The sequence below is a fragment of the Falco punctatus genome, assembly GCF_963210335.1.
Source record: "Falco punctatus genome assembly, chromosome: 6".
Lineage (NCBI taxonomy): Eukaryota > Metazoa > Chordata > Aves > Falconiformes > Falconidae > Falco > Falco punctatus.
In genome coordinates, this window is record NC_137585.1 from 58198902 (window position 1) to 58343080 (window position 144179).

The following is a 144179-nucleotide window of genomic DNA, read 5'->3' on the forward strand; positions in this document are numbered from 1 at the left end:
TGAAAGTTAGTCCTGTAAGTGATACAGTATTGATATGAGTGAAATTGGCAAGACACTGTTCAAAACTGGAATCTCCTCATAAAAAGTTCCAGGTCTTTTGATCCAAATGTCATTTTTGGCAGAGGTGGAGGGGGAAAAACTGAACAGCTCAACTTCAACTAGACTTGATAAGCAGATGAATGAGGGATTACCTACACCACAGCGTATGTGTTCTCTCCAGAGCAAATCCTTCCCTGCTTTGTTGAAGTTGACAAATGGAGTTCTGGTCTGGAAATTAATACTAGCTGTTTACCCAATAGAATGTTACGTTTGACTACTTTGAAGTGGAAGCAGTGTGTAGAATGTATCTTTCTGCCAGCAACTAAAGAGTTTTTCTTTGGTGTATGCTGTGGTAGGGGCATTCTATGAGATGTTTGTCAATTACAAAACTAACAAAGCCATGCTGATACTAACTTTTAAGTCTCTTACAAAACTAAAACTATTACTACTGAAAACTTAAGTGAGGGTATGGAAACTTACAATTTTGTATGATTAAAAAGGTTCTGGTTGCTATAAGCAAGCAAAATATTTTTATTTCTATAAATTCTTAGAAGTTGCTTTTTTAACTTAAGCTACAGCATGGAAAATGCTGTCTGGAAACCTTTCTGTCTAAGCTGCAGTTTCGTTGGATTTTATTTATGGAACTTTAAACTGGTGCTTAGCAGTGTATCACTGTATTGCCTTTCAAAAGAAGTTACAGCTTCATGAAGTCACGGAAGTTGGTTTTCAAGACACAAGTAAAAACATTATTGGATTGTTTAGGCTGATTAACACACAACTTCAGCTATCCAATGTCAGCAGAGGAAATACAACAGTTCCAGGAAAAAACATCTTTATTGAAGATACCTAGAGTGTTCTTTGCATTAAACATATAGGAAAGCATAGATAGCTTTATTTTCTGTATTTAAGCAGGATCTTACTTAAGTAACCTGGTGTTGCTACTGTGTAGCTTGATTTTCAGGAGTCTCGTATCTGCTGGAATTTAGATAGATGGCCTGGTTTGTGTGTTTTAAAGAAAACCCTTTTCCTGTTGCTGAAAATAAGTAAGCTATTCATTCTTCTCAGAAGAGGGCAAGAAAACATCTACATCTGTCTTTAGAAAGTACCTCTATTCTGGGATGGATAGAACCAGCCAGACACCTGCTACAGCATGTAAGTCAAGGTTGAACATGCTTCCTTAGAGTAAATCTTGGAAAAAATTACCCATATACTGTAACAAAGAAGGCCTAACTTACTACAAATACCTTCCTAAAACAACTTCTAAGTACGTCCTTGGTCTTGTTGCTATGAATACTTGAGCTACCTATGAAACTTTATCACTTCCTGAAATAAAATCTAACAAACCACAGTCCAAGCACTTCAATGCAGCAGTATCTCTGTTAAGAATTATTTATGGACAGTGTCTTATGCCACTTAGGCTATAGTTCAGAATTTATGAAAGACCAGGCAGACTGGTTCAGACAAGGACACTAATAAATTCAGATGTGTAGTACTTAGAGGGGTGTAACAAGCTGTAAATAGTGGGGGTGATGACTTCATCTGGTTTGCAGTCATCTCACATGTGGCTCTGAGACGATGACATCCAGTGTCCAGATGAACTGTGTTGGCTGGTCTCTTGAAGCAGTCGGGTAGCAGGAGTGTTGCCTTGGCTGCATGCTGTTCTTCAATGTTCACACATCGTGGACAGGCATTTTTGTGTGCTACCACATCAAACGGTATCCCTGCCACTTTTATTGTTCTAGGGTTCAACTTTTATCTCTGACTACTGCTCTTGAAGAACCTAGTAATTAAACCTCTAGATAAACCTCTAGATTCCAAGCCAGGTGAAAAAAGGTTTTTCAAAAGGTCATGGAAGCTGGTTGGAGCTCAAATGGAGTTCCCTGAAAATGCTGGATGCTCTCAGAAAAAAACCACAGTTTGAAGAAGGTAAGAGGAGTGGGAGTACTGCTTGAGGACAAATGGAGGTCAGGAATCTCCACAAGCTGAAAGCTATTAGGTGGTATGAATGATGGAGTATGGGAATAGGAGTTGGAGCCAGCCACCTCTTAGTTTTCTGCTTTTTGTGGAAGGAAAAGGAGAAGTAGAAAGAAGGCGGCAAGTAGGAAAAGATGAAGGTGCTGGTTGTGAGGTGTGGAGTTAACAGTTTCTTGGTGGAGTGGCTAGCATGTCTTCTCAGCAGTGGTAGTTGCCTAATTCAAGACTTTTCTATGATTACTTCTTAGGCTGTTTTTCCTTCTGTGAAATACCATTTTCTGCCTCGCTTAAGAGTCTACAACTAACTTTGAACAGGCTTTCAGACACAATACTAACCTATTTAAGATTTGAATAGAATATCCGAATTGATGAATTATCTTACAGTTAACTGACTCTGTTAATCTTAGTTTGTATTAAAGCTTAGGAATTTTTTTCCTGACAAGTCTGGTAATATATCTTGCAGTGAGGATAACTCCTACAGCAGTTACCTGCAGAATCAAAAGAGATCAGCTTGAAATAAATTTTCATTTTGGAAGTAGAGTCAAGGAGTTGCAGGTGAAGACAGATCCCTGGCACTAGCTGCTGCACAGGTTCAACAGACAGCCCCAAAACTAGTTGCTGTTCTCCAACTGTGCTAGACGCTGTTGCTTATGCTACTCTTCAGGGGATTCTGCTCAACACCAGGCTTTTTCTTCCCTTCAGGACAAACCTGTGCCTCTCTGATGCAGCAGTCTATTGAATTTAGGCTTTTCTATCAAATAATAAAAGTGTTTACTTTTCTCTCTTGCATTTTTGGAGCTGTCATTGGCTAATGTATTGAGCAGTATGAGATGGAGAAGTTGTGGAAGATCTGGAATGTTTGTTGTCTTGAGATGGGTTGAAAAGTGAGAATCTATGAAACAGCCACCACTGTGACAAAGGTGATATTCTGTCCAAGATAACAGAAAATATTTTGGCTTGGAGAAAGTTGTACTGTAATCCATTCAAAATGATAAATTGCTCTACTGCCAAAATGAAAACATTTCAAGCTGATCTCTTTTGATCCTTGGGTTTTTTCCAAGACTTAAGGTTTTGGCTAAGTTTAGTAAAACTTCAATTGATTGACATGTTCTACAGCCCTAAAATAATGTTTATGACTGTAGGGAGGAGCTGTGTACTCATTCATATTCCACTGGACGGTATTGTATTCAATACCAGGATGTTTAAAGATAAAATTAATTAAAAAAAATTAATTAAAAAAAAGAAATAATTGTTTCCATCTATTTCCACTGCTTTGCTCACTTGGGCAAAGCAGCATGACCTGATGCAGCTGCAGAGTGAGTGTGAAAAAGAGCTTCTGTCCCCGTTGCCGCTTGTTGGCTGCACTGATCCTTGTTAATGGTGTTAATGAAAACTACAGGAAATTTTCCTTGCTGGAGATCCCCTTGTATGAGAAAGGAAAACATACATGTTCTTTGCTTGATTCTCTGCTCTTCTAGACAGTGATGGGGGTCCTACAGCAGTAATACCCAGTTTCTCTTAGTTTGAGAACGTTGTCTCTTCTCAAGAGGACCTACTCTTACTTCTGGAGAAGTCTTTTTTTCAGTGTATCTACTCTCGCTGATCTCTTGCAGATGTTTTAAATATTTCATTGTAGGTCAGAAGCAAAGCAATTTGAAAGTAAGACAACAAAAGATGAGTAGCAGTATTACAACAATTTTTCTCCAACAGTTGGTCATGTCCTGCCTGCAAACCAGTGAAGAGACAATGTGGAAGTTCAATGGTGAGTCCTTGCTACCTCTTGTACCTGACTCCCGATTCTTGGATGCTGGAAGTGACTTGGAAGAAATCCAAGTTGAGAGGACTGAGGGAGCAGGGACTACTTTCTCATCTGTTGCCACAAAGCTGATATCCTGTGACAGATCCAAACTCATATAATGGTTCTTTTTTGAGGTGGTGAAAGTGATAAATTGCAGACCCTTCTTAAAGCTAACCATCACTCCATTCTGAAAGATCAACAAATTTGGGTCTCACAGTAGAAGAGAACAAGTATTTGCTTTTTCAGAACGGGAAACTTAAGTTGCCTAACCCAGCTTTTGTTAGTGGAAAAAGAAGAGGAAAGCACTTGATACCTAAAGATTTAAGCGCTGTCAGTGCTATATAATCATACAGGCATTATAATGATTGTTTTAATGGATTTTTCTCGTCAAGATAAGCTTGTTGAGCTTATCGGGCTCAATCAAATATAATACTTTTCTTTGAACCCAGAGAAGATATTAGCAGGGCAAAAACCAACACGGAAAAGGACACAGCATTTTTGATATCAGTTAACTTGACATTGTCAAATATTATAGGGATATTCTATTTGGCATTTGCGTAATAAGAAATTTTGAAAAAAAAAAACCAAACCAAAAATACTGGCTAGCAGAGGCTTCACAAAGCTCAGCTTTCCCAGCGCTGCATTACTGCAACTGGAGTTCTTAAACACTTCTTAAGAGTATTTTATATACCAGTGCATTTACATGAAAATAGTTTTGTGGTAAATTAATTCCAAATAATCAATCAACTAGGGAAACAAGAACTACTTTAGTATGACTGCTATTCTATCAATACCTAGTATTAAAAGTGAAAATAGATGTAGGTGGAAACGGATCAACAGAAAGAAGAAAAATGTATACTGAAAATCGATACAAGAAAGCAAACCTGGAAATTCTTGTTACTGTCATATCTGAAAATTATCTTACATTTTAGTAAGTCACAATTTGAAACTTGATGAACAGTCTGTAATAAAGTGGCTCTGAAAATTACTGGAGGTTGGGGGCAGTGGCCTGGCTTATGAAGAGATTTGGTAAAAACTGAGACTGTAGTTTTTTTGTTACAAACACAGTAACAAATTTCTGAACCCATCTGAGTACGATATGATGAAAGATGTCTTTAAGTGCCAAACCAGGCTTGTCGAGGTTGCTCTATGTTATGCTAGCATATACTTCAGAGACTGTAGTGTGAACAGGGACCCATCAAAATGCAGCTTCGATTCTCAGAACTGGTCTTTGGCAGCCCAGAACAGTTCGTGAGGAAAAAGCAGTTGCTGTTGAACCAGATTTGCTATTTTAACGATAGCCCCAGGCACACTGCCTGTATGCTAATGGAGCAGCAAAGCAAGTCAAACATGGAATGAAGGCTCAGGACTGGGAATTTTCCACCAGTTACGTGTTTGTATCCTACTGATGTCCTACCTCCACAATGAGTGTTTCTGCATGCTTCTGTAGTGGAAAATTGTTGTCCAGCTGATGCTGTGGATATGAAGTGAATGGACATGGTGAGTGAAAACAGTGAGCAACAGGAAAAGCAGGTCAAGATAAGAGGAGTTTGCATAGTTTCTACTTGGCTGTTCTTAGCCCTTTTGCTTGTACTTTCAAGAAGTCAGTAGCTATTTTGTGTCAAAAATTATTTTCTGTTTTCAATGAGAATTTTTTGGTCAAGAACCTGAAATCTTGAGAGCTCTTTAGAGTAAATGTAGTTCCTTCACAGATTCAGTCTTTCCAAAGTGTGTCAGCATCTCGTTAAAGGGGCTATATTGAATGGTGAAGGGCAAGCATGTAGCTTATAGTTCTGCCCTGCAGTTGGAGTCCTATGGTTAATGTTTCAAATAGCAAGAGGCAGCAGAGTATCCAATGCACCTCTGATTGCCAGTGTACTCTTTCGTTGTTTTGTGATATAAAGTAGTTGTTCATCTTATGATTAAGGGCTGTTTTGCCTGTACTGGTTAGAGAAGTTGGTTTAAGGCTTAAAATGACACTAAATTGTACTATAGAGCCTTCAAGGAATCTTGTCCATCCTTTTAGTATGTGAATACTGCAGTGCTTGGCGCGATGGGGCACAGATTCTTTTTCAGGGGCTTAGGGATTTCAGTTTGTACGGGAAATGGAACGATCTCTGAAGTGGATTATGATGGCAAGTTAAGAGAAGAATTCTGTTAGTTGCAGAACCATCCTTAGTGTTGCTTTTTGAATGGCTAGGGTGACATAACAGCATTGACTACCCCCACCCTCAAACAATTGTTCTGTTAGTTTCCTGCTCTTTCCAGGAAATGTTGCCTGTTGATGGTGTTGTAATGCATATGTAGAAGTGACGGGGTTACTACCATTTGTTTCTGCTTTCTGCATTCCTGGTCCTGGCAATACGAGTCTGTGCCAATCTGCAAACAACAGATCAGCTTCTGTTTAGTCATCACTCTCGGACAGCTTCCAGCTAGTCTCTGTGGAGGCTGATGTAATCATGAATCTCCCCTTGCATGGCAAATGCAGAGTATTTCATGTTAGTGTCTGCTCTGCTGCTTTCATATTTTAAAAAAGTTTCTTGTCCCACTGAGAGAACAAGGCTATTGTAAACTTGTGATCTGTTGTACCAGCTGTGATGTTTTCTTTGTGACAAATCTCGTATATATTGGGTTGTTTCATGTTCTGGAATTCTATTAATACCTGATATGCACAGATAAAATATTGGGTTCACAAACAGGAACTCACAGCCATGGTTATGGATTTACAAAATGTGATACTGTGCAAATACTTGAAGAAAGCTCATCGTTCACTGTACTGCCTTCATGTCTTGTTACATCTCCATGCCTTCACACTCGTACAGTACAAATAAATGCTGCTGGGGAATGGTATTTCCTTCCTTTTAATTTCAGTCTGTGTGTACTTAATTTCTTTGTCCCTATTGTTGTCTAACTTCGCGGCAGGAGGCAGCCAAGTGTGGAACATTACTGTACCTGCTTGCTTTACTTGTGCAGGTTAGGGGTTTTGTGTTTTCTTAGAGGAATAGGTTAGAAAAGCTATCCTAGCTGAATTTCTGAGTTTCTACATTGAGGTAGAGAAAATTAGTGAGTAAAGGCGATACTAATTGGTCCCAGAGGCTATGTTTTTTTACTGGTAAATAAAGTAGGCTAGGGTGCGTAAGGAGGTCTGGCTTCTAGAGCAAAGGGTACAGTACAGCTTTCATCCAGGTGATTAAGTCTTCTTCTGCCCTTTAAATCCTATTTACATGCTGCCTGCTTGGAGTAGCTGTGCTGTTCCCCATGCTGTGTGCAGGTATTAGTCCGAGAAACTTTAAATGGTATAGGCCATAATTATATAAAAGAGCATGCTAATGATTAAGCAGCAAGGTTGGCTGTAGGTCAGTACCCCAGGCTTACTTGGTTGACTTGAATGGATGTAGCCAGAGCCTGACCTCCCTCCTCCTCTCCTAATTGTGGAGTAGGATAGGAGAATCCTTTTTTTACCTTTTCTTCTTGTATGTGGAAAACCAGAGCATGTGACAGCTAAATCCTGGCGTATCTCCTTTATAATATATTTCACACTGAGGAGTGGTGCCTCTCTTGAGTTCCTCATATTTTAAGAAACCTAGTCTGCAGCCTTCTCCTGGGTGTCCTGCTGCACCCAGAGTCCAGGACAGCACCCCATTTACTGTCTGCTGTAGTCTATGGCAAACTGGAATAGCCTGGAAAAATTGTGGGTTGCATCTGTCAAAGTAAGGCTTGGATTGGTATAGATCCGTTTCCTGTGAGCAGTAAAAAAAGGTCAAAGAGAAAGATATTCTTGGCACTGTCTATCTTTGTTTCTCTGCTGTGAGGTTTTTGTTTGTGCAGATTGATCCTGTGATGGAAGAACTTGACATCATCTGCACTTGTGTGGGCCTGGTTTTCATGGGGTTGAGTATGTGGGCAGCTGACACTTCAGAATACAGGAATGGGTCTTGGAACTCTGCTGAAATAGCTATGTGAACAGCAACAATAGCAGCTGCTGCAGCTCTTGGCATAGCAGTAATAGCTGTGCTTGCAGCTGTGACAGCAACAGAAACCACAGGAAAGCCAGGAACACTTTCTGTTTGCGCACTTGGTACTGGCTGGGGTGCTGTGACTACCTTGATGTGGCAAAAGATTCCTTATTAGAGCAGATGGCTACTTAAAATCCAACAAAGGGTGATCCACCAAGCTGAAGGCGCCCTTCTTCCTCAATTCTTGTCTGTGTAGTGTGCAAATGGTTGGACTTTAGCATAGAGCCTCAGATTGCCTCATTGTTTTCTTAATGGGCTTATGGAGAAGGGAGAGGAACCTGCCAGTGCTATGTAAGCCTATGGAACTTGGTGTTGTGTATCATTCAGTTTGTAAACTGAAATAATGCAATGCACCATTACAGGCTGGGGACTGGCTGGCTGGAAAGCAGCTTTGTACAGAAGGATCCGAGTGTTGTGGTGCAAGCTGGTGATGAGCCAGCAGAAAAGTCCAACTGGGCTGCATCAGGAAGAGCATTGGCAGCAAGCTAGGTGAGGGGATCCTTCCCCTCAGCCCTGGTGAGAGGCTCCTGGAGTTCTGCGTTCCCCAGTACAACAGAGACACTGACATCCTGGAGTGAGGCCTGTGAAGGGCTAACAAAGATGATTAGGAGACCAGACCGTATGTCATACAAAGAGAAGCTGATAGAGCTGGGAGTGTTCAGCCTCAAGAAGGCTTAGAGGATCTTGTCAATGTTTAAAAGTACATTACAAGAGGTAGTAAAGTAAGTGGAGCTGCTCACTTCGGTGATGTCCAGTGAAAGGACAAAATGGACACAAACTGGAATACAAGAAATTCCATCTCAGCATAAGAAAAATCTTTTTTACTCCAAAGGTGGCCAAACACTGGAACAGCTTGACTGAGGAGGTTGTGGTATCTGTATCTATGGAGATACTCAAACTGGACAAGGCCCTGAGTAGTCTGCTCTGGGCAGGAGGGTTGGACTAGATGATCTCTAAGGGTTCCAGCCAAACTCAACCTTTCTGTAGTCCTGTGATACTGCAACCTGAGAGCAAAGCTATTCTGCTTTCCATCTTGAATAACAATATACTCGTGGTTACGCAATGACAGTTTGCAAAAGAACAAGGGGGAAGGGCCCAAGAGGAATGCGTAGTAGATTGGGCAACTAGGTAGAAGATGGTCATGTATCTCATGGAGTAAATTAGTCCATGGGACTGAGAGTACTCTGAAACACTTCTGCCTTCTTGATAGTGAGGCAAGCAGTGACTGACTGGCACACTGAGAGCAGCATGGTAGGATGGGAGACCCAGGAAGAGTCCTGTGGGATCTGTTGAATGTTCACCAAAGAAACTTAGAGCAGAAACTCCTTTTCTATGTCTGGTGGAAGGAGAAAGGAGCTGTGCTGAGCACATCTCCCTCAGAGGAAAGTAAAACCTCAATGCTAAGTCTGAGAAATCTCAAGCTTGACTTGAAGGCACCTCTGAGAGAAGGCTTGTCTGGGCAACAAAAAGAACAAGTGTGGTTGTTGTGTGAGAACTATCACTTAGTGAAGATGAATTTCAAACTCAAGGGTGTAATTCAGTGGCACTGTACCTGTGTTCAGGTATAATGGATAATTCCCAAGGACTGGGGTTGTCCTAAGGCCAGGTAAGAAACAAGTGTATTGAATTTTAATGCTTTCAATAGATGACAAGTTGAAGACTGCATGTTCCAACAAATGTTATTAATGTTGGGCATGTAAGTATTAACTGATGTCCAGCAGTAATACAAATGGGATTTATCTTTTAATTCTTTACTTAGTTGACAGCTCTGTCAGGTAATGCTGTGCTGCTCTCTGTTCTGGTTACACAAGGGGAGTGCAAGCTTTTCATCTTGGGCTTGTTTCACAGCCTTTGGAGGCTATTGTTTCCTCTGTTATGGTGCTTCCTGGGAAATTCTTGGGAATCAAAGCTTTAAAATATCTTCAAATAAAGATAAATGTTACATTTCTAACCATTCTTCCATTGGCATACAATGTTCCTCTGTAAAGCTGTTTTTCAGAGTAACTTGTATGTTGCTTTTGCAGTGTACCTGTATATTTGCAAAATGATGGGTCCACCTGTGTATACATTTTAGTCTATGTTTGAAGACTGCAGGAGCTTCTCTTCCTTATTTTAATCTCTTCCTTTTAAACTGCATGTTGAGTAGGGCTGGGTACCACTCTAGAGCCAAAGATCAGGAATGTTTTAAACAGGGTTTTAGTCAAGTCATTGTTTCTCCATGGTTTTTGCTCAAGGCTTAATCAGAACTCCGTGATGCTTCTATAATTATTTGGGCTCCATTGAGCTTCAGGAATATTGAAGTATTTGCTGGTCAGTGATTTTTTTTTTTTTTTTTATTGTACCTTTCATCTACCTCTTGTTTTCTCCAAGTGTAATCTCCAAACCCCCAGCTGCTTTTTTTCTTAGGGAATAATGAAAGATAGTTGTGTCTTTTTGGTCAGATTTTGAACTGCAACTCCCTGATTACTTTACACTGATTACTTTAGCACAGGTCTGGCAGCAATACCTAGTCATAACAAATTAAATAATCTTCATTTAGATTAAAATGTTTGAGAAAATCAGTCTAGAAACAATTCACTGTTTCCTGGGTATTTTCATAGCTTCATCTCTTTCAAAAACTTATTCTGAGCTTCTCTGTGTTAGCCTGTCCCCTGCTAAGTGATCCTTTTCTCCCATCCTTCTTCTGAAGAGCACTTTTGCCATTATTTTGAGTTATAGTTCCATGTTCGGCAAAGGAACTCTGATTTTGTGGGTAGATACATAAACCCATTGTGTTAAACCCCTTCTCCCCTCACAGCAGCTCTTCCTCACTGCGCACATCTTATTTGATCTTATGTGGAGTCTGCATCTTAGTATTCTCCAATCCCCACTCAATGTTTCTAGACTCATTGAGTGACCATACAAATCAATATGGGAATGCTGGAAGCTAAAGGGAAAATGCATAGAAGAGCACAGGTTAGCATTCAGTGAGCCTACAGAGACACCGTAATTAACTGTTAATTAGCATGTTTTTAGCGATGAAAACACTGAAAGAAGAAACTTGTAGTAGTAGTACCATAGTATCTTAAAGAAATCTCATAAATGAACAAGGTCCTGCTGTGCTAGAATCTTTATCTTGGTCTCTAATGCAAGGAAATAGGTGAATTTGAATGGCAATCTCTTGAACTGGTTTTCCCTTAAATGACCAGATTTTTTGAAAAGCAGCCATTAATTCTCATCTGGGTCAGGACTAAACAAGATTTTTTTTAGCCACCCTCAGTGGGGAAAATAGAGAAAACACTTGTCTTTCTCAGAGCTGGATCTTCTGTAAGCATTCCACTTAGAGCATGTATCTAACCCTCACATCCTGTTTTTTGGTCCCTCTTTCAGTCCTTCAGTTGAGAAGCATGATTCTCAACTGATTGCAGGGTGCCTCTGCAGTTGCGTTTCGGAGTCTGCCAAGAGTTCATATGCTCTGTCACAAAGCAAAAGTGACCCTGAGCAATCTGACCCAGCTACTAAATATGTCCTGCTTTGAGTAGCAAGGTGGACCAGATGACTTAGTCCCTTCCAACCTAAATTATTTTATGATTGTATGAAAATCAAGGACTCTATCCAGTCCCACTGACAATCAAAGAATAGGCAAGAAACAACTCATGGATGCAAACAAAATAGACAAGGAAACAGTGAGACAATGTAGCGGTCAGCACCATCAGTGGTGGTTTTAGTTCCATAAACTTGATACCAGTTTTGGGGGTACCTTTTCTATGAAAAAGGAGCACAAGATTTAAATAAAGAAGAATGAGATAGCTTGGTGCACTTCTAAGGGAGTTTTTGCTTTCCATGAAAGTCAGGTTGAGGAAAAAGCCTTCCACACAATTTCTTGCATAAAAACTTTACAAATAGGCAGTCTAGCACTGAGCTGGCTTGATGTGGAAGCTGGATCTTTGGCAGTGAGTAAGCATGGGAGGTAATCCTCCTTAGAGGGAGAAAGGGCATTTTGTGTTAGGCCCTAGAGATGGATGCGAGTTGGTAGATGTACAGGAGGGGCTTGGTGAGAGGGTTAAAGGGATAGGGACTAGAGAAATGGCCTTTGCAAAAGCATCCTGCAGGAGTCTGAACAGGTCAAAATGGTGTCAGTCACTCTCGGCAAACAGAGTGTTACAAGAAAAAAATGTTTAGCTGTGTGGACAGACAGGAAAAGCTATGCTATTGTGCTGTTGTAAAGTCTGCAAGAGTGCTAGCTATAACATAAAAGAGAGAATCCAGAGACATACCTAAGACTGAAGCATCAGCCAAGCTGTAGGCCTTGGAGACAGGTGGATAGTGATATTGGGGGAAGAGAGAGCAGGAGGGATGCTAAGAGAGTCTGAAGGAAGATAAAACCATCTTGTCTGTTAGCTGCCTGCAGTTGATAAAAAAAGATTTTAATTTGGATCAGGATTAATGGCTGTAGTAGAAATAAAGTGGTGAGTCATGAGATAAATATATCTTTATTGACACAATTACTTACAAAGAGAGGGAGGCTTCGAGTATGCTAGTGATCAAGTCCAAGAGATAGGAGAACTCGAAGATGGCAGTCATGCTAGTGATGAGGGCAGACCTCAAGGAGTCCGTTGTAAATTGTGATATAGGCTAATGAAACTGAGATGGGAATCTTAATTCTGAGCTTCTCCTAGGAAAGGAACTTTGAAAGAAATCTTGACAAAGCAGTTTCAGTGGTGGGCCAGCATGAGAGTATGCCATGGAGCTAAGCAAAGGAAGTCTCCGGTGTTCCTGCAGAATTCAGGGAGCTGAGAGATGAAAAGGAAGTGGAGAGAGGAATGGGATTCCACATGGGTGTGTAATGTATAATTACGTGGCAAGGAGAAAGAAATAAAGAAAATTATAAGAAAGGGAGAGGATGAAAATGAAGACATGGAAGACCAAACAAGATGAAACTGCTGTGAGTGTGGAAGATGGCAATGACAATTTCACTTCTCAAAGCAATTCATTTATGGTGATGCGCTTTTAATGGGTAGCCTTCTTCCTTGTATTCACCGTAACACTCCGTTGTGCTCTTACTAAATTCAAAGCAAGGGACCATCAAAGCTATGATGCCCATTTTTGCTATGCCCATACAGCTTTCCAGACCTAGGTAATACTACAAGGACTTGTGTTCTGACTGTGGTTTTATTTTATTTTCTCATCCTTATGCATGTTTGTGTAGAGTAACAACAGGCTCCCACAACTTTGAAGCAAATCAGTATTTTTCTCGAGAACCGCAAATCTGGTTTTCCATGGTAAAAAGTAAAGCATGGGTGTTAACCTAGCCAAATGAGGTTTTAATTTGAGAAGTCCGGAGTAAATTGCAATGCCATTTTATGACAGACACTGGTGGCTTAACCCCCGCCGGCAGCCGTCCCACGCAGCCGCTCACATGCTCCCCCCCGCGGTGCGATGGGGGAATCGGAAGAGTCAAACGGAGAACTCGTGGGTTAAGATAAAGACAGTTTAACAGGTAGAGCAAAAGCCAAGCGCGCAAGCAACGCAAACTAAGGAATTCATTCACCGCTTCCCATGGGCAGGCAGGTGTTCGGCCATCCCCAGGAAAGCTGGGCTCCATCATGGGTGACGGTAACTTGGGAAGACAAATGCCATGGCTCTGCATGTCCTCCACTGCTTCTTCCCCTAACTTTATATGCCGAGCATGATGTCGTATGGTAGAGAATATTCCTTTTGTCAGAGTTGGGGTCAGCTGTCCCAGCTGTGTCCCTTCCCCCAACTGCTTGTGCCCCCCCAGCCTGCTCGCTGCTGGGGTGGGGTGAGAGGCAGAAAAGGCCTGGGCTCTGTGTAAGTGCTGCTCAGTGATAATAAAAACATCTCGGTATTATCAGCACTGTTTCCAGCACAAATCCAAAACACAGCCCCGTCCTATGAAGGAAATTAACTCTATCCCAGCCAAAACCAGCACAGGACAAAGAAAAAAATTACCTTTACTCCTTCAGATTAGCAAATCACTTCCCTGTGAGCAGCTCATTAATCTGTTTCAAATAAACAATCTTTGGGGATATACTATTTGCTCAAAAGATTTTATAAGGTGCTTGAATATAACAGACACCTTAAAAACCATCTTTATTTATGGCTTTCAGCAGGATCAAATGGTGTAGACGCTGACTGAAAGCTAATTTTTTTCAAGCTTTTCAAGGTAAAGACACCCAATCAAAACCTGTTGACATCTGCAGGATTGTTTCAGACTTTATAAATCTGTATACGTATGAATGCTGAATATTTTCTAACATTGATGGGATTTTACTTTATCCCGTGATAAAACCGAACGTGTTCCATGTCGAAAGCCATTATCCTGCAAGTGGTGTATTTTTCAGTAACAGCAGAAATCTGGTCCATGAGTATTAGGGCAGCTTAGCAGCGCCTGTGGGCCAGTTATTTCCTTGACGGTTACATCGTGCAACAGTGGGAAGAGAAAGAAAACTAGAGAGAGTACAATGTGTGTTTTGTATCAAATTTTCAACAGCCCTCAAATTGTCATTGCCATCTCAGGTGGCTCAGGAAAGGCTGTCAGGGTGAGGAGCCGCCGGGCTCCCTTCCCCTAACGGCCATACTTGTACGACCCAGCCGGGTCACTGCCGCTCGCAGCGCCGCGGAGGGGCAGCACGCCCCGGGCCGGCAGCGCCCCGCCGGGTAACGGCCCGGCTGCAGCCCGGGCTCCACCGCCCCTCAGCGCCGCGCCTCCCCCTGGAGCCTGCGCGGCGGGACAAGGGGCAGCGCGGCGGGCCGCGGGGGCTGCCGGCCCGGCCCACCCGCAATCCGCTTCCCCGCGGCGGGGCACCGGCCAGCCTGGCAGGGCGCCGCGTGTGAGGGATTCAAACGGAGCGGAAAGACCAAGGGAAAAGAGCGCAACCTTTGGGGGGGACGGGACGGCCGACAGCAAAAGAAATAAACCCGCCATCTCCCCCGCTTCCCTGCCGGCGCGCTGCGAGGAGCACAGGCTGCCGCCGCCCACGGAGGCCCCGGCGGGGGGCGGGGCTTGGCTCTCCCGCCTGCCCCCGTGGCCGGAGCCCCGCCCCCCGCCGGGCCCGGCGCGCTTCTCCCTGTCCCGGCGCTGGCGGCGGCGGCGGCGCTTGCTCCGCCCGAGTGCGCCTGCGCCGCCCGCCCGGCCGCGGAGGGGCTGACGGGGGTTGTTGTGGAGCGGCGGGGAAGCACGTGAAGAGCGCAACGTCATCATAAACACTCGTAGGCAACATGGCGGCGCCTCCGAGCGGCAAGGTAACGGGGGCGGGCTGGGCCCGGGTCCCGCGCGGGCGGCCGTGGCTGCCGTCCTCGCCCCTCGGGGGCCTCGCCGTGTCCGGGCTGGGGTCGTCCCAGCTGTCGGGAGCCGCGGGAAGGGGCGGCCGGGCCCCTGCGTGGGTGCCTATCCTCCCCTCGGGACCCGGGCCCACCCCTCGGGACCCGGGCCGTCCCGCCCTCGGTCGGGCCTGGGCCTGGCGGCGGCGGGGAACGCGGACCCATTGCGCCGCCCGGCGCGGCTGCGCGGGAGGGGGTCGCGGCCGGCGGGCCGGGCTTGGGCCCTGTCCGGCGCGGGTGCGGCGGCACGTCGCAGCGCCAGCCGCCCCGGCAGCGTCCCACGCCGCCCCGACTCGGCTCCGGGCTGCGCGGAGAGCCGGCCCCGGTGCGGGAAGAGGCCGTTCTCCGCCGGAGGTGGGCAGCTCCGGAGCCGGGGCTTGGCCTCCGCGGAGCAGGCTCTGAGGCTGAGGTGGAGGAAGGAGACATGTTCTATCTACCGGCCGCCTGTCCCAGGGGTGCTGCTGGACGTCGCTGGCCTCTCTCCTGGCCCGTGCGCCGGTAGCCGGTGGATACAGAGCCTCGTCAGTGGGTAACTTGGTAACGTCAAGATTTTTGCGTGCCCTATCGCTGCCGAGCGTTCCTGAATGAAACAGTGGGGCTTGACGTGGGTTCAAGTGTCTGGCCTAGTTTGAGGTCACAGGAGGAAAGGTATCGGCAGCTGCCTCCCTCCTCCCCACCAACAGATCCGAGTTGTGTCCATATGGTTTTATTGTAGAAGTATTTTCATTCCGTGACTGTTTTCTAAAAGTGTTTCTTTGCAATGCTGGGCTCCCAAGCACGTGGATCATTTTTCTGAGATTTAATATCGTAGTGTAGTGCCTGACTGTATGTAGCCACGTTTAGAATGTGATAATCTTCAAGTTCACTTTTCCAGCATATGGCAGCAAATGACTATTTCAGCTCACGCTGATCTCGGCATAAGAGAGCATATGTAATTAGCTGTGTCTGTGCATCTCTGAGGGTGCCGAGAAGTGCATTTAGCTAGCTGGAAAATTCAGTAGAGATTTTGCTTGTGCCAGTTTACCATACCTGTTTCAACCAGAACTGATGGAACAGGCAATTTGTTCAGTTGGAGTTGTTAAAACTTTGAGTTCTTTACTGCTCTTAGGTGCTGTAAATGTAAGGATAGTCATACTGTCCTCCAAGCTGTTTCTAGCTATGTACATCCATTTTTTAGGTATACAGAGAAAAGTTACTCTTCTGGTTTTGTCCATTTTAAGGTCAGTCTAGCAGTTTACTGGATGGTGGTAAATATTTTCTTTTTGCAGTTTTTTATTCCCCCCCACACACACACACACATAGTTTTTTATTGGGATCTTCTTCAGGAAGTTTCTCCTGAAAGCAGCTATATTATCATAGTTTATATGAGAGGCTAAAACTATTGTGAATTAGTAGTTTGTAAATTTGCTATATATTCATTGTTCCTTTTTTAAAAAAAAAAGTCTCTGAGACTAAATCTCTTAACATGTTACAAAACTCTGTTTCAGTTATTCCACATCCACAATACTACCGCACATTGTTAATGCAACTGCTAGTTCAGTAACGTTCTTTGCCATGTCTCTTTTGATACAGAGAAAAAATGACACTTGTGTTTTCTCAGACTTCGTGAAGTGGCTGGGGCTGATGTGAAGTTTCACTGCTCTCAGTAGGAGCAGTTCCATCCTCTAGACCTACCTGCCTGTGTGTTGCACTTCTGCTTGCTTGGATACTGTGCTCCTTTGATCTCTGGGTGATTTCATTTAGCAGGCTGAAAGAGTACATTGAACTGTGTGTGCTTATTTTTGGCTGGGTTAGTTTTCTATTGGTCTAAGGAGCACATTGGATCACAAATTGTTCCTTTGGGTGGCAGCAGGATTTTAGAATGGCTCACAAACTAGTGAAACTTCACTCCAGATGGAATAAACACAGTGTAAGGTGGTACAGACCCAGAATTCTCACTTAAGGCATTTTGCTTTCCAGTGTGTTTCCAAGCTATAGATGTCCTACATTAATTACATTTTTCCTTTTGGCTGTGCCGTGTTGTAATGAGGTGTTTCAGGTGGTGGGTTTCTGATAGAGTAGTAGGCATTAGTATGTGGGGTGCTTCATTCTCATTTGGCAGATTTTATCACATGAAAGTAATGTGTATGTGCTTTTCTGCAAAAATATCACACAAAGTAATTCCCATGGAATGCACATGGTAATATATTAAGCAGCTGGGATAGCCTGCATTGTCTCAGCTTTCATGAAATCTTGTTTCAGCAAACCATGGAAGGTTGTGGTTTCCATTATATTTTTACCCTGTTTGCCTTCCCCTTCTCTATCACATTTTTTCCCCCCAGACATCATTTAATATCAGTGGATTCACAGTGTGGCTATTTGATGTTGTCTTTGGCTTCTGCTCCATATGTTAATAGGATATGAATTATAAATTTGATTACCTCATCTAACTGTATGTACTAGTTTACTTGGGATTTTTGTCCTATTTGTTTCTTCTTGCTGCTTTGTATCTTGGGAGGTTCTTTTCATTTTCTCTATATGGTTAACTCTGTTCTGGAAGACTTAAGTTAATGCTGTTGAGTTCTGGAGTCGTGACTCATTCTTTATTAATGACCAACTGCACTAGAACAGTGTGAGCTTTAGTTTTTCTCCCTTTCTTAGAGTTGCTGTTTTTTTCTGCAAGTGACTTGGCAGTAAGGTCTTTCATTTTTGGTACTTTTGACTATATGCATGAAAGCAAGTATATTTTCTCTTTGTTGCTTAGCAAATGGCAGTTTGTTTTCCTTATTTCAGAGGACTAACCTTGGGTTCACCCTTATAACAGAAAACCAGGGTAGAAAATGAGGTAAAAAGTTGTGTATGGGGAGAAGTACAAACATCAACTTTAGTCTGTTAGTGTATAGGCTATTATGAAAGCTGATCTAAAGACAGTAATGATTTCTGTTTTATGCTCTTGGTGTTCAGAGTATTTTCAGCACATGGGCTGTTAGATCTTTCTCAAATTACCAATTGACACATGGTCTGTCAGGGATGGTTTTTTTTCACTTGCCTGTGTCCTTGCTCTTAGAGTTAAAGTTACAGAGCTTTAACTGGCCAAACATCTGAGCTTCAGGTCTAAGCTCAGATGTTTGGCCAGTTCAGCTACTAGAAGTGTTCAAGTAGCACTGCAGCTACTGCTAAACAGTAATGCTGTGGTAAATGCTGTAGTGTTGTCGGGGGGTAGTGTGTGGGTTTGCTGTTGAGGGCTTTTTTTTGTAGCCAGGACCAGCAAAGAGATTTAAAATACAGTCTGTTAAAATTAGCTTTTCATCCTTCAGGTAGTTTGTTGGCACAGATATAGCAGATTATTTTAGATGTATATATATTCTGTGGAGTAGGCGGTGTCTTGCTGCACCTTCTACTAGTTAAATTTTGGGGCACAGAGACTCCTATACTATGCATTGTTGCGCCATTTTATTAAGCACTTGATTTAAAGTCTTCATTGTGACTTTTTCAGCCTTTATAATTTATGATGTACAGAATCGTAATCCTTTCTGAATATATTGTACTTCATAGGTTTTCTTTGTGAATGGAAGCTTTTGCCTCTTTTGAATTTAGTTATGGTTTCATTATGCTTGAATGTAGAGCAGTTCACTGATAATTCTGAAATTTCTTGATATTCTTTCTGTTTTCTATTTATGAAAGGTTTCTTTTGCAGAAGTGTTCATGGTAGAAATAGTGTGTTACCACCTCAAGCTCTTACTCTCAGTACCCTGAATAGACTTGTATCTTCACCGGTATCTCATGTTGCACAAGTAGCAGAAGTACTTTGTGGTTCAAGAAATCTTGAGTGCACTAAAGGCAGAACTTGAAAAACCTAACTGTTGTCAAGCGGGAAATCTTTCTTACACTATGTGGTTCCTAGTGTTGTGAGCTTTCTCCTGTTTGTCACAACATGAACAGTATTTGTGGGATTTCCCACCCCTTAGAAACTTGGTGTTTGTAAGACTTTAACTCTTTTAAGTAAAGTAGCAGGGCATGAGATTTTGCTGCCATAGGCAGAAGGTTGAGCCATAGGCTCAGCAAACAGATGTGTAAGGTTACAGCTTTTCATTTTTCTTAAAATTGAAATGCCAGAAATTGTAACATCTTCTGTGGAGCAGAAGGTCATGTTGGTCAAGTAGTGTTACCTTGATGCTTTGCAGAGCACTCAAATGTTTTGGCATGTCTGCTTTCAGTGATCAGATTATTAATGTAGTAGGTACTTTGATGTGCCCGGTGACAGTTTAGCAGTGGATGTGTGAATAAGCTCTGGGGAAACCTCAGCTATTCCAAAGAGGGAGATGGAAATTAAAGCAGCATAATGCAGTTTTTTAAGTTGCATTATGTTTCTTGTAACTTAAAGCACAGCTCTAAACTAAGATACTTCCTTTTGTGGATGTAAGGTCTCTCAGGATAACCATTGTCTAAACTGGATTTATTTTATTGGCCTGTAGTTGTTTCCTTACTGTGTTGCATCTTTCTGTTTACCTTCAGTCAGAATCTGAAAATAAGATGCTGTACAGCTGCTATATCTGTTGTTAATGTTTGCAGGCAGACCCATTTTTCCTTGATTTGTAGTCTGTGGAGCATTCAGACTTTCTTACTCGGTCGCTTTCTTACAAGCACGCCTACTTGCTGCTTCAGCTGTTGAATCCACAACGAGGTCCTCTACCCAATGCTCTAATATGAGGCAAAAATGAAGTAAATGCTATTGAAAAGTTGTTAGAATCGGGATTTGTGCAGTGCTGTAGCTACTTAATGACTGGAGGGCAGTGGCTGCTTCACTGTGTAAGTGCTGCAAGCTGCATCTGGCATGAGAAGCTGGATGGCATCTTGGCAGAGCAGTGCGGGCCCCGAGCTGTATGCTCTGGCAGAAAAGGAGAGCGAGCTGGGTAAGAGCAGAGGGAGAGACAGTATGAAGTGTCTGAAAGATGGGACTCGCTGACTACCTGGGAGAGTTGCTGTGCTGCTCCATTCTTTCAAGTGTCCTGTGTTTGGCAGTTTGTTGGTGTGTGACAGAGGTAAGAGCAAAGGGTATAAGGTATGAACAGTCAGTGCATGTGGCGTCAGCTAGTACTTAGGTGCCCAGCACATGCAGGGTGGGAAATACATGGGTGAGGAGGGCAGGACCACCCTGTTCTGTGGTAGCCCCGCATCCTAGCTCCTTTTTTGTTGGCTTCTACACCTCGTCTTTGGATGCAGCGTTGTTGTCTTTCACTAGCCGATAGCACAGGGTTGTAAATTGCTGTCAAATGTCAGGCGTTTATTTCCAAAGCTTTGCTTGTGTTCTGGCATATACTGTAATTGCTGATGTGGTATGCTGAAGGCCACCTGCTCGCCTATGTCCTTGGCAAAAAAAGTTACATTGTCTGGTGACTGCTCATTGTAAGCAGTACAATGAGCTGGAGGTACAAATTGTCTGTGCTCTGTCCTTACAGTATTAAGAATGATACAGTTTATTTCTCAGCAGATGTTACTGGGACAACAGTGGGACTTCGGGAAGCTATTTTCTGCTGGACAGGGAATATAAATATTTGAACAGTTTTCCAGAACCTTAACTAGCATATGACATGACATGTAAACTGAGCCTACATCCTGCTGCTTCCCTCTGTTTTTTATAGTAGGTGGGTAGGGAGCTATTGCTCAGTGCAGCTTTCCTGAATTTTGTGCTGTGGTTCCCTGTTCCTACAGACCCTCTGTCATCTATGAAGTGGAATAGCTGTGGTCTCTGTGCAACGCAGCGCTTTTAATGGCTGATTAGAATGAATTGTGATTTTGCCTTTGACTTCTGTAGTGCCTCTGGAAAAAAACCCAAAAAACAGGTCAAAGTGGCTTAGCAGCATTTGGAAACTCTTACATCAATTACTAGTTTTTGGTAGGATTATGAATCAAATAGGTAGTAGGTCTAGTTTTCATTCTGTAGAACTGGAAAAATAAATGTGGTGTAAGTCATGCTTGCATGTTGCAAGTGTGGACTTGCTTGACAGGAAAGACCTATGAACATAAGCTGCTCGGGTACATATTATTGCAAACTTGAAATTTTAAGATTATTAAAAAGTAATACTTAAATCATGCAAACTTCTCTCTCTTCTCTCCCCCCCCCCCCCCCCCCCCCATCATTTCTTCATAGAAAAAAGTTGCCAACTGAGTGCTTTTACAGTGGTGGGTTTCCTTTAAGTAGTCATGCTTTAGGTAGATAAATCTCGAAACAGTTTTGCATAGAGCTAGCTTTAAGCTAGTAAGATGTCTGAAAATCTTTGAGTAATTCTGATAAATGTACATCTACCAGACAGAATTATAAATCTTTGAAATGAAGTAATTTTCAAAGTTATTTAGCTCCTGTCACATTACACCTTGTTGGTTGTGTTAGTGTGTGCTTTTGACAAACACTCTAATGTTCTTTTTTCATTGGTGTTTTTGTTGTGGGACCAGCAGGGCCTGGCTCGCATGTATGTAATAACATCTAAACCTGAGGAAGATGCATCTCCATGGACAGTTCAACAGATGTTTGCAAATAGGTGTAGAAGAAAACAAAAGAATCATTGCTTAAATCTGTAGTTAGGCCTTTCATGGTGAGACAACTTTTTTGGCCTCGAGCATCTGAGCAACATAAGCTGCTATTCTTCCCTGGGCTTCTGTTTCCATGACCAGTGGGTTGACTGTGCAGAGCACAGGTGTCTTACTGGGTGGATGGGCTGTAATATACATATGTATATAGTGTGAGGAATACTTTTAGGTTTTGATTAAAATCCTAGGGACATGATGACTTGCCTAATTACCTATGGTGTGCATTTCTTAACATGAACTTGTCTTTTTTCATGATGGGCTTGTTGATGTTGACCTAAAGGAGGAGTGATGGCTCTAATCATATGAAAAGAAAATGAAAGATTGAGCTTGACTCTACCTATTTCTCACCTTTGAAAAAGAGACCATGATGAAATACGTAAAACAATGAATAGTACAAAACCAAGGTGAGCCAGTAGTGTGTTTTCGTGTCTCAAAGAAGCGTAATTGACTAACTGAACAGGTGACATTCTTTAAAACTCTTGAGATGTTCACACACTGTGTAATAAGGCCTTTCCAGATCACAGTCCTCTGTCACTGAAGGCAAAAAGTTATCAAGATGTAGCAGAGATGAATTGGTTTTTCTATGCAGGTGGTGTTGACAGGTAATACTGTTGCAGGTTTTGGTCAGATTTTTGGGGTTATAGTGACTTTAACTGCTAATAAGGGGGCAAAGGTTTTACTGCCCTGCCCTGTTCATATCTAGGTCCTTCTGCTCCCTTCATGCATAACGGAATCTCACTACGTAGATTTTGTGTATACAATTTACACAGGTCCTTAGTGTTTAATGATGCTTCTGATCATCCTCCAAAATTTGCTGTCTGTTCTCCCACATCTTATTTCAAGGTACTTATCTTAAATGTTCTGCAGTAACCTGCTGTTCAGGCAAGCGGCAGTGTATGCTGCTGTTGCCTGATTTTGAAATGTCTGTTTTCCTGGCTGCTTGAAATGTTCATGTGTGCTGATTGAGGAGGCATTTGCCTGATTGTTGGGCAGCGGAGGCACTGAACGCATACATACCTTTGTGGGCCACTTCGTTTGTGGGGTTGAGCTGCAGTGTTACAGGAATTACCAACTAATGGATGTTTCTTTACCCATATGTAACTGTTGGTATACTGTCTTTCAATTTGATACTTTCCTTAGTACTTGTGTGTGTAATTTTATGTTACTTACCGTCTTTGAATTGGCTAATAGCTTGCCAGTGCTGTAATACCAGAAAACAAAAATCTATCACAAACTACTTTTTACTGTAAGGTGCTATAAGAATACTTAGTACCATTTTTGCATTTTCAGGTTGCAAAAAACATTGTGTGAAATATGACTGTCCAGTGTAGCTAATCTTCAGGTGCTACCACTATAAAAACATGTTCCTGAAATCAGCTTATTCAAATTGAGTTATGGAGTTACCTTACATAGTACTGCTGAACTTACCTTACATAGAACTGCAGCTCAGTATTTCAGATGATTCAAAGATGGTAACTTCCAAAATATTTTGCAGTGGGATAAGCTGTTAAAGCATTTCCTAGATGACCTTTTGTAAGACTAATGACATACCTTTCTTCAAATTAGTTAGATTATCGCATCTGCTAGACTCCCATCTCTGTGACTCAACATTTTTTTCAGTGATATAAAAAAATAGCACTTGTTAAACTCACTCATGTGAAATATTTGATAACATTTGGAAAAAATAAATACAAGATTGCACCCCTTACTTGATAATACTGAATCCCAGCAGCTTGGACTTCTGGCCTTTCAAAATTGGAGATTTTTTTTCTCTTGAGTAACAGTAGGAGGGAAATAAGCTGCACTGTGAGAAGCCCACTGTTTCACAGATACCCTCCAAACTTCTGAGCATGTCCTCACTTCCTCAGTTTTATTGCCTGTTTTGGTGAAGCAGGGGGCAGGGAGCTGGATCTGTTATGAAGAGCAATGTAGAATTTTTCAGTTACATGATAACTGTGGCATTGGGAACATGTTTGCCTTTCCTGTGGAAGGAAGTGTTTGTCCTGAGAGATTAATGGATGGAAAATAATAAAAAAATATTAGATTGCGTGCCTTCTAGACTGAGAAAGTATACTTTGATACTTAGGAACGTTATTGGCAGGAACATACTTCTACCACTGTAACTCTGGTACAAATAGGTGGGTTTTTTCCTTGGGACAGCTGTAGCAGTGATTCATCACTTTGGTTCAGACTTCTGACTGGTTATGGTGATAGATCAGGTCCAAAGAGATAGAAGGTACAATTTAACTAAATTCCAAAGTTGCCTTGTTTAAACAGGGACTGAATTTAAAAACTGGTTATTTGGTAGAAATAGTGGGAGAATCTTTTTTGTTAGAAAAGAGAGTAAAGCTCTTGAGAGAAGAGGAAAGAAGGCTTCCAATATTTTGAAAGTAACTTGATGTTAATAAACCTTCAAGAGGGAGATTTCTTCTGAGTGATATTTCTGTGATTAAACAGGACACTTCAGAAATTTCTTGCCTGTATAAAGTGAAGAGAATTAAGAGTTAACTGAATTTTATTCCTATTTTTAAGCTCTGTGTTCTTGTCTGCCTTGTTAAGCTTGCACACTTTTAGTTTACTGACCTGGCTGCAAATGTGATGATATTAAAAACTTGATAAATGAGTAAGTTGAGAAAGAGATACTGATACTTTAGTACCAAAGAAATAAAATACCTGGCTTTGATTAGACAAGAATTATTAGGGCTTGCCTTTAAAAGTATTTATTTGTTAAGGCAGTGTTCGCAGCTTTGTTTGAAATTAACATGAATGTAAAGAAATTACTGTTACTGTTTGATGTATTTCACTTCCACAAAATCAAAGTTTGGTATATTAGGGACTTTCCACTCTTAGAGAGCTTAAAACAGAACCTGTTTACGTTATTTGTAGAGCTTTTAAGAGTATGTCTAGCACGTAGTTTTGGAGAGCCTGCTGAATTATGACAGACAAGAATTCTCTGGTTTCCTTTTTTATTTATGAGCATGATCAGAATACTGTAAAAAGTTTTGTAAATGCTTAAATGCACAAGTTACGTGGGCAGTGTGTATTCCAACAAGCCTCTCTGTCAAATATTCTACCTTTGAAATGGAACCTTTGCCATTCACCCCAAATGTAGGATTGGACCATTATTTAATTTAAGGCTGCAATTTTTTATTTCTGTGGAGTTCATCTTTTGTACACTAGACTGTCAGTTTTTAATTTAAATTAAGATTATCATTGTGACATGCTTAAATGACAAGTGGGGAAAGGCAGACAATGTGAAAAAGCCTTTTAATGTTTTAAAAGCTGTGTAGCATTTCCATATGAACCTCTGCCTGCTGATTTTAAAAAATACTAGGTATTGAATGCATTTTTTGTGATTTACTGGCAAAGTAATAGTAGTATGTTGCTTACCAATTAAGTTCAACAAGTTCCATTTTCTATTGTTTTGTGTTTTAATTAAGTGAAAAACAGCTCTTGGGGGTGAGAAGGAAAGACAGGTAACAAAACCCATGACATGGTAGAGGTGTTCACTTAACTTATAAAGGTGAGTCAAAATGATAGAGCACCACAGGAGAGAGAAAATTTTAGAGTCTTTGGTTTTTTTATTTCATTACCCATTTTGTGTTATAGGTTGTCTATGAGCAAGAAGGAGTTTTCATTCATTCATCTTGCAGAAAAAATGATGACCAGGACAGCTTAATATCAGGAGTGCTGCGTGTCATAGAAAAGGTATTTGCATAATGCAGTTACGGAAACTTCATATATTTGTTGGCAGAGCACATAACTTGTTTGGCAAACCTTTTACATGTCTTCAGAATTTTGTAAATGACCAAACACCATATCATGTTTGACATAGTCTTCATCATTTATATATATGTCAGTTGTATTGTAATCATACAGTGAGTAAATAGGGAGATATGTACTTTGTTGTGTAGTATTTAATAATTTTATGATTATTTGTACTGTAGGAAAATGAAGTAATAGTAGACTGGAGACCACTGGATGATACTTTGGATACTTCTAATATCCTTTGTGCTGGAAAGGTATGTTTGTTAGTTATCAACGTTCGTCATGCTGTTCCTCCAGAGATTTTATTTTGTGTTCGTATATGTGGGTGTTCTCATAACTGGAAGCAAAGTCTATTTATGTGATGATCATTGATATTAATAGCTACATGTAGGAATCATATTTGTGGACTGCAGCCCAGTTCATGTTATTGGGGTACACGTGTAGGTGACTCTATTTAGTTTTTACTTGGTACATATATAAAATAGAAGGGGACTATTGTATAAATAGTAAAGACCACATGAATGTAAGTGTATCATGATCACCAGTCACCCTGCATCTACTATGTTGTAGTCTGGTGATTCACTCTCTGTAATTAGACTCAAAACAGAGAGGTATTGTTGTAATGCAGAATACAAATAAAAGTCTATGGGGGTACCAAGATGCAGTGATATGTGGTATTTAAGTAGTATTAAGAGGATGTGACTAAAGAAGATTGAAGTTTTACACTTAAATAAAAACTTTATGTTGGTAGAGTCTGCAAAAGAGGCTAGGATATTTAGGACCATTTTGAATTTGTTAAGACAGACCTCTTAGTCATAAGTCCAAGTTTGCTATGTTGAACCGTATCATGTTTCTTAGGGTTTTAGTACTACAGATTCTCTTAATCTGTGAAAAAGAAGATGCTTATTCTTGTTGAATCTGAGAAACTAGCTCAAATTTAATGCCTTGTGGTTTTTTGATAGTCACTGCTTTTTTGTGTGCTCAGGATTCCAGTTCTGTTGTGGAGTGGACTCAAACTCCTAAGGAAAAATGTTCCCAAGGAACAGACCGTCCAAGTAGTTATGAAGCAGAATGGGACATGGTCACCACAGTCTCTTTTAAAAAGAAGCCTCATTCAAATGGAGGTACTTAAAAACTAAGTGTGGGGGGTTTTGTTTTGTTTTTTCTTTATGGTAACTCGTAACTGAAGAATTGCCTTTTAGGTACAGTAAAATGGATTTTTTAGGAATTGGAGAGCTGGGAGTCCTTTGTGGTAAGAGGTGAATCTCTGGATGTGGAAAAAAATTAACAGTGGAATAGCTGCTGTGTGCCTCCAATCTATTTTTTTCTTTAAATTACTACAGATTTGTATTGAAAATAAAACTAACTTATTGCTGTGATGAACATTGGATGATGCAGCAGTTTTATCTGCGTTGGGCTCTTCCATTTTTTCAAACAAATGGAACTTAAACTAGCTGTTTTGTAGAAAGGAAAATGAAGAAACAAGTGGTTTACTACTCCAGTGCCTTTCCATATTGCAACAGCAGAGGGAGATGTAATGTACAGTTATGTGGTACATGGGTCTTTTTTTTATATCGTCTTTTTTACTTTGACAAAATAATTTTATACCTACATCGCTTTTGTTATAATGTCTCAGTAGAAATGTTGTAAAGAAAAAAAAAGTGGGAGAGAAAGGACAGTGATTCTTGAGAAATCTTTCTGCTATAGGAGAATCAGAGGATTTTTCTTTATAGTACTTGTTTTCCCTGTATTACTTCTCAGGCTATAACTGGAGACCATTGTGCTTGGTTCACGATATCTGTGATGGTTTTAAATGTCATCTATGTCATGTATGAGTACAGGGTTTGGATTTAAGATTATGAATGTTTTTGGGTGAAGCACAGTCCTTGCTTCTAGAATACTGTGTTTGAGAGGAGCTTTTAGCGCTAGCATGATATAAAGCTAAAACCAGCATCTCTGTCAGGCATAGGATGGTTTATTACATCACTACCTTGAATTGATTTTTCATCTTCAGGCATCAGAGTACATCTAAAGTGAGTGTCAATGAGCACTACTAGCTTGGATTATGCTCTTTGCAACTTCTCGCTTATTTTTAGTTGCTGTAATTTGACGGGGGCAGGCCAGGGACTGTGTCAGATTCCCCGCAGATATGTTAGCGATTCTGTGTCCTTTGATAAAGTAAAAATTGATCTCTTCTCTTTGAATTTGTATAGTCTTGCACAGAGCGTATACGTTTGCACAGTATGGGAGAGGACTGGGTGAGGAGATTCTCAATTCCTTCTCCCTTCAGTAACAGTCTTACAATACTTGGCTAATACTGTGTGCAATATATAGCATACAGTATTATAATGTGTATCACATTTAGTTTAAGTAGTACTACCTAATGGAGATGCTGGTGGGATTCAGCTCGCTGCTGCAATTTGATAGAGCTGTTGTCCATCTAACTGCTTGTTCACATTTATGAACTGCAGGCGCAGCTTTAGGGGAGCAGTCTCGTGGACTTGCTTATTATTTTAGAAGCGTATAGAAGATGAGGAGGCACAAAGAGAAATCCAGGAATAGCAGCTGCAGTAGGTACTTCATTATTATCAGAACCAGTGCTGGGGTTTGTGTTTTGGGTTTGGTTTTTGAGTACAGTGACAGATGCAAAGCATTTGTAATTGCTAACACTGGAAGTGAAACTAAAATCATGTGATAATTTTGTTTTTAAGATGCTACAGCTCATGCAAATGGAGAAAGCAAGTGGTCGTTCCTGTTCAGTTTGACAGATCTGAAATCAATAAAACAAAACAAAGGAGGCATGGCGTGGTCTTATTTGGTGTTCTGTCTGAAGGATGATGTGAAGCTTCCAGCTCTTCATTTTCATCATGGAGATAGCAAACTATTGATTAAATGCCTTGAAAAGCATGTTGTGCTGAGTGAGTAAGTATCAGACAACTATTGCTTCTGATTTAAAATACAAATTAATGGTTTACTTTAATCTGAAACACATTACAAAATTAATGCTTCCTAGTGTATTTTCTGTTTTTTTATTAATAGAATAAATTTGCAAGGTGACTGAAATTGTGATTTTTGCATATGCGTTTGGAATGTAGGCTGCAGTTTTAAAATAGTTGGATCAATTTATGAAATTTTTTAGACTCTGTTGAAGTGTTGCTAGCTCCATAATACCTCAGTAGCTCCCTTTAAGTGGATACAAAAGCTTCTCCTGAACACTCACTGTAGACTTAAAACCTTCTTCTTGAACTACTTTTATTAAATGGGATAATTAGTCTTAAAATTTGAGATCATCTACTTTGTGTGAAGTATCTGAGTATTGACATCAGTGTGTAAGATAACTTATAGTACTGTCAGCTAAATAAATATATTAATATATAATATATATATATTAATATATATATATAAAATATATATAATATAATAAATATATAAATGTTTTCCCCCAGAATTCTGTATGCCTATATTTTCTTGTTGTGGGGAATGTTTCACACTTGATCTTTACTCTTCAAATCAATTTTCTGAATGTGAACATAGCTAGACCCTATCACGGTGTTAAATACTTGGGCTTTGTTGTGTATTTATATTGTGTTACGTCCAAGTTTTTCACTTGGATAAAAGGCTTTTTGATTGGCACAGCATAAATGAAGAATAAAATAAAATGTTCTGCTCTCACCATGTAGGCATAGGTATAATTTAGGAAGTCGAGAGGGTAAATAAGAGTAGATAGTAGATGAAGAAACAATAAGCAGTGAGGTGCAACAGTTACCCTATAACAGGTTTAACATCAGTGTAACAGGTATTCTGTTTTCCAAAGTGTTTTTTTATCATCACTTGCAACATCATATTCTGATGAGAGATTTTGAAGGTGGATAGTGAAATGACTGTGGGAATCATCATAGAGGGCTCTTCTCACGTTGGTATCATCAACAAGGTCAGAGTTGCCTTTGACAGGTAGGGAAGGCTGTCACCCAGTAATGCTGTTAGGCTGGAGGGCAAGTTTCTAGAAAGGACATGAGGGTTCTATATTCACTGAACTGATTTGTGAAAGGCTTTGACAGTGCTAAGCTGTGGTGTTGGAGTCTGTGATAATCAGCTGTCAACTGCTTGGAAAAGGTAGCATAGTCAGTGTGAGCAGTCTGTGAAATGGTACTGGCTGTAGCATCTCATGTGAGCTTTTTAACAGGAAAATTCAGGAAGACCAAAGGAGAGGCTATTAGGGGGACAATATAAACATGTAAGTTAAGAATATTGTCTGTACAACTGTAGATGGTGAAATCCTGGATGACAACTTCAGCTTCGATCCTGAGGTGGTGTTTCTTTCTCTAGGTTCTCTTTGACTGCTTCCTTAAACCTTTCATTTAGTTTCCTAATTTCATTACTTCTGCAGGTGCAGGGGGAGTATTGTTGTCCTGCCATCCCCCTGTCTCCATCCCCCTGCCTCCCTCCCCCTGCCCAGGGAAATTGTTCCTTTTTGATCATACTGCTCTGTGTTTACTTGTTGGTGGATATCTTCTGACCAATTGCTGGTAGGCTAGGACAGGTTTTTGGGGCAACCTATGTAGCTAACACTGAAGAGCACCTCTGTTGTATGGTGAGTCGCTGAAAGGTTTATACCCTATCTGTGTGATCTGTTGCCTGTGTACTGCAGTAATATATTTCAAATCTTCCGCTTCAAATTCCTGTAATGTGTATTTAATGATCAGTCTTAAGTAGGCCTAGTGAGTACATTTGCCAGTGTAGCAAACTGGTTTGCATTAGCTTAATCAAAACTTTCTGTGATTAACTATCCACTAGAAACTTTAAAATTTTAGATGAAAAATTATCCTTACATCTTCATTCCAGTTAGTCCATTTGAGGCTTTAACAAAAGCAATTTAAAATTGATACTGTTCTTTTTAATTGCCAGTATTTAAAGAGCTTAATATTTGAATATATATATGTGTGTGCATACACACACACATATATATATATACACATAAAAAGCAATAAGCAACAGGGAAGTTGGTAAATGAAAGTGGTTTTGCAGCTACCGATGTGTAATTACACATGCATTAATTTTGGTGGAGTTCCATGTTTTTAATGTTGAGACACTTGGACTAAGTTTATTTTATATTTCGTATTTTTTGCTCAAAGTTATTAAAATACTTCCAACAAGATAGTGCTGTGCTATGTAACAAGTTATTTTATCTTTTCATATTTGGGAATTATTTTGTATCTTTTGACTTCGTGGTTGGAGTTTTTTTTTTTTAAAAAAAGCAGGAATCTAAACTAACATACCAGAATACCTAAAACCATTTTATGAAGTTGGACACCTAGGCTTGTGGAAGTCAGACATCTAGGTTCTGTCCAGCATTTGCTTGTTGGTTTGTTACTACACATAGTGTTAGACAGTTTGTGTTACTAAATGCATTATTTCCAGTTGTATTGAGTCACGTATTGCAAATAATTACACTTTACATTCCTATATAAGGTTAATGCTTATTGGTGAGTCACTGAATGAAAATGAAATAGGTGGTGATTTTGGTTCCTGTTTCAAACACTGTCTCTTTCATGTAGTCTTTGGTGAGTGAGCGGGCACTTTTTCTTCCTTTATTTGACCCAGAGGATTCTTAATTCTTGTCCTTTGTAGCCTCTTGCCAGGTGCTGTGGACATTTGTCTTGGGACAGTGTAAAACAGCAGCTGTCAGGTGGGGTCAGATGGGGAAGAAACTGTAGAGAGAGGCAGTTACGTCCTCGTGTGTCTCTCTTAGAAGAAGGCGGTGGCACAGGGTTTGTGCAATTTGGCCGAGCAGCTGTGCACTGTGGTGTCCAGGAACGCTTACCAGATGAGTTCTCTGCTAAGGTAAAACAGGGAACCTTGAGGTGATGTTCTAGCATTCAGGATGTGCTGAGCTGCTTAGTATTGCCACCTCAAACAGTTCTAAGTGTTGATGAATGCAATAGCAGATACTGTGGGAACTTTAAAGCAAAAATCTGAGGTAGCCATGGAAATTAAATTTGAATAAAGTTAAGCACTGAGCTCAGCAGGAACTTCCAGTTTGAATTTTCTTATAGATTCTTCTCTTCCAGTTCAGATCTGCTTCTGGTACCAAATTCTTTTCTGTGGTCTAATCATGAGTTATGATGATTTTATCTTTTAAGGAAAGAGAAAAGAACAAATATGCCATGTAAGTTGTGGAAATTACAGACTTTAGTCTCTGTAAGTTTCTGTTGCTTCCTAATGGTTATTTATACATGATCTATCTAAGTTATTTATACATTAATACATGATCTATCTAAGCTTACAACCTCTTTTTAGGAAAAGATGTTTACTCAGCTTTCTGGATGCCACAAGCAAATATTTGGTAACATAATCACTTGTTATCCCAGCCTCTGGATAATATATGGGATATTGATGTTAAGGTGGAAAGTTCAGGTTTTCTCTAAAATGCCTTTGTCATGGGTACTTTCTTCCAGTGTTCCTATTAACTCAAAAGTTTTTGCCCTTCTCTAACACTGTTCCTTATAAAATATCACACGATTGCTGAAAGTGTGTGTGAAGTGGCTGAACTAGAACAAAATATTTGTAATTCGTTGCTTTAAAGAGTATGTGCTTCCTATTTTGGAGGCACCAGTCTAATATTGAGAAAACACCACGTGTACAGATGACACTTTCTAACTCACAGGATTGAGTTAAATGTTCAGTAAAGTATCTAGCTCACAAATTTGTTTTGAACATTACCCAAGTAGCTGTTGATACCCAACTGGCTGTCCAGAGAGAATGTTTAATTAAAATGGAGATATAGTACAAAGTTTTCCTCCTTTTAGTTAAGGAAAACGTAAGGTGTGACTCAGCCTTTGCCCCTGTGCTGCTTTTTAGCAAAAGCCAGTGACTGTTGCTGCCTCAAAACTATGACTGTGGTGTCTGGCTGTCTCAAAACGAGATCTCTTGTTGCATTTCATATCCGTCAGTGTTAACAGTGTCCTGTTGTGTTGGAATGGGAAAGAGATAAGGCTTATTAAAGTTCTTATCTTTGACTTTAATAACATGGTAGATGATGCAGGTACTAACAAAAGTAAAAGTAATTTTGCTTTTGAAGACTAGAAATAGTGGACTTAAACTTTGGGATAGAGCAATAGAAAGGTATTTTATATATGGAAGTCTGCAATGGATTAGACACAGATGGCAAAGTGTTTGGCTTGCCTCTACCTAGCCACAAACTCTGAGGCTTGGCTTCTGAGTTGTTCTCTCTTCTGTCACATACTGAGCTGTAAACTGGTGAATCAGGAGTTGGTTAACGATTTGATAGGGTATCTCTGCTGAGGGAGGGTAGAAGATGGCATATTGGGGTGGGGGGGGTGGGGATGCCAAAAGAACAGATTAAATACTGGGAGCAGCACAGTTCCACTGTCTTTGTTGCTGTTTTCATCTGCCTATGCAAGCCTGTCAGAGAAGCAAATGTTACACTGAAGAACAAGTGTGTATAAATATAGTGAGTTAGGCCAAATTGGGTTTGTATTCATTTAGCTTTTGGAGTCTACACAGAAATACATTTGCAGGGCTGTACTGAGATGGTTCTGTTTTGCAGTACAATGGCTGTGGTGTTTTTTAAGCTCCCATCAGTGTGAATCTTAGAATTACTATGACAGTAACTGTTGTAATACTGTTGGTTAGAAATTTGTTGATGTGCTTTCGTACATTGAAAAGCAGTTTGTATTCCTTCAATATTTTACAGGATGTCTTAAGCTAAGATTTACTAGTTCATAGAAAGAATTCCTTAACTGTGTATGGTAACAATGGGCTCTTTTCACTAACTCTTAAGTTAAAAGCATTTCAGCACATGTTGTGTTGAGACTGACCTTGCCTCACTAAATTTCTTTTCCTGTGTCACTTCTGTTGTCTATTGTCACTTCTAGAAAACTAAAGAAAACTTTATTTATGTATGGTTGACAGAAGTTATCTTCCAGAGCAATTTCTCAAAAATTTCTCAAAAGCATCATGATTTTTCAAACAGTGCAAGTACAATTCAGAATCAGTATGATGGTGGCTAATCTTCTGAAAAATGAAAGTCCTGTTTCGTGGTGTGTTGTGAACTTGTGCCAAGAACGAAGAGTGATGCATCAAACCTGCTTTGTTTGCACAAAACCTGAAATGTGACTTCATAAAACAGTAAAGGTTCTAAAAATACTTTCAGGAAAAACTGGTGGTACTTACAGAAACCCTTTTTTAATGTTATTGCAGATCTCCACAGGATAAACGGATTCTTCTTGTGAACTCTCAGAACAAGTCTCTGTCTCAGTCTTTTGAAAATCTCTTTGATGAACCATCATATGGCTTATTGCAAGTATGCAGTCTTTGAATTTTTTATTCTGCAGACATGTATTAAAAAAACCCACCCTACCATGTCACACAAATACTCCCTGAATCATTGCCATTGTAGAAGCATTTATTGTGTCCTAAAACAAATGCTTACTATAGTAAAGTACAATTGTAAACTGTCTTCTGTGTTTGAATAACTTAACTCCCCTGTGGTACTTTTTCAGACCCATTCAAGTTAATGTTGTCTGTGATTCTGTACATTTGGGTACAGATAGCTTTAGAAAAAGGAAGAAGGAAAAGTTTTAGGAGTTACCAAAACATTAATTAGAATTTTCTAATTTTTCCTTGACTTAAGTATTCTTTGGTATTTTCTGACAGTTTTGAGGGGATGCTGGAAATACAGTGGCAAATAGCACAATATTGCCTAAAGGAGGGTTTTTTTCTTAATGCTAAAACTGCTTACCATTTGGTGGGGTTTGTGGACTCATGAAAGTCAGCAGCAAATTTTCAAATTGAAATTTTGACTTGAATGAGGCTGGCGTTTTGATGCACTGATCTGTTAAAGAAAATCTTCATGAGTGAATTAAGTTAGTTTCTGAACTTAGTTGTAAAATTAAGTTTTGTGTGGGCTTCCTAGCAGAGTACATGATGATTCAGAATGCGTTTTCTCTCTGAAGACAGGGAAGCTAGGCGTAAGAAAGATGTTTCGTGTCATTAATCACTGGAAAGGTAACAGTGGATCTGATCCACTTTTATACTTAGGTCAGGCTTACTGAGCACACTACTATCCAGTCTTTCAAATCAATTGGTAGTATTATCTTAATACTTAAGATATCTTGTTTTAATCATGTAATGAATGCACTGTGTGAAAATACTGATACCTGCAACTTCAGTAACTGAGACCTACAATACTCTTGCTGTTGTTTTGCTTTGAGTATAGAAATTGCAAATAATCTGAGGCTTTTGTGTTTTACTTGTTTTCCTTGTTATAACACAGAAATTGAAGAAAGATCCATACACAGTAACAATGGGAAGATTTTCCAAAGTCACAAACTATATTTTTGACAGTTTCCGTTTAAGTGACCCTTCAAGTCAAAGGCGACCACCATCAGAAATGGCAGACTTTCTCAATGATGCTATTCCGGAGCTGAAGATAAATCAGCAGGAAGAACCAGGATTTGAAGTCATTACACGAGTGAGTGTGTAAATGAATGTGATACAGATGCATTTCTTCTTTTTATGCGCACTTTTAAAGGAGTGGTAGCACTTGAAGATTGGTCAGTTATAGTGTTTATGCAATTGTGACAAATGCTGCCCTACCATTTATTCACAAGAATGAGATGATCATCAGCTGCTCCTAGGATATATAATTTTTGTGCCTGCAAATGAGTTTAGCTTCGAAAGAAAGCTTGACATTATTGAAATGGGGTTTATCGTTGTCTTCGAATCACTACCCTGAAAAGTGACCCATTTCATGTTTAGTGTTTCCTCTGTGGTCAGATAGAGAGATGTTAAGTAAAATTGGGCTATGCAGATTAGTAACCAACTTTCTTGGCTCATCACTTTGACGTTGCAGTTTGTTTTAAGATGGCTAAGAAGATTAAAACAAAGTATTTAATTGGGTGATTAATGTCTAGGATGTACAAATGTAAAGATTTGTGTATAACTTGAACCAAAGCTAGAATGAACTTGTAATTGGATCATGAGTCATTTTGGGCTCCTGTTGGTGTCTTTTACAGATAGGTGGAAAATGTTTACTTTTAGGTGCTTGTGATTACTATCTAAGCAAGTTACATGTTTTTAGACTGTTAAACTGTTTTGAATGCTGTTTTTTTAATTGAGTTTGAGGTAGTGTTAATAGCAGTAGCTGTGTGAACTGCGTAATTGTAAAAACTAGCTGCCTAGCACTTAATCAGTTAATTTATCAATGAGAAAAAGTGTAACAAATGCTACATACTGAAGATAACACTGACCTATATGTCTTAATCAGGCAAATGTCTTAAACTTCTGAAGAGTTCAAACACAAATTGACTTGGTGGTTACCATCATCAAAATGTTTTTAGAGAGTAAGGAATTACTGGCTGCTGAATTCTGCTGTGCTTAAATGTGCAGTTTGGAAACAGAGACTAACCACAAGCTCTGCAACTTTGGTGTGAAGGCACATAGAGCCTTGGGGCTTTTTTTTAAGGGGCAGTGTACTTAAACTGATCTTTCTGTCACACTGTGCAGTCTGTGTGGGTTAGCATCTCTGAACCCAAGTCGTTTTTCAGTTCTATCTTAAGATATGGTAGTGTGTATCAGGAATGTGCTTTTGAAGTGAAGCTCCCCATTGGCCTTGTTTGCTGTGTGGCACATACTTAATGTGTTTCCTGTTGCGTGGAGGCTTTTAGTCCATGGGAAGCTAGCTCAGAGGTGTTTGGGGGTAGAAGGTTATTTAAAATGCACATACATATACCCTCCTCCAAAATCTGAAATATTAACATATATACACCCAGGCCCTCAGCACAGGGTCTTGTTCTAAAGATTTGCTTGTGTTGCTCATCAGTACTTGCTAATGGGGACACAGCCTTAGATCCTTAAGAGTTGCTAACTGAGGTATGCAGATATGAAAATGTAGTTGCACCGAATATAAGAAACTGGCAAGCTTAGTACTATTTGTGCAGTTGTTTAAAATGACTGAAGCACTTCGGTGGGGTCCATATAATGTATTTGTGTGTGTTTCAGATCGATCTAGGAAAACAGCCTGATGTCAGTAGAAGAGAGCCTGTATTGGCTGAAGAATGGGCTAAGAATATGGATTCTGAAGGAAGAATTTTAAATGTTGACTACATAAAGCAATCAATATTCAAAGGGGTAATTTGCTTTTCTGAAGTCAACAAGACGTATGGCCTGATTCTGTCCCCTTTTTCTTTCCTTCCCAACCCACGTGTATGCTGCTTTCATTATACTTTTAATGCTTTGTGTAGGACTTTGAGTATGAGCCAGTCAGTATTCTTGCAGAGACTTCATAAAGCATGATTTCACGCTTATCAAATAGCTCAGCGGTCTTGGAACCATATGAAATGTTCTACAAGGAGAGAGATCTTGTGGTGACTGGCAAAAGTGAATGAGTTGAAAACACAAAGGCTTAAGTGATAAGAGAAATCAGAGTGCCTTTTAGGAAAACACCACTGTGTCAGTGTTAGGATATCGGGTTTATTCTTTTCTTTTTGAGGGTGTTTTCTTGTCCTTCTCCAACAAAAGCTTCTCTTCTTTGTCTAGCAGTTTGCCTGGATTTGGCCCTCATCAGAGCAGTCTTAAATGCTTTTGCTGGTATTTTTTTTATTGAACTGAGGGTTTTTGCAATATGAATGTGAACTTAGTCTCTGTGATGGATATTTTGTGAACTTTGTCCCATAGCTATTCTACGTAATGTTACTTTAGTATATATCTTTTTTGGTGGGAATTCTGCTGCCTTTAATGCATTCTTTGTGCACCTGTTGATGCATGTTTGCAAGCATGCAGTCTTGCATTTTTGGAGTTTGAGCAGAAGTGGAGAATGATAACATTGGTATTACATTTCTTTTAAAGACATACATACTAAGTAATGTACTGTGAAGATGGTAGTGTGAAATCGAGGTCGTATTCAGTTTCTGTGACTGTTCTTTAAGATACCTGTGCCTGAGGTGCCCAGTTAAGGACCCTTCTGCAATCATGAGAATTACTACATTTCCCTGTCATCTTTGTCCATTGCCGGATGAGTGAGTACTTGGTCTTATTTATGACTCAGGATTCCAGTGACTTCCAGTACATAAGTGCAGATCCTCAATAAAGAAAAAAAAGTTAAGATGCCTCTTTTAAACTGTTTTCCTGTTACTGAAAAAGTTCCAGTTGCTACTTGTTTTTGCAGTTGTTGATGCTGTTTGCTGCACCATCTTCCTTGCCTTAATCTAATGGTAAATGAAGAAATATAGTGAGTATTCAAGCTGGCCTTGGACTGGTAAACTGGGGAGTCTTGATAGCAAAAGTGCCTCATTCTCATGAGTATACTGCGGGAATTTTTCAACTCTTCATGAGAGTTGGGATATAATTCAGCTAGTACGTCTTTGCCATCTACAATGATGAACATTACTTGGAAAGATTTCTCATAAATAGTGTCCTTGAGTGGACACTAGGTTTTTTAGTTGCTTGGAAGATTCATCTGCGTGTTGGCCATGTCTTGTTATATGAAAATATTAGTTTAGAAAAATAAATAAATGGAAGTCTAGTCCTCAAGATCAGTTTGTGGTGAGACCAGAAGTTTGGCAGTTAAGCAGCATGATCTTTAAATATATAAATTCTAAAGGTACTTCTCTTTTGCTTCTTAAAGTCTATGATGCCAGTAAGGTTTTTATTTCCAGCAGTGAAGTGAAAATATGGGAAGAAAAGTCTTCTATGAAGTTTCATTTTTATGGTCTAGGGATGAATCCAGTTGCTTCTACAGTTTTCTACTTAATCACATTCTCTTCCTCCTGTTTCCTCCGAGTGTGATGCCTAGTTAGCAGATAAGATTTGGCTACAATGTAAAAAGAAAGAAGCTTAATTACAAAAATTCTCTTTTAGGTTGTTACTTCAAGAAGTGTTGTATCAATCACTATAGGAATGTTTCCTCACAAAATAGAAATCAGTATTTTTGTTAATGTTTCATATCCATTTTTCCCTAGGGTCTCTGCCATACTTTAAGAAAAGAGGCATGGAAATTTCTTTTGGGGTATTTTCCTTGGAATAGCACTAAAGAAGAGAGAGCAAGTCTGCAAAAAAGGAAAACGTGAGTACAGTGGGGATTTTGTAACAAAATAAATTAAAAAGCTGCTTTTTTTCTTAACTCATGTAGTGGTGTAGAAAGCTTTTTGGAAACTATAAGGACAGCTGCTAAAGATTGTTGAATGCAAAGAGGTGTGTAAGACTAAAAAAATGAATGTTATACTAAAAAATACTATATAAACGAGGTGTTATCCCACTTACGCCAAAGAACCAATAGGGTGAATGAATGCTTCAATAAAAAAGAAAGACATGTAATAATGGAGAATGTTCTGGTTTCAAAATTATCTTTTTTCAGGGATGAATATTTCAGGATGAAACTGCAGTGGAAATCTGTCAGTGAGGAGCAGGAAAAACGAAATTCAAGACTAAGAGATTACCGGAGTCTTATAGGTATATTATTCTTACCTTAGAAACATACCTAACTGTACAAAATGCACACACTTTTACAATTAAATATGAAGGTGAAAAAATGCAACCTTTTGAGTAACCTGTATGAGGAGGCATTGAAAACCAACATGTTGCTGTTGTCAGAAGTGTATAAACTTTATCATATACTTAATACTAAAACTTCCTTAGTACTTCGGGGCTGTACACCGGGTTACAGAATGGCTGGATTTTTTTTAACTTCCTTTATTTAATAACAAAAGGCTCTTCATTCCATGTTATTTCATGATGTAATTTTACTGGAAATGTCATTAAAATAATGACATACAATAAGAATGTGAAAATGTGTCTTTTTATATTCTAAAATTTCTTACAGAGATTTGTATGTGTACATTCTGACTTGTGGGAGTTTATACCTACTTTTAAAAATTTCATCAAGTTCTGCTGACTACTAGAATTTCGTATCCTCGGTTCTCTTTGGTAGTGCAATTTGGGCACCAATGTGTGGGATTACTGAATAGTTAGTTCAGGAGACAGATTTTTGTGCTACTCTGAGACATGGACTAAGCTTATTTCAGCCAGTTACTCAGCAGGCAAGCTGAAAGGGTTGAGAAAGTCTAATCTTAGTAGATTAGTAAACTACCTCTTTAGAGAGTGTCTATGTTTAACAGGAAAAAAAAAAAAACTTGAGTTCTAAAAGTGCTGAGGTTTTGTTGCTGTTAGAGCAGTTCTGTTCCTTTTTAAGTGTTTGAAGTGTAAATGACAATATTAGGCTTAGCTTGTAGAATAGGTCCAAAACTACTAAATATTCCTTTTGATAAAACACTCTCAAAATTTTGCTTATTTAAATACATCAGTCTTGAATTTCACATTATTAGAGAGTATGCTGTGTGCTTGTTACGTGTGAGGCATGAAAACTGCCTGATGAAACAGGCAGTTCAGGTCGCTATGAGTTACAAGTCCTTGTTAAATAGAACTTATAAACATGCTGTCATCAACTATCACAGTGTCTCTGAGCTGATCATCTGGTAACTTTCCTACTATGGCTTATGCTGCATTGCATAAGTATTCATAAATGGCATTGCGTAGCTAATTCACATAAAATTGTTCTTAATCCCTGTAAGTGTAAAACATTTTCACTGAATTATAATCAGGAAATTTTCCATAAAAAGTATTAACAAAAAAAGCAAAATGCTTTAAAATATATTTATAAGCAAATCTTTTTATTGCAGACAAGAAGGATTTTCTTTCTTTTAAAATATTCTTTTTTGTTGAAATGACATTCAGTTAGGCAGTTGTCTTAAACACTTCAAAGCTTTGCAACAGTGTTTGGGGAAAAAAGCAGTGGCTTAAAGATACTTTCAAACAAGTTCTACAAAGCCAGCATCAAATGAATTCAGAATGTTTTTTTTATCTGGACTGTTTTCTTAGAAAAAGATGTAAACAGGACAGATCGAACAAATAAATTCTACGAAGGTGAAGATAATCCAGGATTGATTTTACTTCATGATATTTTGATGACGTATTGCATGTACGACTTTGACTTAGGTAAGTTGTGTTCCTGTGAATGTAAAAAGCCTTTTTAGTTTCTGATACGCAGCTTCGCTTATAAGGCCTGTTAATACAATTGAACTTGTATTGATTACAGTGCTTTTTGTAAATACCAGTATGTATATTTTAATACTGCAGATAGCTTTGGTTAGTTTCTTATCCTGTTTATTCTATCTGATTCTTATCACAGGCATCTGAATCCATCAGCTGAAGTGGGATTGGGAATTTGGTGGCAGTTTGTCTTCACTGTAGCTCTCCTGCTGGGGTTTTTTTTGTTTCTGATTTTTTGTATTGTGGGGTATTTTTAGGAATTGAAGCAGTTTTGCTTTTCAGAGTTTTAAATGGATTTGTGTCTTTGGAGCTTGAGTGTTATATCAATTTTTAAGACTGCTGTATCAATAAAAATGATAAACCAGCTGCCACTGCTGTAATTAAAGCTCAGTGTGCTGAACCAGCTGTTTGTAAACATGGGTGCTCTTAGGAATACTTTAAAAGCTGGTTCTTGAGGAGTACACTTAACAGTCTGTCAAAAATTATGCTTTAGTGTATGCATCTACTGCAGAAGCAAGAACATATAATGTCTTGCTTTAATCACAGTGTATTGGATGTCTAAGTCTTGGATTCTATTAACTCTTTTGGAAGGGAGGGAGGGAAAAGATACTTCTAGCTGCTTCCCTCCTCTACCCCAGCATGACGTTTGCCTGTTGTGCACTAGGGGTATTTTCTTGGTATTCTGTCTCAGAATACCACTTTGTGTCAGAATTTGAAGGAAAAGTAGGAACAACTCTTTAACCACTAGTAAACTGGCTGCAGAGCCATAGTACTTGTCAGCTGTTGTGCTTTCTGTCAAGTCTGTAGTGAGACTTCATCTTTGGCTTGAAAAAGAAGGGGAAAACTAAAACTTATTGAGGCTGTTTAAACGTAGCTGTGTTTCATGTCTTTCCATGTTTCAACCTTCATTAATGCAGAGTAACATATAAGTGAACTTAAAGCACATTCACCACCCGCTACTAAAAACATTGTTTAGATGGCTTAAATGTATGCAGTGGGTAAGTCTTCTGTCTTACAAACAAGCAAGAATAGATGGAAATGTAGTGCATTTGACTCTCTCTTTCCAAGGCTTCTAAGCTACCCAAGCAATGGGTACGATGCTGCTCTTAATCCTTTGACAGCAGCTGTAGAGGTCTGAATAATACCACAAACTGCCAGACAGGGGAGGGAACAGAACAGCTGATAATACAACATTTTTCTGAATGAATTCCTTAAGTCTGCACTAATGAAACTGGTTTTATTCTTTAAGAGACTTGTGAACTGTCTTGAACAGAATTTTCTCTGCACCTGTTTTTAATTGGCTATAATATTAAATGTGTAGGGAATAAAACATTTTTTCTTTTGACCTTTTAATTATTTACCTGTTTTCTATTCCCTCTTCTGTTCTTCTCACACCTGCTCTGCATTTTCACAGTCACTGACTCTAATCCTCTTTTCAGTTATTCAGTTATAATCATGTTGTTAATAAATGTTATCAGCCAACTGAGAAATGTCAGGTTGAACCAACTACTGATGATAGACACGCACATAAATAGTGTTCTCCCTTACTTAGTGAGGTCAGCAGCAACAGGGCAGTAGATAAGCTGACTTGAGCATCAGTGGTAGGGTAGCTGGAAGAGTCAGGAAGAAGGGGAAAAATGAGTTCTAAAACTCGTTGTCCTCTGTTCTTCTTAATTGGGCTGTGAATTACGAGGAAGCTGGTATAAGCATTAAAAAGCTACAGAATTTTGAAAATGCTTTGTGTACAACTACAGTTTTCTAGGTATTTGTAAAAATTATATGCTGTAAAAATGGCCAGTTTGTTCTCCAGTTATATGTAAGCTTTTCTTATAAGGCCTGTAAGTGCTTTTTAGGGCATAGGAACTTGATTTACTGTTTCTGGGCACAGAAACCTAAAGGCACTTCCTTGATTCAGGTCTGGGTATGTGTTGTTTCATGCTTCTCACAAGCAATACTTTGCTTAATCCCTTTCCTCAGTTTTGATAGGTCATAGTCTTTTTTGTTGTTGGCTGCTTGGTTACATAGATGGTCTTAGGTTTTGGTGTTTAAAAATGCCATCCAAGCATAACAGTTCCTTCTTCCCTAATTACAGAAATCCTTAAAGCACATTCAGTGCCAGAAAAAATGAATGTTAATTGTGAAATTGTCTTCATAAAAACTATTGCACCATATTTTTGACCTGGGGATGAAACTCAACATCTCTTCTTCAAATCTATTTGAGAAGAAAATCTTTAGTTGGGGGGGATTGGGAAGACGTTAAAAGATTTTTAAACGTCTGGAAGAAAGCAAGGTGTTAGATGGAGATGAGAATAACAACTACAAGTCTGTGTTTGTGATGATGCAAGGTATATATTTAATCTTTCTAAAAATATCAGTATGTACTCCTGAGCTCTAAATGGGAACTCATTTTACTAAAAATTCTTGTCTTGCCTCAGTTTGTAAATATGTTAACAACTACAGAAACAATGCGTTTGTGTTATATCTCTTTAGATTGGCAGAAACCATTGCTAAATCTTGTTTGATCTGCTGGATGTTGGTTATTATTAATGTAAAAATGTCTTTGCTGGTGATTGAGTTGGGAAATTACAGTATCTGTACAAACTTGGAATGCTAACATTTATTTAACTCTGTCATTTACACACCTGAAAAATTGCTGTTTAACTGCTGAGTTTGACTGAATTCTTTTTGGCTTTTTTCTTTTTTTCTCCATCAAGGTTATGTCCAGGGGATGAGCGACTTGCTGTCACCTGTCTTGTATGTTATGGAGAATGAAGTAGATGCCTTTTGGTGCTTTGTATCATACATGGATCAAATGGTAAAATAAGGCTTTTTTAGCCCACATAAACAATGTAAGCTGTGGATAGCATTTGGGGTTAACTTATTTTATAAATTTCATTGGGTTTTTAAAATTCTCTTAAAGCAGTCATCTTATGTTTTAAGTCAATGTTTCTTCTGATTGACACGGGTTATTGTGGGTTTGTGATACTGTTACTGTGCCATGAAGACAAATTTGACTCCTTGGAATTCCAAACTCGGAGCCATCACAGACAAATTTGTATTAAACGGGAGTCCTCTAGCAGGGTGCTGTTCATGACGGGTTCACTGTCATACCTACCTTTTGGCATTTGTTAAAAGCAATTTAGACTTTCCACAAAATAGCTTTTATGAATGGTGCATGTGGCAAAACAATGTGACTGGTATAAGAATAAAAAAAAAGTTGTCTTTTTGGTTTTTAAGTGCAGTGGTGCTGCTTGGAGGTACAGACCATAGGCTGATTATAAAATGTTATTTATTATGTACAAAAGTGTTATTGAAGAAACACAGTTCATTGCTTTAATTAAGTTTCAGTAAAAGGCAGACATTTCATTAGGTAGAAGTACAGTTAAATATCCGTATGTGAAATAGCTAGAGGGTGAGAATCACTCTTGCAATAACAAAACTTTTTTTTTTAAAAAAATGAAAAATGGCTGTAAATATCAAAATGATCATTGAGTTAATAAAAATGACAGTGCTGATATTTTATTCTATCCAGCATCAGAATTTTGAAGAACAGATGCAGGGTATGAAGACGCAACTAATTCAACTGAGTACTTTGCTTCGTTTACTAGACAGTGGATTTTGCAGTTATTTAGGTAGGTGTGTTATTTATGCACAATAACTAAAACAACTTACTGCATTCTATATGCATTGATGTCCTTACCAGTCTTTAAACATAATTCTGATAGTTATATTACATGAGTACAGGACTTGTAAATTAATAACGCCTGAAAGATTTCAATAATTGCTCCATGCCCATTGAAGAACAGGGTCATCTTGTTACTGATTTTAAAAATATGCCATCCTCTGGCACGTATCTTTGATGCTGAAAAGGGGCTATCGTCCTAAAAATGAGTGGTATGATTGCGTACCTGTAAAGTGTGTTGGTTGTCCTTCTCCATGCTGCCCTTGCCCCCACCCCTTCCCTTTTCTTAGCCAAATTTGGTGTTTATGCAATGTAACACTCTTATTTCTAGAATCTCAAGACTCAGGCTACCTTTATTTTTGCTTCCGATGGCTTCTTATCAGATTTAAAAGGGAATTTAGCTTTCAAGATATTCTTCGACTCTGGGAGGTAAGAAGGTATTTTGTCACAGAAACTTCAGCAGTCTATAGAGTTTAGAACAAAAAGCGCTGTGAAGTGATGAATAGTCTAAAAGATTTACTTTTTTAAAACTGATTCGTTGCAATATGCTGGGGATATATTAAAATAAGTCATGTCTTTTTAGCCAAAACAACAACTTGGGAAGTTAATGAAAAAATACTTTTAAGAGCTGGGGGGAATAAAGTGACTTTCTGGAAACAGTTTGGACGGGATCCTTCAGATAAGGCTCTTAAGTGAAAGTAGTAAGTGGAGAGTATTAGTTAACTTTTAATGGAAAACAGCTTATGCTAGAAGAAATAGCATTTCTGTGTGTCTGATTAATTCATTGATATTGGTAGTACTTTAAGATTAGGTGGAATGAAGCACTGGTTGGGTAGGTTTTGTTAGCCCAAACCATCAAGAGAATGATGTCAGAAGATGCAGTTGATCTTGATAATAAGGCCTCATGATGCCAAATAACTTCTGTAAAACATAAAACGTCGAAGTTCTGATAATTCCAGGTTAATGAGATCTTCATTTAGGTAATCTTGGGATCAGGTAGAGTAATTCAGACAAACTAGCACTTTGTTGAACACTTTAATTCTTTGTTCCAAGAAAATCAAGGAGTGTGTCAACAGGACAGGTTTATTGTGTAAGATGCGTTTAACAAGAACACAGTATCCACTAAAAACTCCCAAACATCAGAATTGATGTTCAGATGAATGGAAGGCATATATTCTAGGATATAGCATCACATAGAGTTGCATTGGGGAATGGAAGGGTAATGAAAAGAACAGGACTGAGATGCATAAAGTTTGTACTATAATGAAAAATAATGTTGTTTGCACTATAATGAAAAATAATGTTGATGCTTTTATTCACTTTTTCCACTAATGAAAAAGGAGGCACATACAGAGGAGGACCAGTATTTAAAGCTGTCTAAAGTAAATCTTTTTTAGCTTTTTATTATCTGTTGGTGGAATTTACTATCATAGAGTATTGAAGTGGTATTTTAACTGAAGAAGACTAAAAATTTTATGAATAACATTCATAAATAAGGGCACCAAAGTGTACAAAACAAAAGGAATTCTCTTATTCTGAGGTATAAATGATAATGATTTTTTTTGGAAAAAAAATAAAAAATCACCCATCTCATTCCCCCCCTCAGTGTTATGTTGTCTTCTCAGTATTTTTTTTTAAGATTAATTTTTCTTTTTAAATTGATGACAACAGTATTTTTGTTTACAGTTTATAGTCTCAGGCTAGCATCACCTCGGCTTTAATGTAGGTATACATTTGCATACAGAAAAGAAACACACCATATTTCTAACTTTTTTTTTCTTTCTGTTTTAGGAAGGTGATGGAAACTATTGATGTATGATAGTCTTGTAGGTTTCTTCTGGCACATTATAATACATGTTTACTACAAGCATTCAATTTCTTTGCTAGGAGATACGGAACGGGAAGGGGTTTTAAAGATGAAAATCTTGTTTTCCATTTTAAAACAAACTGATTAAGGCATTATATTGATGTTTTTATGTGAAAGCTAGTATCACCTTTGTCACAGTTGAAGTCCAGCTTACAACAGTTGGGTTTTTTTTTTCCTGTTCATAGCTATGCAGCTTCATTGGTATTAACGGTGTGTATATGTGGGATTTACAAAGGCAAGCTTTAGACACAGGAGACCATTTTCCCCTTTGTAATCAGCAGAGAAAAATGAACTGCTTTTAGGGTATTTCAGTCTGAGCAAAATTGATGTGCTGTTTTGTAATAGCACATGAATGGAGGGAACTTACTTGAAGGTGATGTCACCCTGTGACATACTTGCTTGCAAAGGGTAGAATGGGAAGAAGGGGAGGGACCATCTGAAATTCCAGTCCCCAGCTCTAGGACTTCTAGGGCATTTTCTGTCTAATACATGAATTTCAGGGTGTTCTTTTGGACCTCCGTTTCTGTCCTCTGAGTTACCTAACTCTAAGGTAGTATCAGATACTTTTCCCCTGTTCCCACCGGCTTCACGACTTCCAGTGTTTTATCTCAAAAAAAGGAATGAAGATTCTTCACTAGACCAGTTATTAGACTTTTGCCTTGAAGATGGGAGATACTACTCCCCACCAGCTGGAGTGGAAGCTAAACCTAAGCTCTCCTAATTACCGAGCAAAGCAATAACAATCAGGTTGTGGTAGAAAATGTGGGTGGTTATATCATCATTACATGGTGCAGCAGGGTGTGCTAGGCAGCGCATGTGCTAGAGAGGTGTCATTCTACCTTGTGTGGGTAAGTTGAGACACATGGTATTTGCAGTGCTATATGCAACACCTTTTTACAGAAATATGAATCCAGGTTAAACTGCTCTGTGGGTAGGATTATTTATGGTATGTTTCAGCAGTCTCTCTCAAACTCAGCCAGGATAGACAGCATACTGAGCCACTGCTTAGATGTCCCAGAATTGAGAGCAGCTCAGTTCCTCTTTCACAGTGGAGGGATGGACAATATTACCTAGTAATTCCAGCCTGGTCTTATTCTTCTCTTGCACAGTGGGCTGCTTCATTCTCAAGATAGTGCAGGAAGACTGGGTAGAAAAAGAAGAATCCCAGAAGAAAAATTCTCGTAACAAAATTACGTAGCTAGCTCAGAATTAACTTCCAGTGTTATGCTAGTACAGCTCACATAGTATAAAACTGGAGTGATCTAGTGATAAATTACTTTACATATATGTTAGTACTGGTTACAAATATTCATGGATGCTGAGGTAGCACCAGAACAAAGGAGTCCTTACTTGCATAGTTTTATCAGAAAGATACAGGAGGAAAAGAGTTAATACACTTGAGTGGTATACTTTTATATTCCTAATTTAAATGCTGGTTTTCTTTGATCTGTTCAGCTCTTTGTGATCCTGTTGTTACGCATTTACGTACATAAGCTTAACTGCATACTCTGCTCCAGACTTTGAGAGGTGTATTGAAAACAGTAGCAAAAAGTATGGAATTTCTTGCAGCTGGTGACAGCTGCTAATTTTCCTCAGAGAGGAGAGAATGTCTGTAAGCATCCTTGCTAGTATTACTGTGTTTTTTCCCCTCTTTGAGGCCAGATCTAGCTTCCACTGCAGTTAAGCCTGAAGCCAGTACTTCTTTAAGTAGGTATTCCAGTAGGATAGCATTAAGTTGGAGACATGAAAGTTAAATATTCTGTTAATGTCCATGAAAAGGTAACTGTTAAACAGGACTATATTTTGGGTCAGTTTCCCCTATAGCCTGCACTGTCATGTTTCTATCATGAATATCATGGTTAGGTTAACGCAGCTTATTGTCTGATATACTTCATTATGATTGCTGTAGATGATTCATGGTCTGAATGCCATGAGAATTTGAGTGTACCAGAAATGTGTGGGTAGTAGTCTGCTCTCTTCATATGCAGACTTGGTGTTGAATCAAATCCATGTATAGCTGTCAGTATTTCCTTCTTAAGAAGTAGGAGTGGAAAAAAAAACAAAAACAACAAAACCACAACCAAACCAAAAAGAACCAGTAGTGTGTAGAAAGACCGTATTTGGTAGACTGTAGGCATTTTGTATGATTGTTACTGTTGTATCAGTCTGTTTGTATTCCAGCCTTTTTCCAGGAGTGAGAGAATACTTTTTCAGATACCCAATATTCTGTTAAAGATGTGAAATTTAATTCTGGACTGAGTGAATTGAACCTTAATTGAAACATTCATGATTAATTTTGCTTTATTTTAAGTGAACTTGGTTTGGATATCTCTCAGATTTATGCAATTCTGTTTACATGTACTAGTGATAAAAGTTCAAGTAAGCTCTTGCGGAGCTTTAAGGCTGTGTTCTATTAATAATGAAGAAAAGAAATTTTTGCTAATGAAGTAAGACTGAATCTTCATGAGTCTGCTTTCTTACCTGCCTCTTTTTGAGAGTAAATCCATTGACTTAAATCCCTTTATATGTCTGTCAGAGCAATTTATGCAGGTTTTTCTTCATTTTTTTTGTTGTCAGAAGTGTTCTCCAGCTTTCTGCCCACCATGCTTATTCTCTTTGACTGTTTTTTTCTTTTTTTTTAAATGTGACTCTTAAAAACATGCTGAAATAGGGTATTAATGCTGAAGTTGCACATTTCAGTCCCAGTGAACTCGCAGAATGATTATCAGTGGCCTCTGTGGGACCAGAAGCCAATGTGTCTGCAGTCAGAAAGTAACACCCCCTACCCCCAACACCTGCGTGTACATGTATTTGGGCTTTTGTAGTGGGGAAATTGGGAAAAATTTTAGCACCTTATTTATAACTGATAGAAACTTTTTGGGAGGTTGCTGAGCACAACGCACTTATACCAATTCATACTTAATGCAGACACACTAAGCCACACAAATAATTAGTTAGTTTTAATTACTTTTGTGTAGTTAGTAGTTTTGAATGGGAGAATTTAACAAGAGCCAAGGCAGAACGCACACACTCATAGGACTGCAAGCTCAGGCAGCTTAATAACTGTATATAGTGGGCAACCTGGTAGACACAGAAGTCTTAAAGAATGGGATAAGCATTTGGTGACTCAAGACTTGCAGTTGTCACTAATTGGCCAAAAGACAAACTTCACATAGTTGCATAAATACTTAGTTGCCTTCAAAAATAGCTTATTGTTAGTTAAGCTGCCTGGCTTGAGGGCATTTCCAACTCATTTTCTAAGAACTGCTTTTGTTTTTTTGAGGAAGAGCATGAGCACTTAAAAAGTGGTTTTCTTATTTTAACAGGTCATGTGGACAGGATTGCCTTGCCAGAATTTTCATCTTCTCCTTTGTTGTGCTATCTTAGAATCTGAAAAACAGCAAATAATGGACAAGCACTATGGCTTTAATGAAATATTAAAGGTATTGAATTCTTATGCGTTATTGAAATACTAATTAACTTTTTGAAGTTAATGCGATGTGTTTGTATTTCATGTTGGGCGGCAGGAAAAGTTCATACTATCTTCTGAAGGCTTAAATGTGAGCCAGATATTTATCTTCCATGCTTTCAAAATGATTTGGTTTATGTCTATGTTTAGTGCTAAGATTATTAACAGACGGAAAACGATTCTGCCCCTTAGACTACTGCTTAGTATGTTTAATCTTAATTTTTGATTTTTTCTTCTGTAATCTTATTTATCATCTCTTTGAAAACGTGATCTGGGGGATACCTAGGAGGGCTGGATAGTTTGCCACATTTAGAAGTGCCGTGGATTCCTCTTAAGAATATTGGATACTGGTGAAAGCCAGCACTGCCTACTACAGGTTTCAGTACGCATTTGTCAAAGCAAATAGAGTATGTTTAGCATTTCATAGCTTAAGGAACAAGCTTGTAAGGTGATCCTTACTAGCAGTGCAGTACAGTATTAGTGTGTTTAAGTAAAGTGTATTGTATTTCAAATAAAGCATATTTACCATTTATAATACTTACTGGTTTTGTGAATGTATTTTTAGCATATCAATGAACTGTCTATGAAAATTGATGTGGAAAATATACTCTGCAAAGCAGAAGCAATTTCTATACAGATGATGAATTGCAAGGTAAAGATATTTTGAATATATCTACTGTTAGCATTTATAGACAGTAAAAGTATGTAGTTGGCTGTTAGTGCACATGTATGATTTGGCAAATAACTAAATGCCTGGGTATGATAAAGGATGTGCTGTATAGGGCACGTGTCTTCTAAAAGTCTGAGAGCAAGAGTTACTGATTTTCTAGAGCAGCGTTGTTGGGGAAGACTGGATTGTGCTTTTTGGTCATGATTTCTTAACTTACTAGATAACTTAGTACAAGTAACTCGATGTTTAGTGTGCTCAAGAAAAATGAGGTGAAAGGTGTATTGCACTGAAAGCATGCCAGACTTACTAGGTAGAACCTAATGATTCACTGACTAGAACTAATTTTGGTAATTATAATTAATTGTGTAATTATAATAGTTTAGACTGTTATTTTTGTGACTAAGATTATACTGTTAATTGGGAATTGATTCCTGAGCCTGTCCCCCCTTTGCTGTCTTCTTGAAAAGCAGATACAGAAAATGGTAACTTTAGTGGAACTAATGCTGAGACATGCTGTCAGTACAGCTAAATTCAGATGAATTATTACTTACTGGGGGTGGGGGGCAGACTGGGCGGGACCTTCTTGTTAACTTTTTTCATTTAATTATGGTGATTTTTTAATACTGGGGTGGTTTTCTCCCCCCCCCCCCCCCCCCCCCCCCTCCTCCTTTTTAGGAATTGCCGCAAGCAGTTAGTGAGATCCTGGGGTTAGAAACCAGTTCTGTAACACCAGATTCAGATACTGGAGAGGACGAAAGTGGAGCTGTGTTGAGTTGTCTGACGTCGTCATATCAGAGTGTCTCAACACCTGTAACTGCTGCCAATGGAACAAGAGACGGCACTCAACAGATGTCTGAGACGCAGAGCCTGACACCTGCGTAATTACATATTGTTAAATTGAAGAAAGACTTTTACTGAGCATGTTTTTTTTCAAGCACTTGAGAGATGGATATTTAAATTTGGTGTTGATTAAGCTTTAAGGTTGGAAAGAAAACCTGTACTGTAATGCTCTTGCATTAAAGCTTTACAACATGACTCAACTTAACTATTTTTGTAGTTTCTTCTACCAAAATAGCCTTTTGTTTTCAATAACATTCCTTAATATTTTTGTAGCCAAGTGCATTTTCTTTTTGCTGGTGAACTGCAAATGGATGGTGATAAAGAATGAATTAAAAAATTCTGCATTTGCTGAGCTTTCACATGTATTGATCTAAGACAGTGTGAGCTCTTTGATTTGAGCAGATTCACAATAGGCCAGATGAAACTGCTGTAGAAAAATTTTCAAGCTGAAGGGATGCCGATGTGTTAAAGAAGGATCGTTTTGTAAATGAATGGGTTTTCCCTATCTCAATTGTTTACAAAAATACTTCTAAGTATTTGTTGCTGGTTGAATGTAGATTTGAAATGGACATTTATACTTAAACAGTTTGATGTCCAAATACTGAATTTTGTGTAATTGGGAGTGGATGAACAGTATATTTTTACATTAACATATCTTCACTTTATATATGCATATATATATTTACACACATACATGCACTATATACACAAATGTTTGTGAATACTAAAAAGGATAGTCATATTTTCAATATCCGAATAAACTTGACTGTTCATTCGTATGAATCAGTTTGACCAAATTAATGCACAGCTCCAACTTGGGCTCTTTTTCAGAATTTTTCTAACTGAAGGTAACTTTCATGTGAATACATTCAGTCCTACACTTGAGGTAATTTTGCAATTGATTTCTTGCAAACTTTACTAATGTTTATCTTTGCTAATATATTAACTGATCAATTAACTACTTACACTATTTTTATGGCAACATTATTTGGAGAATTAATAAGCAGGTTATAAAAAAACAAACAACCAACCACAAAGCAAATCAGTAATCACAATTAGCATTAATGGATTTTTTTGTATATGCAGAAGGCAGTGTGAGTTTGTTCCATGCCATGCTGATGTCCTTTGATGTTATGTGAAATTTAACATAACTGATTCAGTGTATTCATTATTTGGTAACTATTGTACATATATAAAATAAAAATCAAAGCTTATTTAGTGTTTTTAATTAAATCATATTTAGAGAAAATATGTAGTTGTCTGGTTGTTGATATAAGAATATGAGCTAGAGGGGATAACTAACAATGGTTAGTCCCTTGATACGTATTTTGTGAATAATGAAGAGCAGTGGGAATATCTGTTACAGAGTGGAACATGCCTTTTGACTCCAGACAGTTGATGCATGGGATATAGTGGAGCTTTCTTCTGGAGCAGTTTACTTTTACAAATGTTATTTGTGCCATCTAAAGCAAATACAAGTAATACAAAAAGGCTTTAATAGATAAATCAAGTTGTTTCAATAATTTGAGACCTGATTAAACTTCTCTCACCAGTTGTGAACAAACACTGGAGAGCTGAATCAGTATAGATTTTGTATTTAATACCATGCATGTGCTATCTTTCATCAGTTAATAAGGAGAGTCTTAAGCAGTGAAAGTCAAGGATTGATAGCTCAGTGTATCTGTAGCCTTTCATTTCCTGTCCAGGAAATTACTGGGAAGCGTCGTGTGTCACAGTTCCCTGTTGAGCATTGTGCTTCTTGGCAGTTCATTTAATATGGCATAGAATACATAAAGGCACTAGAACTTAGATAATCACAATTTTGGTTCAGATATACTAAGCAAGTTAGGGGGTTTTGGTGCACCTAGTTCACTTTGAAATGTACTTGCAAAATGTTTCTATCAAAAATTATGTTAAAATGAACTATAGAAGGGTGGAGAGAAATGTCTAAAACAGAAATGCAGTGGGCAAATCTGTCAATTAACTATGCTAATCGTTATTTAGTTATTCAGGGTATGCAGCCATAAAAAATGATATGCAACATACTGATATCTTGGAGAAAATCATAATTGACTGAACATGAATATTCAGATGTTTAGGAGAAGTATATATAAGTGGAATTTTGTCATTGCGTAGAATTACGGCTGTGGTTGCTAAGAAATACTATCAGACCTTAAAGTTTGCCTTCCCTTTTTGGTTATAATTGTTGATCTTTTTCTTTTGTATTAAGCACGCTCGGATGTCAAGGATGAGAAGGTTGCTCCTGAATTAACAGTGAGCAGCTGTTGTGGAAAGCTTGGAGTAGATGGGCTTGCTCTGCTTCCCAATGGCGAGATCAAGTGCCCCTTCCAGTGTTCATTACCTGTAACTTCCCGCTGCCGGCAGCCTTGCAAAGAGCTGCCACCAAGAGGGACCTCATCCTCCACCAAACTGGCCCTCATGGTTAGGGGTGGATTTAGTTTAAGCTGAGACTACAAACACAGTAAGAGGCCTTAATGAGGATCGTGCTGCCTGAGAAGCTGTGGGTTGGAAGTTTTGGATGTGTAAATTTCTTTTGTATGTGGACGATTGTTTAGATTTAACAAATAAACTAACACTGAATACATTTTTGGTTACACTTGTCAGGCTATAAAAGAGGCAATACTTGTTTAATTCCTGCAAACCTGTTTGGTTTTTTTAATGCTTGACTTAATTGTCTTTTGGGGGTGAGTATTTAAAACTTGGTACTTTTCAATTGTGGCAGTATTCCAGTGTGTTTTGTTCTAAGGTAAAAATTATATTTATGTGGGTACCTCCTTGAGAGATTTTTCTTATTTTGCCTGTTCTGGCGATTTTATTTGTTTTGCAAGTACATTCTTGTGGTCGTCTCCTGTTTGAGGGCCAGATGATAGCTTACAAAAAGGAGAATTGGCTGAAGCTTCTTGGAAGTTTGGACCAATGTGAATGGTTTTGATACTGGGAGGTTAAAAAAAACCTACAGAGGTATGATACTAAGTTGCCCATAGTAATCGGTGCTTCAGGTGTCTTGAATACATTTAGTAAACGTGAGCCTGTCCTGTATGTCCCTAATGAGTGGTTTGCACCCAGTGAACATTGTAGCCAGTGGCCTTCAAACCCCTGTCAGGTGTGGAGTTTTTGTTTTTGTTGTAGTGGGTAATCTTCCTAAAGAATATGAAGGAGATATATATGTATATATAAAAAACAGGTCCTTATTGCTTTAAGAACCGAAAGTGGAAATACTATGATGTTGAGTAGTAACATCTTTTGATCTGTAGTTTAATTGAAATTACGGCGTTAACGTTCAACAAGCCCAGTTTTGTTGCTAACAAGTTTTTTTCTTAAGACCTTTTCATTTTTCTAGCGGACGAATTTAAGATGCAGATGGTGCCTCTTCAATTCTTCTCTCTAGTATTTCTTCACATACTACTCTACAAAATTCTTTGGCCTGTCAGCCAGCCAAAGCAGTGAGAAATCTGATTCCTCACTACTTTCAAATGTGTTCTTCTGCGCCAAATCATACTCCATTGCTGAAACTTTTTAGAAAGCTATAAAAAGTATTCTTCCAGCTTCCACTTTTTGAAAGAATGTTTAAGTTCAAAACAACTGAGGCACTTTTTCTTCACTTTTCTAAATAATTTTGTTACAAGACTCTTGCCTAACCTGAAAAACTATTTTATTATAAATTATTTGGCATTCAGAATTTGGACCATGAACAAGATTTGGTACCACTAGAATGATTTGTGCATCCTAGTGTGGTGCATATGAAACCTTACCAAGTTTGGGGTTGACTTTCTGTAAGTAAAATCTATGTTCCCCTCAAACTGTTCCTTGTTAAACAACAGAAATGACAATGCTGAAGAGGTTAGTGACATGTTAGAAGTGCATCTGTGAGTTGGTTCACATTATAAATGGACTGGAAAGAGGTAATTAGATGGCCTGTGTGCAGGAGTAATAATTTGCTTAGAGAAAATGTTAAGTATTCCTCAGACTGTGTTAGTCAGTATTCTTGTATAGATGCAACTTAAAACTGAAGCTTGGTCTGTGGGCTGCAGAAAAGTGGCTGGTAACATGATTTTGTCTGTGGTGGGCTAAATATCTTAAAATACATTATTCAAATCTGTTGACTGTTTTCTGAATGTTTCTAGTCAGTGGCTGGTGCCACCTCCGTGTGACAGATACATGGCAGAGAGGTCGGTGCTTGTTCTTAGGAGGGGAGTTCCACAAGCATTCTGTGTTGGTTGCGATTAAAGCAGGAAATCTTCACCCTTGGTTCTGTATGTGCAATTTTGTACCTGTAACTAGCTCTACAGTTGACATGACTGTACATAAGAATTGATAAGGTGATGAGACATAGATACATAACTGAGGACTTAACAGATTTCATGTGTGCTGTTATATTTGATTTAAAGATGCTTTCAAATGCTTTTTTTTATGGTCTTAAAAGATGGGCTGTGCTTCATGTTTAGTGGGACTTGAAAATGTCTGCTATTCAATTAAGTGATGTTACAGCAGTACAGGCCTTGTATAAATTAAGCTTGAATTAATTTTTCATTCAAGTGGGGATTTTAATCTTAAAAGATTTTTTTTTAGAGAATGTGTGCTATTTTTTCATGTTAAATTGCTGTAACTTTGGGACAAACTGAATTTTCTGATGAATTGCAAACAAAATATATCGTAGGATGTCACTTTTGGCCTCATCAAGAATTAATTTCACAATTGAATCAAATACATATTTCAAACTGTCCATGTAATTCAAATAAATGAAGTCTTTTAGATGGGTTATTTTTTGAAGGAATTCAGTTGTACGTATTTTGATTATACAGGCTACATGTACCTACCTTGACATTAGTTCTTAGACTGTTTCTACACACGTATGTTGTTACTAACCAACTAACTGCAGAGCCCTGTTACATAGAGCTTAAATTTTTGCCAGGCTAGCAGTTCAGCAAATGGCAGTCACTTGTTTTCTCTCTGTGTGTTGTGCTTGCCCCTGGCCAGCAGCCAAAGCACCCACCCAGCCCCTCGGCTACTCGCCTCTCCCATGGGATGGGGAGAAAATAGAAGGAAGGCAAGAAGGGTCATGGATTGAGACAATGACAGTTTAACAGGGAAAGCAAATGCTGCTCCCGCAGGCAAAGCACAAAAGAGGATTTCATTCCCTACTGCCCAGCAGCAGGCAGAAGTCCAGGTGCTTCCTAGAAAGCAAGGCTTCAGCACAGGTTCCTTGGAAAGTTAAACACCATGACCATGAATATCCCTGCTTCCTCCTTTCACTGAGCTTTTATGGCTGAGCACAATGGCACGTGGTATGGAATATCCCTTTGGTCAGTCTGGGTCAGCTGTCCTGGCTGTGTCTGCTCTCAACCTCTTGCCCACCCCAGGGGAAGAAGCGAGAGCGCCTCAGTGTTGTGCAGGCACCGTTCAGCTACAGCCAGAACGCTGGCGTGTTAGTGACGCTGGTTTAGGCACAAACCCAAAGCACAGCATCACGGAGGCTGCTATGACAAAAGTTAACTCCATCCCAGCCCGACCCAGTTTGATGTGATGACAGCTGTTCTTGATGGTGTCTGAGACCATGTTAGCAAAAAACCTAATCCTTCCTATTGAAGAGGTCACTTTTTTAGTGCCCATCTAAACCTGATGCAAACGCCATTTATATTACGTACAAGCAATTGGTATTCAGCTGTTCTGTTGCTTGTCATATTTCAATGAGATGCAACACCAGAAACTTTTCCAAAATGCTCTTGCTATATGAATTGGTCCGGATGTCCTTTAGGTTGCGTGGTTGCGTACCACCTTTGGGCACTGGTCTTGGAGACCTGGTTTTACTGGTGAAGTAACTGATGGAGGAGACAAAGTCTTTAAAGGACAGATATTTGGGTTCAGGGACTTGATAATTCCTCAAGCAGCAAAACAATACAACTACTGCTACCAAAAGTGCTGATTATATATATATGTATATATTTATGCTGTTATGGTTAATTTGTGTAGCGTATGGTGAACCACATAAGCTGAAAAAACTCAGGCTTAACCAGTTCTTCTAGCCAGATCAGTCATACCACAAGTTTGGGTTTTTTTCCAGTGAGGTATAGACCTGAGTATATGCATACAGCAAGTTTGTTAAAGTCATGGATTTGCGATGTTGGAAGGCACTTTTAAAAGTTTGTCTATAATAGACTAGCTAGACTATCTCCTCTTGGAAGGCACGTCTGTCTTCTGCTAGATGCTTGTCTCTTCAGAGGGTACCTTTGTAGATCCTGCAGTCTATTATGCAAGCACTTCTGAGGTGTTTGTGGACTTCCAGGGCAGACTGACTGACTGTGTGTGGTTGGTGATTTTCTGTGACTTCTGACTCCCTTCCCATGAGCTCTGTCTTATCTTGTAATTGTGTGGCTGATCATCTATAGGTAGCCCTTACACTGCCAAAATCGGTTCAAATTATGTAACCTCTGAGGTAGGTACAGTCTGGGATTTTATGGGTGGTCTCTACATGGTCATTTAGCTGTTATTAAGTAGTATGAGAGTGAGGGTAGGTACTTGGCGCTCTCCTGTTCTCTGCACCAATCTATTAATAGTTTCGTCTGGACCTGGTTTCCTTATCTCTCGTGAGAATGTTATGAGAGACCATGCCAAATGCTTCACTACCATCAAGATGAATGACACGTTGTTTTGCTTTGGTCCACAGGACTGTCATAAGAGGAAATGAGATTTGCTTGACTCAATTTGTTCTCAGCAAATCCATCTTGGCTGCTTAATCATCTGTTATCTTCTAGGTCTTTAAGAATAATTTGCGTACTTCTGTTTTCTCAAACAAATGAAATTAGACTGGTCCATAATTCTTCAGCCCTTCCTCCCCAATATCTCCTTGCAAATGGACGTAATTTTGGCCTTTTCCCAGTCTTTTGTCACTTGTCCATCCCCTGAGCTCTTGAAATAATGATGGCAGAGATTTAATAAGCCTACTCTGTAAGCGTGGTTTCTGTGCAAAGTCATTTGCTATGATCAGATTTATCCCAAGTATTCTCCAACATTGTTTCATCTTGTTAAAATCTAAGAGCTTACCTCTCTGCCCTTTCTACTATGACAAACTTGGTCACAACTGATTCTTCTAGCAAAGAACATTAAATGCTTAGATAAAGTGGGGATTTTTGTTTTGTACTCTCCTTGTGTTCAGTAGCTGTCTAATACTTCCAAGTCTTGTGGCTGCTGCTGTGTTTAGAGGAAAAAATTGCTTTTGATGTCCTGTACTAATTAGGCTGAATTTTGTACCACAGCCTTTGTCTCCTGTAAGCTCCTTTTTCAAAGTGAAGGTAATGACAAACTAATGACTTATGATCCTACTAGTAAAAGTGTAGTAGAAGACTACACTCCCTCTACACTGAAACTGTTTCCCGACAAAACTTTTTTTTCTTTCCCCCTGAAGCAAGGAAAGGATTGTCTGTCTTCTCTAGGTTTCTTCCCCTTGGGAACTAACAACTGAATGTATTGAAGTCCTTTTTTTCTGAAATTGTCAGTTTCTGCTTTCTTCTTGAAATCATTTTTTGCTGAAGATCGTGAATTCATTTTATGTTCATTCTCATACAGCCCACCTTGTGTAATATTTTCAACCAGTTTGTCTCTGTTGGCTCAAATAAAATCTACCGTAGGGTCTCCTTTCATTGTTTTCTTCTAAATCCTGGATCAAAAATCATCATTTGTATTCCTAGTTGTTCCAAGCCAGTCTATCATTTGGTAGATGCCTATTACCAACAGCTGTTGGTTGATTAAAATCCCTTTAGTGCTACTAGAACTTGGGATGGTTTTGCTGGCTGCTTGAAAACCTGTGTTTCCCATATCTTCATGACTTAAAAATCAAGTCTACATTCTTATCACAGATTTTCCAGCAGACCTATATCATTCAGAGAAATAGACTTTAGAGTTGGTGTGTGTATCTTTGATAATCTGGGTACAGATTGTACATCTTTCTTTGTTGAAGAAGCTCCTTTGGCTAGTCCACTTGTCAATGATTTAATGAAGTCCTTTTTCTATCAACTAAATTGTGATTTGATTAGGTATTGAGACTTATGTTTTCTGTCAGCATCTCTTGCATTAATAATAACCGTACCTGTTCTCCTCCTCCTTTCCTTTTTGACCTTACATTGAATAATATTGTTTTATTTTTTAGATCCTTGTGAAGTCTGTCTTTCTTTATGCTTTTTTGATACTTTTTCATAGCTTCATTTCTTTCCCTGTTCTGCCACATGATGACTTGAAAGTTCTCCTCCCTGCTGTAGCACACCTGCATAGACAAAGACTTGGTGGTGAACTGGGCAAGTCAGATGTAGATGCAGTTTATTTCTTGGTATATACTAGCTACCCTGCGCTGTGATTTTTGTCCTCCTGTTAAAATCAAATGGATGGTCTTAAGGTTGCTAATATATCATCAAACTACAGTCAATGTTACAAATAGTTTTAAGGAAAACTGTGCTGAAATGGACAATCAGTACCTCTAAGGGGGAAAAAAATGACAAAAACATCTCACAGACTTTGTTTGGGTTTAAATTTTCCCTTCAAAATTCTGCAATTTTTTAAGCTGAAAAGGTTTCAGACAACGGTGACTGTTCTCTCATGAGAGGAGAGGAAAACATGTGTGCGTAAACTAAAGAAGATCTCACAGTTTCTGAATTCTGAGTATAGGCAATAAGGTGCCTTTTAGAAATAAAAGTATGCTTATTTATTTCTTAATATCAACATGAATTCCATTTCACAAGCAAAATAAGATTGCTGTGTGGCACCCTGACATAACTTCTAGAACAGGTATTTTTTGATAGCTGCTTCAAGGAACTTCCAATTTTTTGGCCAGCGATTTTAAGTGTTCACTTGTGTTACGTACAAATGCTGTGAACTTCAGAAAAATGAGTTGAGCTCTAAACAAAATCTGTAGTTTAGCAGTATTCCCATAGCCATATACCAGCTCTGTTGTACAGTAGCTAGAACAAAGAAGAAATAAACATTTTCAGTTCATGAATGTATGTCCTTTGATCTGGCATTGATATGGGAAAGTCCACCTGCAAAATAAAAGTTGCAAAAGCATCCTCTCCAGGGAGAAGCAGTCTCTCTGTGGGATGCATAGGCAGGCAGCATGGTTAAAATACTTGCATCACCTGAATCTTCCCTGCCTGTTATATAGGACCTGCTGACATAGTGTACCTCTGATTATTTTTTTTTTTTTTTTTTGCATATGTGAGTCATTCTGAAGAGGTTATGAGAGACAGGAAAGCTTTGCCATGCTGTAGTTACTGCACAGAGCTGTGATAGATAGGAAGGCTACTGGTTAGTAGGGTCATTGATCTGTGATGTCCCAGCTGCAGAACTAGCATCTAACAATAGATAAAATAGTGCTCTGTTATGCCAGTAGGAAACAAGCCAGCTCAGTAGAGCTTGGTTTTGTCATTGGAGATTCAGAGTGCGCTAAGCAATCTTGCACTCATAAATTGTTCAACTGCAGAACTGTCTGTGTACCTCAGGCATAGCAGGTAGGGGTATCAAAGTCCAAAGATTCCAACTTGTTTTCCTATCATTAAATGTGAAAGAACATTCTTGATAACTTACAAGACTGAGCTAATACATGAAGATGTGCTTTCCTCTGATGGGCAAAATGAAATAAACTTTTGTGGGTTAGTGTAACAAAATAATTTGCATTACAGGAGCAGGTAGAGTAACCAAATTATTACAAATTTATTGTCAAGCAGAAGAAAGGATCCTTACTACATTTTACACCTGGGAAACTCTGGAAAAGCGAGGCCAAAGGAGTTTGCTTCAGACCTCCCATGAGTTCTGAGGCAGCTGTGAACCTGCCCTAGTCCTGAACATCGAGCATGACAATCCACTTTAAGAAGGGGGTTGTCTGAGTGACAACAGGCAGTTTAGGCTGGAAACTTTTGCTGTTTATTGTTGTGATTAAGGGTAAGGTTCCATGAGACTCCATGGCAGCTATGAAACTGTCTCAAATCTTCTGTTGTGCTTCTCTGTTGGTCTCTTTAAGAGCAAAATGAATTCCCTGATGATGGAGATCTGTAAATGCTAGCTATGAGGTGCTGAGGTTTTGAAGGGAGGCCAGCTGCAGCCGAGTTAGATGTGACATGAAGCTTAGTACTATCAGTGATACTTGCCTTGTGCAGCTCCCTGCTCAGTGTCTCGCCTTCAGTTGATCAGATTTGCAATTTTTTCCTCTCAGTCTGTGATCTGTATATGTACCAAGTTAGGGCCCCGTGATGCCAGCCATCACATCCAGCTAGGCTGCCCCGGTTCCGGGAGGCTGCAGGGCAATTCACCAGTGGTGCTTTTCAAAGGGAAGTAAGTGGTGCCCGTTTTCCCTGCCTGGTGCACTGGGACAGAGAAAAATATGTGTTTGAAGGAAACCTACTGAGATAGCGCTCCCAGTCCAGATGTGCTGTTCAGCCCTGCACACTGTAAGGCAACCTGTTTATTCCAAGTAGGTCACGAAGAAGTTTTGGAAAATGGGAGAAGCAGGGAGGGAAATTATCAGGGAGAGCAAGTGACAATGGTAGGTGACAAAATGAGTGTTTGACCTTAGAATGTCAGAGAAATTAAAAATGCTAAAACAGTTTCCCAAGCAGATTTGAGAGGCTGAGACAGTCCCTTGACAATGCGATCAAGTTACTGCTTTAGCAGCTGCCTTCTGCTCACATAAAATTTCTGAGCTAATAGTAGTCTCGAATTAAGTAGTAAACAAACTGACCAACCAACTAAATAAATCCTTATCCTGAGACATGGGTATTTCAGAGACAAGTGAAGCTGTCATAGACATATAAATACAAATGACCTGTGTGTGACTCTTACCTTCACAGGCAATTATTAATTGCTTTACGATGCGGTTAGAGAAGAGCCTTGCGGTCAGGGTCTGGCCCTTGCAGGGCTCAGGCAGGACCACGGCCCTCGCTGCCTGGATTAAACAGCATTCCCTTCCAGTGGAAGGGCTCCTTGCATGTCACCAATCACCCTTCAATATATAAGGTACGTTAACCTTTCGTTACAAGATGCAATTTCTGTCCCTCAATACATCTTCTCTGAACCCGTGTTTCTCAAAAAGGGAGAGGGGTGCATTCCTACACCGAGGCGCTTCTCCGCGCAACTTTTCCATGTGGAATCTCGGCCCCTGCTCGCCTGTGGCGCCCTGTTCTCTCCGCTCTGTCCCCGCACCGCTGAGCCCGGTGCTGCTCAGGGCTACCCGCCGCCGCGGGCAGCGTGCCCCCCCCTCCCCGGGCTGTAAGCGTTTTACCCCCCGGGCTGCAAGCCCGTGCCCGCGGCGGAGGCAGGGGGCAGGCCGGCTTGGCTGCCGGGCTCGGGTGCGAAGCGGTGCGGCCGTGCCGTGCCCCGCAGCCGTGCGAGGGGAAGGCGGAGGCGCCGCCCGAAGGCAGCCCCAGGCGGGCGGGGGGAGCCGCCTGGCAGCGGGGGCCCCCGGCGTGGCCGTCGGCAGCGCCGCCCTCCTGGGCCTGGGGGCTCCTGGGGGGGGCGGCGGGGCTGGGCAGCGCCTGGGGGCGACGCAGCTCGCCGTCCCCTCCCGTCCCGCCCCGGCGGTGCGCGGCGGTGGCTTGAGGTAAGCGGGGACCGTGGGCGTCTGCCTGCCGGCGGCCTTCGTCACCCGGAGACGGGTCGCCCCTAATCGGGCTTCCATCAGCCTCCGCGGGGGCGTATAAAAGGAGCCGCGGCGGGGCGAGGCGGGCAGAGCGCGGCGCTGCCCCCCGCCCGGCCGGCCCCATGCAGCCCGCCATGATGATGTTCTCCAGTAAGTACTGGGCGCGGAGGGGCTTCTCGCTGGACTCAGCCCTGCCGGAGGAGCGCCCCGCCGTCGGCAGCCTCACCGTAAGTGGCGGGGCTGGGAGCGGGGATTCTCCGGCGGGAGCACCCCCGGGAGCGGCGGGGACCCCCGGCGGGACAGGCGGGGCAGCCGCTGGGGCGGGCCGGTGCCGGGGGCCGAGCGCCCTCCTCTCGACTAGGGCAAGTGACCGGTTTTTCTGCAGCTGCAGGGGCCGATGAAACTAACTTTGCGGTCTGGTCGGCGCCTGTTCAAAACGCCGCCTTAAAAGTGTCTTTAAATAGTAGTAGCAGTTCCTTTGGCAATAGAAGCCGTGCCACGGAAATGAACGAACTGCTGCTGGAGGGGTATAAAAGCATCGGGGTCCAGTTCAGGTGATTTTAAGTGCTTGAATTTTGAAAGGCTTTGATTAGTCCTGCGGCCCTTCTGGCTCCGCAGAATCTGCCTTTTCGGGGCGCCCGTAAGCCCGGGGGCATGGTACGTGAAAGGCATCCTTGGGAACGTGCCCGTCGCCGGCAGCGGGGCTGCGCTGGCGCCTGTGGTACCCCATGGCCGGGCGCCTGGCGCGGGGCTTGCGGTGCCTGGCAGGGTGCGGGGGCGACGTGCAGGGGGTATGCAAGTTCCCTGCTGAAAACCCCGGAGGTGGGAACCTGCTCTGTGCGGTGGCACGGGTGCATCAGGTGCTTGGGTGGCACCAAGCACGGGACGAACTTACATATGCTTACAGGTGCTTGAATAGGTGCGCTGCAGGGGGAAAGAGTGTTAGTAGGTGCTAATGATGTGATCGGCTCCGAATAGGGGAAATATTTAGGATTATGAAGACTTACCTCCTATAAAATCTTTTCAACACGTGAAGATTCATGTCACTTGAGCAGAGCCAAAAGGATGCACCTGTTTGTACCAGTTGTGAACTGGCCCGTTGTCTTTATAGTAAAATGCAAAGTATCGCTATTTGTACATGCTTTGCTTCTGTTGGAAATACTGAATAAAATGGGATAAATTTGTTTTACTGCCTTTATATTTGAGTTGCTTTCTTCACTGAGTTCTGCCATAGATGACTTTTTTTCCCAAGTACTTGCACTTGCTCCAGGTAATTCTTAGGAAAACCTTAGGGAAGTTGATTATTTAATTATGAAGTGTACTAATGAGCATGGCTTATAAAGATTTGAGTTATTGCAACATCACAGCTTCTTCTAGGCTCATAACAAATAGATGTTCTAGTGTTCACATGCTTGAGAGAGTCTTTCAGTCATCACTTTGGGTCATGCTCACTTGAGAGTATTGTGGAACCTCTGATAGTCTTGGAAGGTGCCAAGTGCTCTTGTTTCCCAGAGGAACTGATGGTACTGAGATTCTCAGACGCTCAGTTGACTATGTGCTCCTCGGTACATAGCTTCCAGAAAGCACGGTGAAAAGTCACAGATGCTATAAAAACAGCACCTTTGTCACTTCATGTGGAGACTGTGTGCTTGACCTACGTGAAAAGGACTTGACCAAATCCCAAATATTATTGAAGTTAAACCGAAAGTGACATTTCCCTAAACAATCCATGAGCAAACCTCCTATGGAGCAGAATCGTATATGCTCAATTGCTAAGAAATAAACATTTGAAACCCTTCACATGTCATTCTATAAACATAATTGCTTTTCCAGATTGTTTCTGTGTAGTCTAATACATAACGAGGAAAGACCACAGAGACTTTTTAGTGTGTCCAGTAACTAGTTTAAGTGTGGCTGGTTTAACCTGTGCTATTAAAAGAGTGGCTTTCAGTAAGATTATGCCTTTTAACTAGCCTTCTTTCTAATTCAGTGCATTCTTGTACATTAAAAACAATAATCAGAAGCTCCCATGGGAACTGCCTTGAGAGCTGTGGGCTCTCTATTCAGTGGAGGGAGATATTTCAGAGTGGACCGGGATTGTGTAAAAAAGTACACCGATTTGATATGAACCATGTGAATGCATTAAGGTGGATGTGATGCAAATACCTCGTCACTGTCAGCAATATCCATTTAAAAAAAAAACATTTTATATAATCTGGTTGGGAAAGGAATCAGGCTGAAGCTTACTAATGTTTTGCTGGGTCATGAAGCACTTGATAAAATCTTGTAAAATCTTCTAGAAGCACAGGGAGACCCTTTGCTAAAAAGTCCATTGGTGTGGGTCCACAGATATTATGCAAGTGGGATAGCCTACCTGTAAGGAGGAAAAAAGAACAGAGATTTAACTTGGCTTTCATCAAGTGTTGTGGGACCTGTTTAAACACATTTTCAGGTTATTTTCTGTGCACTGCTTTACAGTTTACTAAAGAACAGTCTAATCAGTGTGGATTAGTTGTATATGATTTCTAATTTCTGTCTTAATTTTTTTTTTTTTTTAGTGACTATAATACTGATGATAAAAAAGCAGTTGGCATCTCACTGGAAATTTAATTTTTTCAGGCGTCACAACCTGGGTATTAGAAAATGCAGGCTGTTTTTTGAAAATAATGGTTGAGCTTATAAAAATTGTCTGTAAAGGCTGTACTGTTGGCATCTCAATGAGATTTGAGCTGATAAAATTACATTTCTTGGAAAATTCTGTCTGAAGTTTGGCTTTAAGCAATCTTTGACACACCACCCCCCCCCCCAAAATTGTGAGAAGAATATATAGGAGTGGCCAAGTATGATGTAATTTTCTGCATTTTTTTGAGTGCCTCAGCCAACTCATCTTCTACGAGAGGTACGTTTTTTCACAAATATTGGAATAATCTCTCCGGGGAAGTGGTGGGTTCCCCAATACTGGACACTTCTAAGATTCAGCTGGACAGGCTGTTAGGTCAGCTTGTCTACACTGCGCTTTTGCCAGGAAAGGTTGAACCAGATGATCCTTGAGGTACCTTCCAACCTGGTATTCTGTGATTCTGCGATGCAGTCTATGCTTGCATTTCTGTCGCTGTTTGTATAATCAACAGGTGTAGAAGAATGGCTGCAGAAGCATGGCCTTAGAATCTCTGAAGATCTGCACAATCCAGGCCTAGTATTAGAATAGGCCTGTAATCAGAATTGTACTGAAGTTGCTGTGCTGAAGTTAACAAGAAAGGTAGCCTTGAGCTATTCTTGAATCCTGAGACCGAGTAATTATGTTGTGCCAACAGGCCGTGGCTGTAACAAGCTACAGCTGCTGGGAAAGCAGGTGCAGGGCCAGGAAAGGTAGGGACCGGTATGGGAAAATAGGGACTAACAAACTACGAGGCTGAAGCAGAGCAACACAATTAGCTACATGGATAGAATGCTTATTTTAGTCATGATAATTAGGGGTGTGAGAACCGCACGTGTTTAGAGACTACTAACCAATTATGTTTCTGCTTTACGAATATGCATGTGTATCGGTTCTATATAAGTAGTGTTAGAAACTAATAAAGTGGAGCAAGATGCATAACTCATATTGAGCGTCTTCTTGACTCCGGCAAACCCTTCTTCCAACAAATAGGGGTTTTGTTTTCTCAGGAAAAATGATATTACATGACAACACTAGTTGCATTACAACAGGGAACATAAAATTTATGTTTTAAATTTAATGGTTAATACAAAAATATACAGAGCACTGTAAATCACCATAAATTGACTGGTACATGGTAGAATAGCATCACTATGATTTTGCAGCAACATTCAGGTTAGAATAGCATCACTGCAGGCTTTGCAGTAATTTAGAATGTCTCCATTTGCTTGGTATTTATTACTAATGATAACATTGTCATCATATTTGTATTGCAAACATTCATATGCTTTTCTTTAAGCTTTTTTTTTATGCACTGGCCTCTTATACAATCATCTCCAACTTCTGCCTTTGACCTGTGATTCTGGTTTCGAGTAAATGCATTACCTTTTAAATTACATCTGGATGAATTCCATTCTGCTATTTTCTAACAAAAATTTATCTTTGCATAAAGGATTTGTATTGGGAAATGCCTGTTTGCATCTGAGATTATGCTGTTCTTTTTCCATTTGCAGCTAAACAGATCGAGTTCTGGGAAAAATGAAGAAAAGAAAGGGAATAAGGGAGGTGGGAAAGGTGAATCTGTTTCTGAAGGTGGAAAGACAGCTGTGGTGTTTTCCTTGAAGAATGAAGTTGGTGGATTGGTGAAAGCTCTCCGACTCTTCCAGGTAAAGCTTACAAATCATTATGCTGACTGCACTGAGGAAGGCTACCGAGGTCAGGTTATTTGTTGGTATAACTCTAATGGACCATGGCAGGAGGAATAGAGTGCAGTTACACTCTGCAGAATTGAATAAAAGTAACAAAATTTTATGGACCATTCAACAAAGCATTTTGGGCTTGTGAAGGGTTTTCTGGAATAAGATTTAACAGTAATGCTGATGTTCGCACCATTTGCTTTAGATTTCTCATGTGTGATTCTCAACACTGTAAATTACATTTGAAGTTGTCTGTGCAGGCCACAATGAAAGGAGGTGCTTTCAGCGAGCAATTCAGAATCTAAATTACATACAATCAGGTGACGGTGGCAGCATTGCTGCCGGACAATGTTTGGTCATGAGGTTAGATGCACCTTTAAGTGCTTGAGGGGTCAGGGCTTTTTGTGTCTTAACCAGAACATAAATTGTGAGGTTCCTGTGTAGATCCCCATGCAACTGGTGGTTTTTGGTCAGACCGCTGGTACTGCACATAGTCTCCTTGCCTTATTAAGAAATTGAAGAGAGCCTGGAGGCATGCCTGAGGATAGTTAAAGCAAAGTGGTACTATAGGAGTCTTAAGTTGTTCGGTCTGCGCAGTGAAGAGAAAATTCGGAGGTGGCTTGTAGCCTGCCTCGAAGGCCAAACCATCAGAGGGGTAAGTGTGGGAGCACTGGGCAATACCAATCCTACCTCACGGGAGCTGGCTCTGGGAACAGATTCCCAAGGCTGATGTAGATACTTAGATTCCCCAGCCAAGGAAAAGAGGTAAGTTGGACCCAGGGGAGGGAGGCTGCCAGGAAGCGGGTGTTTCACAGAAAGTGGGGAAGCCTAAGTGAGCTAATAGGAGTTGCAGAAGGGGTCGTGTTTTCAATCCAGCTTCTCTCCAAGGGTTAAAGTGTCTAACTGCAACTCTGGCTTAAATGCTTGAATGGGTTTGTATCTGAAATCTTGGATTTACATATCGACTTCCCCTTCTTGGGAGCGGGTATATAACTCGCTGTGGTCTCTTAAAACATGGCTGGAAGATGTTGCAGAGAGACCACCCCCATTCACATAGTCACTTAACAATTTGAGTACTGTGAGGGGGAGTGCAGGGTTTTGTTCCCTACTCGACCTAGGGGAGGTCAGAGTGAATTTGTTGCTTAAGTGGGCTAGATAAGGGGATACACTGTATATATATATACCTTATGGAACATGCCAGTGAAATAGTTCCCTACATATATCCAGAGGTGTAGAAGCAGAGACTGCTGGTTGGCTGTACCAGAGGGGACTTTAATCTGAAATGGACATTTGTGTAAAATACAGCAGAGAAGTGGAAGTACAGGCATGGAGCTGTCCCCGTTTGGAAGTCTGTAAGGGCCCTTTCTGAGAAAAGGCTTTGTTCATTGTCCGGGTGCCAGGCTGCAGAGTGATTATGCCTTAAAATGTAGTGAGGAAACAACTAACACTAAATCTGGCTCTCTGAGCTCACGGCAAATCAATTCTGTGCACACCTGTCTGCAATGAGGGGCTGTCCAAAGCCTCCCACATTTTAAGTATGGGGGAAGAAGAGACCTCCTCAGATGAGCATGGAGGGAGTAAACAGCTCAGTGGAGTGTGAACTAGCTGCAAAGGTGCTTTGCTGCATGTAGGCATATTCCATGGCAGAACCTGGGTGGATTAGCAATTGTATGTAACCAGCGCTTATGTATACAATAAAGGATCTCACTTGGGGTCTGTGCCTTCGTATGCCACAGAAGTAAAAAAAACGTTTTATTGGCTTCACTGAGTAAGTGAAAGAATAGTTGTGAAAAGTAACAGATAGTTTCTGTCTAGCAAAAAAAAGAAAAATTGGAGTCAGTAGAAGTATTAGTTGAGAACAGTCACTTAGTCCTACCTCCTGTTTTGAAGCAAGGCTCTCACAACACTAGATCAGGTCAGCCGTAACACGTTACGGTTATCTGTCGTTGTATGACACCCTTGGCAGACCAGTAGTTGTGGTGTGAGAGAGACCCCACGGGAAAGTTTTCATGCTAGAAGTACGTACACACCCATGTTTGTTGCATCATCGTTTAATTTTTATGGGAACATTGTAACAGAGAATAAATTGAATTAAGTTTTAATTTTATTACAGTTTTTTACTATTAACACTTTTGATTAATGGTAATTACTGCAACAAAGATGGATGAGGATTGGTACACAGTTATCCTCACTAAAACATTATCTTCCTCACGTGTTCATAAGAGGTACTGAAGTATTACATGCTTAATAGCATCAGTTTAAAGAAGCACACTCAAATCTAGTTAAATTAATGTTATTATTATGCATATTGCCTAATTAAATTGCATTAGAATTTAGTATTTATAGCAAAGGTAAATATAAAATTGTATTAGATTTTTTTTTCTTTTTGAAAATTACAATGTTATACTGTGTGAGAAGTTGTCTTGGTAGATAAAATTAAATCATTAGTTGACTTTCTTCATTAAATATAACAGTTTTACTTTCAGTATACAGATGTTTCTGTTGTCAGTGTTTATTAAGCATCACTAACTAGTTGTGTAAATACAAAGTGAGTACTTTCAATGAAAAGACCTTTTAATAACTGGGAAAAACTTCACTGATGAATATGCCATCACTATTGCCTTTCTAGCTGGTATGTCTGTATTTCATCCGTTATTTCATCTTTCCACAGGAAAAGCATGTGAGTATGGTTCATATTGAATCACGAAAATCGAAGAGAAGGAACTCGGAGGTGGAAATTTTTGTGGACTGTGACTGCAGTAAGAAAGAATTTAATGAACTAATCCAGTTGCTCAAGTTTCAAACTAATATCGTGTCTCTCAATCCACCAGAAAACATCTGGACCGATGAAGAAGGCAAGGCTGCTTTTGTATCACTTGGTTTAGATACTGACAAATGTTTTGCACAGGTATCTCCATAGTCTTACACTCCGGTACATTCAGCTCACATTCTGTCTTCTACAGATCTTGACTGTGTCCCTTGGTTCCCCAGGAAGATATCCGAATTAGACAAATGCTCACAGAGAGTTTTGATGTATGGATCTGAGCTGGATGCAGATCACCCCGTAAGTGTGACATGAAATTGTCTTTTAGAGTAGATAATTTGTTTGGGTTATTTGCCAATCAAATAAAAAGCCTGTTGACTGCAGATTCTGAGTACCTTTTTGAGTGTATGCTTTTCAGAAGGTGAGGATTTAGTTCTCTTCAGTAATTTCAGTGAATTAATTTTCCTTTTCTGTAGTAGGATACCCAAAAAGGAGGTCCTCCAGAAAACTTATTCACTGTTTAACAGCTCTGTCCCCTTTTGTACTGCTTTCATTTGTTTATTTTTTAAATTATCTAGTTAATAGAAAGGTTTCAAAACTTAAACAGTTTAGATCAATGTGACTGTTGGTTCTGCCACAAGTAGCTCTTAGGTAAGAACTGATAGTAACCTAGGTGTCAGAGAAGAAAGAATCATGAAGGAAGACTTCATTGGGCTCTGAGGAGGTAATTACAAAATAAAACAGAGCAACGTGTTCCTGTTTCTGCATGAATGCAGCAGATGGGAAGGTGTCTCACATTGTTTCCTGACTTTGGTGACAGGAGACAAGCAGTGTCTCACACAAGCTGTATCTGCAGTAGTGCCAAATGCTCAAGGCAAAAGGCAGGAATTGCCTTTTTTGTTATTTGTTACTGTTTCATTTCTTTTGGCTGATGTCCACAATTGCTTAACCTCTGAGTCTTTAGATGCCAGATGATTGCAAGCATTTGTGTTACAATATTTTTGCTTGTTATAAATCCAGGTTTCTGCCTTTGGACCACTTGATAGATACTTGTGGTAGCTAGTTGTGTCCATTCTTAAAATAGGCTGGATTAAAGCGGTATTGTAGGAAACTTCCAGCTGAAAGGAAATAGGTAATGAACTAAGATATCTGACCATAAGATTGTCTTGTAATAGCATGAGATTAAACTCTAGCTGGAGGCAATCGTTTCTGGTTTTTTGTCACACACATTTTTGTCGGTATTGTCCAAGATGGTGAAAAACAGCCCTGTAGAGTTCGTGACTGCAGGAAGATCAGTTCGGTGTAGGGGACTTTCTAGTGATGCATCTGTGTACCATGATACTACAGTGCCTGTGTGGACTCCTCCCCGGTGACTGTCTTGGCTGAGGAGAGGCAGGTACTCCTGGTGACCCTGGGTTTGGGGCTCTACGGCAGCGCAGAAATGGCACTGGGACTGCTGCCTTCCGTCCTGTGCTCCACTGTGCCTGCAGCGGCCGTGCTGCGGGGGAGCTCGGGCACAGACCCTCACGCCTGTGCACACAAGCAAACGGACATCACCACAACGTCCCTAGCAGCCCCACTGCCTTGTCTCTCGTGTCACCTGCCCACGTATCAGCTGCAGTACTCTTCACCAGCTCACTTGGTTCCCAGCCATCTCTACCATGTGTGAGCCCTTCCCACGCTGTGGGCCCACAGCTGGGGAGCACCTTCCTGGATCCTGGTTTCTGCCATGTACTTCTTGATGACACACTAGGATTTACCTCACATTTTCTCAGAATGGAAAAGTCTGTTGATTACCTTCACCCATTAGCAGTAATTTGGTTCAAACGAGGCTGTAGTGGCAGCTCATTCTAGCCTGAGTTGATGACTGTGACGGGCCATTTGATACTGTTTCATGTTCTGAGCTGCTGCCTTCATTAAATACTTGAGTGCTCTGCTGAAAATCTGCCCTCGGTTTTACAGACAATGAAAAAAGACATTTGCATTATATGAATATATATTTTACACTTGGGGGAACTCTTATAAACATAATTTACACACCATTTGTTAGCCTATGCAGCATGCTAGGTATTAGAATTGTGGGGAAAAAACTGCAAAATCTGTGACTGGCCTTTCAAAGGCCACTTCTGGTGCCTGCCCTGTTCCTTAGCAGTGGTGTGTAGGTGCCAGAGGACCAAAGAGAATTACCGTATTACAGAACCAGCATAGCACCACTTCAGCAGCGTAGCCCTAACCCACTCCATATTGGCTAATGCTTTCAGTCTCAGTTTCACTACACGTGACAGGCTTTTAAATCCCCTGTGCTGTCCTCTGTCACTTTCAGCCCTTGAATGGTCTGCAGCTGAGTAACTCAATGCTTATGTCAAAAGATATTGAGCAGACAGGGAGACTCCCCCAGATTACTGCAACTTTTTGCCAGACAAAAAGCTTTTCTGCGTAGGAGCGGAGGCTTGAAAGTTTTCTGCAGTCCTCTGGCATCCTCCCTTACCTCAGCAGCGCGGCTTTGGTTATGGGGCAGTAAAATGCCTTCTGAGTTTTCTGGAAGCTCATACAAATATTTCAAATCAAATGACATTATCTTTTCATTCCCCTCAGTGATCTGCAACTGTGTATGTGAGCAGTAAGGAAAAGGAGTGGTTTACATTTCAGCCCTGACTAGGGGAAAATTAAATGTACTTCCTGGGCTGCTAACTGAGGAACTTAGATGACTGTTTAACCTTTTTCATCTTCAAGAGGTTGGCAGTTCTGCCTTGAAAATGGATAGCTCTTTTTGTAGTCCAAAACCTGATGTGTCTACATCTTTTATAGGTGTAGAAGAGATCTTGGTTTAGTTTTGAGTAGCTCAAAGGGCTGTAACTGGCTGGTGTGTGTGTGTGTGTTATGCAGCTCTTTTGTGCCTAACGTGGAAAAGGCATGAGCCTACGGTACCCCATAGAGTAGAGCCCTTCCTCTATAACTCAGATTGGAGCAATATGGGTATTTGTGGCTGGAGGCTGACAGTTCAGTCCCTGATATATTGGTTAAGGTGGCAGCTGCTGAAGTAGCATCTTCAAAATGAATTGTGTATGAACTCTAGGAGCTTGATTCTTCTAGTGAACAAAAATGTATTAAGGATAGGTAAATTACTCTGCTTTGTGCCTGCGTATAGATTGCCTTTCAGATTAAGGAGAACCTTAGTGAGATGAAATGACAAGCAAAAGGTTTCCCTTTTTCAACATCTTGGATGAATGACTGTACCCATGCACAAAACTGTCATGCAAAAACTCCTGTGGGACTTTGGTGGGGGGAAAAAGTGAAGAAATCCTTATCTTCTCTTGCATTCCAGTAGGTAGTGTTAATCAAAATACAATATGATTAGGTACTAAATAAACACTTTAATGATTTATTTTATCATTCTTACAGCTAATTTTCTGTTCTTATTGTAAATTACTCTCCTTTTCCTTGCTTAAGGGATTTAAAGACAATGTCTATCGACAGAGAAGAAAGTACTTTGTGGATGTTGCCATGAGCTATAAATAGTAAGTACTGGCATAATTCTTTCCTGTGCTGCTGACTAGTTAGAATTCATGCTCTACTTAATTCTGTAGGATGAAGTTTAACAGTAGACAAAGTCATCCTTTAAATTTTGACTAGTTTAGTGTAGGCTATAAATGACAAACCTGATGCTTGAAATCCCGTTACGTTTTCGGTACAGATACAGGTGGGTAAAGCACTTGAAAGGTAAGCACCGTCTTTTCAGCATTTTATTCATAGCTACGTAAACTTAAGAAACTCTTTTACAAATGCTTGCATGTCTTAATGACCAACTGATGCACTGCTGAATTGCACATACCTAGCATCCCTATTTAGTTGGATGAGCTCACTAAAAAAATAAATTATTGTTTTCTTTTCATGTGCGTACTATACTGGATGCTGCAAAATGCCATTTAACAATTTTGCCAACACAGCTCTAAATTTCTCAGAATTCAGTCAGTGGATTTCTCTCTAGTTAGTGGAGCTGGTGCCTGTGGACAAATGTACTGTGTGAGTTTTCTCATTTTGATTTTTTTTGTTCCATGTCAAGTCAGTATTTTCAATTTTCTACCATCCCTGAGAGTTAGGAAACTTTCTGTGCTACCTACAAACACCTGCTGTGTTCCAATTTTCTTGTCACAGAAGCATTCAACTAATTCTTATCATACTCCATGTTTTATTTGCAACAGGCCTAAGCCCTCATTCTGAAGGGAAAGGACATACTAATTTCCCAGTCTTTTCCATTTTACCACACTTCTTTATCATTTTTCTCCTTTGAGATTTCTACCTCCATTGTTTAAAGAATATAAAACACAACAATTTTTTCTCCCTTCGTAGGAGGCATGTCCTGTAAGGAAGCAATTAAAAAATGGATTTTTGAAGGCTTTTCAGTTCTGGTCTTCTATAATATATGGGCTGCAGAAGGCTGGGGGGATGGGAGGATTAACTCTGTTTTGTGACCATATAATCCTGAATATATTTCTCCTTTACTTTTGTCCCATTCCTGTCGTTAAGCTATTACCAATCTAATAAATATGTAAGTCCTGATGTTGGTTCCTCATTCCACTGCCCACGGTGGCATTTGTTTAGCTGGCTGTATGTGACATTCACCCAACACACTGAGCTGCTGCCTGCTGGGGGCAGGGTGCTAGCTGGTAGAGAAGCTTGTTGGGCTGACCAGGTAAGTCCTAAGCGTAGCCAGCTTTCAAATGTAAATCGAGACAGGTTTTTTTTGTTTGTTTGTTTGCAGCTGATTGATTTATTATCTTTTTTTTTTCAGTCTAATGCTTGTGGTAGAGTTAGTGCTTCTTGCCTAGCATTTATTGCAGTGTGAAATGTCAAGCAGGTACCTGTGGATGAGGGCAGACTGTGTGCTCGTAGAACTCTTTCAGTAAGTTGGATAGTTCTCCATTTACCTATGATGGTAGCAGCAGTGCCGTGTATTTCACAGCTGCTAAGCGGCTGGAAACAGCTCGCTTCTCCCTCTCAGCTGCCTAAGTGCACTAAGCAATGGTTGGCCTTTTGCTAAAAAGGGTTTTTTTTTCTCTGAAACCAGTGACAAATGTCTTTTCACAAAAATCACATAATCCTGCATATTCCCAGAAAAACAGATAAAGGAAAGGAAAAATTTTCCTTCTTGAGATATTGAAGGTTCTTTAACCATTTCTGCAGGCACATTACAAAAATCAAACTACCCAAGCCAGAGGTTATCTGGGGGCCAGGTCTTGTGCTTCAGCGAAACTGCTCAGAAGTGCGCCTTCATCCTGATCTTTTCAAGCCTGAAAAGTATTTCAAACTCTTCCTATTATCATGGGAAGAGGGAAAAAAAGATGCTTTGAATGCTTTCAGCCAGGGACCACAAAATGACTGGGAGGTCAGTTCTTAGGACAGTTGCCTAAGATGTAGCAGTCTTGTTCGTACTCCTCAGGTCTCCTGCAGTGGTGATCTTAACCCCAGGGATGTGCCATATCTACTGGGCTGTACAGTCGGTCTGTCTCCAGGTGTGCCTGGAGACATCTACCCTCAGCATCCTGCAACTCAGCCTAAGCCATGCTGAGGAAGGGCAGATCAGCTCAGGGGGGACTCTGTGCTGCTACAGCTAAGCCATTTCTGTTACACATGCTGGGGAACTCAGAATTAATATAGATGTCTCGACACTACATTGCAGTGTCATTACATTCTCTTCTGTGGTCTAATGACTATTTACTTATTTATGCAAAAAGAACAGCTCTGTTGTAAGGACTGCTTCCCTCAGGGATAAATTGAGAGCATTGTCTTGAACCTCTCAGTGTCTTCCAGGTAAGTGACCTTCCTAATAATTTACTGAGGCTTGATGGTAATGATGAAAATTTCTACTTTTCATTTTCCAGTGTAAGAAAAAAACCCAACCAACACACTTATTTCCTTAAAAAAAGTAACAAAGAGATTTGGCTGCAAAGAACTGGCTGCAAGGAATTGGCTCTGTAAAAAAAATGTTGAGTTGAAAATCCCAGATCAGTATTTCCTTTATGAATTGCTGCTGTTCTATAGCGATAGATGCTCTGCTTTGCTTGAACATAAAGAGGCCTCTGTAGCGGAGAGAAAGAAAACCACTAAGAATTAACTTGAAGGAGCAGATACTTGCTGGTGCTGGGTGTTAAAGGGAAAGACGTGTTAATAGAGCACAGCAGTGAAGATCAGCTTTATGAAATAAATGGACCAAAAAAAAAATATTCTTCCCTCCTTCACTTAGCTTCTATCCAAAAGATAGTGAAAATGTGTTAATCTTTCTAATTAGTCCTTTGAGACTGATAAGGTATTGAAAAAGTGTTGAGAAAATTAAATCTGGAGGAAAAGTACAATATTTAAGAGGGAATTCATAATATGAGTTGATAGCTCATGACCATAGCAAAATGGAAAGACCCTGTTTTAATAAGGTGAAATAAAAATTCAGGATAGGTTAGCTTGTAGAGTTATCTTACTCAGCCACAAGAAAGCTGGCTATGCAGGCTGGCCATTTCTGTGATTTATTGTAATGTTTGAGCGCAAGGCGGGTCTTGGTTGTTGAAACAAGAGGGTGAGAAAAATGAGATTTGCAGAGCTGGGAAAGACATAAGTCCTCCCTCAAGTCTGGTTGCCTTGATGTTCTTGATAAAGAAAGCACTATCATGATCAGCTCTCGTAGGCATAAATCCTACTAAGGAATTAATGTTCAGTGAACCTTACTTCAGTACTAATGAATTAATTGAAACAATAACTAAGTTATAAACCTTTTAGTGAGCAGCAGCCAAGCTTCAGATCGTTGATTGTGTTTATACCTCTCTAGTGACAGGCTAAATAGAAACCTGAATTTTTCCACCGGTGCACACATTTTTTTCCTCTTTGCTGGCCCAGTGCTGACCCATACCGGCAGCATCCATAGTAGAGGTCAGGTCTAAGGAAAAGGGATGAGGCTACTGCACAATATTCTGGCAGCTCCAGGAGGATGGAGTAGCAGCCTGCTTGTATCTGTCATGTACGGTACAATTCAGAATAGCTGTGTTATGCTTTCCATGAGCTGGCGGGCAGTTTAAGGCTGATAAAGTGTAAAGGCGAAGACAGATACTGGACCTGAAGGACTGACTTCCACCGCAGAATGGGCACAGAGCCAGTGCAGCTTCTCTTGATGAGAAATGCTTCACTACACGTGTTGCAATTCTTGTCATGTCTACAAAAGAGTGGCTGAAGGGGAACTGGCGGATGTATTGGATGTTCAGTGAGTCCTCAGCAAGTATGAGTACCTCATACAAAGTAGCCTTTGACTGGCAGGTAACTGCCATGGATCAAAATCCATTGATATAGTGAAAGGCAAGGGAGTTAAGTGTTATGTTTTCAATAAAGATGAGGGGACAACCACAATGAACGTGGTGCTGATGATCCTCTCTTGTGCATGTAGGGATTGCACAGCAGCAATCGCATGTGACAAGAGGGCTCATTCCTTGTTACCTTGTATGATGGAGACAGGATTATGAACTGAGCAACAACCAAGGTGGCGAGCCAACCCCCAGCAAGAGCCCAGCACTGCAGTTCTGCTACAGTGGGATTCCCCATGCCCACTGTGCCCATTCAGCTGCTGTCTGCGATACTGGGGAAGCTGCAGCACTGGGCTGGGAGCACCCGTGTTGCCAGCCTTGTGGCAGGGGAGTGGGAGATAGGGACTGGTGGTGTGGAGGAGGATCCTGTGAATCCCTTTGCCAATCTGTACTTCTTTACAGTGCAGGAAAAGAGGACACCTGAGGAGAAGGCAGATTGCACAGATTACATACTATAGATTGTGAACACTGAATATTATAAAGATTATAAAATGAGATGATGGCCCTTGACCATGGCATGGGAAATGCCTGACAGCTAAATACAAGGCAGTGCAAACTGGAAGGAGCGCTTCACACCCTTCACACTGTGTCAGTTTCAAATTAGCTGTAACCACTCAAGGCAAATCTTGGATGTCAGAGATGCATCAGCAGGTACCTTGGAAAGCTCCTGCTTTGCAATTTCTATACATCTGTATAAGGGGGAAGAGGCAGAGGGATGGTGCAGAAGAAAAGATGTGTTTAGAGGCTTAGTTTCATCTAGGTTAGGCTGGCTGTTGGCTCTGATGTGAGCTTCCTCATGATGTAGTCCTGTATGCATTTGGGGTTCCAAACATACCTGGACATGTAAGCAACAGTCTAAACAATAAATATATCTCTATCTATATTTTTTTTAATTGGATCCACACATTTCTAAACATCTGTGTAATTGCCTAATCTTCCTTTTGTAAAATGCTAGGTAATGATGCTATGTGAATATTATGTGTTTTAAAGAATGCATTGAGCATGCAGTCTGCTGATGATGTTACTGAATCTACAAGTTAGACTGAATCAGGATCCTCAGCTCACCACTTGCAAAGGCATCAGTGGCAATAAATGGAGAAATATTACTCTGGTATAGGAACTTGGCATATAAGAAATCAATCTTTTTGCTAGCATATATGCAAAGATTAAGAAATAATCTCATTGCTTAATAAGAAATACAGTTCTTAAGAAATGAATGGAATATGTGCAATATCACATCAAGAAGTAATTCTAAGAAAAAAGCATCTAGCTGTCATTTTAAAGTAGTTTTTAATAGCTTTAATGTGCTCCCTCTGCCTTTGTTTATTTAAATAATCCTTTTCACAGAAATTTTGCCATCCACAGTCTGTCTGGAATCTTGTTGTATTCACATGTATTTTTTATTATTTTATTTTTTACAGTGGTCAACCCATTCCTAGAGTGGAGTACACCGCTGAAGAAATTAAAACATGGGGGGTGGTTTTTAGGGAACTCAGTAAACTCTATCCCACCCATGCTTGTCGTGAATATTTAAAAAACTTTCCTCTGCTGACCAAGTACTGTGGATACAGGGAGGATAATGTGCCTCAGTTGGAAGATGTTTCTATTTTTCTTAAAGGTAAGATTCACATTTGGTTTGTCAGTAGATACGGTTTCATGAAAATGCACATTGAAGGAAGAGTCCCAGCACTGTTAGTGGACTTTGGTTTAGCCTGAAGTATCGTTCTGTTTTTGACACTGTCCATGGCAGAGAGTTTGTTGAGTCAAGACAGTTTAATGTATGTATTTGCAAGGATGAAGTTGTAAGGAATTAAACAGCTGAAGATGTATCACATGATATTACTGTGCATAGGGAGGAAAGTCCTTCAGTACCACGAAAAGGAAGAGCAGTGTTAACTCTGCAGGTAAAAGAGGGAATAAAATGCCAAGATAACTGAATTAAAAGAGGAGAGCAGGTCTGGCACATTGTTTTACAGTGTGATGAATATGAGGCTTTCCTGAGTGCTCAAGACCTCATGAAGCTAGTCATTATATTTGTATGTTGAAAAAAATAAGTGGGACTCCATAGATGATCTAGTACTTCTCTTTCATGTTATTTTTTAAGGGATCAGTATATTACATATTTAAGTTTGAAAATACCCTTATTTTTAATCTGTAATGGAAGTGTATCCCACATGGAAGAAGTGGCAGACATGAACATACTAGAGGAAAAGCCACCAAAGAGTTCATTTAAGATTTGCATTTCTCCTCAAGGGTCACATCAGATACGTGTATTTGTTCCTTGATCCTCTTGCTCAGAGGCTGAGGAACTACGATACTGTAAAGATGGCTGTTTGGAAAAGAATGTTATGTGGTGTTAAGTGTTATGAGAAAAATTAGCAAAGTGTTTTGCCCCAAATATGTACAGAAAGTCTTTAGTTAAGACAAATACAAAATTTGTAATGAAAGGCTTGCTTACTTCAGTCCCTGCTTAATCTGTAACTCTTGTTGTGAACACTTGCATTTACTAATAACTGGCTTATCAGTCTTTGAATTCGATTATGTCCTTCTGGGTCTCTCATATGTTGTATTATGGTCTCCAAGGAACGATGCCAAAGTGTACAGGTTCCTTCTCCCTAACTAGAAGCTCAAAGCTTCACACTGCTTTCAGAAGTATGTTTTCAGACTAAATACAGCAATAGTAGTGTGCATTGAAGAAAAAATTGGAACGTTCTCCTGTAAACACTTGGAAAGAATAAAGAATGAGTTTGAGAGAAATGTGCTTTTCAAAGTCACCGAGTCTGAAATCATTCCCCACTGGGACTCATCTGACAAAACCCCACTTTGTTAAATATTTAAATGAGGACCTTAACGGTGAAAGTCAGTATTTTACTGTCACAAACAGTTATTTTATCTGTAAAAATAAGGACAGATTCGATTTAATCCTATTCTGTTCTGTTAGTTTTTAATATATTTTACCGAAGTCATCTTCTGTTTTGGAAACTTCTCTCCCATTTGGTACCAGACATAAACCCCAGATATTCTGTGATGTGAGAACGTCACTTATGTTACCTTACTGTCTTTTCTAGACAAAGGTATTTGAACCAACTTTGAAATACCTCAAGCTGTTTTCATTAAACATATGCTATCAATGCAAAATAGTTCTTGTACATGACAGGTGAAAATGATGTGTGGTGATCTTCAGCCAAGATTCTCCATGTCTCCATGCGTCTGGCCGATTAAGAACAGCAGATCATTACCTGTGCTCAGAAACTGATGTAGTGATATATATAATAATGGTCTTTTATTATCTCCTTCACTTCAGAAAGGTCTGGCTTCACAGTGAGACCAGTTGCTGGATATCTGTCTCCCCGAGATTTTTTAGCTGGCTTAGCGTACAGGGTTTTTCACTGTACTCAGTACATACGACATGGCTCAGATCCTCTCTACACACCAGAACCGTAAGTTCCTACATTTGCTTTAATGCTGAAAAAATACACTCACTAGATTCTTAAAAGACCCAGTTGGATTTGCCAAGATTGAAAAGAGTAACCTTCCTGCAAATGTAAGAATCTGCTTACATCATTGATGACAAAATGCTTTACGTTGGTGAGCCAGAATTTAATTCAAAGGTTTCTTTTGGACTTTTTCCAGGGGTCTTAAATAACTGGATAATTTATATGGTGGGTCAAAAAATTCTGTCTGGATTATATTTCAGTAGAAAATGGAGTTTTCAACTAAACATTTTGAAAAAGTGTCTGAAATTTTATTTTCTGTTGGACAACTAAGGAAAGAAGTTGGAAAAAAAGCCCTGAATCCCCTGAAAAAAAATTGCTTTTCGAATTATGGTTTGGTTTTCTTGTGTCCCCATTTATCTTTTTTGGGCCAGACTCCACAGCTGAACTTCATTTCTCTCTTATACCGCAACGCAAGCAAGCAATGAAGCACCATCCTCTCACTCAGAGCGGGTATGAGATATGAAGCCTGTTACAGGGAACATGATAGAAATAAGAGACACTTTGATTATGACTTTCATGGGACAGCATTATATCTTTTCCAAAAAAGAATATTGCAAGTTTAGATGAAATATTTTGGCATTTGGTCTCTTGATGAAAAGCAGGGGGGAAAAAAAAAAAGATTGAAGTGATTGTAGTTTTTGTCGTGTAATATATATGGTGTGCTCTGTGTAATAATAACAGAACAATACGTGTCAGTTAGGTAATACGGACGTATTTTTACCAAAGGCATCCATTGATCGTGTAACCACAGGAATGACATTTTTGCAGTGAATCAGTCATCAGGCGGTTAGCATGAAATTGTAGCTGTTGTTTAGTCAGCTTGGACTGTTTGAGTGTATTTTATCTTTGCCAAAATTTACACAAAGGATTCGTACATATATACTCAGCTCCGGTCCTATAAACATTTGGACCCATGCCTAACTTTGATTTCATGATCAGACTGCCAAAACTATGGAGTAATATTTTTGGATATAAAAGAATGACTGGAACTGTGCGTTAAGCTGTGTCTCAAAGTGCTCTGACGTTATTCCGGCAGAAGTCACCAGGTGGTGCTGTTACACCCTGAGCGACTTTCCCCGCACGTGAACCGGGCAAAGCGTTTGCCGAAATGCTGAGGCTGGTTTTGTCTGTGTGTTTCTTTTGGGAAAGAGGTGGTAAATCCTTGAAGGAATTCACTCATTTCTGTAACCCCTGTAATTGGAACTTTAATCTCTTAAATCTGTAGGCTAATTGCTACAGTCTAAAACCCTGAAAGAAAGGCTTGGATATAGGATGCTGGACCTCTTCTGGTCTGTCTGAAAATACCTAGATATTTCAAAAACGGAAATTATACTTGGGAAGTACCAGGTTTTGCACCAATAATTTCCTCTTTTATGGGAAGCCAGTGTCTCAGATTGCAGCAGCTGCCAATGTTCGGCAAAAGAATGATGACATAACTTAATACAAACTAGAAGAACAATTTCATCTATTGATAAGGGGTTTACATACAGAACTCTAACAGGAACAAAGGAAGAAACATTTTCCAGGAAACAATTAAGTACATCTGTGCTTTGCTGATGCTGTCTGGTTCCTAGTTTTGTATATTTGAGACCCCTGTAGTTTTCAGGATGCTGCTTACATTCAGAATTATGCAGTGTATCATAGCTGACCCTTAGTAGTAATGGCAACTACTTTTTTTATTACCTTTCTGGTCATGGTGTCTGGAAAGTCACTGTATAGTAATAATAGTTCAGTTAGAATGAAGATTTTTATTCCTTATTTGAACTGAACTTAAAAATCCAAGTTACAGTCTTAACACCTCTAAATATGACTAACGGGAACTAGATTGTCATTTTCTAATGATGTTACTCTCTTCTTGCAAACCTACCTGTTCACATAAATTAATTAATGTGCTGACTATCAGGAACTCCCTAGGAAAATCTTGAAAACCCATTTTTAAATGAGTTTAATTTTTTTCACGAGATAGAGCATATAGTAAGTGTTATCAGAAATGTAGAGTGAAATCCTGGCTTTCTTTTGCAATCAATGGCAGAACTAAATTGACTTGAGTGGGGACAGCTCTTCATCTTCTGCAGTAGCTGCAATGCTCTGAGTTGTGCTGGTTGATATATAGGGCCATAATGAGGTTTGCTGCAGGTCCCTGGCTTGGTGAATGTTGCATTTCAATGATATAAACCCGGTAAAAAGACTCCCTTTGACTTCAGTGGGCTTTCCATCAGATTTAACACCCAGGCTATAGAGCTAGATACAAATTAGAGAGTTCATTTGGTTTGATCTGTATCACTACTATATGCACTATATGCATTTTAAAACATTTCTTCCTGAGTTTCATTATGTTTTTACTACATTCACAGAGCTATATAGATTTCCTCTGCTCTGCTAACTAATTTACTCCAAGAAAAATCTTTTGCTGTGAAAAGTGCATTACAAAAATCTTATTTTCTCTAAGCAATGTGTGAATAAATTAAAGGAACTTAATTATTTTCTGAATAAAACAAACCCAAAGAATCAAGCGAATCAAGCCTTGGTAGTTAAGTGTAGAATTATATTGTTTAGACTATCTGTAAAGGGCCAGACTGGCAGGGAAATCTTAGAGACTCCAGTGACAATCCCAAATGCTGGTTCATGGTTCTGCCTGGAAGTTTTAGTTGTTTGGTGGTTTTTTCTTTTTTTGTTTGTTTTGGTTTTTTTTTCTTCATATGCTTTCTGTTTCAAGCTCCCCTCTTTATATGTTCAAAATACTGCTTTGCATAGTTTTAATGGAAGAATCTACAAGCTAAAGACATGAATGAAACATCTTCTGCCTCATCATCCTCCTCCCCTTGCCAGGAGAAACAAGACTTTGTCTGTTCCCATTGTGTCTGCAAGGGTGGAAGTGACACAAAGAGCCTGTGTCCCACTGTAGAACTAAGGATAACGTGTCCTTGCTTATTTGTTTCTGGGAGTTGTGACTTCAGCACAGGAAAATAGAGATACCACAGGTACCAATAGTAGTGATGCTGCTGTAGAAGCCCACCTGGAGACAAGTGTGCTTACCTGAAGCCAGGAACTTGAAGCCAATCCCACTCTTATCTTTGCTCGTATTTAAACTACTGATAGGAAGTGTAATGTATCTGGACCAATGCAGTGCAGCATAGGTGAAGTGCTCAGCAATCAGTGTTGATTTCTCCACTGAAGGTGAGAACTGCAGTTAGAGCTCTGAACTTCCAGAGAATGGGCTTTGTGGCCCATTTCTGTGTTGGAAGGTGATGGTTGGAAGAGGCAGATTCCTCCAGTGGATTGCTTGTCACTGGGAATCCTCTGGGTGTATCTGTCAGACTGCAAATGCCATTTTCCCACTGTCTTTTGTATTGTTAGCAAGCTAAATTTTGCAGGAGATGACAGAATAAATTGTGACTGGAACTGAATTAATTAAAGAAGGGTCATTAACCTTTGATGATTATCCACTCAAGTGATGCAAACCATCTCCTGAACAAAGAGATGGGAATCATGCAGAGCCAGCCAATTTTTCAAGTCTGAGCTCCAGTGAGGAACGAATACTAAGTTATGGGTCTTATGATAGGGAACTGTGGTCATTTTGCAAGATTCAGAGCATCACCAAAGGGGTGTGGAGGTCATAAAAGAGAAGCCTTCTTACCAGCTGCTTTTGAAGAAATTGGGGATTTCCCAGGCTCTGAAAGGACATGCAATGATGTAGAAAAAAGGGAGGAAAGGTCTTTCAGGAGGAAGGACAAGCTTTACTAGGCAGTGGAAAACAAACACAAACAATTTTCCTTATGTAGGTATGATGTCTAATACTGTTCCTGGCCAGCTGTACATATCAAACATGTTTCATGGGTGCTGACTGAAAATATCGGCACACAGTAAATTTGAGCGCTCAGCCTATATTGCTACAACTGCATCGCCAGTCAGTGTCCATGGACCATGTTTGTTTTATCATGTTGGGCGCAAGAGTATCTGTTTACCTCCCCAGCCTCTTTGGGAAATCTGTATGTCTTAGAAAGCAAGAGAAATGAGATTTGGTAATTCCTCTGTACTGTTGAATGAATTACTCATATATGAGATTGGCTCAAACTTGTCATGCACAACTTCAGAGCAGTGCTTGTCTCACCAAAAAGTGCCAATATAACATGAGGAAATGTTGTCAGGCATCTGTCAGTGGGGCCATCTGGGCTGAGAAGAGAGACTTGTACGTAACCCTTGAATACTGGAACTATATTTGATACAATTTTGGTGAGGCAATCTAGTAATTTCAAAAATGCTAATCTTAATTTGCATGCATTCAGAAACTACTACCTACTGCTATCTACCTGGACACAATTGTTGAAGATTTCTTGGTGAAGAGTACTGAGTAAGGAGACTTTAAATTACGTAGAAGGTTGTTTTTCTCTTCATGATTTATATGAAGTGTCAGGTTCTGTGTCTTTTAAAACAAAAATAGTTTATAAAAGACAAATTGGATGATTTTGGATAGAAGGCAGAAAACTTGATGTTTTTTCCCTGCCTTTAAAACATTTGTTTACAGCTTGAAAAAAAAGAAAGAAAAAAAAAGAAAGAGAAGTGTCTTTGAAGAGACAAAAGTAAGGGAAATGTCAGATCTGATTTTTAAAGTGAACTTCACTACCAAGTCCATTATTTTCTGTTAGCAAATGCACCAAAACTTTCAGAATTGTTTGAGAGCTTTTGTAGATGATGCATGTGCACTTTCGTTATGTTGGTTAGCAGTTTTTTGTACACTTAGGTCTGCACTTTGTCATGACTAACAATGCACTTACAGGTGTGGACAGCAGTTCTTTTTGAAATGATTTGGGTTCTTTGCTTTTTTTGAAATCTACTTGGTGAAAAGTGGACTGTGTAACAAAAGTACCCAGTAATAACAGTAGAAACTCGAGACTAAATTAGAAATAAAGCATGCAGAAACCTCTGTAAATATTGTCCTAAATTTCTAGTGGCAAGTGGCAAAATGTTTGGTTGTGGAGTTGTACCCAGGTGCGGAAAGGGGAATGGAGGAGAGGAAGGGGGAATGTGTTGGATTTTGAACTTGCTACATGTTCAAAGAAATGCTGAAAACAGTCTTCATGGTACTAAGCCTGGAATACAGCAGTGATCAGGCCCTCCCACTCAGTCTGGAAATGCTGGGGAAATCGTGGAACAGGTGGGTTTAAATGACATATAACCCCTTTAATAGAAGCAAATGTGTATGCTTACACAGAACAATATACAGGGAAGAACTACTGCACCATAAAAAACATGTTTCACGGTAGGTGTTTTAAAGTAGCAGTCAGACCCATGTAAAATGGCTTATGTTAAATTAATTATGGAATGATTATGGCATTTATTTCTGTAATGACTCTCTTTTAATTTCCATTCCCTTAGGGATACATGCCATGAACTCTTGGGACATGTGCCTCTACTTGCTGATCCCAAGTTTGCACAGTTTTCACAAGAGATAGGACTTGCTTCACTGGGAGCATCAGATGAAGATGTTCAGAAATTAGCCACTGTGAGTCAAAATCTTTTTGTAGCATGCTCTCTCATCTGTCCTCCTCTTTGGTTGATGAAGTGACATGCATTGTCTTGTTAGAACTGACTGCATTTTCAGGTTGCAGATGACTATGATGTGACACAGACCCTTAGATCACAGAGCTTTAGGTATTTTTCCATTGTTTTTAATAAGACTAAAGCTGAACACACGAGTCTTCAGGTAGTCAGTTTTACTTTTTATATGCAATAACCACCAATTTTCAGGGCTAGCTGAGATGGATGTTGTCTACTTTAAGGTGCTGAAAACAAGTAAGCAAGGTAATCTTGAAAAAAAGCCAGAAGATTTTGGTGTGTGCTCTCAGCTCTACGCTGTTAGTTCCTCCACAGGTGGCCGCTTTGGCTCTTAGCACTGCTGTTTTGCAGTTGTTTACTGAATTGTCATGTGTGGTGGATTTTGAGAAGATGTTGCATCCTTGCTACTGTTTCTGTTGAGAATACCTAGTTACTAAGCCAAGCCTGTGCAGCAGTAGATTTAGAGAGGTCAAGTGCCTCAGCCAATGGCTGTGAGATGGATTCTATGTTGCATCAAAAGATGCACATGCCAGTAGATAGTGTGAACTGGAAGAGGTTGGGTGTTAAAGATGTAAGATGCTACTGACCACCCGACTGGAGCCTTCTTGGCCCTTTGTGAAGGACTGTTGCGTTGCAGTGAAGGGCCCTGTCAAGTTGCCAGGACTCTCAGCTCCTGCCCACCTGTCAGCCCTGCTGCATTGCCATTTCCAAATAACTGATACGCATCCTTTTGCATCATGACATAGGTTAGTGATCCCTGATCTATACCACTTGCTTTGTTCAGTTGTTTTAACTTACTGTATGCTTCCTTTTGTGGATCCTCTTAAAACTAATGCTGCAAATAATTTAAGGAATTATATTGTATTAAAAAACAACTCCATATTTAAATATTTTGTCTCATGAAAAATTCCGTGAGATCCAGCAGAAGAATTGGTTATTTTAAAACTTATCCAGCATACTACTGCTTTTCTGCAAAAGAAGTGCAGTGGGGGTTTAAAGGGTTGGAAATAACATGGAAATAACATGTTGAAGGTAGATTCAAACCAGGTTCAATTGAACTGTAATAGTTTTGATGCCCTGGCTTAGCAGTGGCTTAGAGTCCCATCTGCTGAAAAAGGTGTTTGTACACATCCGTTTGATTTTAATTCTGTAGCCCTGCAGAGGAGGCTACTGAATTTATTTAGTCAAACCAGCCTCACTCCTTAGACTGGCTCAGTGTCTTACTTACGGCCAGTTCCTCTCACATGCTTCAGGGTATGTGCGTTCCTTGATTTTCTAGTAGATGTCTACTGAGAAGAAACTGTTGTTTGTACAGAGGAATCATGAACGTTGTGTGTCTGTTTGCACATTTGCTGGGAAGGCACTTAGTAGGAAGCAGACCTACCTTGTCGTGACCTGCAGCCTCAAGAGAAACTACCTAACTGGCTGTCCCTGTAGGTACTTCGAGAAAAGCAGTATGTCCAAGTCTTTCACCCAACATAACCTTGGATGACATGGGCCTGTTGCAGAGGACAGTGTTGGCACTGATCTGTTTGAGGAGAGATATTAAAGTGACCTCTGAATATTATATAAAATGCTTTTACTCATCCCCCTCACAGAAGTTCCCAGTTATGACTGACTGTGTCATCTGAACAGTGAGTTGCTCCTGAATCACAAAGCCAAAAATAAGACAGCTGAATCACTTTCCCTTATCACACTGAGAATTTGATATCTGAGTCAAACTTGATTTCTCCTCCCATGCTTGAAATAGCTCTTTCAGGTGGAAGAGATATTTAGAGAGAAACTTCAGGTAGCCCAGGTGGTGTTATTTTTTGTAGAAGCACAATGAGTGGCTGTACTCCCCTGGGGCAGGTGCTTGACAAATACAGAGATGTTACTTGCCCTAAAATTTGCAATGTAAACAGTCAACTTGAGAGCAAGTAGAAAGAACATCTCTCAGCAGTGGGGGTGAGGAGGCCAAGAAATTCATTCAGCTGGGCACCAAATGTCACCTGAGGTGCTATTAACTGACTTCTGCAACATTCGGTCCCATTTCCATCCTAGATAAAAACCAGAGACGCAGTGAGCTGAGAAATGCCAGCCAAGAGTCTTAACACAGAAAAGCAGTGCAGGTTCCATTGAGGCAACTTCAAAGTAAATAAACAAATGAATGGAGAGAGAACATGCATATTAATGAGCTCGAAGCAATATGCCCAAAGCAAGCTTGCCATTAACACGACCTGTTTCAAAAGATAGTGACATTAACAGCTGAGCCGTTACAGGGAGGACAATGGCTTTAGGAAGAGAGGAAAACGCCTCTTAGGGATTCAGACCAGAAAGGGAAGAATTATTACACGTGATTTTGTAATCTTTTGTTCCATTCTGCTCTCAAAAACCACCATTTATTTGCCTTGATAGATCTACTCTTTGTGCCCCACCAGTCCTGAACTGCAAGGGAAATGTGCTGATGTTTATGTCCCTGCAGAGCTGACACAGTAGATGTTGAGCAAGCTGGAGCCTGGTCCCTGGGCAGACTACAAGTGTTTGTTAAATTGCAATTAGTCACATCTGTGCAGCCCCACTGAGAGCAGGGATTAAATAGGAGAGCATTGCAGAGGCCCTGGTGCTGGCCAGCTGGAGGGAGCAGGGCAGCTGCAGCGGAAGAGGGCTGAAAAGAAAGGATGAGAGCTCTCCTCATCCTCTTGTTTGAGTCTGGTAGTCAGATGGGGGCAAGAAGAAAGGAATCACTTTTGCTTCTTTTTAACCTTAATCATTCTTACCATGAGAGAGGAATATTGAAAGAGCCAAAAGACTGTCTTTGCAGTGTTTTTTTGAGAGTTGTACAATGTTTTAGGTCAGTAAGAAAGAGGAAAGATAAAAAAACCAAGTGACTGAGAGATATATTACTGAAACAAAACAAAATATTTGCACAATCCACTTTTTTGCTAGTAGTAAGGTATAATGTGGTGACTGTATGAGGAAATACAATATTGGCTGTGCATACCTGGGTGCTAATTATTATCATCGTCGTCACTAATGTCTTGTGCTACTCTGTGTGACTTTCTAAACTGAGTTGATTTTTCAAGCATGCCTGGTCTTTCTACTTTCACATAGTATGAAAATAAACAAAGGCAGTCTTCTGCTTACTTATCAAACTGTAAGATGTAGGGAGCTCTTGACATGAGGTGTTTCAACTAATGTATATATCATTTACAACATGTTTAACAGCACATAATGTAAGGTTTTGTCAGGAAAATTGTACAAAAAATATACCTCGGTTTACATTTCAGTATTACCTTGTAATTTGTGGACTTGGGAGCCAGAGAGCAGCTGTCTTTGTAAAGCTTCAAGTTAATAAGCAGGATCCTGTCTCTCTTGCTAATGGCAAAAATGTCTCCTAGCTCCTGCCAAGTGGTTTCAGCACAGCTCAGGTTGCCCCTTCGTGATGCAGTAGGTATAGGATGTGTTTGTGAATATAAAATTTGGTAGGGCACATTAACTGGTGGTGGTTCAGAAAAGAGGTTAGCAGAGTGTCTTTGTATGCAGTTTCTCACCAAATCTTTCCACCCAAGAATTTGGTCATTAGGGCCTAATTAGCTGCACAAGTTTTTTCCCCAGTTGTTTCTTACTGGAAGTTACATTTAAACCTCCTGTTGTCTACAACTATAAAATTGTCACCTTTTCATCCTTCTTGATAAAATTTGCTCTGGTATTTTAACAGAATGCGACAGCAGAAATTGAGAAATTTCTCTTGCTTTTGCTATCCTTTATGTGGAAAACCACAGTAGTGAATTGCTTCTGAATTTGAAGGAATTGTGTGTGATGAGGCCTTGTAAGTGTATTTCAGGCTTGTTATGAATATAAATGTTTTACCTTGCAGGGATGATGACTGAGGCCAATGGTTTATTTCTAAAGATCACTTTAATTTATCTGCGTATGTTCCACAAACAAAATATTGTAAAGATATATGCTGGGACAAAAAACAATGTTCAGAACCACTTCTCTGGGAGAAGTCAGTGGTAATTCCTGTAAGTTTACTTGCTTGTCTTCCCTCTTGATCTATGTTATCTGGTCTTGTTAGCTTCATTCTGGATCTTCTCCCATGCTGAGCAACTGACACATAATTCAGGACAATTACACATTATGTTTGCTGAGGAGATAACCAGAATGGAAGAAGCAGGAGCATTGCAGATAAAGATGGAGTTGCATTTGGTAACTCAGAGTAGATACAGCGTTCATGGTCTCACTAGACGGAGCAGACTATTGCAGTCTCTCATCTTCACAAACAAATTTCCCAGAGGGGCTATTTGATAGTGCTAAGCCATAAGTACAATTTGTGAACTGGATTACTGTCTTCCTCCATGAATGAACAAATGGAATTGAGAAGAAAACTATGAAAATATTTGAGATTTTGAACATTGCCACTGTGCATCTGAAAAATCAAAACTACTTGCATGTCTCTTATTTATAGTTGCAAAAAGATAGACAGTGAACTAACCACTGTTGTCTGTGATCAGCTCTGCTGCTGAAGCTATTCTGCCATATAAAAATAATTATGTATTGGCCAACTGAAACCTGGTGTTATAGCCCAAGAACTATGGCAGGTGCTGAACATATTGGAGTGTAACATTCAAATCTTTGCTCAGTCTTTTTCCTGTATCCCGATCGCATGCTATGATAGTGTGACGAATGCAAAGAGGGAGCACAGTGAGTACCTTAAGTCCAGTGGTGACATAATGGAGTTTCTTGCCAAGGCATCACTTCCAGTTCCACCTGTAGAATGAGTAAAGGAGCTGCAGCGTGAAGAGCTGGGAGTGAATATGATTTAAAAACTGCTTGAGTGAATTTTGATGGACTTCTGGGAAACATATGAAATGATTCTGGTTTGGGATGTGTGTCACTTAGGGAAGATGAACTCATTCCCAGGGTAAAAGCTGGGACTATAAAACTGAAATCAGGTAGGATAGATGACTATAGCCAGACATTGTTCTGCCACACAGCGTGAGACTGGAAATACTGTGATCCATATTGTTTATCAGTAGATAGCCTGGGCTGTGTTTCTGTTCCTGACTTTGACCAGGCAAAACCACCCACATGCAGATGTATTTGGAAATTGCCCCAGTGCAAAAGCTGAAACTGATACAAGAAGCAGAAGAGAAAGCTGCTAAAACCTTGTAGCTTTCTTAATCATTACAAAGTCATACAGGTCTGTCTGAATCAGGTGAGAAGGATCACTTACTGATGGATTACTTTGATTGGTGTGGTGCTGCTGGGCATGCAGACTGTTTCTCTAAAAGCATCCCCTAATTTGTGGGTTTGCTCTGCGTGATGTTCTAAAGGAATTAATAATAAGTAATGTTCTCCATTTTTTAATGGATTCTTTCAGCAATAGTTTTTCATGAAGTAGCAGAAGCACCGATGTCAGGTCCTTCCTACAGTATACGTAATCAAATAGGTGAGCAGGAAAGACAGTACATGTATCACAGAACAGGACTAAAGGGGAAAAAACCTTGTAGATTTCAGGGATCAATATTTAATATTTTGGAATACTGCAGTGTTTCCCCTGCAGTGCATTTTCACGATCATCACATCAGAGGTTCATGGCACAAGAACAAGACGTCAGCAGTGACACCTAGCTAGCTTTGTAGCTCAAACCAAATAGCTCTGAAATACAAAAAATAAGCTAGCACTCCGAAGAAGTTACTACAAGGAGAATTTGAAGAGTTCTGTTTCTGAAATGGGAGCAAATGCTTGATGTTTTCTGCAGGAATTGTGACAGTTTGTTGAGGCCTTTGTTCTGGGTTTGGAGAGAGTTGTGTTTCCAGGTTTGGGTTTGTAGGAATTGTGGTGCTGGTCAGGCCCTATGGCTGATGCCTTGTACCCAAGTGCAGTCATAAACAGCTGCTTAGGGGGATGTAAGAACAGGATAAGCATACCTGATTCTTTTCAAATATTTTCAAAGTTTCTGGCCACTCAGAAACTCAGGGAACTCTTGAGCCGAATGTGGTTTCTACGTATTTAATTATCCTGAATGGATTTCTGTCCAGGAACAGCTGTTTGTCTTTGAAGACATGTAAATTTTAAGTATCTGCAGTAACTTTGGCAAAGAACTTTATGACTCAACTATTCACTGTCTGGTGAACTATCCCCTTCTGTTGATTTTAACTTGATTCCTACTAGCCTTTTTGTATTTGAGGAGAGAATGATCAAGTCATCCCTGTATGCTTTCTCTATGCCATCATGATTTTACAGAACTGTTTCATTTTCTCCCTTAGTTGTCTCTTCTGGATTGAAAAGCAGTCATTTGTTTAGTTGTCATGTAGAAGATGCTCTGTAACTTTAAGCATGTTATTACTTCCCTGAATCCTTTCCATTTTTCCAGCTAGAGCTGGAAAAGAGAGAGGGTTGGGGAGTCGGGGAAGTGAGCAGTTCAGACCCTAATCTGAGTTTTGGTTAAGAGCAGCCCTGTGAAGTTCAGTCAGTTTTGGATGTGCTTCTGTAGAAGTGGAAGACTTTTGCGTGGCAGGAAGAATGGACCTGATGTTGCAGAGCTGAAATGGTTTGCTGCTTAGGGATGGGAGGAATGAGCTGCATGCAGGAGGGAAGTAGGATTCAGCGGATTCATCTTTATCAACCAGCATCGCTATTCAAGGATACGTCTCTGCAGTTTCTGATCAGCAGAAGGTAAAAAGGCGTGATTCAGATCTGCAAATTCTGCAAGGGGATGGGAAAAGTAATTTAGATGGTGGAGAAATCAAGTGTCAGCCACTGCAGTGAAGTTGGGGAGCTGGGCTACTGGTGTTGGAATTGTGGTGGGTTGTTTTTTCATTTGTGAAGGGTGGTATAAAATACTGGTTTGCAAAACATTTTTAAATACAGACCTCCTACTTTAACTAGTTCTGGGCTAAGTAGGTACCTCAACATATGACGTGTTACATCTAAAATCGACACATTTTGTGCTTTGTACTGTATCACTCAAAGTTAAAATGTGAAGGAGGGTTCACCTCTGGCTATGAGGGTGCCCAGCTGGTCAGGTCAGTGACCCGCTTCTTGAGAGGATCTCAGATTGCTCTAATGGACAAAATTTTGGACTCATGAGTAATTAGAAATAGTGTTGTTTTATAACATGCTTGTACATTTGTGTGCTTGGGCCCAACCCTGTAATGAGGAAGCTAGATGCAAGAGAGAACTAATTTGACTTAATTAGGAGCAGGGAAAGAATTAGAAATTTTCCTGTAGAAATAATATAGCTCCTTTTAGACAGGATGTGATTTATGAAGATCAAGCCCTAAGCAGTTAGAAACGCTAAAGAAAAAGCCTCTAATAAAACAACAAATTACAGCCAGAGACTGGATTTATTTTTATTTCTTATAGCATTATGTTTCCATAATGCTATGTGGATTAGATCATAATCTGTGAGGTTACTGAACTGCAAATGCAAATTTACATGCACACGAGTAATACATCTTGACATATAGGTTAACAAGAGAATGGTACAAATTTCACACAGCACTGGCTTGCTAATTACGTTTGTTTATTTTCAGAAGCAACTTCATTTTCATTAAGAAATTGCAGATTCTGCAATAGTAATCTTTGCTGGTAGTTCAATAGCTCACACTCTGAACATTTGCTCTGCTACAACAGTAATGAAAGTGAGCCTCAAAAAAAGAGCTCAGGAAGAATTTGTGCAATTTAGGAGTGCATGCAAGTAGCAAGGATCTACCATTTTGGTGTTGGATCCAGTTGAGATAGGTAGAGGAATAGGTGGAAGGAGTCTATGAATATTGATAAGAGGTTTTTGCATATTTGTTTTCTCTTTTGACTTAGAGTAGGAAATCTATTAGCAAAAAGGTATAAAGTATCTTATAGAACATATGTAACTGGGTCAAAATAAAGGACCCAGCGTAAGCTTCCAGTGAACAATAGCACAAGCATTTTGGGTAATAAATACAAACAAAGCACATAAGTTACAGGACTAAAGGTTTAAATAAAGACAATGGGGGAAAAAAGCAGTAGAAGAAAGGTTTGGAATGTATTGCTACTGCTGTTGCTGACTGCCTCTGTGTTTTCACTGATATTTTGAAGGAAAGAGATAATCCTAGGCTCTGTGTAGGTATCATTCATACTGACACTACTACATTTATTTTTCTTTGGTTGTAGCACATACATGTGAAACTCACTTGTAAAATGCATTCATGTATAGTCCAGAACTGTGGGGGTCTTAAGCTGCTAAAGTTTTATTTGTGTACCGCAGTATGTCCCATACTATGTTAGGAAGTATTCTCAGGGGGATATATAGGTGTCAAAGCAAACTAACGAAGTACATTTTATAATGCCACTTGCTTTTTCTGTTGTGTTTGTTTACATACTGAAATCTGTAAGATTCTGTAACATAGAGTAGTAACTGAGTCATTTGTACAAGACGCGGAGATGCTCTGCCAGCAGCACACATTTTTGGAGAAGTGAGGGAGTTCAGCACATGGAAACTCATTTCAGCCATGTCTAGTTCTCACTTAGGACCGAGGGAATGTCTGTGCTGTGGGTGCACAGGTGGAGGAGCTGGCTTTATCCATGCTTTCCATGGAGCCAGAGCAGCTGAGGAGTGATGTGCAAAAAACCTGCAGGTGGGGTTCCCTTGGGAGCAGCTCCCTGAATGCAGCTGCTTGCTTATCTGGCTGGGACCTGCAGTGCTGTTGGGGTGGACCAGCTCCAGGTTCCCCTTGCTCAGGGATCTGTGCTCCCTGCTGCGCTGCACAGTGCGACCATGGCTACAACCCTGCACATCTGTTTTCCTTTTGAGGGTTGGTGGATGCATCAGGATAAGAAAGCCAAGTGATTCTGCTTTCAGGCAGGAACCAAACCAATTATGTGTAATAAAGTCCTCAAACCACGCACTTGCCTTGGTATTGTCTGGAATATTTCAGTGAATAATTTTGCTTCCAGAAGGGACATTCATACATGTAGCTGCTATGCATAAGCCAAATACCATCTTATGGACAGAGTCTTAAAATTAATATCTGTACAGAACTGAAAAGATTCTGACTTAATATTCACAACTGTGCACTAATCTGAATTGTTTTAAATACTGGCTCAAGGACTGAGCATACCACATGTGTTCAGTCTAATTCTCTCACCCAGCATGTTCCTGGGTATTTTCTTTGTATACACAGATTAAACTATGGAAGTAAGACAAAATATGGCTGGTATCCATAAAGAGCTGACTATGCCTAGGGCTTAATTGCTTAAATGCTGCATCTTTGGAAGTGGTTCTTGTGCCTGTCATCATCTTTCTATCAGATGGCATCAAAGTGCTGGATGGAATATGGTCCCATAAATTTTTAACTGAGATATTTTTGGGTGATCTACCATAATGATTTTGTAAATATAGCTTAATTATATATTTATAGGTCCAACAGAAGGCTAAGGAGAGGTTTGCCATTGCTTTCAATGAGTTTAGGTCTGTGAGCTAAATACTACCTTCATTTCCATGTATAGTCTCCTAAAAGTCAATAGGGTTGTATATGTCCAAATGACAGTAGGATTTGTTCCTGTAAAATTAATGTTAGTAATTTACTTGCCAAAACCTGTTATTTAGGAATCCAGGGTTTTGCAGGGGAAGAATCGACTCCAGAGGACACATGATTTTGCAGGTGTGTCTCTGTCCAAACCAAGCTTACATGGTACAGCATGCAAGCAACTCCGTTAGCTACTTCTTAGAGCTGACAGGCCTTCTGATGTTATTGTATATAGGGTTTTTTATTTGTTGGCAATCTTGGAAGGTTAAAGCAAATGCTCTAAATCTGAGAGCGTTGTTGACGTAAAAAAAATAAGTTTACAGAGAAGGGCCTTGTGTCTGTTAATTTGGGTTGGTTTTGGTTTGATTCCAGTTATGGCTGAAGTTGTCGCAGCGCAAGGTCAACAGAACGTGAATGTGATGGCGCTGTTTCAGGCACACTTTGAACACCCCCACCCTGCCTCCAGGCTGTTTGTTAGATTCAAGCTTGGTTTGGGATTTTGCTTTTGCATAAGAAAAAGCATTAGCGTTGACAGGATAACCTTGTTTCTGTTAGCATCTGTCAGTTCTATATTTTCTGTAGATGATAGAGAACTTTCTATAGATCATCATTATGGCATTGATAAAGATGGTGTCTTCTAATAGTGCTAGATAAAGCATTTTGAACTCGGAGCTTTTTCAAGACATGCTGGAAAGAGTGGGTACTCCCAGATTATACTTCTCTCCCTATAAAACATATTACTCTTTTTCTAAGGGTCTTTCTTCCCTCCCTTGAATCAGTAGGCTGTATTTGTTACCATTATATAGTTTGACTATATAAAAGTGTCTAAAATTATAGTTTACAAGATGTTTTACATTTCTAAAATGTAAACACCTTTACAGGATTAATTTTTCAACTTTGAATAAACATATTGGCTTATGAGCAGATCCATATGATACACCTGCAGTGAATTTAGGACCTATAAGAGCGCAGAAGTCTTGCATATCAGTGGGAGCCTGATCACTAGTGACCATTTCAGAGTGATCTGCATGTTTGGTAAGTCACTCCTAGACCACAGCCACTGTAAATCCCTTGGACTTCAGTATAGTGAAAAGCTGCGATCTCCCTGCTCACAGGTACTTGCTCAAGTATAACCTTTTTGCACCTTGCTGAATACATGATTTGCTGTTTACAGGCTTCTGGCAGGTAACTCAATGGTGACTCAGTTGACTACTCTGGTTATGATAGATTCATTTTACATGCCCTTACTGCTGAAAATCAGGGAGCTACAAGGAGGTGCTCTACTATGCTTGAAAAAGATGTTGTTTGGGGCTGTGAAAAACATCTTCAATTTGGATATATTTTTAGTAGCAAAATTAATAGATATTTAAAATTCCCTGAGCTACTTTTTTTCTTTTGATCTGCCTGTCAGCTTGACATGAATAGAACTTAAACTTTTGTGCTGATGCCTGCTATCTTTTTTTTTGGGCTTTTTGAAAGGCAGGTTAAGCAAATGCATTAAGAGCCACAAAAGCTTTTGGGAGTCCCTTTGCATTTATGTGATTAAAAGAACATTGAGTTCAAGTGTAGTGTTGCTGTTGGAAACGGTGATGTTTGAAAACAAGTCATAGCTATTAAATCAGTTTTCAGTAAATAAATGCAAGAAGTTAATTTTCTTTTTTAAATGTTTTGAAAATTAGCGTGGATGCTGTTATTTTTCAAATGAAGTCCTACCCTTTTTTTGCTCCTCAAAAATAAATTTGAAATGGATATGACTCTAAAGAAATAGTGCATTTTTTCCTTGAAATAAGAATTTTAAAGCTTGACTGGCCAGTTGTCCCTGTCTCTTCAGTGTGTTTCTGCCCCCACAATTTCAAGGCTTGCAGAAGTTCTGAGATCCTTCCAGCCCCAGGAGGCTGCTCCCCTTTCTGGAGATATGACTTCCCCTCATTAGCAGATCATTAGGACTTTTGCTGCTGATCATGTACACAAGAACCTCATACCCCTCCTCAGCTAAAATGCCATGGGAGGCTCCCTGGCTCTTCTGCATCACTCCCTGCAGTGCCGTTGCCATATGCAGTAAGTGGCCTGGCAGTTAGGGGGTGGATGGCCTGCTCCAGGGAATGGCATCTTGAGAAGCACCACATGTGCCTGGTGCCAGGGGAATGCCTGTTAGGGAGGACACTGGGGGTCTGTCTCTGGGCTGGCCAAGGATAGTTATTAACGAGACCTTGCAGCCTGCAGTAATGAATTCTGACAGCGGACTGGCAAAGGGCAGTGATTCAGGAAACCTGCTTATAACATGAGGATTACCTGTACTGTGATTTGTTGCTGCACCTTGCTTCTTATTAATCTGTGGATTTGCCTTACCAGTCTATCAAAAGCTTCTCCCAGGATAAGTGGCAGAGACTCTGGTGCCAGTTTTTCCCTTATGAAGTTTTCTCAGAGCACTGCAGCGCATTCAAAAGCACAGACTCTGCCTCCCCAGCCTCAAAAGGTTTTATTGGTATTTCAGGAAGTGCTGGAACTTTATGTCTTCTCTTCAGAGTCTCCTTCTTAGCATCCTTGCTGGGGAGTGGAGGTTGGCCTTTTTAGAGAAGGGGAAACTATGGTGGACCAGTGCTGATGTCTACAGGTTACTGTGGGAAACAGGTCCTGAAGGCTGGGCTAGGCTTTTGTAGAGATGTTTGGCTCTGGATGCCAGAGGAAGAAAAGTGCCTGAAGTTCTTCTTGTCTGTTCTCTGGGTATTCTTCTAAGCAATGCAGTTCACAGTTGGAGAAACAGTCGAGGGTCAATGACTCCCCATGAAATGGGAGTGCTGTCAGGCAAAGAACAACTAAATGATCTCCTGTATGTCTATTTGTTCCATGTTCTGCTCTTGTGTGGCTCATGCCAGCCTGTCAGTGTTCAATTCCCTGGCCCTTTGCTGGAGGAGTCATACTCTCCAAGCTGTAGCATAAGCCACGAGGCTGAGGGAGCACTTCTGGGGTGCCAGACCTTGCCCATGTAGTATATAAACTCAGGACTGTTCTTGCTTTGATAGGTTTTGTTAACACAAAGTCCTCGTTTGAAAGAGTAGCAGAATAAAGATCTGGAAAACAGGAATGGTAGAGCCCTAAAGACAGTCCCTGCTTGCAGCATGTGAATTGTGAATGATCATGGTGGATCAAGTGTGTTACATTGGGCAGCACAGACTGAAGACTCTGGCTGGACAGCAGTGACATATGTTTACCTGTTTACCTTGCCCCCCCCCCCCCCCCCCCCCCCCCCTTTTAGTTTGGCTTTCAGAGGACCCCATCTCTTGGAGTCCTAGCTAACGTATCAAAAGACCTGACTGTGCCTCTTATGTTAACTGTGTGAAATCTCTAGATAGCTGAAATTTGCGGCAACAGCTTGAAAAAGAAATGAGCAAATATTCACTTCAGCTACCATAGGGAGCGCTGAACGTGAACTCACATTACATGTTGTAAAATAAAGTGGAAAGGGAATGGCTCATTATTGCACATCATTTGTTCTTAATAACTCCATATGAAATTAATAAACCTTAAAACCCCAGGTTTTAGAAGTTGTTCGAGATAAGAATCATATGATAGGGAAGGGGAAATAGGAAGGGTAAAGCATTAGGGCTTTAATGCCTTGTGTTTAATAAATGATCTAAGCAGCAGTTTGTAATTTCAGTGGTTTCATCTCCTTAGCTGTATATTAAGCTTCAGCATTATTAATTATGTTGAAAAAATTCTTCCTCTGACAGTGTTGGGGAAGTTGAGGCAGGTGTGCTTTTGTGGGACTGATTTTTTGCATCATCTCCGTGACCACTAGCTTTGGTGGAGGTGAATTGCTGCCTTGCCAGGAAACACCAGCGTTTTACAAAGAGTTTTTGCTTAAGTATTGAGGTTCCTGATTCTGCATCTCCAAAGGTCTCCAAGGTTTTCAACTGAGATAAAATGAGAGGCGTTGACAGACATCATCTTTGTGCAGAGCAGGCCTAAATTCAGATTATTTAGGAGTAATTAAAATATGAAGCGGGATATCCAGTGGCTCCAAATCTGTGGGGACTAACTTCTTTTGGAGTGGCAGCAGCAGAAAGATCCCAGAAGTGCTTCATCCTCCATTCTCTCTGCCTGCTCTTCATAGTAGCAAGAGGGCCTCCTTCATGTGAGAATCAACAACAGAAAGACACGTTCTCTCAAGAGACACAAGGGTTTTAGTAGGGATGGATGTCCTTCAGCTCTTGTTCCAGAAGATGCAGAGCACCTGCAAGGTAGGCAACTGGCATACACATTGTCTCGTCTTGGCTGAGCTCCCTGCTGTTGGAGGTATGGAGTTACCTCCTTACTGATACCACTGAAGCATTATGTTGCTTGAGGTACGTTTTCTGCTTCCTTACAAACTCATGATGATAATTTTATTTGGGTTACTGTTATGAGTTTCTCTCTTCAGAAACTCCTGAAAAAAGAGATGTAATTTTGAAGTATTCACAAGGGGTTAATGCCCCCCGTGCTCACTATAGTGTGTACTTTGAGTATGTCAAGCCTCTGCATGAGGTATTTTTTGATTTTTTTAGAGAAATTTGCATGTAGGGATACTGTGTACTATGGCTGACAACAGAAATGCTAAGGCTGGTCTGCGTCTATCCCCAAGTGCTAATGAGTGGCACCAAACCTGCTCAGACTTCTGTTTATAAAGAGTTTGTTCCAAGCATTCACCCTTAGTGAAAGGTCTGAATGCAAATCAGTCACATGAGCAGAAAAGGAGAATATTGCTAAATATATACACTTTGAGATCCCTGAAGGGAACCTCATTTCAGTGAGCCTAAATACATTCCGAAGTGGCAGACTAAACAAAATACTTCAAGAAGATAACTGAAAAATTAAACTTTTTCTTCTTATTTAGAAATGCTGTTGACTGTGACCAGGGTCACTGCATTTGCTGGATGTAGACGAATCATCTATAATGAAAGATTTAGCCATTGAATTTTACTTCTTTTCTGCTTTTGATCTATTCACAAGCTCATCAGGAGATTTATTTGTTGTTCAAAAATCTCCCGGCATTTCTACTCAATAATGTTCCCACATGAATAGCTGTCAAATAGCCGGTATTGCTTGATGTCTGGACTCTAACATTGGGCTCTACTGGCTAGTTGCCTGGGTTACCTGCGTTATATCTATCTGTTTCTTGTAGTGGAGCATTCCTGATACTACTGAACAGACTTTGAATTTTGAATAATTCAGTCAAATGTGAAATGCCAGCTGTTTTTTGGTGCCTATCGATGTCTTTGAGACTGAAAAATAAGCAACTGTTCACAAATTTATTTGCATTAGCTCTGAATGAAGAAAGAAAGCACAAATGGGAGTCTCTAATATCTCTGAATCAACATTTGCTTGCAATTTGAGCAACTTTCATAGGAGGAAAGAAAACACCTTGACTTCATTGATTCTTAGGACTAATTTCTAACAATGGGATTTTTGAAAGTCTTTCAGTTGTATATAAATATTTTCTTAGGAGAAAATTAGAACTATACGAGAGATTTAATCTCTAGGTGAATCATTTTAGAGCTAAAATATCAAAGGTTTCTTCTAAAATAAAGCAATTAATCTTTGCATATTCTGAACATATCACATGCATCTGAATTAAGAGCGGGCTATTCAAACAATTTAAATCCAGTAGAAAGAACGTAAAGATGTCTTCTTAAGGATATTTATTTGGCACTGGTCTGGCAAGTATTTACACACATTAGTAGTTGTATGGCAATTGTGTATATATATATATACACACGCACACACACACAATTTTTTATATATATAATATATATTGTGTTTATATATATAATTGTGTATATATATATAAAGTAATTGTTTGTGCTACTACAAATGGGCTGCAGCCCTATCCCATTAGCAATTCCTGTAGTGGTGAATATTCCTGTCCATGTGCTAGGGGCTGCAGTCATGCAGTTACTCAGTCTCTCCTTCCCCCTTGCAACAGGGAGTGCAAGTGAATCGGCTCTTGACGTGGCTGGTGTTCTCAGGACTTGTCCTGACAACATCTTTACAAGGTACTTCTAGAGAACAGATAAAATCTCATGTTATACATCATGCTGAAAATTGCCAAGTGAACACAAATATCAGTGTCTAAGCTATACCATAAGAAAACTAAGTGAAGTAGAATGGCTTGAAAGGCCTCTTTATGGCCAAGTCAGATTCTGAAGTACTGACTCTGTGACATTAGCACCCAACACCCTGCACTAGCTCTTTGCACAGATCCCAGGAGGGAGACATCCAAATGCAAGATGATGTGATGTGAGGAGTGATTTTCAAAGCCTTAGAAACCAGTCAGATGGGGAGTGTTGAGCTTATCACACCTTTTTTCCTGCCTTTGAAAATTTGTAAACAACCTTGAATAACAATTGGGTTTTTTTTGATAGCTGTCACAGCTGTCGCTGATTTTTTCTTTTTCTTTTTGGTAGTCCAGTTTATGATGCAGGACAGTACCTGAACATGAAGAATAGACAATTGTGTTTACCCTGGAGACCAGGTGCCAGGGCTTGATCTGTTCTGTATCTTTCCTGTCAATAGTATGGCAAGTGATCTGACTCTTACAATTGTACATATACTGGACGCACCAGCTACCCCAGTATCTTGTCTCTGACACTGGCAAATGGCAGATTTCTGGAGGACAGTGTAGGTCTAAAGCCATACAGTGGTGATATTTTCCTGGTGTACTGCTTTAGTTGCTGATGATTTTTTGATTTAGGGACTCTGAAGGAAGAGATCTGCTATATTAGTACCTAATAGCCCTTAATAGCATTTTCTTCCATAGGTATGTTTAACAATTTTTGAATCCACGTAGACGGTTCATAAGCATGACTGTAAAGTAAATTTTGTGTACTTTTGGTAAATAAGAGAAATAAACTAAAATTGTATCATACACGGTCCTGTGCTCTTGTCACAGTCTTGACCATTACACTGATGTCTCTTGGCTTTAAAGTTATTTTTAACCCTTCATTTGCCACTTCAGTTCTTCATCTTATTTTGCTGATTTGGCTAACAGACCAGCATTTTAGTGGAAGGCTCTTCAAGAACTACAGAATTTATACAACACAGAATTTCCGACTTCAAGAGCCTACCTGTATGTTGTAGCAAAGCCAAAGATGTGGTGGAACTGGAAGTAAAGAGAGATGACAGGATATTGCTGTAGCTTGTAGAGGAGCCACACGCCTGGGGCTGCAGGCTGGGGAGTATGCCCCAGACCGGTCCAAGATCTGAAATCAGAACGTGAGAGCCTGCCTGCCCCTATTTGTGCTTGCATTCACCAGCCTACAGGTAATGACAATGTAATAATCAGCTATTTGCCTTCAGGTGAGGCTTTAAAAAAAAATTATTCATCTGAACAACCATTTTTTTGTTCAGTCATTCCCACTCCAGTGCAGTTATCCTGTATATACTACAGTATCCCAGTCTGTGCAGTTTGCCATACAAAGAGAAGCCTACAGCGCGTATTGATGCGTCTGCGTCTGGTCCATGAAAAGTGTCTCTATGCAGTTAGTATTTAACCTCCTTATCAGCATACCTTGATGCTTGCAGACTTGAAGAGCAGAGCTCGCCAAGGCCTGTGGAGCCTCCTGATGCACCGAGCTGCCCCTGCGTGTCTGTCTGTGCGTGGGGGGGAGGGGGGAGCCGTGCGTGGCTGCCTGGCGAGCTGAAGGTGGCAGCATTGGGTGAGCTATCTCATTTTCTTAGCTAAGCGGAGGTCTCTTAAGAATCCCTCTTAAATTGTAGTTGTTGCGTATGGCGAATTTATCAAAAAATCGGCTTTTCATTTGAAGGGCTTTTCTTAATGCTGCAGCTTAATACCACAAGTTAGTAGTAGGCAGATGTATTTTATCATCTGGTCATTTTGTATGTATTTTATTTGAGTTAGTTATACTGAGAGTGCAAGTCTTATCAATATTGAAGACGGGCTGTCATCAGCAAGTGTTGGCTCATAGATATGACTCTCTTTTATAATAGTAACAATTATAATAATTTTTGAGCCTGAGTAAAAAAAAGCTTTGTCTTTGTGTGCTGTCTATCCATCAAGGAGGAAGTGAAATCGAGTTCTCTCTCTGTCTTGTGAACACCCTCCCCCTGGGCAGCAGGGATTGCTCTCTCCTGTGCCAGTATTAGCTCTCTGCCTCCTGCCCCTTCCTTCCCCATGACTGTGCATCCTCAGGGGAGCGGAGAGCATTTCTCTTTTCTCTCTCCACTGGCCCTATAGATGTCTGAGTGGGCATTCCTCTGGGAGGAGCGTGACATTGGTTTGGTCCTCCTCAGCCTGAGGAAGGTCTACAGTAAAGGTGTCCCACATATGGGGTCAAAGTCATGGTTGCTCTTACAGATCTACAACAGACAAACACCAGACCCTCCATTTTTAGCTGCTGTTGGTTTTAAGATTGCAAATTACTGCAATCACTGTGCTTTATCAGGAGCCCGGTCCTGCTGTGTATGTCAGGGTGTTCCTGTTCAGAGCATAAGAATTACTGCCCAATGGGTTCTTTTAAGAGAGTTGAGGGGAAGGGGGCAAATTCAAAGATGTTGGTGGGATTTAAATGTAAAGCTGAGTGGTTCATTGCTGGCAGTGGCAGCGTGTACAGAACCAGGACTGTAGCCTCCTGAAGGTTTTCCTGGCATAATATTTAGGTAGGGAAACTAAGTGTCTCCTCTTCTTGGTGATAGGTCTCTCAGCTTCATTCAGCACTCCTGCAGTGATGCCTTTGTCATTTTGTGTACCTGGCTGCTTGTCCTGAGATGTCTTTTTGGAAACCAGCTGTCTTGGCTTTCCTCTAAGTGATGACATCAGCTCATTGCATCTAATGAAAAATTTTATGCTAGCTTGTCTTATCAGAGTCAATAACAAAGCCAGAGGTGGAACTTCAATTTTTTTGTTTGACAATGTTGTGCTTTCGCCTCCTCTTGTGGATATCTGTGCCTTTGACTGCTGTGATGGAATCTGACTCAAAACATTTGAAGTTACTGCAACCTCTCCTTCTTCCCAGCTGACTTAGCAGGATTGGATCAGACACAGGGCTCATGGTTTTTATTACACCCTTCTACATAGTGCCATGCTGCATGAGTCAGTAGCTCTATAGGAAATTTTATAAGAGCCAGAGAAATTAATAATTTCTCGATTTCTAAACATTTGTTGAACTTAAAAGTGCTGCTAATTTCTGCTTTTTTGCATTTAGTAGGATACTCAGCCTGGAAGAGTGGGGGTTTAAGGAGGAAATGGACAAGAATAAAATCATTGTGTTAGGATCCATTCTGAAGTTATTCAGAATAAATTAAGATTTAGTACCAAATACTTGGTCAGTTCTTATTCTAAATTCACATTTCCTGCAAATACATGTAAATCTGTTAAGTTCCGTGGAATTATGTTCCTTTGAACAAAACCTGAAATTGTCAGATAATGTAATAAATGCGCACACACACACACATGTATATAGGTAGGGGTATTTTTTTGTAAGTTAGAAAACTTCCTAAAACCCTCCTATGTAGAAATAGTTACTAGCTTAATCTCAACTGTTTGATCTAAGGTTAAAAAGTAATCTTGATTTATCATAGCAAAACCAAACCAAAACTTGGTACCATAGCAGAAGTGACTGTTGTCTTTTGCTGGAGAGAGGGCTATGTGTGCTTCTTACGGTCTTCCTAACATTTAACTTTCTTGGGCTGATACAGCAAAGTTACATACAGTACTCTTATGCCGATTTAACACCTTGCTTTCACAGCTTCTCATCAGTTTTGCAGCTCAGATATGTTATCTGATTGAATGGAGACTAAAGAACAATTGTAATGGATTGGTTAAGTGAACTCATTCAACTGGCTGTGTTTTTCTTTCTGTAATTTAAGAAGCCAAGTGGCATGTTAGTTCTTCACTTATGACAGAGTAAGATCTAGTGAAGACTAAGGCATTGGCTCAAGAAGGCTCTTAAGCACATACATGTACGTAAATTCATTCTAACTCAAGACAGCACTTAAATAATGTGCCAGACTTTAAAGTGTCGTCAGCTTGAGCTTAAAGCTGAGTGCTCTGAACTCGATCTCAGAGGTCTTCAGAGGTTCCTAGACAGGCAGACCAACTACCGTGAAGGATTTTATTTTAAGGCACCTCATTTATTTCAGAAGGTTTCAAAATCTCTGCAGATTACTATCAGCACCTTTGATACCTAAGTGATCTTGCTTGTCTGTTCCTAGCTGGCTGTTCCTGTGAACTGCCTAGGTGCCCAGAGAAAAAGCCGGATCTCACATTTTTGTGCAAAGCTCCTTTACTGCAGAACATGACATTTAAAGTACTTATCAGTAATAACATACTTTATCTGAATTTATATTAAAGACATGAAATTCTGAAGAAGAGAGGCAATCGAGTGAATATGGTACCGATCGTCATTGCTGAAGTGCCTGTTTGCAACTACACTATATGTATCTGTATATTTTACAGTGCTATTTTTTCACGATTGAATTTGGCCTTTGCAAGCAAGAAGGACAACTACGTGCTTATGGGGCAGGACTTCTGTCTTCTATTGGTGAATTAAAGGTATGTGCCCTTAAAGCAGAATCTACTTCTGTTTAATCTTAACAAAATAATAGTTGGATGTAAATCTTTTGATTTTCAAATAACAGGTAAAGTTCTTAAGATAAAAAGCTTACTTTCATAATGTGATATTGATCTAAAAGCTTTGTTTGAAATATCACCTGGCACTTGAAGCATGAAATGGATTTGTAAGGCCTGAAGTACCAAAGCAACTATAAAATATAAAATTTATTTCTGTTTGAATTTGCATTTCCTGTAAAAGGAGGCTTGTAGGTTCTAACAGGTAAGGGTGCCTTGGGCTCTGAAAGCTTTCTTTAGAACAGAAGCATATACTTTTAACACACTTTAAAAAATGTTTTGAAATCAGATGTGATTCTGTTGTAAGTAATCCAATGTATTTCAATGGATTCGTTATTGATACTAGAAGAACAACATTTATTAAAGTCCTTATTCAGTAGGTTATTGGTATTTAAAATTAAAGAATGCATATAAGCTCACGCTAGAATTGAAGTACATGCCTATATGATAATTCATAGAGCCCTGTCCTTATAAAGGTGAGAGTGTTTAATCTCGCCCAGCTCAAGTAGTTGTAGTGGATCATTTATTGCCTCTTTTTATGCCTAGAAAACATAGGGAACAAGCAAAAGCTATTTTGTTACAAGTGTAGTATTTTGGGACATAATACATCTCTCTGTTGGCAAGATGGGAGGGAAGGGGAAGAGGAGGGCAGAGTACTGTCTTCTGGGACCCAAATGAACTCTTGGTGGCTTTTCAGGTAAATGTTTGGTTTTAGAAATCATATACAGAATAGTATTTACAAGCTGTTTTGCAATATATATGCTGTTTGTTTGTCTTTAGACATCTTCCCACCCTCCTGGGCTGGCTTTCAGTGAACTATCTGGCAGTTTAATAGAAGTATCTCGGTCTGGTTTTTCTGTTTGTTTCACTTGTAACCAAGAATATTCATGGTGAATCTCATTAGTCAAATTGCTATTATTTCATTAGTAGAAAAAAAGATTGAAGAAAATTACCTTCTGCAGTATTTTTTTTTTGCATTGCAGTTGTTCTAAGTTCAGTGCATACTTCAGCCACAGAAGCATTCTGTATCAGCCTGGCAATATTTTATACCCGCAGTGCAAAGATGGTTAAATGCAGAGAGATGAACATGTCCCACTTATTCTCCTGTGGCCCAACATCATTCAGTGCTGAGCCCCAAACTCTGTGCAGGATTCTGCAGAGAATCAGGCCTTTTATTTAAACGAACAGTACAGTCATTAGGTGATGACCCTGAAAATACCTATCACATAATTTACAAAATCTAAGGGCATAAAAACAAGGAAATGAATAGTCAAGAGCATAATAAATCTTCTACCATCAATGTCATAAACAAACACATTATTCTTGTCAAGCGTGCATAGTTTGTTACCACACATTTATGACCCCAAATCTGTGTTCTTCACTCGGCAATAATCTCAAAGTGTAAATGCAAAGAATAATCCCTTTGAAAAGCGACAGTAAAAATTAAATAATGGGCACTTTAATGGACTATATTGATCTGCTTCAAAGGTATGGCCATATATCATAATAATTTTGCCATAAGTCAATATTATTATATACTTTTCTATTACACTACATATATATTTCATAGATGTGAAGCCAGAGGGGACTATTAGATCATCTGGTTTGACCTCTTGTGTATCATAAGCTATTAAATTTCACCAGATCTTACATATATAGAGCATAGGGACTTAAGTTAGACATTTCAGTTATTGAGAGACTAAGCACTTGTGTGCTGCAGGCACAGAACAGCACAGCACCATGCCACAAATAGCCATAGCCTCCATGAAGGAACTGATAAGGTGAAAAATGTCTGGAAAGTCTGCAGGACTGCACTCCAGGGTAGAAAAGAAGAGAAAACATGAAAAAAACCTACTAAGTTTTCTGCTAATCTGACCACGGGAGAAGCTGTTTCTAGACCAGAAACCTGTCATAGAGTGTGCTTCTTGTCAACAAGATATATCAGGCAGGTGCTTAGGAAGGAGAATGTCTGGGCACTCACTCATGACATCGGTGCACAGCCTTGCATCAAGCCATTGCCAGTCTCTGATGTTTCCTGGGAAAGCAACCTCCCTTTCCTCCACCCTTATCTCCTAGCACCTATTGTGAGGGAAAATTTCTTCCTTGACCTGAAGGTGCCTGAAAGTTAATGCTAATGTAATAGACCGTAGTTGAGATCCTGATGATATCAATACCATGATTGTAACTGAAATCCTAATGAATGGCAGCAATTGCTCTGAAAATGATGACAGAAATACTGGCTGTTTCTGTGGTGAGTGGGGTTGGAGACTCGGATTGCATGGCTGTGAAGTCTGACCCTCATGTGTGCAACACCCATACTTCTCATAGGAGTCAGAGTGAAGAAGTCTTCTCAGGAATAACTACTGCCATTCTTAAGACAATGCTGATTGTGGACCCATAATCCCTTCTCTGAAGAAGTTCAAATACTTATTTATTCTTGTCACTAGGAAGGTAGATCTTGTTTCAGTTCTGAATTTTGCTACCTTGACTTTACAGGCATTTGATATTAATATGCTTTTGTTAGCAAGAAGAGAAGCCTTTCTCTAACTGCCCTCCCTATCAGCTCTCTTTTCAATGCAACACTATTCACAGGAAATAAAACAGTGGCTGATTTTATTTATAATTTCTAGAAATTTCTAGAAATAAATGAGTCGTCCTGTTTGCAGGGTTGAAGTGGCCAGCAGTATTTGGGCCCTTCAGATTAACGAATGGTTTGTTCAGTCATCCCTGTTTCTGTATCACGCTGCTCCATTTTGCAAATCTGGTCAATAGCTTTAGCAACAAAACTATAAAAGCTAGAGAAATGTGGGCACGAACTTATGAATATAGGATTCCCTTCAAGTCTTTTTCCCCACTCATTATTTAGACTTCAAATTTCAGATACTGAAAAATGCAACTCCTGATGTGCATACTATGGAACCATCAAGTGAAAAAAAAAATTAAAGCACAACAAAATAAGGAGGAAGAGAAGATTAAAAATGAAGCCTGGGGGGAAATGAATAATACAGTAAGTAGTTATAAAATGTTCTGCCTAATATAGTCAGGTTAACTCTAGCTAACGCTATTATACAGTATATATTTGGGGCTTAGACATAAGGCAGAAATAATGTACATTTCAATTATTAAAACTATTTCTAAAAGGCAGTCCAAATGTCTTCAGAAACTTTAATCCATTTACTTTGTATGATGCTCTCTTGAACTCTTTCATTAAAGGAGTCTCCTATCAACTTGACTTGGCTGTAGATCAAGTCATATATCCCTGTTATATGCTTCTATATTTAACAGAGAGGTAGACTTCAAATCTTTCTGTCTACATTTTTAAAGTCAAATACAATATCTAGTCATATTTTGTTTTAACGATAATTTGTGTTAAGAAGAGCCAGCCTTAGCCTTTATAACCAATAAGATTCAAACGCAAGTTTTGGCCCAGTTTTCTGAAGAGGATGAAGACAATGGATAAAACAGCTCCTGGATCCTAGATGCTAATTTTAGTGCTCTTTTTAAAGAGAGAGTCTTTTCCTTATTTGTCTAAACAATATATTAAAGTGTTGATGAAAAAAAATTGACGAAATAAAAAAAATTCTGGTAAAATTAGGGCACAATCAGGTTTGCAACCTATGTTTTAGATAACTAGAAAAACATCTAAGAGCAGGTTTTCCACGATTCTGTATTCCCCACCAGAATAGCAAGTTAATAAAATCAGTACTGGCACAGACACAGCTTCTCACCTGTGTTCTTATTCTGCCCTCCTGCACTCTTCAGACAGTGCAGTATTTATAACTCATCTCAAGTTTTCCCCTTGATAGCTGAAGATTTTTCTTTTCTTTTTTTTTTTTTCTTTTTTGTGAAACTGAGAAGCTCCAAATTGTATTATTACACTCCATTTTTTATACTCAAAGGAGAAATTACAAGACCAAAGCCTTTTTTTCATGTGTCAGTGATAGTGGTCACTTAGGAAATGATTCACAGTTGCTCAGTGTAAATGCCTGGTGCCATCTGAGATGCTCCAGTATATCTGACCGACCCTCCAGCTGACAATCCAGAAATGTGTAACTCTTCTTTAGATCCTGTGCTATATCTTCCATCCCTGTACAGACATGTCAGATATCCTGGGTCCTAGAGACCTGACCTGCAGCTAGGTACCTCAATCTCCTAACCTTTGATTGAGCAGGGAGTGTTGGCATTTCTTTAGTGTTATGCTTATTTCCAGTATGGTAGTTGTCTAATTTTTAAGCTGTCCAGTTATCTGATACTGCTGCTTTTCCTGGGAATTGGTGATGATTCATTTGGAAGTTGCACTCCAAACTCTTGTTGCTTGAACTGAAGGAGAATCACCAATAGCTGCATTAGCATAAGCAGTACAGTTTGTATGAATGGGGCATTAAAGACAGTTATTACAAATCCACAAGATGGTCTGATGCTCTATTTGACCAAAAGCTATTTTCCATGTGATTGTTAGCCTTGACATCTCATTGGAGGTGGCTCTTCAAGAAGTTTCAGATGGAGAAATCCATACTGGATACTTACTTATTCGAGTTCACTGAAGAACTGAATGTCCAAGCAAAAAATAAGTGAGTAGCATGCAAAACAAACAAACAAACAAACAAAAAAAAACCAGGCCTGAACTTGAAAGCTTTTAGACTCACCAGGTGAAGTTTTTTTTGAGATTCTGTACTTCATAATGCTGAGAGTGCCAAGGACCAACATTTTAGAGCACTGTAAGGTTTCTGAAAAAAACTAGTTTGGCTTTGAGTCAGTGTCCTTACCATGCTAGTTTACAATAGGCGGTTGATGGTCTGAAGGTTTGCCTGCGGACTCAAATCACTTGCTGAACTCTGGCATTGCTGGTGTCAGCATATCAACTCAATCATAGATGTTTCAGATGCCAGGTTGCAGAATTTGAAAACACCATCCAGATTTGCAAAGATGTTTTCCATGGCTTTGGTAGCCATGACAATGCCTACTTGATCCAAGAGCCGGAAGATCATACCCTAGAAGGGAGGTAGGTATCTTGGGTGGGAATTCATCAGAACTTAGGCACTTCCTTCCCAAAACTGCAGTCCTAAGAATAACTGGTCAGTTGTCACCTTACTTTGCGGGCATGCCTGAATTCTTTACTTTCTGTTTCCAGGTTGCGTGATCCCAGTCTCTACAGAGTCGCTGTGTGAAGCAGCAGCTCTGCTCCTGCAAAAACTAAACTGGGATCCAGAAAGCAGGAGTCATTGCACAGAGATAATCTGAGGAGAATTAACAAGAAAGGCTTTCTCAGAGGACATCAACTGTGATAAAGAATTAGCTTTTGCTTCTCTTTAAACTCTTCCCTTTTATAAAAACAGCGTTCAGGGATTAGAGTAGTTGTTCATGATGTAGGAGCCACAGTCTGAATCTGTTCTTGCCTCTGATGACTTCAATCCCAAGGAGTGGGCCTGGCCCAGCAGAGGCTGTTAGTGAATGGAGGAGAAGAGGAGAGGACACCACCATCATGCTTTCTGTTGAAGCTGACACAATACAGGAAAGAATGCATGAACCAGAAGTGGTCACCCACTGATTCAGTTCCTAAGAAAACATGGCCCATATCACTCTCTTGATTCCCTGCACAGGGCTTCACTAAGACCACCCAGACTTTTAAAACGTTGTGCTTTAGACATTTGAGGCATCAAGTCTAACCTGGAAGTACTAAGGTATCTTAAGAGGAGATGTCTTTATCTATAGTTAACTTCCCAGGAAGCCTATTATAATTCCAGTCAAAAAACCCAAATTCCTTATGATAGAAGGAGGTAAACACTTAAATTTACTGGCAGTCAACCACGTCATGGCTCAGCAAGGAGAAAGGGACAACAGGGATACAGACAGGGGCCAGGCGAGGTGAGCCGGTTCCTGCAATCCATTTAGAAGATAATGCTGGTTAGGACAGACCCTTTTTGATTTTTGTTTTCAAAGCTGTTTAACTGGTGGCTGGCTAGAAACAGCAAACCTTGTGAGAAGGAAAATATACATTTACTAAAGAATGTTAATTCCCTGACATTTTAAGATTCCATGCATTAATTTTTCATGTATTTATTTTTGGAGAGAGAGGAGGTGGCAGGAAGAGGTTCTTGTTCCAGTTTTGTGTCCTGTTATTTGGAGACTGCAGGTTGAGAGCTAGTGTGATATTTTCAGAGCCTTTCACAGGGATTTAGGAATGTGCATAAGCAAGAGCTTGGATAAAAGGTGTGGCAGATACCTTAAGGTTAATACCTTACTCCGCTGTAAAGAATGTCCATGCAGAAAGAAAGTAAAGAAGAAAGAGGCACCTTTGGAGCTCAGGGATCTGCTTCCTCCCCATCATTTCTCTATGCTTTTCATGCACATCTTCACTATGGATAGATATTAGGGGACTGAAGAAGGTTGAAAGTTGCCTAAAAATGCTCTCCTTCCCTACTTTGTACTTCTGTACAGAGCACTGAGAATGAAAATATGTGTGCTCTGAAAGTTAAGGTAGATCCATAAGCTAACACAAGTATTCCAGTGGAAAGGGGAGCTAGGAAAAGATAGTGTTGCAAAATGTCTTGATACTTGATTTTCAGTTTTGAAACCTCTGTGTCCTTTCTAGTGGCTTGTGGCAGTCATATAAAGAGAAAGGGTAATCAGAATCTCTTCTCTGGGTAAAAGCATTTGATGCCTCATCTGCCTAGTCTCTGCTCTGTACTTATCTATGCCTGCTATTTAGTTATTTTTATCTTGCAGTGCTATATGAAGCATTATTGCTCAGCTGTACATGGCAGAAGGGTAATGCATTTCATCAGTATGCAATAAATTAGTGTTATTTAATGGGTTTTCAGGTACATAGTTTCACTCTTAAACTCGCTGTCAGGGCAATAGTGTATGATTTTGGCCTAAAAATGTAAAGCACATATTATTGGTATGGTTTGGTCAGCCTCAATTCACCCACCAAGATGATGATCAGTTCTGCCAGTTAAGTGACATTTTGGGGACATACATATTTGTAGCTGTATAGATAATTTTCCAGGATGACTTTCCTGTTTCCAGCTGAGGATTTAGGTTTGTGTGCCTACTTGGCAGGTACATTTCTAATCCTCTCTGTTATTTTAATAATTATTTTTGGGAAAAAAATTACTCTCATAAAAAGCTTTTTAAAGTAACAATTTATTTATTCTATTCAAACTGAAAAAGCACTGAATATAAACCAAGAAGGCTACCAACTAATGGGAAACATACAGCACAGTGATATAAAAACTGTATATATGAACAGTTGTATAGATACACAGCAGTATCAAAATACATTTTAACAGATCCTCTAATGTATTTTGCAGCATGCTCTCTCTGACAAGGCCAAGGTTAAAACATTTGATCCAAAGACAACCTGTTTGCAAGAATGCCTTATCACTACTTTCCAGGAAGCTTACTTTGTTTCAGAAAGTTTTGAAGAAGCCAAAGAAAAGATGAGGTAAATTATTTCCCTTGACTCAAAAATCTAATTTTCTCTTCTTTAGTGGTTGGAAAAAAAAAAGTGTTAATTTTCTTTTTTCTTTCAGGGACTTTGCCAAATCCATCAATCGTCCCTTCTCTGTGTATTTCAATCCATATACACAAAGCATTGAGATTCTGAAGGATACCAGGAGTATAGAAAATGTTGTCCAGGACCTCCGCAGTGATCTAAACACTGTTTGTGATGCTTTAAGCAAAATGAACAGATATTTAGGGATTTGATATGTGTGGCGCTGTGATTTGCTGTCAGTTGCTTTTCCTGTAGCCAGTCTGGTAACATCACATGATATGGCTAACTTCTCAAAGCCATCGATTTTCCCTTTACAGCTTGGGCTGTGGCTTGCATCATTGTGTAGCTCTGTCTAATTGTAATGTGCAGACAAACCAAGGCAATGCTAATTTGTAAATGCAACATGGAATGTGGCAGAATATAATCATCAATTCCTCAACACAATGTCGTGTACAAGTACACCGTTAAAAATTTGCCTGGCAATGGTTTTGTTTCCATAAGATGATTCACTTTGATGTATAAGAAATGGTGTTGCTGATTTCATTAAGTCTGAGTTTATTTCTTTATAATCCCTTTCCTCCCATAAGAATCCGGAAAAAAATTAGTTGAAACATTTTCATTTTCTTTGTAAGAGAATCTGTATTTCTTTCTATAGTGGTGAAGACAATGTTTTGCCCATATATCTGTAACAGAACTGAGTGTCTCTTGTGACAACAATACAATTTATATACCAATGCTGAGGTCAGGAAGGCTATGTATCAGTACTAAAAGGTCTGTGGAGACTACAGATCATGAGAACTCCCAACTGACAAATGTTCAATGTGGCTGAGTAATTGTAACACAATAAAAAAACCCCACCTCTGACAATTCATGAGGAAAGGTAGTTCCTACTTCATGTGTGTTACCTGCAACAGTCCTGAGCATACTTCCTCTGCGAGGGCTATCTGGAAATAAGAAAGGAAGTACTTGTGTTAATTCCGGATTGTTAGATTTGAATATAAAGCCCTTCTACAGCAATGTGTGCCTTCCGCATTCCCTTGTCTTTTGAACGTACGCACTCCTCTTGCATTTCATGCATAATTTGCCTTTCCTCATTATGCCACATTCAACCTTGACGTGGCCATGCATGACTGGGTCTGCACTGTATCAGTATCAGCACATATAAAAGGGTGAATAGGGAAGTTAGTATTTAATTATAGACAAGTGGTTATCAGTTAGTAAATTACTTGTGGAGTGATTAAATCATAGAGACACCCAAGCTGCGTAGCTCGTTCCAGATGGATGTAGGCAATGCCTGAGTTAATAAACTCTAAGTTAGCAAGGTCTTACAGAAGTACAAGCCCCGTCTGGGGAGCACAGTGCAGAAATGTTTGAGCTGGCCTTTATTGGGAAGCAGTAATTATGCATGTCTTTCCTTTTTCTGGGTTATTCAATTCTCCTATTAGCCAAGATAGTGAAGAGTTGACTATATTGTATGGACCCTTAATGGAAGCCATATGGCTTATGCAGATCATGTCAGTGTGGGTGAGAGTGTCATAACTTGTCTACCTATATGGAAAATAGGTATCTATTAAAGCTGCTCTCCTAGCTGAAAGAGTCATGCAGCTACTCTGAAGAGTTGCTAGCAATTTCAGCCTTAAAAGATCATTACTTGATAGTATCAGCATATCTTTAAATAAGAGGCAATCTATAAGGATAATTTTCACAGGGAAATCTGCCACCTCCTCAAAGATAAGTATGACATAACAGAAAACGCTCTTTCCTCCCTGTAGTCCCTGCTGCATTCTAATGCTGCTGTTAATAGGGTGTGGAAAAATCTGGTTTTAGATTTAACTGTGACTGCTGTTGGTACAAATGAAGAGCTGTTAAATTATCCCATGGGGATCAGTATGCCAGAGGAGTTTTTAACTTCCCGGCATTAGTGCTGACTCCATTAGCTAGCACTTTTCACAGAGGAATTGCTGGCAGCCTTGGCGTGGAAGTTGCTCCGTGTTTCTTCCTATGGAATCTGGTGAACCTTTCATAGCCCTTCCTGGAGAAAATAGACTGTACTGCGATTTGCTTTAACTGGTCTGAAAAAAAATGTCGTGCAAGGAGTAGTATATCTTAGTTTAAGAAATGACAAATTATTGTTGCTTGCTTAAGTAAAATAAAGCCACAAGTAACAAAGATCCAAAGCTTACAAAGTTACTGAGGCTTTCCCTTGAATCAGAAATACGCAGGAAAACTTTAAATCCTTATAATATATGGATTTATTCTTGAATTTTCTGAATAGCTTAAAAGAAGAATACCACAGCAGTAAAACAATAGAAGCATATCTTTGTTTTGTTTTATGCTGTTAGCAAGTAAATCTTATTATGGATTAGGGAGAAACCCTTGAAATCCAATAGTCATTTTAGGACTAATGATGGCAAGGAAACTGTCTACAATGAAGATATAATGTCAATGAAACAGAACATTGTCAAAGGATAATGGGCTCCTGCTGCTAGATATATGCTTAATCCAATGATTTTATTTCTATTATACAACATGATTAAAAATAAATTAAATATAATGGGCTAAGGAATAATAGTGATTTAGAGAGGCAATTGCTCATTGTTCTTACATAGCAAAGCTGCCTTTTTACAGGCTGCAGAGCAAACTGGCTTTGGGCTTCAGCCAGTCAGGAGCCAGGACTGGGAAAGAATGCTTTAAAAAGTGCACTATTGCACTTTTATGAATCAAATAGTTCCAGCTTAGCTGAAATTTTTCTTTGCAGTTTTTATTAGCAAATTAAGATCAGCCATGCAGCAATCTCCTTGGATGACAAGCTCATTTAGGCGTAATGAGGGAATTATTGACAGTTATCAAATTACACTAACGTTTCATTTAAAATAAGCCATATTTATCTAAGGTGCCTGTTTAGCTTTAGCAAGCTGGACTCTGGAAATTGGACTTCTGGCTTAGGCTCATTTATTTCCTGTGTAATTCTGAACTGATGTTTTATGGGTCTGAGATATATGCACTTGCTTTGCCTGCACAGAGTAAATGGGCCCGAGCTTAATGAATGTAAAGCATTGCAGTGTTTACTACCATGCAAAGTCTGAAATGAAAAACACTCTGAGACATTGTAGCAAATACAAATACCAAGTTTCATTTGCAAACGAAGACATGGTTCATGCATTTCGTTTCATTTGTTTGGCAGAGAGGATGAAGTGGGGAAGGTGTTAACACAATATATTGCATTTTCCCTCTCCAGTCTTCAAGACCTCTTTAGAAGCCTGTTTTAAGTTCAGCCCTTCAGTACGCTTTCACAAAATAAGGTGCCTTTTCCTTTCTTCTTGTTGTGACATCCTAATGTGATGGAGAAAATTCCAGAAATTTACTGTGCTGTAATGTATATTTACTGATACACTGTAATGGATTACAGAAGAAAGTTTCACATCTTTGAAAGGACAGCCTGGCTTAGAGAGCTAAGGCTGCTGAAGGCTTTCACCTACAGGCTGCTGGTGCAAATCCAGCTCAGTCAGCAGTTACTGAAAGCTATCACCAGCCAGCAGCAGCCTGGCTTCTGCGTGATGAACTGGGAAGCTGAGATTGCTTAGTCTGGAGGAGACTGAAGGGAGATATGATAACTTTTTTCAAACACATAGATACAGCAGCAAAGAGGAAGGGACAAACTGTTCTCCAGCCTCAAGAACTAATGGACTTAAATTGCAGGAAAGGAGCATTAAGTTACGTAACAGTGAAACATGGGGCACAGATTGCCTAGGGAGGCAGCAGAGCCTCCATAATTTTTTAAGAGAACAGGTTAGGCTGCTATCTCTTAGGAGTGATACTAGCACAGCCGGTCCCATCTGGAGGCCAGGGAAGAGGCTATATGATGTCTTGAAGTCCCTTAGAGCAATTGCCTGGAAAAGGCTTCAACATGCTCATGAAAGGGCTCCAGCTGGCTCACAAAACTGGTAATGGTCAGCAGCCACCACTGTGAAGCGTTTGTCCATCATTTGCACCTCTGCCTCCTCCTTCAGTCTTTGACCAACCCTAAAGAGTGGTTCTTTATCTTTCCATCTTCCCTTAGGGAATGAATAGGATCCATGATTGGAATGTTGGAATGTAGCCTTAAATCCTGCTGCTGCTGCTCTATTTTAAGTTCATAAGCCATTTGAGAGAGCTCTGTGTGCGAGTTACCTGCTAGTTACAGCTACCCAGAGGCAGAAGTCCGATGGTGAGCAACCAGCATTCATCCTTTTTGTAAACAAGGTTTACAAAAGCTGCTCAGCTTTATAAACAAAATAGAAATGTGTATTTCATCCTATCTGTGCCTGCATTAGGGCTTTCAGGAAGACTGTGCCCCTTTGAACAATCTGGAGAACTTGGAGCTCTTCCAAGCTCCTGAGCCCGAGTTTTTCAGCCACGTCAGCCCTGTGTCTGGGTGAAATCTGGGCAGAGAGCAGCCTGTTCTCCCTAACACCCCTGGTTTCCGAGGGAAAGAAACCCACTGGTGTAGTCCAGGAAGGGAGCCTTGGTTTGGGCCCCTGATGTAGCTGGCCAGGGAACCTGGGGACAGCACCTGCTGCTCAGCCCGGTGTCGCGTTGAGGGCCAGGGAAAGAAAATGCAGTGCTTTTCCATTCAGAAAATCATCTTTCCACCCCAACTTGGAAACTTCTTTTCTTGTTTCAGCAGGACAGTCTATACCTTTTTAGACATATGGCAGCTTCCCTTCTTGGTAGGAACCATTACCACGTTTCCAAATAATTTGCAAAGGATAATTCTGTTATTGTTATACAATGGCTACACTCTGTGATATCGATCACTCCCAACTCTGGAGATGTTTCACAGACAAATCCTTGCCTTCTCAGTTAAGAATAGGACAACAGTGACAGATTCCTCTTCTGAGCTTCAAAGTACATTTGAGACTTGGAGCTCAGAGAGAGATTCTGGTTATTCTAGCAAATATTTATTAGTAATGAGGCCCCCCTAGTTAACATGATGAAGGCTGTAGAGATGTCCTTGACATCTTTATTGGCAATTTCCTGTAACTTAACTGAGCTTGGAGGCTAAATTTGAAATACTCTGTGAAACCTCTGTTGTTTCATTTTGTATCTGGTCCTAGAGAAAAGGTAAGTAAACACAAAATAATCAGAAATCAGTGATACCTACTCAAAACATTTCACAACAAGTACATTTAGTTTAAAAAAGCCCTCCAGCACCTTAGAGTAAGATTTCATATTTCTTTGCCAACAGCTGAGATGTTAAGACTGAAAATAAGTGCTGGCATCTTCTTGGGATTTGGGCCGGAGTGGACTATTCAGGTGGAATAAGTGTGAAATGGGTTATGTAGTCACGCACTTCAAAATGCAAGTAGGTGATGGATATTCAGGTGGACATTTTTTTAATGTAGTCAGGAATTTTGAACGTGCAGGAAAAATAATGGAAAAGAAGGTGCTGTTGGCTGACTCCACCTTTGGAAGAAAAGAGTTGAGTTTGCAAAGCAGCAGGAGGTAGATTTCAGTCTGTTTTAAAGTGGTACATGACCTGAAACACAACCCAAATAACGCCTACATCACTGGCTTCTATGTGAGCTCCAGTGTGAATACAATTCTGATAACAGAGCAGCAATAAAGCACTCCAGAGCCAAACAGCCCTGCTTCCCCACAGGAGACAAAGTGGGTGATTTGAGACCAGCATGGCACAAATAAAATCCCTTTTATTTCCTATTAAATCAGTTCAGTTTTCTATTTCTCTTGCAAAATACCTTTTGAAATGTGTTACTATTTTATTTTTTCATAAGGATTATAAAGAGATGTGTTAATTATGAAATGGTTGATGTTCTTAAAACTTTCTGCCTCGAGCTTTTCTTGTTGCCACCAAACTCCTTACCCAGTCCTGCTGTTATGCATGAGAGTAATGCTGAACATGTGATACTGTCATTTCCCAGGGGATGACAGCTGATGGGTACACCTAAAATGCTACCCCCCTTTGCCATCCCTCCTTGTAGTGAACTGCTAACCTCAGAGATGTGAATAAGGCCGGTTAATGGTAAAGAAGTTTAAGGTTATGCGCACAATGGATTTGCCACTGTAGCAGGTTTTGTCTAGAGGATCAATTTAGCTGAATCCCTTTTAATGATTACCCCGATAGATCACTTGCAAATAAAGTTACAAAAAAGCAAGTATATCCCATCAGATGGGAACTGGCGAGTCAAGATCTCAGCTGCTGCAAAACCAGCACATGTTCCAAGAGGCATTTTAGTGCCAGTGCCATCAGTTCAATTAGAAGTAGCTCAGAATAGATTTCATAGTTACTGGACTGAAAGTCTACATTTTACCTTCGGGTCTCAATCCAGCCACTGTTTTGTGAGATAGATCTGTGTCTGCTGGAGCAGAAGCTAGAGCCATAAGTCATGTGCACAAGGCCTGTTCCTTATTTCATTTGCAGGCATTTTTTAAAAGCCTCCTTTGCAGTTTTATCTCCAGAATAAAAATGCAGTGTGTAGAAGTTGCAGAGGCAACAAGGTCTTTTCTGAGATCTCATTGCTTCTTCCCAGTGTTGGTCAGCACAGTTCATGCATCCAAGGGAAGACTCTTTGCCCATGCTAACTGACGGGCAGAACTTATGAAGCCACCTGAATCCCAGAGAAGAGCTCCCACTGCTAGCTGCTCCTGGGGCCTCAAATGACCACTTTTGTCTTCTGTGACTTGTTTTCACAGAGCAGCTCCTCAGGCTTTGTCTATGGGCGTCTGTGTAGCAGGATCAATTAACATATACTATCATATGTGCAGGAAAGGTAGTAAAGAGAGGTTGAAAGGTGCCAAGAATTTAATTTCATAGCTCTCCTTTCAAATCTTCTCATACCTGGCTCCTGCTTTAAAAAAAAGCACAGTAGAGGCCCACCAGCACCATCCCTTTAAGTATCAGGCATAGATGATGACAGTCATCCTTTTCAGGCCTCCGTCCCATTGCAGCCATCCTGCAGCAACCGTGGAGGTGGTCGTTCTCAGCTGCCGGGGTAGCTGCCCTCTTCTCTGAGGCCAGTAATAATGGGCAGTGGATCTGAAGGGCTGCATGAGCTCTCACTCCTCTGCCCCGCCAGGGCTGTTTCCCCGCAGAACGTTGCAGCACAGAGCTGGGCAGCCTAGCACAGGTCTGAGGATGGATACAGCGTGGTGGCACACAGTTCTGCCTGGGGCAGGAAGCCCAGCCTGACTGCTGGAGCAAAGCCCTCCAGGACAGTCAGGGCTCTCAGCTGCACCAGTGCAATCTTCCTTACCCCATTCCAGAGGCAGAATTGCTTTAAATAGCTTGCTTAGGAAGCCTGACATTTGGGGACTTAAAAGTGTCAGCAGCTTCCCTGGACATAGAAACACAAGGAAAGGGCATGGGGAACTGTGTGGTACCTGTAGGCAAGTATTGATTTTCTCATCACAATGTCAGCACAAAATCTGGCACACAAATGACATGGGGTTTGCATGAATTCAGTTTTGATACGCCATCTCTCAAAAAGCTCAGGAGAATCAAAAGGGGGCTGTTTGCAGCTGGATTGGCACAGGGGCCTCTCTATAATTCTCTGTGTTTTCCTGCCATTACCTTATTTCCAAAGGAGAGGAAGAGCACTGTGTTCATGAATGCTATGTAAAAGCTGTTGCATTTTCTCTGAGCAATAGCTTGGTTTGTCAGAGTTGGGAATGAAAACGTGGTTAGAGGGAGCAAATTAAACCTCAGATGTAATGCCTCTGATTTGCAGAAGGGAAAGGGGAAGTGCTAAGTGAATATAGGAAATTGCAGCATTATGTGTTGTGAGAGCAATTCTTTCCATCCTTGTAGCTAATGGACTGAACAGAAAGTGAACAATTTGTTTCATACAATGATTCACCAACACTCTGACAGGGTTTCCAATTCTGAGCTCAGTTTCATATTCAACTCCCTGTTTACTAGTGAAATAGTACAATTATCTGTCTACCTCTTACATTTTATAAACAGGCAAGGCTGCGGTATCTGAAAAGAATAAAAATAACTGTCTAAATCCTGGTTGTTTAAGGCTGGAGGGAAGGGAAATGAAGCAAGTGTTATCTTTCCAGTGGTCTATTGGAACACTCCTCTAAAAATGAAGTTAAATTCCCTGGGAAAATAGGTCTGAAAGAAAAATACCAATGAAACTTGGTTTTCAATTTCTATTTAATGTTTTCCCCATCCAGGTTTGTGAAAGGAAATCACAAAACATTTCCTGTTTGAGCCCACTTGTCAAATTGTCGATAGTAAAGTAGCCAGAACTGTTACAGCTGAATTGACCCCACAAAGCTCTGGTGAAAAAGGATGCTTCTCCCAGAGGCGTTTGGTAAATGTGCTAAGCTGCTTTACAAGACAGGATGACATTTTTCTGCCTTTAACCTCAGTTTTATTGAGAACAGAAATCACTTGGACTATAAGGAGTTTCAGTTTTTAATCTGGAAATGTTTGTGTGCCGGCCCTGACTGCATACATTTCTTGCTGGTGGGATCAGAATGTTTGAACGGAACAGCCTTCCAGAAGACTGCAATTAGTTACTTGTTCATATTGAATGTTTGTGATACATTAGTGCTTATCAGGGCTATTTGGAAGGAGATTCTGGACAAATGTATTGTAAAAGGGCAATTCCTGTCCCAGAGCATAAATTCAGTAGAGCTTTTAAAATCCAGTGAGGGTCAATGGGTTGGGTGGAAGGAGGCGATGGCTATAAAGATGGCTATGGAAGCTAGTAATAAGGGTAACAACCTGCATAGTTGAGGATTTAGGGTTTTTTTTTATTTCAAATTGCATAGCTAAAATGTAAAAAAATCAAAGTCGGTAGCAGCATTTACCTGTTGCAGCCCCTTCTGCTAGATGGTGATGAGTCTTGGAAGAATCTGACTCTACCCCTTACTTTTGCTGTAAACAGTGAGTATAAAATTGATGCTAAAAATGTGTAGTTTCTTAGAAATCCTAAATTATCAGTACCTCTGTCCATGCAGAAGAGGTAAATCCTCCATTCCCAGGGTACCTTCTCAATGACACTGGGCTAGAGGTGCCAAGTTAAATGCCGGCTGAGTCTCTGGGTGACTTTACTGCTGCCCTTTCTGGAAGCAGTATGCTGGGCCTGGCTTTGCTGGGCAAGCCAGCAGTACTGGCTTTATGGCTGGAATTTGCAATGGTACAATTAATCTGCTTCTATAAAATGGAGAAGTGCAGCGTTCCCTTTGGATTGCAAGACTGAATATGGGGCAATGTCGCGACAGAGGGAAGACACAGTCACTCAATATGAGTGATCAGCAGACTTCGTTTATTGTCTCTTACAGTCACCTTTTATGCCTTCTTATAATTAGCTCATACATATTACAAAAGTTAAGCTCATTATTGGTTAGTTGCCTAAATACCAAGCCTGCCCCTAGTTTCTCTTCTGTAGTTATCTGTTCCCACCTGCAACATTCTTTTCCCACCAAAATCTTCCTGTTATTGTGTAACAAGAACAGCCAAAGACAGTGTATTTTGCTTTACTTCAGATAAGCTGAGAGTGATGTGCATTTTTGTCCAGCCAGCTGGACTATGTCTATGAGACCTTTTTCAGCTAGCCAGTTATCCACAGGGCAACAAGGGCAGATTTGTCCTATGAGGTGTTTACTTCAGGATGAAGTGGAATATAACCTGTGAGGGCTTTTCTCTGTGAAGTTAGCCTTGGGTAGTTCCTGCAAATGTAGCACTACTAGATGTCTCCATTTGGCTGGATGACTCTCACCTTGTATTTTTCTCACCTTAGCAAGTTCCAGGCAGACGTTGGCGGTGGTCTGAATTTAAAGTGAAACCTGCTATTTTGTTTAGCTCTGGAATAAATCACTTTTGGAGGAGCAGGAGTAATCTGCCTGAAGAGTTACCATGCTGTGATGGTCCTTGGCAGTTAGATAACTCTTTGGGCTAAGAGGTATAGATTATGGTGGCCCCAGGGCTGTTTTAAAGTTAAGTCTGAGCAGAATTTGCACAAAGCCATTGGTGTGACTAAGGAGCTACAGCAGATTTCTCTGGATTCCTTTAAATTTCTGAGTTTCTGCTTTCTACTGAGCACAGCATAAGGGAAAGAAACCACAAACTGGGAAAAAAAAGTTTCCCCTGTGTTGGCAAGCAAGTGCTGCAAACAGAAGCCTTCCCTTTCTAGCACCACTGAGTTCAAGAGAGTGACTGCTCCACTTCCAGCCTCCCTGGCACTCTCGCCCCAGAAGTTGTTACAGACAGCATTTGTTCCCTGTGATTCCCTCTCGCAACCTTATTTTCAGTTGCCTGGAGTGCTACAGCATGGTGAAAGGTGACTCATGTTTCCCTTTCAGAAGATGGCTTCATCTTTGCTACTGCAGAAAGGACCTTTATTTCTTGCAGATTCCTGAAAAGTGTTTTGTGGTAAGATGACAGGTAGTACATCTACTTTCACACATTTGCCTAAGTACTCGAAGCCTGCACACATCTCTCTCTCTGCACACCGTCGGACATTTCCCAGTACTGGGATCTGTAAAGCCCTAAAAAACCCTAATCTATTACAGTCTTTTTAGAAGTTTAAAGCAGACAAGCAAACTGATATTTTATTGCCCTCCTTCCCTTCTGTGTTTAAATTACCATTCGCCCTAATTAATCTTGTGCATGGCTCCTCAGTTAGGCAGTACAGTTTTTCAGTGTGTGTATGTATGTATGCTTGAATTAGAAAGAGGCTAAATTATTTTCTGAGCAGATTTTTCCCATGGTCTCCGACATTGCAATTCCTGCCCAGGGTTTTGCGAAGTTGCACGTGCGGTTCTCATGCAGAAAACAGAGCAAACATAATGTAACTAACCCATATTGATTACCAGATGCCTCAAAGTGTTTGACTTCTAGTAGATTACTGTTTTCTTTGGTCTGTATTCACTCTGCCTTCTGATGCTTTTCCTTTTGATGCCCTGTGACCTTGATGAGAATGTGATGCCTTCTGCTCAGTGCTCGCATGGACAGATGGACAATGGTGCCAGCAAGGGATCTCAAGTCAGTCCGCTAGACTCACTTATTCTTCCTCAGAAGGATGAAAACTGATTAGCTAAAGCTAATGGTTTCAGACAAGTGCTTAACTAGACTTAAAGAAATACTGTCTCTGTGAAACCAGTCTTTTCATAGATATTTAAAACTTCACTTCTCTGCCAGATGCATGTGTTAGTAACCGCACTTCACCAGCTGATCACATCTCATAATTACAATTACTTGTCTAGCCCAGGGAAAAGCTCAGTTCATTTGTCCAAGTATTGATTAACTGGTGTAGTTAAGATTACTTTACTTCACAGAGGATGGATAACCATTAATAATGTTATAATTACAGCCCAGAAAGTATGTTGATGAGGGGCTAGTTTGTTGGGACTTTAACAGATAAGGAGACAGGCATTGTTTATATAATCCTGACAAAAATTGCAGCTGCTATGTTAAAGGTGGGTAATTAACCTGAGGGAACCACTGATGACAAGGATGTTCATGTCCCCGGGCTGTGCCTGCGCGCAGGGCCTCTCCTGGTGGGACTGCCTGGAGGTCAGTCACTGGCTCGGGGCAAGGCCATGAAAATATTTGCCTGAGGGGCATCTCAGGGCTGCAGCGTGTGCGGGAGTATGAGGAGGCAGAGCCACAGGCTGTATTTCGGTATCTTGAAACCATCGGAGAGCACCATACCTGTGCAAAGGGTGGGTGGCATTTCAGTTGCTGTCCTATCCCCTGCCCGGTCTGGTCAGGCAGGGGGGGGAAGGAGAGAAGGAGAAGCCAGGTATTACACCCACAGCAGGTGCCACAGCACAGGGTGGCAACAGGACTTCTTTCTGCTCTCTCCCCTCCTATGCGGATGCCCTCGTACTCTGGCACAGGGTGGCTCCATGTGTCACAGTCCCTGTGGAGGTGACAGCCCTGCATTGCTGGCTGGCAGCCATGCGGTCCCTGAGGGAGAAGGAGGAAGGGAAGCCCCCTGGGGTGCAGGGGGGCTCTGCACAGGGCAGGGCACAGCAGGGCACTGAGGGCTGGGCCGGCCGGTGCTGCACACACCGGGCAGAGCGGGACATGGGGTGAGTGTGAGAGAAACAGAGATGCTGGCATTGCCAGATGATCTCGTGCTTGTTCAGAAGGGTGACACTGCTGTGGGATCAACACACAGCGATGCGTTGGAGTATCTGTTGGCTGAGGAGGCACTGGGAGAGCTCAAGAAGAGGAGGCTCTGGGGGAATTTATCAATAGGCATGCAAGCCTGACAGGAGATGGGGCTGAAGAAGGAGCAGACTCTTCTCAGGGGTGCCCAGTGACAGGAATGGGCACAAGCTGCTGTAAAGGAAACGGAACTTGAGCAGAAGAAAAACATTTTTACTGTGAGGGTGGTCAGACACTTGCAGGGATTGTCCTGAGAGGCTGTGGAGTCTGTGTCCTTACAGGCACTCAAAACCTGGCAGAACCCAGCCCTGAGCAACTTGTTCTGGCTAACCCTGTGCTGAGCTGGGGGTTGGACTAGGCAATCTCCAGGCATCCCTCCCAGCCTCAACCACGCTGAGATGCTTTGACCAGAACATTTCACAAATGCTGCCAATATGTTGTAGTAATCATGCCATCAGAAGCTCCACCATCTCTTTCTAAACAAAATGTGGATAATATTACAGATTGCATCTTATTTTTGTGGTAGGATTCACAGTGCTGTCTGCTTAAAGTTTTCTTCTATGACCATCTTCCACGCTTTTGCTTGAGACATTAATCACTGGTTATTAACCAGTAAGCTCTGTCCCAGACAGAGTAAGATCTCTTCTGATCTCCCATAAATGGGCTAAAGCAAACTTAAGTATGTACATTAAAACAAACTTTTGCATGTAGGAATGCAATTTTGCAAAAGAAGGCAGCAGCTTGTAGCTAGCTTTTAGTTTGTAAGCCTGATGCTGTCTTATTCCTGAGCATGAGCTGCAGCTTTAAGAGTCTAACAGCCCCTACAGCTCAGCAGAGAAATCCTGTGAAGATCCTCCTGCTGTGGACTAAGATCAGAAGAATTTTCTTAGTGCTTTGGGTGTCAAAGCCCAAAGTCCAAAGGCCAGGTCACTTTGCCCTGCTCTGAGGGTGCTGGAAATCTCTTGGGTAAGGGGAGCTTCCAGAGAGCCATAGATGTGACCTCATCCTCCTGAACTTCTGGAGGTGATAAAGTAGGACTTATACCAAGGATATGGTTTTACATATGGAATAGAACGTGAGAAGGTTATTATCTGGAGTCAATAAGTCATATCCTCAATCTCTTTGACCCCATTATCTAGACTTTGGCTAATTTCAAGCATCTGTTCCAAAATTAGTGTCAAAACACAGTCAGTTAATCTGCTGTTTATCCATCACACAAAACAAATATGACCATTCCTACCGAATAGTGATTGCCCATCGGCGGTGTGTGTGCTTGTACACAAGTCTGTATTGTTTTATGAAAATTCAGGCTAATCTCAGTCTCTGTACATGTGGGCATATTTCACCCATCTGATAAAGATCAAGGGACTCACCCCTTGCTGTATACTTTATATTCAAACAAACCAGGGTTAAATTGATGCCAGGAGAACAGCTTTTAAGTCTCCCTCTCAAGGCATTAAACTACCAACATTAACTTTCAATACTCAGCTCTTGGGGTCTACGAGGAAATGGTGTGAGTACATTTGATAGGGATATATTGGCATGTGAATGTAAATCAGGTAGAGAGTTATAGGTAAAACAAATATCAGGCTAAGATATGTGGTGCTTTACAAAGGAAAAAAAATGAACCAAATTAAGCTCGAGCTAATTTTTTGTTCGCACAGTGTTGATAGTTGGGGTGTTTGATCTGAACGCTGTGGGTGGATTGTTTGGAAACAGTAGGTCGTGAGTGCTTTTGTTAATGAAAATGTGGAGGGCTCTTGTGTCCCACTCTGAAATGTCAAATCTCTTTTCCAGTGCAAGCCCTACCATTAATTTGATTTATTTCTGCCAGTGACCTGTGCTCCCTTCCTCCCCCACTCTCCTTAAAGTCCTCCAAAAAGATACAGTTCTTCATTTTTGCTGATTTGGATGCATAATCCAGCAGTGTCCTTTTATTTACAGACTAAGTGCTGATAGTGAAATGTAGATAAACAATAATCTGCCCAACTCACAAATACTGATTGCACGCCTCCTCTTTACCACTGCTATCATCACTGTAAAAGCTTTGTTAGATTTTATGGAGTACTTGTAAAAAGCAAGAGATTCCAGGGAATTTTACCTTTCTGTTCAAGCTAAGGGAAAGTACCTCAAAGCTTGGAACTCTTTTCAGCAAAATCACAGCGAGCAGGTCCTGCTCTTTCTTAAATTGGCAAGGTGACAGCTTGAGTGCATCCGCTGAGTGCCACTGTGACAGTCTGATCACCTGGGGAGAGAAGTGTCTCGCAGACAGGCAGATCCCCAGCCATTTTGGTAATTATAGGTGAAAACTAACAGCTTGCCAGTGCAGATTCTTGAGTGCCCAAGGCATGTGCTTACAGTAGAAGCCTCCACAGTACAACTGCATTTGGTGATTCTGTAACAGCTGGTCCAGGGGGCTCCCTGGGGAGAGCGTGTTGTAAATAAATAATCAGGAGATAATAAACGTAATGGACAGTAGTTTTGCAAGCTCCTGACCAGCTGGAGTTGAGAGACCTCATGCCAGCTAATGCAGCTTCATGATTGTCAGGTGCTGGCTGGGCATCTAACCAGGCCTTTCGGTTGCAAACTAAAGTAATGCTCCTTCTATCCAACGGTTGTTCATAATGTTTTCTCTCTCTTATAACGATCGCTTCTCCCAATAACAATTTCATCTTCCACCAGCCTAATCTTGCCAGTTCTCTAGCTTTCAACAGGCACTGAATAAAGTATCAGTCTCATTACAGAATGGAGAGGCACTTACTGTCAACCTTAATGTAACCAGCATTGACATCAGGCATGACATCAGGCTGTCAATTTTCTGTTCATGTAGGAGTTAATTAAAGAGGTAGCCAGTTGGTAGGAGAATAGCTGTGTCTTCAGCAGGTCTTTCCCTGAATATAGACGTCAGTGCCCAAATAACAAGTGTGAAATTGTAGTTCAGGGGAAGTGTAGACAGCTAAATTGAAAAGCATGGAAAATGCTACCTTCTTTCCCACTTATACCCTAGAGATGTTTGAATTCCTTAAGTGCCACAAGGCTCCCCTGAATCTCTGGAAAGACCCAGAAGTGCCATTGTCAGGACTAGGCAACTGCCTATGTCTGACAGTGATTTCCGATCAGACATTTCCCTGAGCAAGGTTCCTGGAAGTCATGAACAAGTTGCTTGGAACCATGAGAACTAATTTCACAAAATTAGGAGTGTGTGATCTTTCCCTTTTAAAACTTGGGCAGGGGAAGTTCCCTCCCTCCTCCTCCAAAATACAGCAGCCAGCTGGAAGCAGAACTGACCAAAGGCATAAGAGGTCTTCTGCCTGAAAGAAGAGAGCCCAGCACCTGTCATCTGGGTTGGACATCCCAGCCACCAATACGTGGTCCACCTCTGCCAAGAATTCTGGCTCTGTGTGCAAGAACTAGAGGGGGCAAGATGAAGCCTGGAGTTAAGACATAGTTACCTGGGTTTTACCACTGCTTAGGGTGAGTATTCCTCCTAGAGGTACAGTGGGAATTTGAATTAGCATGAAAATGATCTTATTATCTTATGAAAACTGATTAAATAAACAGTGAATTCTGTGTCGTTTCATGGGGATACAGGCAGCTTGGCAGCTGGGTGAGCCCACCTTGTGACCAGCCAGGAATGAAGGAGGAAACCCTTTGTTTGAGCATCAGGGAAGATGAGCGTGGCTGTCAGCGTGGCAGGCTCTGTGGCGCTGCTGACATCAGGCACCACGTGTGTTAGCAGGCGAGTGGCAGCCAGGCAGGCGCAGCAGCAGTGGGACCACACGTGTGCCCTTGTGACAGAAAGGACCTATGGGCTGGCTGTAGTCTTCCCGCATACCCTGGGGCACCACAGCAATGACTAAGATGGTTAAAACTCCTGATTACATTTTAGATACTTATTACTGATGATTCCTGAGATAGGGGAAAACCAAAGCTACAATAGCCTTTTTTTTTTTTTTAATTTTAGGTTCCAGGCTGGAAATAAGAAGTAGTCTGGAAAAAAGAAATTATGTTCTTTTTACTTTTAAAAAGGTGAGTTAATCTCTGGAAAAGTCTCTGGAAAGATTGTAAATATGGAATTTGACTGTGCTATTTTCTGCAAAGATAATCCTCTGACTAGAACTGCTCTTAAGAGTACTGAACTGTAAAGACAAGCATGGATTGGAGCTGTCTGGAAAAGTTCCTTTTGTTTAGGGAGCAATTACAGTTTTTCTCTGTAATTGCATGTAAAATAACTTCCTTGTGTCCAATACCCAGCTATTTGATGAGTTAACGTTACTGGTGTGACTGCATCATAGGGTACCGAATCTAAGCTTCTGTTAAAACAAGTGATTTTCTAACCGTTTTGTTTGCCAAGAAAATCTTCCCACAGTCTAATTAATGTGATACTGTCTGTCTGAGTCTGCAGACAGCCTTAACAGAAAAGCATAAACCTTTCCACCCCATTCATCTCAGTGAAGTGCCAGCTTCACACTGCTTGGTTTCATTCAGTGTCAGTGCCACTTGCTTTATTGCTGAGTTTTGTCTGAAGGTTTGGAAGAGGCATGCTGGGACATGCAGGGAAGGAAAAACACAGGAAAGCAGAGCAATGATACAGAATGAAAGAAGGCATCACGCATCCTCTGCGTCTGGGTGATGGATTGAGCCTCTTTGGTGACAGCAGAGCGAATGGGAGCTGGAGGTCTGGCTGGTTTGCTCCTCACAGCCTCCCCTGAAGGCAGCCCCTTCATGTGTTGCACTGCTGCCAAAGGTGGAAATCTTTCCCCAAAGCCAGCTGAGATTGTCCCTCCTGCAAAGCAGGCTGGTTGCCTCTTGTCCTTCTGCCTTGTCCCACTCTTTTTGCTGTAGTAATCCGAGCATCATGGAGGCCAGTGCCAGTGATTACGTGTAATTAATCTGACTACAGTTAACTGGAGATACCGGCATTGGCACTGACACCCCAGCAGTTCCATGGAGGCTCAAGTCTTTTTCTGTCTGCCCTGTACCCAAAGAGCACCTGCGTTTGGCTTTGTCTCCACCACAGTGGCTCCTTCCCTGCTCAGGTGCTTTTGCCGAAGACCTCCCCTCCCCTGCTTTTCCCCTCGCCTTTTCAAGTCACACACTCTTCTCCATATCACTTGGATGGGACTCTCCATTTTTAATTTCCATTTTTTCTAAACCCTCCTCATGGTCTATAGCTAGAATGAGAGAGAAGTGGCCACTTTTGGGGGCTATGACTCCTGAAATATCTCTTCTCTAATGCTTCTGGTGTGAATACTGCAGCTTTGTGTGCTGGAGCTTTGGTACCTTTGTTACAAATGCATGCAATGTTCCTCTTCATGTAGAAGAAAATTCAAGGCTATGCTGCACAATGTTTGGCTTTCTTCTTTGAACCTGACAACAAACTCCGTGATTTTTTTCACCTCTGTCTTTCTGTGCTGTAGCTTTTTCACACCTCTCCACTTAAGAGTCCCTTCAGATGCACTAAAAGGAGTCCCTGCTTCTTTGGAGAAAAGGTGGTTTAAAAGGCACAGGACTGTGAAGGGGAGAGGAGAGCTGAGCGAGGCTGAGCCCAGCCAGAAGAAAAGGCAGCATTGGCTGAAGTCAAGGAGAGGTAAGGGCCTGGAGGGACAGAGGAGGGAGGGCTGCTGCAGCTTGTCCTTCAGTGACTGAATAAACAACCCACATAGCAATAACAATAATTTTATGTGGAGCTAGATAAGCTTTTAAGGGGAAAAATGGTAGGGGGTGTAACTACAAATTGAGGAGGAAAGCAGCTGAGATGGGTTTCCCTGTTGCCGTCAGTCCACTATTTGGCAGCAGCTCGTTTGTGAAAAAAGCAATCAAGAGTAGTTTATGATGCTAAGACATTTCAGTGACTTGCACTCAGTGAAAATCATTGATGTTTCGGCTTTAGCTAGGTATTGCTGCTTGCAGTTGAAAGCATTTCACTGCCTGAAACCTTGTTTTGTTAAACCTGGCAATGAGAAAAACTGTTCCTTAAGAGTTCCTTAAGTTCCTTGAGAAAATCCTCTGGGTTTGGAAGGGTACGTGTTCATTACCCCTGTGACTAGCAGAAAAACTCCACCTCAACAGGAGGGGTACTTGGTCCCTTCTGATTCCCCTCCTCAAACTCCTTATCACCAGGTGCCATTCAGATTGTAGATTGCCACCATTTAATGTGTATTGTAAAGAAAACAGATTACGAGTCACTATGAAACACTCCGAGAGCCAGGCCATAAATATTTCTATCTACTTGTCTCTTTACCACCCCCAGGATTCCCCTTCCTGCAATACAGCTAATCCCTCAAAATGCAGTTTGGCTTTTGGTTCCCGTGGAGCTGACCCATATGCAAAGGAAATGTTACCTTGGGAACAAGGTTAAGTGATAGGCTTATGGACCGACTCTCTTACTTCCCCTTTATTTTATGATGGAAATGTAAGATGTTGTGAGTGGCTCATCATAACATATGCCAGCAGAAGCATGCCAAAAATAACAATCTGAAGCAGCACACGGTATGTAACGCTTGCATACTTCTCCGAGAGTTAGAAAGATCATTGAAACAACACATGTCAGATGCTATTACTGTCATATTGTTGGGGCCATCTGTTAGAGTGCAAGATCAAGACCTGCTGCTTTTGCTGGAACAGCAGCTCCACAAAGGACTGTGGCAAATTAAACTAAATCCACTCAGGCCTGGGGAGTTCTTCTGAGAGGTTTGCTTGTTTTATTTCAAGATTTCATCAGGGATATTGCTCCAGGGGAAGTCTGGGGAAAAGCTTTTTAATTCTCTTTTGTTTGTTTGTTTGTCATGAGTTGTTTTTTTTTTTTTTTTAAGAGACTAAATAGCAAGTACAAAATAAGGACTGAATTCTCAGGATGGGATGTGTACGTTTGCACCTACAAGTGTGCTTCTTGGGAAAACACATCCATAAATAAAGTTCATACAAATGTGCACTTGCAATTTTTTTGCAGCTAATAAACAATAGTTTGATAGCAACCTGCGTTGTATATGACAACCGAATAATGCAGTTGACTACACAGACACAAATTTTCAAAGCACAGCAAAGACTTTTGAAGTTACATATGGAATTTGGATGCCAGATCCTCCTGGTGGTCTTCAAAAATCTCAGCTAGAATACCTGTAAATTTGTTTATTATATATAAGATGGAGTTCTATGTAATTTTGGATCCACAGGGAGTTTTGCTACTGACAGCAGTGGGCTGGATTTCACACATACACTTACTGTATCAATATAGCTATTCACGCACACACATCTATACATATACATATAGATGTGTGTTTTCAATAATATTAACATAATGGCACAGATTTTATTTCTACTGCATTCATATAGGTTTATGTAATGGGCATATGTTTTACTGACGTGTTCCATAACAGTTTTAAACAATGTCCTTACTGACAGAAGAACACTAAAGAATTAAATGTATTGCTGTGGAAGGTGGGAAGGCTCTGTTATGAAGACAGACGTGTTTCAAATGCCATGAAGTAGGAGTAGTTTTCAAGTGTAGGTAAATGACATCATAGGTCTGGAATATTTTTGCGGAGGTTTTGTTTTGCTGCATGATGGTGAAAGACTTGGACCCAGCTGCTACCCCTTCTGCACTTTCCAGTTAGTGGGGGAACTTGGACCACAAAAAGCCTCCAAAGCTTTGCTTCAACTGTGATGCAAAAAGAGCTTCTGCTTTGAAATTTCAGGCTGTGCTACAGCATATGGATATTTTTCCTACGGACTCAGGATGCACATGCTCATGGTGAGAGCTTCATTCTGCTCCTGACGAAGCCTAGCACAAGGGGGTACGTACAATAGTAGGAGAGACCTTCCCAGGAGGGCCACAGGAGAGAGCCCCAGAGAGGAGCAGGCTCAAAACTGGTACTGAAATAAGGAGGCGGCAGCAGCAGGGCTGGAGGAAGATGCATGGGGAAGAGCGAGGACTGCTGGGGATTCACTCCTGGCAGCACCTTGTCGTTCTGCCCACCGGCTGTTATACCCAATGATTGTTCCATGTAAAATCTGTGGATAGCCCTTAGCGCTAGGGTAGAATCCAGGTCTCCATTTCCAAGAGACCATTCTCACTGGAAGGACAGAGACTTGAAGTTTATTAATTGTGCCTTCAGGGTCTGGGGAGGGAGCTTTTGCTTGTGGAGTTCAGACTCTGGGGGGAGGATGGTAACTTTATGCTCACAGCAATTTTGTAATCTACCACTATTCTTTCCTCTGGGTCTCTTGCAGGAAACTGGTGTCAGAAAGATGCTCCTGCAGCTGTTGCTGGTGAGGAGTAATGATCCCAACTGCAGCACCCTCTATACACACACCACTGTCTGGGGATACTAACAGCACAAACTGATTATGCAGTGCAAAAGTATCTAACAACCTTCTATTTATTTTCTTTGTGGGAGAAATTCCCCAGGTAGAACTCTGTCACTCTTCCCAACCTTTTTTACACATTTCAGTATTCAATCAGTCATCAGAAGTGTTTAAAATACATTATTGGAAGCCTTGTTTAATTGAAATGCATGCTGTCCTAACTAGTTTGGAAGAGCCAAGACTGATTTTATGACATACTGGAAAACTCTCAGGTCCTTGGAGGAGGGAAGCAAGGTGTAACTGAAAAGGTGGTGTGGCAGTTTTGGGGCCAGGCAAAGGGCATGTTGTTGAACTACAGGTACTGTGGAGTTATTTGTCACCCTCAGGAAGGGCTAACCTAAAGAAGAAACTTCCATAATATGAAATAACCTCCCTTTCCCTCCCTCTCTGGGTTTGAGCTCACCATTATTTGGGGTAGAAACATTCTTCTGGTTTTGAAATTTGTGCTGAGTGACAAGCTCCCAGGACAGGGCATTTCAGCTCAGCAAGACTGATGTTCTTGTCACTTTTACTGCCATTTCCAGCACAAACGGGCAGCAATGCCAATTTCCCAGAGCAGCTGCCTGCACCTGCCACGAAATGGGACTCTGGGAGGATCCACCAGTAGACTGGCTACAGCTGAGGGACCACACAGGTTTCAGCACCTCCAGCCTGGGGCAGGTGTGCCAGCAGTTGGGACAACTGATCTCAGAGGGCTGTCTTGGATTAAGCAAAACCTTGAGAGGCATTGACTGGCACATTTCGGGCTGCAGAAGGTGGTAATTTTTGACTAATCTTTGTTTTGACAGCATGTTCAAACAATTCTGAAGCTCCTCTCAAGACTTCCCACAATCTCAGTGCTCACGTGTAGAGGAATGAAGGTGGGTTCATTACCATTGATAATATACAACTGTGGGCTGGCTTCAGGGGCGGTGGGTTGGCTGATGTAGACAAGGTGCAGCTGTGGCTGGTTCTGTTAAGAGATTGGGCAGCCAATGAAGAGGGAGCAGCCAAGGAAGAGAGAAGCAAGAGATGAGAGAGTGTGCTCTGGATGAGGTGAGATGAGGCAAAGGCAGCAGAGGGACTGTATGAAGAGTATGCTGGTATGAGATGGTAAAAGACCTTATTGCAGCTGGCTAGTTTGGAGAGTGCTGTGACACTCACGTTCCCTCTTTGCTGCCACTTCAGATAGGCTCTGGAATTTCTTTTAATATCCAGCCTGCATTTGACCAGAAGAGTTCTCAAAAAAAGGTCCACTTCTAAGGTCACGGAGAAGGAACACTCAATTCTTTAATGATCTGACCAGCACTGAGGCAATTCCTGTATATTTCATAGTAAGTGGTAATAGAAAACTTTCATAAAGAAAACCCTAAACCATCCCAAACTGTGCTTTCTGTGTATGAATTCAAACACAAAAACTGCCTGCCTGCGTTATGCAGGAGTTCAAGCCTGAGATGTATCAGTGTGAGTGCTGTGTCCAGTCTCAGTCATAATGACACAGAAAGAGACTATTGCTAGTCCCACTGCCAGGCACTAAGTAATTCCTTGCTGGAAGAGGTTCGCTCAGTCCCAGCAGGGAAAGAGGCATCTCTGCTGTAGGGGCTACCCAATTACATGTTTTTTTTCAGGAAATGCTGTAAAAGCATTTTCCTTTGTGGACCTGTGCTGGAGCTACATACCCCCAGTGATACAACGTTTTTGTTCTGCATGGCACTTTGTGGTGTTTAATAATGTGGGAGGTTTCCAAAATCTGGTGGTTGAAAGATTGTGTAGTGTAGAGCGTGGCAGAAGGATGTTCTGTCTGTTTATTTATTTACTGTGTAGAAGAGGGCAGTATTCAACTAAACCAAAGCCAAAATGTGTTTTTTCAATATTGAGGGAATATAGACTTCCTTTACACTTGGAATACTCTTTAATGAAGACAAACCTTGAACTAATAGTATATATGGGGGAAGCTGGGAGTGCAGCTATTTATCCTAAGGGAATTGTGAATTAATATGTGTTCCTCTCTTTTCCTTCTGTTGGTAGCAAAAAGTATAACCATACTCTGTCTTCAGTCCATGTGGTTAAATATCCTGGACTGGTTCCCTCTTGGTACGTAGCAGAAGTAGGGAGGAGTATATTTAGAAAAGGAAATAGTTTGTCATGAATTAGAGTGTTTTGATCAAAACAAGACCCCTGAAATGCAATAGATTCAATATACATGATTTCAAATACATAGTCTAGCAATTCTGCGCTGCTTTTGCTGCACCCTATGGTTTCTGGATTGAGAGGCAGAAAAAATACAGTCTGCCTTACCGAGCCACGGTGTTGTAAGAAATTAAGAGTGCCAAATATCCTGTCTCTGCTAATGACTGGCAGTGGGTCCTCAGGGACAGAGTAAGAGAAACTGGGCAAACCCACGAGGGAGCCTTACCAGCACCCAGAGCTGGTGGCCCAGCTTGAGGGGCTCTGCCTCCATGGTGGGGAGCACCCTTCCTCCCCAGAGAGTTGCTCTGGTGATGCACACCTCCCTTTCGGATCCGCTGTCCCTCACCAACCCCCCTTTCCTCCTCTGCTGATGCAGAGACCCTACCCAGGAGATTTTCATGCCTTTGGACATGTGCTACTGTGCTTCCCCCTTGAAGGGCAGCACTGATGGAGGAGGCAGAAACTGAGCCCCTTTTTGGCCTGAATTCTACCGGGTTTCATTCAGAAGAGGTTGGCATCTTCTGCTGTGCCAGACACCTGTTCCAAGAAAGCTCACAGTCACAGAGCCACTTAATAGACTTCCCACATCGCTGGGGGAAAGCCATTTATTTATTCATGTTACCTGCTTTTTCCTCTGGGGCAGTTGTCCAAAGGCTGAAGTATGATCAAGAAAAGCTAGAGGAATACTGACTGTTCTCATTTTGCAAATTGTCAAATGAACCCATTTCCCATCATCGCTGGTAATGTCTTTCATTATGCCTTTAATGAAATAGTATTGACATTTTTATGGTCTAATAAGATAGTAAAAAAAAAGATACCCTGGAAAAGCAGTTTTCAGGAGCTGAAATGTTTTAATAATGGTTTTGTAAATGATTTTGGGTTTTTTTTAGTCATAAACTTTGGCAAAAGGAACTGTGGATAATTCAAAACTGCTAATGAAATGGTCTCTGGACTGTGCCATTTAAATCCTCTAAGTTGTATTTTTTGCTGCTTCTCCTTTAAATTTGATGCTTTTCATTTTTACCATCTATGGGGAACCGGTTACAGTGTGTTGTATCTTCTTCCCACACAGCCCATTTATCTGGTATGGTATTTTCCCACTCTCTTATCACTGGAAAAACAGCACTTTGACATACCAATTTATGATCTATACTTTAAAATGCCCACCTGATCCAGTTTTATTATGTCCTCAGTTGTTGAATTCAGAATGAGGTGAAGTAGAGACTTTAGCATCTGTTTTGAAATTGTTAGGGATTAGCCAGAAAATTTTGTAATAATTCTGATGCACGTCTGTCAAATTTTGTGGGGCAGTGGTGAGAACCTCCAGACAGACTGTCACGTCTGGTGGATCTGGATTTGGACTGTTCCTAAACCTGGGGTCCAATCTGTTAATTGTACTCATTTGCTTGCGTACAGTTCTGGTTTTAGTAGTAGATGAGGTGTAATCTTTTTTCATATTTTTTTTTTCTTTTGTAAACTCATAAAATGAGCCTGACTGAGAACTATATGTTTTCACTTCACTTATGAGAGTCAGCCAATTGCTGTATCCAGCTCAATTAACATCTGAATTTGCTTTCATGAAAAAAAGCTATTGGTTCTACCCCAGAGGTCGCAGCAGACTAAGAAAATAAAGGTCATGTTGTAGCTTGAATTCAGAATGTACAGATGTTATATGAAGATAAAATCTGAAACCCAGAAGGGAAAGAAAGACATATTTGCAGCTATACTATGTATATGTAAATGGTAACAGATGATTTACTGCTGGAAGAGTGTGGTATCCTTTTTTCTTTTAACAAAACAATGTCATAAAAATAGGCAAATAAGAAAAAACCAAAATGGACCAGTGAATAACAACACATACTCAATCACTCTTAAATATGAGACTGGGGGAATATATGCCAGTATATGGCCAGTAAATATATAGACCCTTAGTGGCAAATCTGGTTTCTCAGAACATTAGTTCCTATATCACAGATGAAAATAAGGGTATAAACATCAAAAATAAAGGATCGAAACAATACATATACCCATGAGATCTCTGTATAATCCAAATCAGTTGTCTGCAAGAGAGTTAAAAAATACTTTATGTATTCAGGGGATACAGCCTTCCATCAGATAAATAACATAGGTATGTCTATAATGTATCAGCGCTGGTCTCGTATTTACTTTCTTTGGGGTTTACTCTGATTTGATTTCATAGTAGCCGTGATTTTCCCTTTGAAGTTCACCATCCTTAGCTCAGATGTAGGGACAAGGCAGAACTCTTGGCACAATTTTTGCCCATGTTGTAATTTCATCCTGTTTCACATTTTCAGTCTCCTTCTCTGCCTGCTGTGACTTCTGGCTTGAGCTTGGGCTGAGTAACTGTGGAGTTCACTGTGTTCGAGACATGGCGAGTGCAAAGCTAATACATCATTTCACCCTCCGCGGGGTGGGGAGGGACATGTCAACAAGGAGTACAAGGAGTTTGGCCCAGTTTTTCAGCAAAGTTGTCCGTGATAGCTTTCAAAGTTTTATGAAGGAGTTGTCTTTTAAAGCTGTTTGTGGCTCTTACAGACGTATTTGTCTATCTGCCTGTCTGTATTTATTACCAGCTAACTTCAGGAGCGTGGCTGCTATGGCTTATGTACTTAGATAAGTGCCATGTTTAGATATGGGCAGCTTTTAATTTCATTTGGTCTTCTGAGGAGCAGTGCCTCTGTGCGCTGATGCGGATGGAGAGCTAGGTCACCTGCAGCCTTGCTGTGCTTTAACTGCTGTGGACAGACAAGCAGCGCGTACAGTTTTACCTAAGAATTAAGGCTGCCCAAGTACACTTCTTGACAAAACCACAAACCCTGAAGTGCAAAAAATCCTAAATGGGGGAAGCATTCAGGGCTCTCGCCAGAGGCACCAAACATTAACCAAGTGCTGCTGCAGCTCGGTTATACCATCACGCCAATGACCTTCAGTGCAGCAATACTGTCACTGTGTGTAGTCAAAGAAGAAAAATGATGTTCCAATGCACGGATTTAAAACTTACAGTATTTGATGAGGCGCTGATGCATTGAATCTGAAAATCATAAATTTTACCATAAAAGAAGAAAAACAAATCAAGCTGATAATTTCTGCCTATCCTACATTACCTAAACCTCACGCTTCCAATATGTTTTATTAAAATATATTATGGTTTTTAGAGTGATGGATGATTCACTGTTAACTGAAACCACATACAAACTTATACTGAAATCTACCCATTCCCTGTTTCTTCTTTATATTCATAATGTACACAGCACTTAAGTGACTGTAGTCTCCAGATGTCAGCGCGGGATGTTCTGTTCAGTCTCACAAAGAGGGAACTGAAGCTCAGACAGAATAAGTAAGTTCCCTAAAGTCATGTGATGCTTGCAATAGGAAAAAGAGCAGCACTGAACTTCTCTGGTAGATCATTAAATGCGAGACTGTCCTGCCATGGCTTTGTCAGAATAGGCTAGCAACCAGTCAGGGCAGAATGTGAGAGTGTCTGTGTTTTAGCGTGTGCATGTTTGGGAAGACTGGTTTATGACACGATAATCCAATGCACTTATGGAAACTATTAATGTTTTTCATAGGATCATAAGGGCATTGGAGCAGACTTACAGTCCTGTGTCCTGTCTTCTGTGCCTCAAAAGCAGGTGAAGCAAGTCTGCAGCAAACAGGTGTAGAACTTGGCTCTCACATGATATCTCATCCGATTCTCAAATAGAGATCTGCATGACCTTAAAAACAACAGTCTTACATACTCACAGAAGAATATGTTTTGAACTGTGATATATGCTTAGCCTCTATTACAGGTTGAGGTGCTAGATTTCTCTGGTCTTTATTTTAATAAAATGTCTATTGGTTCTTGTGACACAGAAATAGATAAAATATAAACCAGAACACAAATATAATTTAGCAGCATGGATCAGAAGCCCATACAAACCTGAAGCCAGTAAGTCAGTTGTCATCTCTAAAAGGTCTGGAATTGATTTGTTTGTCTGAATGGTATGAATAGTCTTAGAGCAATTCTAAGGATGATTTTAAATGATAGATTCATAAACTAACAGACTGTGTAATGTATGTGCACAAAAATTTTATCAGCATGTAGTTTTTTTCTTACTAATTTCCAAAGGCTGCTCTATGTCCTTCTCAGAAAACACAGAGGTTTAAACTTAGCTGTAGCCAAAATTTTAGTGCAAACTTAGAATTTATCTATTCTTATGTCTACTAAATTCTATATTGTTTATTACTTTGTCTAAATAATGACCTGATAGTACTCCTGGTCCATTTTAGCAGTGAGATTAATGATGTCTTGTGTAACTGATGTCTTAAGTGTGTCCCAGGCTACATCAAAGGACAGTACACTTTTCATTTAATGTGGAACTTCAGTAATAACACTCCCCAGGTTTTCATAGGGTTGGTCATCACACTGGAGAAAAAGGTGATTTTTTTCTTGCATATTTACTTTTAAAAGTTGATAATACACAAGAAAATTAAGATCTTTTTTCTTGCATAGAAGTAAATAACAACCATTTGATGAATCTTTGCAGCATGTGTAGTAATTAAATTTCACTCTTCAGTCAGTTTATTTAAAATAAAAATCTTGCGTGGTTCCTTACCAGTGATTCCTATCTAGCTCTGGCTTTTGTAGGGGTACCAGGAAGTTACCAGTGGAGGCTTGTTTGTTCTCTTGATCCATACAGGAGGAACTGTACTGCAACACAATTTAGGAAAGAAAGGTAACAGTGCAAGGAAGCCCAATTTGAATCCATGCCTGGCTGTATAAATGTCACCTTGATTCTTCATTATCCACCAGAGAAGGTAAAATGTCTGTGTTTGTTAAATATTTGGCCTCGGTCTTACAATTGCCATTCTGGTTCTGCAGCCGTGACATTGCAGCTCTCTGTAAAGCTGAATTCAGAACAACCTCACTCTGGCTCCGAAGGCAAATGAAGGGCTTGGGTCAACTGATGGCAATATTTGGAACAAGAATTTAACTGGTTGCCTGAGGGTAAAGGGTTTTGTATTTGCTTTATCGATCCCCTGAGCCTCCCAGGCTGGGCCACATCTCATGGTGAATGCTAAACTTTGCTATGGATCTGGACTGATCTAGTTAATGGAGCTAGACCTCACCACCTCTGACCTTTCCCGGTCCTCCTTGTCAGACTGGACTGGGCATTCTCCTCCAACCTGCACCCGGGGTTGCCTTCGCTGAAACCCATGAGCCAATGCTTATTGCATAGCTCCTTTTGCAGGATCCCTGCATTAAGGCCCTCATCTTACATTTACAGCCCTAACATTACAAGTGTGAATTTTCAAATAAAACCCAAAGATTTTCTTTCCCTGTAGACATAGTACACTGTGGCATCTGTAAATACTTTCTGCTCTCCCCTGTGAGTCCCGAATAATGCTGTAGCATGTACAGGTAGATTCAGGGCAGGAATCACCAAAAGTTCCTACTCAGATTAGGAGCTCTTTCCTTTTTTGTTGTTGTCGTAGTGGAACCTGTAGTTTCTTCTAGAGAAATGTCCACTCCTCACGGCTCCTCTGAAAAATCTCCCAGAGATTTCCTATGTGATAAGTTGTCTCTAAAATATCTTGACGAGTAAAGTTGGTAGAGTATTTCAGATATGTTCCTGCAGAGAGTGTAGTACTGTTCCAGGGAGGGGGTTGCCTGGATCTGCTGTCTAATACCTCTTTTATCTGTGGTAGAACTTAGTATAGCTACGACAGGATGAAAAAATGGCTCTCAGTCACCTACCAGTGGAAATTTCTCTTCACAGCATCACTTTAAAAAGAAAGCAGCTCCCCTAAAATGTTAAAATGACATTCCAGCTGAGAAAAATAACAGTAACTTTCAAAAGAGAATTTGATTTTTATACTCTTCTGGTTTAATAGCCAGCAGCCTTAGGTATCAGCAAATATATCCTGAATACATAATCAGCCTATGCTGAAACCAGCACAACTTTCATGTATCTCTTGTAAATACAGCTCCTAAGAAGGATATTTGCACTACAGCAATACACAAAAATCACTGCACAAACTGACAAAGTGCTCTGAAATCCTTTAAAAGTTAGTGCCATCAAGTAAACGTCGTTTTCCAGTTTTGTAATGTCATGTGGATAAATACCTCATTTACCAACTGGGAGGGGACCACAAAGCTCTGTTATTGTAAAAGTTTCATTTTCTATTTCTTGGGACTGGAAAATAAAATACAGATTTGTCCTAGCCTTGTGGCAGAATTGACAAATCATTAATTCCATTGATTCTCATGGCAGTGAAATTTATCAAACGGAAGTCCACTTGTATTAGCAAAAAAGTTTATATGCCATGGCATGGAAAGCCCTCTTCTCTTGCTTTTATATTTTAACCTTTTGGGGTTTTAAGCACTGTTATATACCTTGTAAAGAACCTAGAGTGGTAGATTATGAAGCCTCCTTATTGTCATTCCCCATTGAACTCAATGTGCTTTATGTCAAAACTGCAAATACACCAACTGCTGCAGAACGAAAAACGTTTGCCAGTCTTCAGATGGATTTGGGAGGAGCAAAGGGCTGCGTACAGCAGGCTAACCCACTGCACCTCTTCCCCCCAGCCTGCAAGCCTCACTGATGCAAAGGCTTTTGCAGGGGGTCAGACAGGGACCAAATATCCTTTTCTCTTCATTTCAAAAAGAAAACACTCTGTTTCTAGCTTGGGTGGGCTTTCCCCACCCCAGCAGGTTTTTGACCCTGGCTGATGTAGATCAGCATAGCTGTTTACACCACTGGCAACGCTGGTGGTGAGTGCTCTGCTGCTGTGGGAAAGTGCTGTGCTTCCATGGGAGCTCAGCCTCTAAACTCCACAGAGGCACATGAGAAGAGGGGGTTAAGAGAGGTCCTGATTAAAGTTCCATTTACTGATGCTCTTCACCAAATTATATCCAAGTGCTGCTTTACTAATTAATGACTGCTCATGAAATGCCATGTGTCAGCAATAAATCACTTACTTTTGTTGCACTTCAGTAGTATATGGCTAATGAGCAAGGACAACTCATATAATTAAAGCCTAAAATAGCCCTGTCGGTAGGACACAATCAAGTCTTTATATCTTGCTGTAGTGGCTGTACCAGACTATATCACTTTCCTGTCTTTGCCTTTGCTAGTTTTACAAGAAAAAAGATAGAGGGTTCAAAAAAATTTGGGTCACTAAACACTTTTTCAAGGGTAGTAGTACTAGGAATTGAATTACATTTCAAAAAAACCTAAAATCCTGCCAGTTACCCATATCTGGACTAACCTTAAAATCAGACTGTCTTAATTATTGCTTTTAATGGGCCTCATAAAGATCAAAACTAATTAAAAAATAAATAAAAGGGAGAAACAGCCTGGATGAAACTGGGCAGCTTAGTGCAACATTACAGCAAAATCAGGAGTTTGGTGCTCCACAGCTGCACATAGCTAGGAAAACTGAGAAACAGTCAAGCCCTCTGTGAATATATGTAGACAGCTGTTCATACTTCAAGCAACATCTTGAAAAATCTGCAACTGAACCAGTAAATAGCATTTCTCCTGCTTGACCTGGTCAGTGCTAGCACAACTGAATATTTGGTCCATCTGTGCACACTACATCCCTTTCCCCACAGTGTTATACATTGTAGCCTGAACCACCGATTTCCTCTAGAAAACCAC

At 40.4% G+C, this 144179-nt stretch overlaps 2 protein-coding genes across 6 annotated transcripts; both read left to right on the forward strand.

The window, feature by feature from the left end:
- Nucleotides 1-14886: 14886 nt before the first annotated feature.
- Nucleotides 14887-52293, forward strand: TBC1D15 (TBC1 domain family member 15). Of its 3 annotated transcripts, none has more exons than XM_080393840.1 (17): nucleotides 14889-15072; nucleotides 25327-25425; nucleotides 25665-25739; nucleotides 26471-26609; nucleotides 28197-28407; nucleotides 33706-33808; nucleotides 34781-34978; nucleotides 36508-36636; nucleotides 38466-38569; nucleotides 38861-38955; nucleotides 40381-40497; nucleotides 43266-43366; nucleotides 44084-44183; nucleotides 44565-44662; nucleotides 49427-49543; nucleotides 50135-50221; nucleotides 50915-52293. In XM_080393840.1, the coding sequence occupies exons 1-17, from the start codon at nucleotides 15049-15051 to the stop codon at nucleotides 51119-51121; spliced, it is 2004 nt and encodes a 667-aa protein (XP_080249966.1). In that variant the 5' UTR covers nucleotides 14889-15048; the 3' UTR covers nucleotides 51122-52293. The 3 variants fall into 3 exon arrangements, with proteins under 3 accessions (XP_080249967.1, XP_080249966.1, XP_080249968.1); XM_080393842.1 differs by lacking the exon at nucleotides 14889-15072 and adding an exon at nucleotides 15578-15687; XM_080393841.1 differs by lacking the exons at nucleotides 49427-49543; nucleotides 50135-50221; nucleotides 50915-52293 and adding an exon at nucleotides 46025-49420 and having other exon boundaries at nucleotides 14887-15072.
- A 10396-nt stretch (nucleotides 52294-62689) lies between these two features.
- TPH2 (tryptophan hydroxylase 2) lies at nucleotides 62690-114580 on the forward strand. Of its 3 annotated transcripts, XM_080393860.1 has the most exons (12): nucleotides 62691-62867; nucleotides 65588-65616; nucleotides 66888-67040; nucleotides 69742-69925; nucleotides 70034-70134; nucleotides 73285-73352; nucleotides 78599-78795; nucleotides 80482-80617; nucleotides 86051-86177; nucleotides 106178-106273; nucleotides 113662-113795; nucleotides 113884-114580. In XM_080393860.1, the coding sequence occupies exons 1-12, from the start codon at nucleotides 62840-62842 to the stop codon at nucleotides 114056-114058; spliced, it is 1428 nt and encodes a 475-aa protein (XP_080249986.1). In that variant the 5' UTR covers nucleotides 62691-62839; the 3' UTR covers nucleotides 114059-114580. The 3 variants fall into 3 exon arrangements, with proteins under 3 accessions (XP_080249987.1, XP_080249986.1, XP_080249985.1); XM_080393859.1 differs by lacking the exon at nucleotides 65588-65616 and having other exon boundaries at nucleotides 62692-62944; XM_080393861.1 differs by lacking the exons at nucleotides 65588-65616; nucleotides 106178-106273 and having other exon boundaries at nucleotides 62690-62944.
- The last annotated feature ends 29599 nt before the right edge of the window (nucleotides 114581-144179 follow it).

What these genes read in the sequence shown, in the direction of transcription:
- TBC1D15 (XM_080393840.1), top strand. Translation starts at nt 15,049, where the DNA reads ATGGCGGCGCCTCCGAGCGGCAAG. An exon ending in AGCAATCAATATTCAAAGGG is followed by an intron (nt 36,637 to 38,465) that starts GTAATTTGCTTT and finishes ATTTTTCCCTAG; the next exon opens with GGTCTCTGCCATACTTTAAG. An exon ending in TACAGATGATGAATTGCAAG is followed by an intron (nt 50,222 to 50,914) that starts GTAAAGATATTT and finishes CCTCCTTTTTAG; the next exon opens with GAATTGCCGCAAGCAGTTAG.
- TPH2 (XM_080393859.1), top strand. Translation starts at nt 62,840, where the DNA reads ATGCAGCCCGCCATGATGATGTTCTCCAGTAAGTACTGGGCGCGGAGG. An exon ending in CCGCCGTCGGCAGCCTCACC is followed by an intron (nt 62,945 to 66,887) that starts GTAAGTGGCGGG and finishes TTCCATTTGCAG; the next exon opens with CTAAACAGATCGAGTTCTGG. An exon ending in AAGCTCTCCGACTCTTCCAG is followed by an intron (nt 67,041 to 69,741) that starts GTAAAGCTTACA and finishes ATCTTTCCACAG; the next exon opens with GAAAAGCATGTGAGTATGGT.